This window comes from Ricinus communis, chromosome 7 (genome assembly GCF_019578655.1).
Source record: "Ricinus communis isolate WT05 ecotype wild-type chromosome 7, ASM1957865v1, whole genome shotgun sequence".
NCBI classification, from domain to species: domain Eukaryota; kingdom Viridiplantae; phylum Streptophyta; class Magnoliopsida; order Malpighiales; family Euphorbiaceae; genus Ricinus; species Ricinus communis.
Genome location: NC_063262.1, coordinates 27,978,976 through 28,109,625, shown reverse-complemented (window position 1 = coordinate 28,109,625; position 130,650 = coordinate 27,978,976). Strand labels below are relative to the sequence as shown.

Genomic DNA, 130,650 nt, shown 5'->3' with positions numbered 1-130,650 from the left:
ATCTTAGAAAATTCATCATTCTTTCAAAAATTCTTATTTTGAAATGCTTCAGTTCTCAATCTACCGAATACGAAATTTTAAAATTATCATTTTTAATAAATGATTGATTGTTATAGCATTTTAAATCCATAAATTACTCCTATCAGTCCATAGATTTTATGTTTTATTAAAACAATAAATTTTTTTAAATATTTTCTAACTTATGGCATTAAATTCATGAATTTTATTTATAATACCAATAAAAATTTTGATTAATTTTAGCATTAAGATTTTCTTGCAAACATGGGAGCAGGTGAAGGGACAATAGTAATAGCTCCAAATGTAAGCTTACTATATGTGTTAGTGGGCATGTTAGAGCTTGAAATACACACAACAGTCATCACACCACTAAACCCTGGTCAGTACCCAGAAATTTGCCAGAAAACAAAGTACTCAAACCATAACAAGCATCACTTTGTTTTAGTAAAATAAAGAAATCATCTCATGCAGTGTGGAGTATTACATATAAAAAGATCGAGAAGCTCGGTCTTGAGATTTTCACAATGAAAATATCAACTAAAATACTTCATAATTGGTTAGAAAATTGTTTCTGAAATAAAGTTGGGGAAAACACAAATTTCTTTTTTTTATTTAACCTTTTCTGTTGTTAATGAAAAACTGTCTTAATCAAATCATTATTTTTCGTGGCTCGGTTCAGCCGAAACTGAACCGGGCCCCACAGAGTACGCCCCACCAGCCCAGCCAGCCAACCCACTCATGTCAATGTCCAACAAGCCACTCTCTCTCTCTCTCTCTCTGTCGCGTTCCAATTCAGTATAAAGATACAATTTTTTTCTTTGTTTCTTGCGTCGAAGAGCGAGAAAAGTTTAACTTATAGTGTTACACACAAACACAAAGATAGAGAAAAATGGCGACTTCGCTAGAGGACGTACCTTCTGTTGATATTATGACTGAACTCCTCCGCCGCTTCCAGTGTTCTTCCAAGACTGACAAGCGTCTTGTTTTCATTGGTCTCTCTCTCTCTCTCTCTCTAACATTCTGTGTTGTTATTTTCTTTCCCTTTTTAAGTTTCTTATATTTCATCAATTACTGAATTTTCTTACTTTGCAATTTCTGTTATCCGTTTTCAGTCTATTTAGTAAAAAGGAGTGCTCTTTTTTTTTCTTCTTCTTTTCACCTCGTGTGTAAATGGGTCGTTTTCATATTCTCTGGACTAGCTTTTATGTTTGGATATTTTTAGAATGTAGTTTAGTGTTAGGAAAGTCAAAAATTCAATTCTATTTAATCAATTCTCATGCTTGAAAAGCTTATAGTTGCTAGAATTCAATTTTTATTTTAACTTAAAAAAAAAGGCACTTTGAGACAAAAATTATGCCAAAAGTGGCAATATTTTGCAAGAATTCAAAAGACGGACTGGGATGGATAAATTTGCAGGTCCACCTGGCTCAGGAAAGGGTACACAGTCACCAATTATCAAAGATGACTACTGTTTGTGTCACTTAGCCACTGGTGACATGCTTAGAGCTGCTGTTGCTGCTAAGACTCCTCTTGGAATTAAGGCTAAAGAAGCTATGGATAAGGTAACTCTCAATTGCTATTTATGTTCCCTTGTAGGCTTGTATTGATGGCTTTGTTTTGTTTGTTAATATAGGGTGAACTTGTATCTGATGATTTGGTTGTTGGAATAATTGATGAAGCAATGAAGAAACCATCTTGTCAAAAAGGTTTCGTTTTGGATGGCTTTCCAAGGACAGTTGTTCAAGCACAAAGGGTCACCATCTTTATCTGTTATCTTGTTAATGCTTTTCTCATCTTTCATTCTTGAAGTTTTCATTTCCAGCCCATAACTAAAACTCCCCCCTTTGCTACAGCTTGATGAGATGCTCGAGAAGCAGGGAACTAAAGTTGATAAGGTACTCGATTTTGCTATTGATGATTCCATATTGGAGGAAAGGATTACTGGTCGTTGGATACATCCTTCTAGTGGTCGGACGTACCACACTAAATTTGCTCCACCCAAAGTTCCTGGTGTTGATGATGTAAGTTGGTCTCTGTCAATCTGTTTTCTCCCTGTTATTTTTTGAAATTTGATGTTAAAATATGTTGCCCTTAATTCTTATGCCTTGTTGGTTTATTGAATTAGGCATCATATGAAATTAATTAGTTATATGTTGGTTATAAAATTCCTCTCTGTTTTTTGACATTGTTTACTGCAATGTCATTTTGACATATTCTGATCTAAATTGTGCTAAATGGGAATAAGTTCGTCGCAAATCTTAATTGTTGATTGCAAATGGATTTCATTATTGAATATAAGTGTCTGGATCTAATGGTTAAAATATTTCTTAATCATATATCACTTATTCAATGCATGATAATACTTCTGGTGTCAGAAGGTTTTTCAGTATGCTATTTTATTGGGCTTTATGAAATTTCATTCACCTGTAGAGAAGACTATAGGTTTATTGCTCCTCTTATCCATCCTAACATTTCCTTCCTCTTTGTTTTGTGTGGGGAAAAAAGGTTACTGGAGAGCCTTTGATTCAACGAAAAGATGACACTCCAGCAGTTCTGAAGTCAAGGCTGGAAGCATTTCACAAGCAAACTGAACCAGTATGTTCCTTCTTTTTTTCTTTTTTCCTTCTGTTCTGTAAAAGTTACTTTCATTTTTATCCCATACTGATTCTTAAAGCAAATTGAGTTTCAATCGTTGAATTAGCTATCTTGGATTTTTCACTAATTGATCAGCATCTGAACATGTAATTTATTTGTTTTCAAAAGGGCGCAGAAGCAGTCTTAGGGTCTTGTATGATTCAATCTTCAAAATCACCAGCATGTATAAATTTTTTCTACTTCATCTGCTTTTTCTGCCTAGAGTACTCTAAAATGGTCAAAAGAGGTTTTTTTTTTTTTTCTCCTTTTTGTTTATTAAATTTTATTTTTGGAAAAAATTCCTAGCATGTATTGATCTACTCCTATAATCTCTAATGTCATTCAGCATGAGTGTATAGAGTAGGGGATTTCAATGTTATTCTCTATGTTTTGCTACTTTGAGCGACTCTGTTGGCATGTAAGCGTAGATTCTTGACCAGAATTGATCCTTCCTTTTTTTCCCCTAATTTTAGTAGTTATTTAACTATTTGTTTGTTCTCTAGGTTATTGATTATTACGCAAAGAAGGGTGTTCTTGCTCAGCTTCATGCAGAGAAACCCCCAAAAGAAGTGACTGCTGAGGTTCAGAAGGTTCTCTCTTCATAAGAATTGCCCCGCGCATCTTCATAGTGTAGCTTGTAGTTTGTCCGATACAATTGTTGGATCGGCTAAACCCTCGTTTTATTCGTCCCTGTTCCATCCAAGATCACTGAAGGCTTGGACCATTTTGTTGTAGTCAACCAATAATTTTTATTTTTTATTTTCTGAAATATGCAACTTTGCAAGAACACCGGTAACTTGTTTCTCTAGTCAATCACTCTGGCTTTTCTCAATTTTGTTTGATCATCGTACACTTCTAAATATCTAAAAGGAAATGCCCAGTCCATAAAAACCCTCTTTTCATCTCTTCCAGTTGCAACCTGTCCTATTCATATGCCGTAATCTACTGGTTAGATGAACATCCATTAGAGCAAAATTCTACCGAGAATGTATCCATTACAGAGAAGATTAGAACTAAATTGGTGTGGGCATTCCGTCAGAAGAAGAATGCCCTCCAAAAATAGGCGTATGCCGCTATCTGTGGAGAGCACACGGTATTCTTTAGTAAAAGGCGAAAGAATAGTTCGCTTTGTGCTCACCACACGGCTCCGTGCTTTGCAACTGCCATCCGCTTGCTCTTTTAATTAGGCGCTTGTTCACAAGCCATTTCTTTTTCAGTCGATGTGGGTTTTTTAGAGACCCAAAGTTATGTTCACATCCCACACTTGTAGCCTCTTTTATTAGTCCTCCCTTCCTGGTTTTTGGTGTCATTGTTCTAGATGAAGGTTGATCTTCATTTCTGAACTTCAGATGTTTCTTTTTTGTCTTTTTGTTTTTTAATTTTATTTTTGAATTACAAATAAAAACTTAATTAAGTTGAGATTATCTACCATCAAACTGAACATGCTAATGCGAACTTCAGATGTTTCTCAATTAGTTAAGTATTGTATACTTTAATTAATAAATACAATCCTAGTCATGCAATTAGTCAAGTTTTTTTTCTAAAAGTTGAAGCATTGGTACCCCAGTCCAATCTTGTGCAGGGTACATGGGGTGATCTGTAGTTGCAACAAGCCTTAAATTCATTGGTGTAACAGCAACTGGTTCACCTAATCTTGAGCCAATTCATCAACCAAATGAATTTTCAAGACAATAGATCCAATTTTAACTCTCTCAAAGAGAGGCTTTTCTTTCTAGCATAATTGAAACTGAGGTGAAAAAACTTAAAATGCTGTGTAAAGCTCCAATGGGTTTATTTATTTATTTATTTTTTAAAGAAAACAACCAGAACCTTATACGCTATTAAAAGAAAATTCAGTGACTAACAGACAAGGACTAAGGAATCTCTATCCTGGATTCCGACGTCAATATCATTATCAAACCCGAAAGCTAAATAAGAAAATGTATCAGTTCCAAACTTCCCATCCAGTCCGAGTTTCAATAATTTGAAATGAGTTCAAATGTTCCATAGATTTATCTATTCAGAATCCAAGAAACTTCCATTGACTTGCTCTGAAAAGAAAAATGAAATTGACGCCAAGAGAAGTGGAAAAAGTAGGACTTCACAGCGCAGGTTCTCTTGCTCAGAAACGACTCGCTCGTGGCCTCAAGCTTAATTATACTGAGGCTGTTGCTCTTATTGCTACTCAGGTTCCATTGCTTTCTTTTTCCTTCTTTTTTCCTCTTTTATGTCATCTTTTCAAGATTCTGTTTTTAATGTGTGTTCTTTTTTTTTTTTTTTTAAGATTTTAGAGTTTGTTCGTGATGGTGACAAAACGGTTGCTCAACTGATGGACATTGGAAAACAATTACTAGGAAGGTGGTAATTCTTAATTAATTAATTTATTTTTAATTTGATTTGTTACTTAAAGTGTCAGCTGGAATTGCTAGCTTATAATACTTTCTATTGTTTTAATGGTAGGAGACAAGTTCTTCCAGCTGTTCCAAACCTTTTGGATACTGTGCAGGTATAAAGCTTGAGCTTTTTCAATTTAGTTTTGGATATTATTGAAGCTCACTCATCCTGAATTCACAAGTAGATCTTGTATTATTGAATTATGAATAAAGGCCTTGTTTGGCACATGTCATGTGCAAGAATTCAATCGATCATATACAAGCATTCAATCCGATTGACTTCTTGCAAAATTATGTTGGTTTCATTTTTTTTCCAGATTTGAAAGAATTGATTCTAGTAACTATGGACTTTACAAACACAAGAATTGATTAAATATAATTGAATTGAAATGAAATCTTGCATTTCTTGATTTCCCAACACACAAAAAGATCTATCCTTTTGGAGTATTTACTTGGAAGAGGTTCAAATTCCAATTTTTGTTTTTTCTTTCAAGTAAGTTTCAAAAAATGGATAGCACTTTGTGAAACATGCACAGAGAAATTTTTTATTGTTCTTAAGTGAGGGAAACAAGATTAAGGGTATTCAAAAATAAGTTTGTGTTATTAGGACTGGATAGTTTTATTGCTTATATAGGGTTTAATATATGCTGAAAAGGCAACAACAATGTGTTTTATGCTGAGGTCTTGGCATCCTTATGAACTTTCTCCAGAAAAGCATCACATCTTCAGGTTTATTACATGGATTTACATGTAGGTTGAAGGGACATTTCCTGATGGGACAAAGTTAATCACTATTCATAATGCTATTGCTAGTGAAGATGGAAATCTGGAGCTAGCTTTACATGGTTCCTTTCTTCCAGGTAAGGGCCTATCTTGCGTTGTAAACTTGTGATAATGTTTGGAATACTCTCTTAAGGGACCTGATCTTTCAATTTTATTGTTCAAAGGTGTTTTATGTATTTACCATTGAATTTAAGGTTCAGGCCAAGAGAACTTCAGTTCAGGGAGTTCCTTTTCTTCTTAAATGTCACCATGGCTGTTCATGTTGATATGTCTTATTTCATGGTGTCGACGTTGTTTCTTCCCTTTGTCCTCTGAATTTACGTTCCTTTTCCTGAACTAGGAGATTTTCTCAGAAAAGTCTTGTGCATATTTAAAGAAGATAATCCTGAAAACATGTTGACATGAAAAAGTCATGTCACCTAATGGTTAGGATATGAAAGAAAATAAGAGAAATGTTAAATTAATTGTCTTTGACATGGTAGATAGAATGACTGACTTTTTCACTCTTGTATGCAGCTATGCTCCTATAAACCTAGTATCTTGTTTCTAAGATTAACAAGTTTGTTTTACAATCTGAGATTTTCTCTGGTGTGGTACTGTAGCTTTCAACAAGGACTAAAGAAGTTATAAGTAAAAGCAGGTCTTGTAATGTGAAAAGAGCATCTGATGGGCTTGATAGAAAATTGTTAATTTTGCAGTTCCTTCACTTGACAAGTTCCATGGGACAGAAGACAATGAAATTCCAGGTGTTATCATCTTTGGAGATGGAAATATTAGACTTAATCCTGGAAGGAAAGCAGTGATTCTGAAAGTTGTAAATCGTGGAGACAGACCGATTCAGGTATTACCTTGTAACTAGTTTTAAGATTTCCCTTCCGAGAACACCTTTGTTTGTACACAATAGTAGTCATATATAGCCGTAATGGCCTTTTCTTTATTAGTTTTCTCCTTCATTCTTTTTAATCGTCCAGCATTGTTTCAGGTAGGCAGCCACTATCATTTCATTGAGACGAATCCATCTTTGCATTTTGATCGAAAGAGAGCACATGGCATGCGCCTGAACATACCAGCAGGAACGGCTGTACGATTTGAGGTTGAACTTGTTCACCTTTATCAGTTTTGGCATTCTTTATATTTTACTTACTAATCTCTTTCAGTCAAGTGTATTTTTCCGTCCTGTCTTATACTGGACCAGTTCTTCAATGGTACCTTGTAAGAAATAGTTTCCTGTTTTTCTTTTGTTATCATTGGCCTATGCATAGAAGAAACATGGGATTTGGTTCAGTAAAATGCTATGTCTTTGGTGTATCTGGACATTTTAACTTGGAAGGGCATGCTTTAGTTGGTGATCCAAAATGATGGATTATTAGAAATTACAGGTAGAGTTGGTCAATGTAATAATTATGAGAACCATAAAGTTTATATCAGCTTGAAATTTCTGGCAATAACTTCAATAATGACAGAGAAATCATAACTTTTGATGGATAAGCATTTCTAGATCATGTAGTAACTTTTGACATAGAGAGTGTCAGACAGAAGTTAGAACTAATGCTTGTTCCCCTTAAAATTTATTAACAATGACATTTCATACTTTGTCTGTAATGGCCTGTAGGATATTACCATCTGTTTAAAACATCACCCTTTGCTTTCATGTCCGAAGAATATAATTTTACTTTCCAGCTGGGGGAATGTAAAAGTTAGAATATATCTATTAACAATAACATCTCATACTTTGTCTGTCATTTTAGGATATTACCATCTCTTGAATACATCATCCTGTACTTTCATGTCCTAATATAAATTTACTTTCCAGCCAGGGGAATGTAAAAGTGTTATACTTGTGAGCATTGGCGGTAAAAAGGTCATCAGAGGAGGAAATGGCATTGTTGATGGTTTAGTAGATGATGCCAACTATGCAAAAGTAGCAGATTCCATAAGTGTGAGAGGATTTGGGCATCAGGAAGAAGTCAATGTTAGGTTTAGAAAATTCTGACTCAGAAAGATTTTCATTTTTGTTCTGGTCTAACCGACCAAATTGATCGGAAAACATATGAAGTTTTTACTTTAGAACTGATCTTCTGCAGTGAAGGTCTAACCGGAGAAGATCCTGTTTTCACCACTGTTGTTTCTCATGAAGCATATGCTAATATGTATGGTCCTACTACTGGCGACAAAATTCGCCTTGGTGACACCAATCTTTATGCTGAAATTGAAAGAGATTTTGCTTGTTACGGGGATGAATGCGTTTTTGGAGGTGGGAAAGTTATAAGGGATGGCATGGGCCAGTCATGTGGGCATCGGCCAGTTGATTCTCTTGATACTGTTATAACAAATGCTATGATCATTGACTATACTGGAATTTACAAGGCAGATATTGGTATCAGAGATGGTCTGATTGCTGCGATTGGAAAAGCAGGAAATCCAGATATCATGAATGATGTCCATGCTGACATGACCATTGGGGTAGGTTCAATCTCAAGATGAAAGCGCTGGCATAATTGTTCATGTCCTGTTGACCGCACATATTTTCACCTGTTTTTTCTGCTTTTTCTTTTAATTAGTAGGTTAACAATAAGGTTTTATCTACAATTAGGTTAACACTGAGGTTATTGCGGGTGAAAGAATGATTGTAACTGCAGGGGCAATTGATTGTCATGTACACTTCATATGCCCCCAACTGGCCTATGAGGCAATATCAAGTGGTGAGCTACAAAACTTGTAATATTTTAGGTTGGAATGTAAACTGCGTCAATTAGCTTATTTTATCTTTCTATGCAAGATTTTTTTATTTTTGTTCCTGGAAAAAGGGAAAACTGAATGGTTATTTAAATTACAAGTTCATTTTGCTGTGCTTGGAGTATACATACTTGTTGCATGCATTTGTCCAGTTTATAATGCTTGATTTCACTAAACTCTTGTATTCAAGTCACCCGATGATGCAATTGCAAACTTCTTAGGGTGCCTCACAACTGAGAATTTGATTGCTGGGAGGGTCTTGGTTTTGAGAGTATCTTCTTTTTGCTATATACAAGCTCACATTTCTCTTCTTGTCCTCTCTTGTATGCTTTGAGAGTAGAAAGTCAAGGTGATAGATTGAACAGGTAAATTCTTGTAAGGATGTCCACAATGCTCTTGTTTATTCTTTAATGATTTCATGCTGTTGTTTATTCTTTGAAGAAATCATCGTTGAAACTGATCTTGCATACTTCCTTCTTTATTCCTGTTTGATGTCTTATACTGGACTTATTTGTGATAATTCAAACTCATTATTTGCCACTTCTTGATCTAAAACTCATATATAAGTTATATGGATCAGGTATAAGAAAAAGACCAAATTAACATCCTCGTGAAATTTTTAACAGATTTCTTATCTTAAAACTTCCAACGTAGGCATTACAACACTTGTGGGAGGTGGAACAGGACCTGCTAATGGGACGCGTGCAACAACCTGTACTCCTGCTCCATCTCACATGAAATTGATGCTGCAATCTACTGATGACTTGCCTCTAAATTTTGGATTCACTGGAAAAGTATGCTTAAATGGCTTTTCTTGTGTTTCTTTTTTCTTCTTGTAATTGCTATAATGAATGTTCCAGAATAAACCTTCCTTAATTATTGCTGTCTGAACGGATGAAGTTGTGAACCTTGAAAGACACTTCTTGCTATTTCATCTGCTTTATTAATCGTATTTGTTTATTTTAGGGCAATGGTGCCAAACCTGATGAACTACATGAAATAATCAAGGCTGGGGCTATGGGATTGAAGCTACATGAGGACTGGGGCACCACTCCTGCTGCAATAGACAATTGTTTGAGTGTTGCAGAAGAACATGACATACAGGTCTCTATTTTGTAAAGAAAAGATGAAACAGGAAATTGCTCATATCAAGCCGCTATATTTATTCTTATTCCATTTTGGCAGGTCAATATCCACACGGACACCTTAAATGAATCTGGATTTGTGGAGCACACAATTGCTGCATTTAAAGAAAGAACTATCCATACTTATCACAGGTATTGTTACATCTGTTACGTCTCAGTTTTCCCCAGGAACAAGTGAGTGACTAATTTTAAGTGTCATGATTTACAGAGCTGGATACTATCAAAGAGATGATTTACAAAAGGGTATGATGTAAAAAGTTTTAGATAGTCAAAGACACTGGTAGCTCTCACCCTTAGCAGTGGTCAAATAAATAGTCAGGAATTTTGTAGTTTTCTGCATTTTACTTACATTTTTGCATATTTTTCCTTTTGTGGTGGTTTGCAGACCACAAATGGATGGACTGTTGATTGATTATAAGTTGGTATCTTTGTCTAGTTCTGAGGATGATATTCATGTGTACATTTACTTCTTGGTTAATCATTTATTTTTATCCCTCTTTGATTTTAACATTGATTATACCTTATTTGGCAGTGAAGGTGCGGGTGGTGGCCATGCTCCAGATATTATCAAAGTATGTGGTGTAAAAAATGTTCTACCATCATCAACAAATCCTACTCGGCCATATACTTCCAATACTATAGATGAACATCTCGATATGCTGGTATGATCAGATCCAAAAAGTGTAGGTACAGAAAGGTTTCTAAATGTCTTTTTTTTTTTGCTGAATCTGTATTGAACACATGCAGATGGTCTGCCATCACCTTGATAAGGACATTCCGGAAGATGTAGCTTTTGCTGAATCAAGGATAAGGGCTGAAACAATTGCTGCAGAGGACATATTGCACGATATGGGTGCAATTAGCATTATATCTTCTGATTCACAGGCTATGGGCCGCATTGGAGAGGTTTTCTCTTTCACTTTATATAAATGTAACAGAAAACCTAATTTTTTTACCTTAATTTTTTTAATCGTTCTATCTTATTTACATGCCTTTTATTTCCATATGTATTTTAAGAAGTCATAATATTTCTTCCTTGTTAAATCTAGTTTGAAATGATTGTGCGTCTGAAAGCCATTATTTTCTGTTGATATATGATCTTGGTACAGTTACAAATGAAATGAATCGATGCATGTATATTTGTGGACCATCTTAATTTTGTTATTCAACTTCTGTTAACCTCCATTTGTGGCACATCTATATGCGAAATAGTCCAGCAAGTCCTAAAGGCTAAGGTCTAAATGACTAATTCTTCTCATTCCAGGTCATATGTAGAACTTGGCAAACGGCTCACAAGATGAAATCAGAAAGGGGATCAATTGGGCCTGGTGGCTCTGAAAATGACAACTTTCGTATTAAACGATATATTGCGAAGTACACTATAAATCCAGCAGTAGCAAATGGGTGTGCCGAATTTATTGGTTCAGTTGAGGTATGTCTGGATCTTTACATGCCACAATTTTCCGATGTGATTCCCTGTAAAAGCATTCAGAAGCCATTACTTGCAATCACTCAATTTATAGATAAGTGCTTCTTGCTAATCCAACAAAGATGGACTTTACTTTTCCTTCTGTTTAATATATGTTCCTGTAGGCAGGGAAGCTGGCTGATCTAGTTTTATGGAAGCCATCTTTCTTTGGAGCAAAACCTGAAATGGTGGTTAAAGGTGGTGTAATTGCATGGGCTGACATGGGTGATCCAAATGCTAGCATCCCCACACCGGAACCGGTAATTTTTGATGCTATTTTTAGAATGCTAGTGTTAAATGCGACACTTCTAACCAGTTATTGAGCATTATGATTAAAACTCACTGCTGTTGGTTTAATACAACCTTTTATTGATAAAAGTCTAGTACTGCTTGGTGCTCACTTAGGGAACTGCAAACTAGTTTGTGCACTCAAACTTCCATAAAGGATCACAATGCAAGTCAATAAATCTACATTAAATTGACTTAGAAAGGTAGGCTATAGATTTAAGAGCATCAACTTCCAACTACTTTCAACACTCTGAATTGCTGCAGGTGATTTCGAGGCCTATGTTTGGGGCATTTGGCAAGGCTGGAAGTGCCAACTCCATTGCGTTTGTCAGCAAGGCATGACTGTCCTGCTCTCTTTCTCCCTCTCTTATTCACTGCGCACATATGCTAAACACATTCTCTCTCTCTCTCTCTCTCCCTCTTCTGCTTTTTTTTCTGCAAACAGGCTGCTATAGATAATGGGATTAAGGGCTTGTATGAACTGAACAAAAGAGTGGAAGCCGTGGGCAATGTTAGGAGACTGACGAAACTTGACATGAAGCTCAATGATGCCCTTCCAGATATATCAGTGGATCCAGAAACATACACAGTGACAGCAGATGGTGAGGTTCTCATCTGTGCTGCTGCCACCACAGTTCCCCTTTCACGAAATTACTTCCTCTTTTAGGAATCATTCATACACATGATAACCAAACTAGAATAAATGATGACACATCCAAACAAAAGAAATATCACTTTTCTTTTTTAAATTTTATTTTTGGGCTGTGTCTCTTACATGCGATATCCTTGAGTAAAATTAGCTGTTTCCTTTATTCTGAGTGAGTGGGCAATGAAAGCGCCATGCGCTGTTTCCAACTGCCACTTATTAGTGAGTGCTGTATAATTTCAATTCTGGTGGCCGAATATTCATTTTTGGGAAAGTCTAGAGCTGACTATCCCTCTCTAAAGCCTAAAACAACGCGCACAGTAAGAAATGTGTGCATATCGTGTATACAGTTATAGAATGAGCATCTTCCATTGGGTTCTTGCATAATCACTGATGATATTACTGACCATGGAGTTAATCTGCTTTCTTATTAATTTTGAAGACCATTTTGACATCCAGTCCGCCATTAAGATAAAGAGGAGTCTTCTTCTGAGAGGCTGGAGATAAAAGACAAATGCATGAAAGAGATGCAATTAGGATAATGCATAAAGACAAAGACATTATTAATTTCCTTTTAGGCCATGTGATTTTCAGGCCATATTATTTATGTTTTGTTTGATCATGGAAGTTAGATATTCTAGAGTTTGCATGTGAATTTTATAATTAGATTTAGAGATAGGGTTAAGCTAAGGGTCCCCTCCAATACGAAAAAAGACAAAGACATTTTCTAGCATTAATTTAATTAATATTGGTAGATGTTGCTGGATAGCGATGAAAAATGAAATTTTTCTTCATTACTATTACTGATATATTTATCAGACTATCTTAATGGGCATTTAGATTTTACCAATGTTAGAGGATTGGAAAATTATGTAGAGATAATATTGAATTCATGCCTAAAGTTTATGTTTAAAATATTAAATGGAGGCGGCTAACTTGGTTGTGCTCTCCACACCACTATCAGTTGCAAAGATTATGACAACACATATAAAGATTTCATATAGTCTTTTATTTGGAGTGAATCTTATGGTATTAGATTGATTTGGGGAGAGAACAATATTGGGATTGTAATCAAAGTGTTTATAAAAAAAAAAATAGCCTAATATATCCGCCGCTTCCTGTATTTGTCTAAAAAAGTCAGTTAGCCCCCTAAACTTTAATTTTGATCTATCAGACATCTCTACTTAACTAATTGGTCACACATAAGCACTTGCAGGGTTTTAGAGAATGGTGTGATATATATGCGCAATGAATCATTTAGTTAGATGGACACATGGGTATTTCACAGTGATATGGTAGACATGTCATAAAGTTTGCATAACTTCTCTCAGCTCATTAATGTCAAACGGTCAGCTCATTCCTCTCTCCCTAAGCTGTTCCTCTGAGCTATTTTCCTAAATCGATTTTGTAATCTCTAATTTCATTTTTTAACTTGAAATCCCTAATCAACAAACTAAATAGAAAACGATTTTGTTACGTTGTGATATTTTAAATAAATTGAAATCAGAATAAAGAAGCCATTGAAGGAACTGCATTTCAATTAAGTAGTGGAGAAAGCCACTGATTAGAGGAGAAGTTGCAAAAGTTATTTTCAAAGAAAGAAACCCATTGAGTTACTTATTGTGAAGCTGCAAAAGTTTTTTCAAAGAAAGTTTTGAGGAGTGCAACAGAAGGTAAGTTTTTTTTGAGTTGGAAAGTATGTTTATTTTTGTTGCTTTTGTATGTGTTAAAATGGCATTATTGTCATTTTATAAAAACATTAGGGCTTACTAGTGTGTGTGTTTGTTAAAAGATTAGGATTCTGTATTTTGAAAGAAAAAATAAAAGTTAGTTTAATTTTAATATAAGTTAATGACAATTACATTTGTTTATATTTATTATAGAAGATGGATGTTGCCGTCAACCTGAGGTGGCACTTTGGTGGGTATATTCTTCAAGGACTACCAGCACAGTATGTTGGTGAGACCCATGTTGAATATATACCTAATGTTAACCCTGAGAATTTGTCTTTATTTGAGTTGTTAGGATATAGACGTGATTATGGATACATGACAATAGGTGTGGTGTTTTATGAAGTAAAAAGTAGTAATAAATTCTTAGCTTTAAATAATGATCAAGTTATTTTAAAATTTGCACAAGAGTTGGTGAATGATGAGACTATGAAGTTGTATGTTACTCATATGGTAGATCAGACAGAAGAAATCATTGATGTTAATGATGTGGATGATAATCCAGTAGTAGCTGAGAGTGTATTTAGTAACATCATTGGGAGTTGTGCTACGGTTTCTGTAGGAAATTAGAAGGACACTATAAATACAAATGCTAGGGCATCTAGTAGCATATTTGATGAAAATCTTAGATTTGAAGCAGCCAATACAGGAGAGCAGAGTGAGGCTGAAAGGGAGGTTGAAGGTGAAGAGCAGGGTGAGGGTGAGGGTGAAAGGGAGGGTGAAGGTGAAGGACAGGGTAAGGGTGAGGGTGAAGGTGAAGGGCAGGTTGAGGATGAGGCTGATAGTGAGGCTAAAAGTGAGGAATTGATAGGGACTGATGAGGATGACAATTATGGCAGTGATGTCAATAAAGAATTGAGGGATGTAAGAGAGGCTGCTAGGGACTTTCTTTAGAGGAAAAGGAGGAGAGAGGCAGAAAATGGATTTGTGGAGGTGCTATTAGGTGAAGTTGGGCATATGGTGAGGGATATGAAAATTTTGATAGAGGGAACAATAGAAATGAGAAAAAATTTACTGGTGATGCAAAACATTATGTAAGTGATGATTAATGTAGTAATGAAACAGACCTTGAAGAAGGTGATGAGGGAGTAAATCTTCCTGCTAGGAGAGAAAGTAATAAGGTTTATTATGATCCTGAATGCCAGCATCCAATATGGGAGGTTGGAATGATTTTTGAGAATGCAATCCAGTTTAGAAAAGTTGTGGCAAAATATGCAATTCACAAGGGTGTGCAGTTGAAGCTAAGACCAAATGAAGTTCGCAGAGTGAGGGTGAAGTGCAAGAAGGCTGCTTGTCCATGGCTGTTGTTTGCAAGTTATGAAAGGAATACTGGGAACTTTGTGGTGAAGACTTATAAGCCAGTGCATAAATGTCACAAATTTAATAAGAATGCACTATGTAACTCAGATTTTTTAGCAAAATATTTCAAGAATGGGATTATTTCACAACCATCTATCAAGCTATGAGAGTTACAAGACTTGTGCAAGAAAAAGTTGAAGATGTATGTTGGTATAACTACTTGTAGAAGAGTTAAGAGAAATGTATTCCAACAGAGTATGGGTGATCATGTGCAGGAGTTTGCCAAGCTCCATGACTATGTTGATGAGATTAATAGATCAAATCCTGGCAGTACCTGTTTTGTAAAGATTGATAAAGAAAAAAACCTAGATATGAAGTGTTTGACAGATTCTATATTTGCTTAAGTTCTTGTAAACATGGGTGGAATGAGGGATGTAGGAAGGTGATTGGGCTAGATGGATGTTTCTTAAGAGGAATTTGCAAAGGACAGCTTCTTGTGGCAGTATCAAAAGATCGAAATGGGTAGATGTCTCCCATTGGTTGGTCTGTAGTTGAGTTAGAGACAAAGGTCACTTGGATGCATTTTTTACAAAGCTTGAGAGATGATCTGGACTTGCAAAATGATGAAGGTTTGACTATTATGACAAACATACAAAAGGTAAGATATTATGTTTACTGTATTTAATTGCTATTATTATTTCTTATTTTTTTTTATAAAATTTATGTTTTTGATATGTATTTGGATTAGGGGTTGATACATGTTGTTAGTGATGTCATGCCTAATGTTGAGCACAGAATGTGTGCAGGCATATTTGGAGTAACTGGGCAAAAAACTGGAGAGAGGCTGAAAGGAGAAAAAAATGTTGAGAATGTGCCTGGAGTAGTTTTGAGGCAAAATTTAGGGATAAGCTTAATGTTATAGGGAAACTAGGTAGAGGGATTTATGAGGACCTTTTATGCTACAACAAAGAGACATGGTGCATGGCATATTCTGAAGATGTAGCTAAGTATGATGTCTGTGAGAATAATATAGCAGAAACCTTTAATTCATGGATTTTAATACTTAGTATAAATCAATAATTTCCATACTTGAAGAAATTAGGAAGAAAGTTATGACAAGGATTACAACCATGAAGGATTTTGCTCACACTTGGTTTATTAATATCTCACCAATGGCAATGGAGAGAGATTGCAGAAAAATAAGGATAGAGCTATGAGTTGTCAGATTCTATGGAATGGGGATGCAGGGTTTAAAATTTCTGATGGGGATTATAGCCATACAGTTGATATCAAAAAACAAACATGCACCTGTAAGGGCTAGCAATTGAAGAGAATTCCTTGTGCCCATGCCATCTATGCAATGAACCATAGGAATATGATACTAGAAGACTTTGTTTTATATTGGTATAAAAAAGAAACATATCTCAAGGTTTATAAATTCCCTATATAACTAGTACTTGGCATGAGAATGTGGCTTGAGTCAGATCATAATCCAATTGAACCTTCAGATAAAACAAAAAAGCCAGGCAGGCCAAAGAAAACTAGAAGAAAATCCAGGGATGAGCCAAAGAAGGTGGAAAAGTTTCCTAGAAGAGGTGCACAAATGACTTGCTCATTGTGCAAAGCTAAAGGCCACAACAAGAAAGGTTGTCCTAACAAAGGAATATTAACAAGTCAAGTATTTGTAAATAAAGGCTGTTCTTTTTTTTATTATTTTTTATTAGATTGTAGTTTACTACATATTTAATTGATAATGTTCCTATGAATTGACATAGGCAAGTGCTCATATGATGAATACAACTATTGATGGAGTGAGAAATAGAAATGTTCCATCTCAGGTATACAATGTGATGATTGAATATATTGCATTGGTTTTTATTTTCTATTTGCATTACATAATACTTGAATACATGCTGAGGTGGGGAATAGTGGTATTAACCTAACAACACCAATAACACCACCTGTGACAACAAATGTCTCAAGTGCTTCTAAATCCACTGGTGTCACAGCAAATATCCCAAATGCTTCTCAATCCACTGGTAGAGTTGTAAACAGTAAAGGCAGAAGCAAAGGTTTTGGGAGAGGAGGTGTTGGAAGGGGCAGAGGAAACAATATTGCTGCTAGTCCTGCTGTTTATACACCTAACAATGAATCAACAAGACAACCACACCATCCAAAAAGACCAAGATTGAATGGCCTAGGATGCTATATAAATGAACAAACTGGGTACACAGTGTACAATGTAAGTTATAAGTCATGCACCATTATTTCCAATTGTCATAGGGACTTATCCTAATATGTGTGTTTTTTGTACATTTCTCAGCCTGGCCAGAGCAGCAGTCATTGTACCTCCTGCTCATTTCAAGCATGCTTTTCAACCTATTGACTTGGGTTTTAAGCCTCCAGAACTTAAGTGGAAAGGCAAGAATGTTGTTATCACCAAACAACTGCAACAAGAACAAGCTCAAATGACAATGCAAAATAGAAGAAGTGCCCAACAAAGTGCAGATAATGTCAGACATTCATCAACTGCCCCATAACCAAGCATCAATTCTAGCTAGAATAGCTCTTCAATGCCATTTCATGTCCCAAAACCAAGATGGAAGCCATAGAGTTTAAGACAATTTATGCACTTTTTGAGTTTGTAAATAAAGGATATTTGGTAGTAGTCCTTTTTTAATCGTAATGACAATAAACAAATTATATTATTTTTAGGCATCTATTAGTCTTGTACTGTTAAAAATATAAGTTTTTAGTATGACAGTCCTTCAATTCATGTTTTGGACTAATTCTTGTAATGCACTCGAAATAGTATTTTCTTTTCATATTTTTTAGTCCTTTCTTTTTGCAATTATCAGTTTATATACCAGCAAAGTAAATACTTGAATTTTCTCATAATGCTATATACTTTAATTACTTTAGAATTAACCTTAAACTACTAAATAACAACAGCCATGCACTATTACACCATATCTACTCACTTATAGCAATTGCATTACAATCCAGAAAAAGAAAATAACAACAACAAGCAACAACATTAAAAGCTTCGCCTTATTCTTTGCACTTTGCATCTCATCTTCACTTCTTCTAATACATCTCAGCAAACCATTAATAACTTGTCTTGAATGTTCAGCCACCGGTGAATCAAACCATATGAAAATACCCACAAGCACCGATCCTCTACAATTTAAATAAACTAATTACATATTAAATTAAGTAAATCAACTTACAATTTTAAAATATTAACAAAAATAGCAATTCTTACACCAAAGTTTCTACATTAAAAAACCTTCGTCTAGGATTTGAAACTATCCACGACGCCTTCAATTTAGCAGGTTGCTCATAATGACACGTTGGAAACATAAATTTTTTGGGTAATTGGTCGATTTTAGACTGCTCCATCATGAGAAGAAGGAAAAAATTTTTGAAATAGAAATAGAAAATGAATGTAATATAACTTGACAAAACCCTAAAAATCAAAAAGAGAATAAGAATGAAGAGGATGATGGATGTTTTATGAAGAAAACTGCACCAAATAAAGCTGTTTTATATCCATGTCAGCGTCTTAAAAAACAACTCACTCATGCATCAGAGCTACCACCAAATGCACCTTTCCAAATCACCATGCAGGTGCTTATGTGTGAGTAGGGCTGAGCATGGATCTCGGTGATTCCCGCCCGAATCGAATAACCGTACCGAAATAACCAAAAGTTTTTATAACCGAATTGAACCGATCCGAATTTTTTTACTATTATGTAATGGTACTGGTTCTTTAGTAAAAACCGTACCATAACTGTACCAGAACCGATCCGTGTACCAGAACCGATCTGTCTTGTACTGATCCGGATCAAACCGTAGAACCAAATTTTTTACATATATTTATTAATAATTATTTATATTATATAAATAATACATATTAAAAATAACTATAATATTATAAAATACTTTATACTCTATAAAAAATTATTTTATATTTTTTATTTATATAATTCAAGCAATTATTATTAAAATAAAAAAAATAATACATATTAAAAATAACTATAATATTATAATATACTTTATACTCTATAAAAAATATAAGTTATATATATTAATATGTCACATAGTATACTGATACTAGTAATATAGTATATATACTATAATACTAGATTTAAAGTACTTAAAAGCTAGGTGCAAATTAAAGTAATTGGAAGCTAAGTATACCATTTATTATGGTGAAGATGAGGCAAAAGATTTGGAAAAAATATTGAAAACAGCTTTAGAGTTGATGGTGGATGAATACAAGATAATTGAGGATAAATTATATATGGGTGAGGTTGTAGGGAGCTCACAAAAATCTGCATATGATAGTGGGCCAAGTGATACGGAAACAGAAGAAGAGATTGATGAGTTCTTTTTAGAGGAAGAAGCGCAACAGAATTTGTCTAAGATATCTGAGTTAGATAGGTACTTCGAAGAATTTGCAGAAAAATTCACCATTGATTTCGATATCTTAGCATGGTGGAAGGTGAATTCAGTAAGGTATCCTATCTTATCCAAGGTTGTACGCGGTGTATTAACTATCCAAGCTTCAACAGTAGCCTCTGAATCTGCATTTAGTACTAGAGGACGAACTCTAGATCAATATAGAAGTTCTTTACTTCTTACAACAGCGTAGGGCCTCATTTGTTGCCAAGATTGGCTTAGAAGTTCAAATAAACATATCCAACTAGAAGAATCAATAGAGGATATTGAAAACATAGAGTCAAGTAACATTTCTTTACTTCTTACATATGTTTGTTTATTGTTGATGCTGTTCAGTTTTATTGACATAATTTTTTACTTTTATTGTAGAAATTATTCAAGATCCTGAGATTGGTGAGTCCCTTATGTCAAGATTAAATGTGGAATGCTAATTTTGAGGGGAGGTAATAACATTCTTTTGCTAATTTTGGACATGTATTTTAATGCTGCATAAAATCTGTAAATTTATTTATTTTAATGATTGTCATCTGCAAAATATTTTTATGCTAGTAGAAACATATATTTTAATGGTTTGTATTTGAATATTGAATGAATTATTATATTTGCAAGTGACTGAATTGCAAAACAGGTTGTTCAAGAATGTGATTGCAATTCTAATTCAGATTTTCATGCTATTTTTTTTAGGTTGGTAATCATATTTTCTCTAAATGTATTTGATTAAAGATGATATTAAAGTTATATTTTTTAAATTTTTTAGAACCGAAAATAGCACCGAACCGAACTGTATTTAACCGTAAAATTGGTACAATACAGTATTGGATCCTTTTATGTTTGGTACGGTATTGGTACCTTCAATTTTAAAATATCCGAGGTTTGGTATGGTCCTGGTGATTTATAGATAACCGAATTGGACCGATCCGTGCTCAGCCCTATGTGTGAGCAATTAGTTAAGTAGATTTGTTTAATAGGTCAAAGTTGAAGTCTAGGGTGCTAACTGATTTTTTTAGACAAGTACAAGGAACTACATATGTATTAGGCCAAAAAATTAATGAAATTTAAGCTTTGGCATAAATATTTAATCATCGACCTTTATTTATTAAGAAAAATTAAAAATTTTAGTTAATAATAAAAAATAAAACTTAAAGAATTAATTGATAATAAAAACTTATATTTATATTCTTCAACTGCCTTCACAAATTTTTCTAATATCTAACTAAGTGATATACCTCTGTTATTTAGAGATTGTGCATATCACTAATTAATTATTTAATTTTTAAATGAGTCTCTTTATTAAAATATGATTAAAAAGAATTCTCACTAGTATTTTAGGTGTATTAGATTTCATTAATATATTCATAAAAAATACTTAAATATTATCATGAACTTTATTCCTAGGATTTAATTATACCATAAACTTTTTAAATAAACCAAATGCTTCACAAATATAAATTTAAAACTTTTTAGTAACAAATAAAAAATATTAAACAGAGATCAAATAATATAATTTAAAAGTGACTTGGCAGAAGACCATTTAGATGAAATATAATAGGAAAAGAGGTGCATAATATTATTTTTTAATTAAACTAAAGTCAAATATATTTACAAAAGCTAAATCCTCATTGCTTATTACTATTATAGTGAGATTAATAAAATGTAAATCCTTAATGTCTACTCATAATATAATTTCATTTTATCACCAAACTAAAAGCATCAAGATAAGATAACTAAAGGACACAAGTCAAATATAGCTATTGACTTCTATATGAACCTTTCAATTCTGTCCAATGAATTAAAAATTGATCATGCATATCACATTTAATAATAAAAAGAAATATCACAAGTAAGGATCTTCTATCTTTTTAATTTTGTGATTATTTAATGTTAATATAAATCCATTAAGTATTATATTGAATAATAATATTCTTTTGCTCAAAACTCATCAACAAGATATTTCTAATTAATTAATTAATTAATTAATCTTTTTGACATGATGAAAGAAACTTCTAAATATCTCCTTTAACACTCATTATATACACACAAAAAAGGCTATCAATGATCAAAACTTATACCAATTTTGTGAACCTTTTTGGGACATGTTTAGACATATCTGCCAAACCAAATTCCCAACAACCATTTTCACATCTCTGTTTTCAAATTGTAGTCATTATTAATGAAGACACTCCAAACAGACTGCCCATTTTAGTACTTGTCAGAAATGTTACACAATTTACCTTCATTTATTTTAATTTTTATTTATTTTATATGTCAATATAATATTTTTATAAAATTATCTCTTAATTTTAAAATATTAAAAAATATTATATGTATTATCTAATGTACAAAAATTGGAACAAATTGAGATAGGTGTTTAGTATTTTTCAATTTAAAATAAATTATACAAAAATTGAAAATAAAAATAAATAAATAATTATTTAAAAAATAAGTTGGTTAACAATTAACTAATTATTAGCTAAAAGGAAAAAAAATCTAAAAGTCAATCACCCATTTCAATTTAATTAACTAAAATTATTTTTAAATAGATAATTCATTTTTAATTGTACATCAATTAAGAAATATAAATTTTTTAGCTAATGTTATTAATTTCTCTATAAAATTATAATTTTAAAATATAACATATAAAAATTAATTGCATGCGGTAATATTTATATTAATAAATAAAAATATATTATTGAATTAATAATTATAAAATAGAAATAGATTACAATTTAAAACATATTTGAAAGAACTTTTTAAAGGGAAATGGATTAAAACTTTAAAAGTATGAAAGTGAAAGATCCATTAAATCAGTAAGCTAATTATTATTTTAATAAAAGAAAACTGAAATAGAAAATTTTGTCTGGAGAATAGAGATAGAAGATTTTTGAAAGAATGGAAGATTTTTTAAATAATAAAATTAAGACTAAATCAGAAAAATTATTAAATTATGTTAACTAGAATTTCAACTTATTATTAAATTTTTGAAGTTTTTATTTTATTTTAATTTTAACTATTAAAAAAATTTACACATATTTCAGTTTTGTTTATTTTATTAAGTCTTTATATTTTAATTTTTATTATATGACAAAACATTATTATTTTGTTAAGAAATAAAAATTTAGATATAAAAATTTAATAAAATAAATAAAAATTGGAAAAAAAATGTAAACTAAAATTAAAAATTCAACAGGTTAAGAAAATATATTTTGCGTGAATTTTATTAGCAACTTCATTTGGCTTTCATATTCCCACCTTTTCAGTGGCTCGTGTTTTTTACGCGCCACCAACTGAGAAATGATATATATTACTCTGTTTGGTTCACATCATTGAATATACAAGCTTGCTTAAAAAGAGAAAAGAATAAATCAATGAAGAGAAATCGTAATCAGCCTGTCGTCTAGTCCACTTCTCTCCTTCACAGACATAAAATAGTAGACTTTCTGCTCTCTTCTCTGTTTTTCCTAGTTGCAGAGAGAGAGCAGCTCTGCTTCTCTCCTTGACGACATCGTTTTTTCGATATAGAGAGAGAAAGATGTATGCGGTGAAGCAAATATCTTCATTCAATCTCCAGGGATCACCAGGCGGTACAAAGACTGGGTTAAAGAGGATGACCCAAGTGCCAGTATCAAGAGCGACTTATGGTGGATCAATAAGAGCAGTGATAAGCAGTGAAGACAAAAGTACTAGTGTAGAGTCTGCTGATAAGTCTTTAAGTGGGCGATCAGTGTTGCCTTTAGGTAATGATGAGAGAGCAGGAGGAATTCATGTGAAGGCAGTGATTACTACAAGGAAAAAGATGAAAGAAAAGATCAATGAAAAGTTTGAAGATCAATGGGAGTATTTTGTTAATGGGATTGGTCAAGGGATCTTGATCCAGCTTATTAGTGAAGATATTGACCCTGGTATGTCTTCAGTATATTTTCTTATTTACCCTTTTCAATTGGGTGATTATATGACTTGGATTTTATGATCATTTCCCAGTGTGAAAATGGTCACTTGGATGTGTATGTTTTATTTATTTATGTTTTGAAGTACAGAGCTCCTGTTGATTCTTGATATTTATGATTTGGTGAAACAATATAGATTGGCCATTTGGATATTTGAGTAATAAAGTTTACTGCTTTGCTCTTGTTAGTAACCAAGTCTGGAAAGAGTGTACAGTCTTCTGTTCGAGGCTGGTTGCCAAAGCCATCAAGCCATGCTCATATTGTTGAATATGCAGCTGACTTCATGGTCCCCTCAGATTTTGGCACTCCTGGAGCTGTTCTCATTACCAATCTTCATAACAAGGAGTTCTACTTAATGGAGATTGTCATTCATGGTTTTGATGACAGCCCATTTTTCTTTTCTGCCAATACATGGATCCATTCTCAGAAAGATAATCCTGAAAGCAGAATTATCTTCAGAAATCAAGTGAGGATTACTAGCTATTCAATAGTTACTTTATTTCCATATTGTTATGTTTTTATCTATGTGATTGACCATGTTGTCTGAGCAGGCTTACCTACCATCACAAACACCTCCTGGCATTAAAGATCTACGGCGTGAGGACTTGCTTAGTATTCGTGGTAATGGAAGAGGCGAGCGAAAGCCTCATGATAGAATTTATGATTACGCACCTTATAATGATTTGGGTAATCCTGATAAGGATGGAGATCTTGCTAGGCCAGTTCTTGGTGGTAATAAGACTTGGCCTTATCCTATGCGCTGCAGAACTGGCCGACCACCAGCCAAGAAAGGTAGTATTCTCCAAAAATTTTAGATTCCGTCCATTATATCTTGTCAATACTAATTCTAATTGGGATATACATTTCACTGAAACAATGTCTTTAGCTCCTCTTTGTGAGAGTAGAATCGAGAAGCCACATCCTGTTTATGTTCCTCGGGATGAAACTTTTGAGGAGATCAAGCAGAACACTTTCTCTGCTGGAAGGTTGAAAGCTCTGCTTCATAATCTCATCCCAACTATTGCTGCTGCATTGTCAAGCTCAGATATTCCATTCTCATGCTTCTCTGATATTGATAAGTTATACAATGATGGTCTTCTCCTAAAAACTGAAGAGCATAAAGTAATTCATCCTGTATTGGGCAATGTGATGAAACAGGTTCTAAGTGTTAGTGAAAGATTACTGAAGTATGAAATCCCCGCTATTATAAAAAGTATGTATCTGTTGTATTGCTTGCTTGGTTTATAAAGCCGACAGTTGGTTTATATATATATTTATGTCCAGGGGATAGATTTGCTTGGTTGCGTGATAACGAATTTGCACGCCAGGCTTTGGCAGGGGTTAATCCAGTGAACATTGAGGTTATGAAGGTAATTTCTGAACTGCATTTTATTCTTGCTGTTAACAGGATTCGTTGTTTGTATTTTTTATGTTAGGTTCTATTCTACAGGAATTTCCAATTCTGAGTAAACTAGATCCTGCTGTATATGGCCCTCCTGAATCAGCACTCACAAAAGATCTAATAGAACGAGAACTCAATGGAATGAGTGTAGAAAAGGTAAAAGCATCATGCTGTTTGTACATGCATCCATCTTAGCGTGATCTCCACATACTCAAATTGGTGCTTGATGCATTGTATTCAGGTGTATGACCCAAGCAATAAGATTTCCACCTTAAACATTTAGTCTTAGAAATCAACGCGAACTCATTTCCTAGCAAAGAGATGCACTTTGTTCTAATTTGCTCTATGATGCTTGATACAGGCAATTGAGGAGAAGAGGTTATTTATACTTGACTACCATGACATGCTTTTGCCATTTATAGACAAGATGAACTCCTTGCCAGGGAGAAAAGCTTATGCCTCAAGGACAGTTTTCTACTTTAACAAGGCTGGCATGTTGAGGCCAATAGCTATTGAGCTATCACTTCCTCCAAAACCTTCTTCACCTTCCAATAAGAAAGTTTACACTCATGGGCATGATGCTACAATACACTGGATATGGAAACTAGCCAAAGCTCATGTCTGCTCAAATGATGCTGGGGTCCATCAACTAGTAAATCACTGGTAAAAGAATGGTCTCATCTCCACAATATTTCAGTTATTGGCATATGTGATTCATTTAGGTGACACATCAATTTAAATTCTCCATCTCTGCTTTCTTCGAGGCTGGAATTTATGTTGAAACTGAAGTTAGCAATGTGGAACATAACTTGTTTTACTTATTCCATTGTGTCCTATGCTACTTATATGTGATTAATCTAAATTCTCAGGTTGCGGACACATGCTGCTATGGAACCTTTCATAATTGCAACTCATAGACAGCTCAGTGCAATGCATCCAATATACAAGCTGCTTCATCCTCATATGCGGTATACACTAGAAATAAATGCACTTGCACGACAAAGTTTAATAAATGGAGGAGGCATAATTGAGGCCTGTTTCAGTCCTGGGAAGTATGCCATGGAGATTAGCTCTGCAGCATACAAGAGTATGTGGCGGTTTGACATGGAGGCATTGCCAGCAGATCTCATTCGCAGGTAATTTTCAAAATACATTTTGTTATTACCTCGAAATTCACCTTCTTTGATGCACTAAACTTTCTCCCTCTCCTTTTTGCTTAGTCTTTAATAGCATTATCCAGTTCTAATCACATTCTGCCTTGATATCCTTGTTAACTTATAAAACAAATCCACAAGATCGTATAATGATGAAATTTTTCAGGGGTATGGCAGAGGAGGATCCTTTGATGCCTTGTGGTGTCCGACTTGTGATTGAAGATTACCCTTATGCTTCAGATGGACTTCTCATATGGTCAGCCATTAAAGAGTGGGTAGAATCTTATGTCAATCACTTTTATCTGGAACCTAATTCTATCACTTCTGATCTCGAGCTCCAGGCTTGGTGGGATGAGATTAAGAATAAAGGTCACTACGACAAACGAAATGAACCATGGTGGCCTAAACTCCAAACCAAAGAGGATTTATCTGGCATACTAACAACAATGATATGGATCGCATCAGGTCAACATGCAGCTTTGAACTTTGGGCAGTATCCCTTTGGAGGGTATGTGCCTAATCGTCCTACACTAATGAGAAAACTCATCCCACAAGAGAATGATCCTGATTATGAGAACTTTATCCTAAATCCCCAGCAAAGATTCCTATCTTCTTTGGCAACTAAACTTCAAGCCACCAAAGTGATGGCTGTCCAAAACACTCTGTCGACTCATGCCCCGGATGAAGAGTACTTGGGTGAGGCGAATCAGTTACATAGCCATTGGATAAACGATCACGAAATACTGCAATTGTTCAATAGATTCAGAGGTCGAATAGAGGAGATAGAGCAGACAATAAATAAGAGAAACAAGGACATTCGTCTTAAAAACAGAAATGGTGCGGGCATTCCTCCCTATGAATTGCTCCTTCCCTCCTCAGGTCCAGGGGTAACTGGCCGAGGAATCCCCAACAGCATTTCTATCTAATGGATTTAAACTGGTTTAAAGTCAGAATAGGTCTGGTTGTAGCTAGTGATTGTATCATGCTTTGTCAATGGATATTCAGTTCCAAAATCTCTGCAACAAAGTGGTCATATAATTACGATTGAAGAAAATTTTTGTATCAAGCACTTGCAGCTTTGTAATAACATGAGATGTAGACTGTAGAACACATTTACATTATCCAAGTTGATTAACGTTGGCTTGTTCTTGTAAAACAAAAGAAACTAAGATCAATTAAAGTGACATGGTTTGATGCTAAAGTGAAGAATTCATAACTTAGAAGTAGCTCCTGATAGTGCAAATCTGATTAAGTCTTTCCTGAGCACTTTACCGCCTGCATTCTTCGGTAATGAATCAATGAAGATAACCCTTCGTATCCTCTTATATGGCGCAACCTATATTTTTTACAGGTGTTAGAGAGATGGAAAAGGCCCTAATCTAACTATGGGAGAACTGAAAATTTATTTACCTGTTTAGCTATAAAATCTTTGATTTGTGATTCATCAATTGTGCTTCCACTTTGCCGTACCACAAAGGCCATGGGTACCTGACCTGCTTCGGCGTCAGGATACCTGCTAATATATTTCTTATCAGATCCACTGTACAACAAATCCAGCACTAGAATGGTTTTCTAGTAACCATAATACATTAAACATATATAGTTTATGGATTCTTGGAAAGGAATTTCTTACGGAATTACAGCTGCCTCAGCAATATCTGGATGGGAATGAAGCAGATGCTCAAGTTCTGCGGGTGCAACCTATATAAATTGCAGCAAAACATGATTATGCACATGTACAGATATGAGACTAGATCAAGCAACAATACTAATGAGATTAACTACAGTAACAGAGATACCTAACCTGGTAGCCTTTATATTTGATTAGTTCCTTAATTCGATCCACAAAAAACAGGAAGCCTTCATTATCTATATAACAAAGGTCCCCAGTCCTCAGCCATCCCTCAGAATCTAAAGTCGCAGCAGTTGCTGCTTCATCATTAACATAACCTACACTAAATTGAAAACATTCAATTTAGAGCTTATAATTCTACCCATCATAGCAAAATAATGATGCGCTTATATAGAAGAGAAAAGAGAAATAAATATAAAAATTACCCTTCATAATGGATGGTCCTCTAACCCAGATTTCACCAGGAGAGCCAGGTGGGAGATGAGTACCAGTCTCAGGATGAACAATCTTTGCTTCGCAGTTAGACATGAGCTTTCCTGTTGCCCCCATAACTTGACCTTCTTCAGAGCCTAATGTTCCAAAGACTCTTGCTGTTGATTCAGTCAACCCATATGCCTTCATTTTTTTTTATAGCTATAAACATCATTAGTACCTCATAATTACATTACAAACTTCAAATAGCAGCATTTACAACCTTTAAACAATTTTGTGTAGTATATGAAGCAAAAAAGGAAAAATAAAGACAAAAAGTAAGTGCTCAACTCATAAAGAGCCAAAAATTTGCACTCTAATTCACTACATTTCTGCTTTTCCTTTAAACTAGGAAATATTAAAACTAGATTATTGCTGAACTAACCTGACCCAAAATGACATTAGGAAACTTTTTCCTGAACTGTTGAACAACACTTTCCCTGAGTGGAGCTCCACCACAACCCACAACTTCAAGAGAACTCAGATCATACCCATCAACCATTCCATTATTACCCTTAGCCATGGCCACAACAACAGGTGGAGCAAGCGCCATATGAGTAATCCTGAAATCCTGAATAGCTTTCAACATCATCTTCATATCAAACCTCCCCATCGAAACCAAAGTCTCTCCCACTGTCAATGTTCTAATGAAGTAAGATAATCCATACACATGGAAGTAAGGCACTACACAAAAGCTAACCGGAGGTGTCTGCCTGGGCGCGCGAACAGCATGACCTGCTGCTGCCACGTATGTGAAGTTTCTATGAGTCAAAATCACTCCTTTAACTCTCCCTGTAGTCCCTGAAGAATAAAGAATCGCTGCGGGATCAGATTGATAAATACGAGGTTTAACAGGTTCAGGTTCTCTGTGACTTCTGATCGATTCAAACCAATGTGAGTCTATGACAATTGTGTTAAGATTAGTGATTTTATGAGCGGTATGGCCAGTGACAAATGCGACTACAGGCTTGGAGAGGTGAATTTGATGCTGAATCTCGGATTCTGAACTTGCTGGATTTCCAGGTGAGACAATAACACCTAAGGATAAAAGAGAGAAACAAATAATAGGGATATGGACTGAGTTTGGAGAAAGAATAAAAGCAGTGTCTCCTTTCCTGAGGCCGAGAACGATATGAAGATACGAGGATAAGCTTTTGGTGAGAATAATGAATTCAGGATAAGAAATGCGGTGGCCAGTGACAGCGTCAATAAGCGCAGGAGTGGCTGCAGAAGGAGGGAAAGATTGGAGAAGGGAGAAAATGAAGTCAGTAACTGAAATTGGGGAAGCAAGAGGTGGAAGCTGGGCTAAAGATCTGAGGCTATAGAAAGTTTTAGTTTTTGAACAGAAACCACTTTTTGGGTCAATACTGGAAGATGGGTTTTTCTCAATCTGAGACATACCTTTTGTTTATGGTGAGTGCGTCAGGAAGAAGATTGCAGGATTAATGGAGTTGTGTTGTGAATAAGAATGAGTGGCGAAGAAAAAGAGGTGGAATTTGAGTCGATTAATTTGCGTTTAGGATTAGGTTTAGCGACTTGACTCTCAGTTAGTTGCATTTTTAAGTTACCCGCCTGTTTTTGGCAGGCGACAGTTGGGTTAGTTCTATTTGCCTGGCAGCTACGCCTGAAAGGCCCGATTGTTTCCATACGTCTGTTCTGAAGTCGCTCTGAACTAAAGAAAAGAATAGGCCCATCACATAATTAATTCCTTCTTTTCAATAATTTCTCTTTAGTTTAGATTCTATTATTTTTTGTTTTCTTTTAATAAAATAGGGCAAATACCGAAAGAAAATCTAATAAATAAAAACACATGATTGCCAACTACTTTACCATTCATGTCAATCAATGAATCAAAATTACCTTTGCTACTCTTCCTCCTTCAAGAGTCCCAAATTACCTTTGCTATAACCATGGATCATCATGCAATTCTATCATTAAATTAGCCCAACTTTTATTAGATATTAATGCTCAATCTTAACCGAAAAGAATGGGGGGTCCAATCCAATGATGAATATTAATCATTAGTACATTTATATGTGTTTACCCTATGAAGCAAAGCATCACTATTTTTTCCCACATTTCTACGTCTTCTCATCATGTTTTTTTTTTTTTTTTAATGCCTCCTACGTACCCATTTCCTGATGGCTACTCCCAACGAACTTTCAAATCTTGGCGGGATTGACTTCCCCACTATCCTACTAAATCCATACCAATAAATAATATATGCATTTCATGCCTTTTTTTCAACTTGAGTTCTAAAGAAAATTGTTATTAATCAATAATTGAATTGTTTATCGAAAAACACATTGATCAAATTTGTACATTTTCACATAACAAATAACTAACAGAAAAAGGACTTCTTTGTGGAATTAATGATGTGAAAAACAAAAATAAAAAATTAGTTTTTTTTTTTTAAATATTTGTAAGACAAAATGCATAATAAAGAAAACTTCAAAGTAAAGTTATCTTTTAAAAAAATATATATATTATTAAAAGCAATCATTTTTTTATATGTCTAACTCCTTCTAACATGAGTTGATGCCTGAAATTTGAATTTTCTTCTATCAAAAGAAAATTAAAAAAAAAAAAAAAGAAATTTGGTTTTCACTTAACCAAATGATTGAAAATTTTGCATATCAGACAATGTAGTAAGTGTGTATTTTTAATGGCAGTCACTCAAGTCACAGTATTTTCTTGGTAATTTATTATTTTGAATGCTCATCCATTAGTTCTAATGGAATGGAAGAATCATCAGATTGAAGATTGAATACTTTTAATATTAAAAATTAAATGTTCTTTTCTTGGATAATATCTTGTCCCCTTATTCATTCTTATAGAGAAGGATGGCACAAAAATTTAAATATTAAAAGCAAAGTAGATTCTAGCTTCCACTTTACAACTTTCCAGTAGAATTCTCAAAATTATCCCATAATCCCATGCAACTCAGACCCACTATACTATATGTTCCTCATCTTTACAGCCTCACAATGCATAATAGTTACTCCACAGTCTAAGTGATCAATGGCTGAAATTACCCACTTCAAACTATTACTTGCAGTCTATCCAGAGTGCATTTGTATGAAGATGGTATTAAAAAATATATATATTTGGTGCAAAGTGTCTATTTAAATGAATACATATACGGACAGACAATGAGGTTAGGCACTAAAAATCATTTGATCAGCCTTTTGACCAGAAGAATCATCAACCAAAGGAGATCACAGCTTCACTTGTGTTTTTTAAATTAAAGTTCTTGTTGTTCTGTTTTCTTGATTTGAAGACGAGAAAATTTCAAGATTGTTCATGGCAGATCCTCCCATACAAATAATACACCAACCACCTGCAATTCAGACACCTCTCCTTCCTCCAACTCAAAACAACAACACCAACCACCATAACCACCACCACCAGCCAAATCAAGAAACTAATGCTGATCTTAATCAGTCACTTAAAGGGCTGGAGATATTTCTTACATTTCTTGGTTTCAATCAATCTTCGGTTTTGAGCTTTCTTGTTTCTTGGACTGTTTTTATATTGATAGGTGGGTTGCTTCCTGTTTTAATACTTGAGTTGTCTAAATGTTCTGGTTGCGACAAGTATCAGATAAAGGACTTCGAGCTTGATATTGTTGCTTCTCAGGCTTGTCTTGCTGCTGTTTCTTTAGCCTGCCTTTCCCTTAATCTACGCAAGTATGGTGTGAGAAAGTTTCTCTTCGTTGACCGCTGTAATGCCCATATTTTGGCTCGGTTTAGTCATCAATATGTTCAACAAATTAAGGTTAGCTTTTGCTTCCTCTGTTTGATTTCGTAATTATTCTGCAATTATGTTTAATTTTGCTAGTAAACCCATGTCTGAAGATGGTTTCTTGATTTTTAATGCCAGTTGATTTATTTCATAGAAATTTGCTTGAATTGGACCAATTGGTCAATTGCCTTTGTATGATGTGCTTAGTGTGAAATGAAGTCTGTAAATCATTTGAAGTCTGAACACAGTAGCCTTGTAATTTTAGAATTAGATTGTAATGCTATTCTTTCCAATTCCTGGTAATTTCCTAATTAATCATTACTTTCTATCTCCAGCCTGTGAACTTACATCAATCATTGGAATTTCTCACCATTACAAATTGTGTTTATGTTGTTCTCTGTCATATTACAGTTCTTTATCTTTCATCATCATGATAGTAAATGTTGGCCTATGAAATTAAATGATTCTAGAATTTGATTTTCAGGATTCTTTCCGTTTACTGGTCTTCTGGTCACTGCCATGTTTCATTCTGAAAGTAGTGAGAGAGGTCATTCGTATATCGTACATACAACATGAATCATGGTGGTTGTCTACCACTATTTTGTTAGGCATGACTCTTTCCTGGAGTTATGTGAGTACTATATCTTTAACAGCCAGCATTATATTTCATCTGGTCTGCAATTTGCAAGTTATTCACTTTGATGACTACGCGAAGCTCTTGGAAAGAGAATCTGATGTCTTGCTATTTATAGAGGAGCATATTCGTCTCCGTTATCACCTGTCAAAGATAAGCCACAAGTTCCGCATTTTTCTTCTTCTGCAGTTTTGTGTTGTCACTGCAGGTCAAATCGTTACTCTTTTCCAAATAACAGGGTATAGCGGTATTATCACTGTGATTAATGGAGGCGATTTTGCAGTTAAGTCCTTCATTTTCATAGCTAGTTTCTTAGAATATTGTCTAACCAAAAACTATATTTGCGCATTTCAATGATTCAAGGTCTATTATTTGCATATTTTCAGGTATCTTCAGTTGTCCAGGTAGTTGGGATAATTCTTTGTCTCCATGCGGCTACAAAAATATCCCATAGAGCCCAAGGAATTGCTTCTGTAGTTAGTAGATGGCATGCATTGGCAACATGTGGTTCAGGTGATTCATCTCACATGAGAGTTTCAAATAGTGCAGGTAACTTGGAAGCTCCGAATCCGCTCAACTCGCTACAAATAACTTATTCTGAAAGTGATTTGGAGTCTGCGGATTATATTGCAATGCCTACAAACACACAATTGGCATCCTACATGTCTTCTTATCACAAAAGGCAAGCCTTTGGTATGGACTAAAATCATCTTATTTCTATATAATCTTAACTGAGCATCAAGAAACCGTATTACTTTAATTAGATTACATCCAATCTAATCTGCTGCACTTTCTTGTTTAGCATGATAGGTATCTCCAAATTATGTTAATAACATTAGCAAGATCATACATATAAAAGAAGAACTAAATCAGTTGACTGATTGAGTATGATTGTTGGTTAATATATCATAAATGCCAATAATACCATCTAACATGCTATGCCAAGAGTGGATCTATTGACTAGATACAGCATGTGTACACCATTCCATGCCTGTAAAAGCATATGTGATAGCAATAAAAATCTTGGCATTATAATTGCCAGTTGTCTTGTACTTATTGATAGTAAACTTGACCTAGATCCTTATACATCTGCATTTGCCTGAATTTGTGGAATGATCTTTTTAGTTGGTTTAGAACTCCTATCCATATCTAAGAACAATAGCAGAAAGTAGTACTAGAATGAGGGAATCTTATACAACCTTATTTGCTGGCTGTGATAGAAAAAAATGTGAAATGGAACTAGGAATTGAGTATCTAATTTTGTATATGGAGTTGCAATTTAAACATCTCTATCTTTTGTTCATGAAATGTAGTTTAGCCGACTCTTAATTAGGCGCAATGTGCATGTTGCACATAAGAAAATGTTTGACCTCATGATTGCTTTCGAACATTTTTTTGCCAGTTTTTCAAGTTTGTTTTATTCACATATGCAGTCATGTATCTACAAAACAATCCTGGAGGGATCACTATATTTGGTTGGACGGTTGATCGCGGCCTAATCAACACAATCTTTTTCATTGAACTTACTCTTGTAACCTTTGTGCTTGGAAAGACGATAGTCTTCACTTCTAAATGATAGTTTCCAAAGCTAAGCTTGGGCAAAATGCTTGGAAAGTTTATGAGCTTGGAAAGCAACATAGGCTGAACTTCCAAGGCCAACCTCGTTCCATCACTTATAAAGCTGGAAGACATGTTATGATTATTAAGGACACTAAGACTGATAGATCATGCTGACTGAAAGAACAACCATCCAGCTTGCTGCTGTTTCGGGCAACTAAAGTAAAGAAGAAAACAGACAAGTCTTCTGTCACAATCTACCTAGTAATGAACAAAGATTGAGATGCATTTAGTCTAGGTTGTAAGCATACTACATATTTGCCTCCCATAGAATAAGAAAAAGTAGCAATTCATCTCTGTACCCTGCCTATATTTTCAGCTTTGATCTATGCCCCAGTGGTGAAAAAGAAAAAGAAAAAGAAAAGAAAACTTATAGTTATCAACGAGTTTGAACCCATGTGTCATGATGGGCCACAAATATTCTGAACAGTAAGGCAGAGCTCAATTGCAAGTGAGTGGTGACATTGTCTTGCAATTGAATTATAAACTGAATAATCACCTAAATAATTTCCATGAATTTGAGCTTGCAAATTCGAATATCAATAGAAGCTAATCAATAAAAGACCTTAACTGGGGGTACTCCTCATGTAAATACACAGACATCAAACTTGAGTAAAGTGAAAGAGGAGAAGATCAGGATGGAATTTTATATGTTCCATTGACTATCCAATGAGCTCTGTCGTTTCAAATTTTATTCATATTAAATGCTACTCTATCATATTATTATATAAAACCGTAAAGTGTAATGCCACAAAAAAGAAAAAGAAAGAGAGAATTGATATGTGTAGGAAAGAAAGAGAGAATTGATATGTGTAGGAAAGATTGAGGAAAATGATATATAAAGTTAAGGGAAAGAAAGTCTTGAAATTTACAGGTAAAATTGAATTTATTTTAATAAAAGTTCATTTAGGTATGTATCCGATTTCTATTAGTATTATTTTTCTTTCTCGCGCCTTTGTTAGTGCTTCTCCTTTTTTCTCCACCAAAATACATATATGTCACTTGATTTTGGCATTTATGTTATTTGAATTTATTCAATTAATGAAGAATATAGATATTTATACTTCTTTAATAGTTATGTTAAAATAAGTAAAAAATAACAAAAAATAAAATAAAAGAAACAAATTGTCTCAACAAAAAATAATATTTATTTTTATTGATTGGTTAATTTATATTAAATATTAACATAAAAAAAATAAAATATTCATTTCATAATTTTTTGTTATATACAAGTGAGTGAGTAATATTTATATAGGATAATTAAAAATAGTCTCATGAAGTTTGCTTATTTTGTATTTTTGTTCCTTCTTTTCTTAATGAGTATCCATTTTAGGATCATCACCTAAAATCAAAAATGAGGCAGTGTATCATAATAAAAACTAACGAATAGCACGTAATCGACCACCTTAACAATACACTTACTGTCTATGGTTGCCGATAGAATATCTTTGTATGTCACTGGTGGCGGTTGTTGTCGGTAAGGAGACCACGCGTCTGTTATAGATGTGTGTGTGCCGCATGTCCTTCCTGTTGCCCGTTGTTATCAACATTTCTTATGGATGGGTCATTTCCTCTACTCTCCTCAGGGGCTCGTCTTCTTTATCTAATTCAAATATTATTTATCATAGTTGAACACACCCATATAACTGGAGTTGTAACAGTCGTTGATAATACTGAAACTAATAACTAAAACACCTAAGTTGTTATCCACCATTGACTAATTAATGTGGTTGTCCAATGTTGTTGGTCTCTGTAATAAAACCGGAAGCCGATGTCTTAATCTATCTATGTGACCTGCAAACTTGTAATATTTCGATCAAAACTCCGCGTTTTTTATCAATAATTTTGAGATATTTAGTCTTGTGAGGATGTGGGCTAATGACACTATAAAATTTAATTGTAAACCAAATATTACAAAGTATAAAAGTCATCTTTTTATCATACATACAATGTTATTTTTTTAGCTTATTCTTTAAGCTCTCTTTCTTGCCTATTATTGATAACATTCATATCTCTTTTTTACAAGTCTAAACTTCAATGAAACTTTAAAAACTAATTGGAACTATCCGCCCCAACTCAAACCCAATTTGGAAAATCTTATGGCCATGGAGTGAAAACACTAACCATGTTAAAGCTGATGAACCAGTACCAATTATAGGGCTTTTTGTTTAATTAGGATATTTAGAAAAGAAAATTCGCAATTTAGAGTAAAAGTTAAGAAAATTCTGTTTTTAAGATAGTTTGATAAATAATTCTCAATTTACGATGGAAATTGACATACGTGGACACTATTTCCCACTACAAGTGGCGAACAACACTATTCTCTAGTTGGACTGGCGGATAGTAAAGTCCACCACTTCAATTCAAATGGTAAACAGAAAGGTTTCAAATAATAAAAAAAAAATGTCCACCAATTGAATTGAAAAAATGTCACAGTAGATATAAAATGCTAGTAGTAGAATATTCTTTTGTTGATGTCTTACAATCAGACTTACATAAAAGATTAAAGAATCGATTATGGTTTTATATAGCCACTGAGTAGGGCGCATAAATCGCCGAGTTGCATATTGGAAGAGATGGAGCCTACTACTCATCCCCTTCTCACTCGATACAGTGGTGATGATGAAAATGGTAGAGTTAATACAGTCTGGGACGAACCACTGAATTGTTGCCGATTGATGTGTCGAGATGCATGGCCGGAGAATGTTATTTGTGTGGTTGCGATGCTAATTATCAGTTTAGCAGGTGTTGCATGGTTATATATGGGTTTCGATACAAAGATTTATGGACCCAAATTCCAAGTTGATTCAGTCGTACTCTTTTCCCTTCCACATCTCTTCTTCTTCTCATATGTCAGCCAATTGGAATGTCGATTTTTCACTATCCGCAACGAGCAGAACCTTGCAACTCTCTTGTACTGTGAACATATGGAGGCTTCTGTTTACTTCCACGATAAATCTATCCCTTCCACAGCATTCTTTGCCTCCAAATTCTTTCTAGAGCCAAACACAAACACACTGATGCATGTCAATTTTGCTGCTGCCTCTTCGGTGCCTCTAAATCAAACGTTAGCTGAGGCCATGATCAATGAAAGGGCCGCCCTTGGTGCTCTGTCCTTCACCTTCAAGATGAATGCTTCTTTGGTGGAAAACCCTGTTGAGAAAGCACAGCACACGCGCAACATTTGCGGTTTTGTTTATGATTTGAATATTTTGTTTATAAATTAAATTTAATAAAGTTTAGTAACTTAACGAATTACAGAGTTATATTAAATATATTTTTCTTATAAAGAATGTATAAGAAAAATCATGTTTCTTTATTTTGAGAATCTCTGGTAACAAACTTATTACTTGTCTTTTCAAATTTAAAATTTAGAAATTTTTTTTATTATAATTTATTTTATTGAAGTTGCATTTCATTTATAAGAAAATATTAAAATAGTAAATTTTTTAAAAATATTTTAAAATCAACAAAATATTTCATTTTCATTGTGTAAATTTAAAAAAAAAAATGCTGTTTTGTTAATTTTCTTTAAAAAGATATGATATGGTTATTTTTTGATTTTCCTTCAATTGTTTTCTGGTTGTTTTATTAAAAAATAATTAATACTGTATTTTTAAAAAAATTAAAAAAAAAACTGTATTTTTAATATTTTTATATAATAAAAAAATTTATACCGATAGTAATATTTTTATAATTTTTCTATTAAAATATCATAGCGACATTAGAGGCTTAGAAGAAAAAAAGAACCTAAATGGCTTTAAAATCCGATTCAACGAAGCCCCTAAATGGCAGAGTAAAACAGTCTTGCAACCCAAAGACACTGCCAAAAGCCCACAAATAAATAGAATTTGCATAAAAGCCCTCAAAAAAATGTTTCTTTATTACATTCGGGCCCCTGGCAGCGCTCCAAAGAGCAATCGTGTGAAGGACCCGGACAACACCGGTATAGACCAAGACTGACCAATAACAGTCGCCAAAAATCCAAACACAAAAAAACATTGTCTAAATATATATAGAAACCATATATATATAAAATTCTCTGAATTTACATGGCAGATTTCCGATAATAAGAATTACCAGAAATCATCTTTTACTGAGAAATTAAGCTTAAGTTGATGTTCGAGAGAGAGAGAGAAAGAGAAAGAGATTTGATATTACTTTTAGTATAGTATTGTAGTTTATTTTATTATTTTAATACATTCGACTAGTTATTTATTGATAATAAATAGAAAATATTTTAATTTCAATTTTAAAATTTAAGAATAATACATCACATCTTAAGGAGAAAATAATAATATACTTTAAAGACAATTTTAAAATACTATAAAGTAATATAGTATGCCTAGAGAAATATTTGCTTCACATTACGATGAAATAGTAAAATAATATTAAATTAAATCTAAATGGGTAATAATTTATTATTAGAAAATGAGAATTTCAAGTGTATATTTCATATTATTTGAAGTGTTGCAGTAATATGTCCTTCTTTTTTAAATATATTACTAAAATTAGACTAGATTTGCCATTTAATAAAATAATATGTTTTGAGAAATTATTTTTATATTTTTATTAAAATTTAACATATTTTACACAAGTTCTTGAGCCCATGATTAGGTCTAATAAATTATATTTTATCCTTCACATTATATTGGCCTCTTATGTAATGGAAATACTAGTTACAATCATTGCTTCCATGCTGGTGTGGCAATTATTTATAGTCTTTTATATTAGTAGTTTTTAAAAATAAAATAATTAAACAAAATTAACTATAAAATAACTCTTTTACAATAAAACAAAGTGTTTGTTCTTGCTTAATAAAAGGAAACCTGAAAAAACGCTCTTTCAAATTATGTTCCTACTTTTCTTCGGTTTTTATTTTTCTCTAATGATTAGATTCGATACGATTATGAGATTCGGCTTTTTTCTCCCAAAAAATAAAAATATGAATATTATAGAGAGAGTAATATGGAGATTCTGCACTTTGGTCTTGGGACATGTCTTTTTAACATTTAGAAAAAATAGAATATGAAAAAGAAAAAACAGAATTCTTGTGCTTAAATGGCCCAAAAATAAGATGAGAGGGAAATGTGAAACTCGCTCATAATTATAGGGATAAAAGTGCTTCATTTGTCAAGTTGGACCAACTTGTTTATTAAACAGCATGTCGTTTATGAGCGCTTAATCGGATTCCGAAGCCAGCCGGTCCCATTTTTATAACCGTTGAAGGCGCAATTTAAAAAATCTTACCGTTTGCCTCGAGAAGGAGCCATAAAAACTAGCCGTTGCATTTGCCTTCTCCACAGTTCATTTTCGCAAACCCTAAGCAGTTCTATTTCTTTCCAAACTCAATCGAAATTTCCATTTCAATTCCAATTTTGCCAATTAAGCTTTGAATCCCAAATTTAAAACCATCTTTGTTTTTTTTTTTTTCTTCATTGTGTTTACAATTCAAATAAAATCCTTTTGATCCCACCAAGAATAACCCATATCCTTTTTTATCTTTTCTCGACTTCATAGTGATTTTACGAGATTAGAAAAAGTAAAAGAACCTGTAATGGCATCTAAAACTGTTGCTAAAGATATCATCACTCTACGTGGTTCTGCAGCAATTGTCAGCGAGTTCTTCGGTATGTCAATCAAACAGTCTTTTAATTCCCGCTTGTTAGTTCAGTTCTTGATTTCTTTCTTGGGTTTTGGAGAAAAGGAGTGATGTTTTTAAGTTGAATTCTTGATTTCTTTCTTTGGTTTTGGAGAAAGGATTGATCTTTATATGTTTCTTTGTAATCACTTTTTCAGGTTATGCAGCAAACAGGTAAGAAATTTTATTGGGTTTTTGACTATTTGTGCATGCTGTTTTTGTAATTTTCTTATGTTGGTATTTCTTTTAAATGATTACTGATAGATGAATTGTTGGTTTAGTATTCTATACAATCGTGGGGTTTATCCAGAAGAAAGTTTTGCGAAGGTGAAGAAATATGGGTTACCAATGTTGCTCACACAAGATGAAGGTGTTAAATCCTTTATTGCCAACCTAAACGCTCAGTTATCAGGTAAGATCCTGTCTGTTTTACTGTTTTGCATTTTGACACTGTTTGGTCAGTAAGAAAATGAACAGAAAAGGAAAAACAATACATACAATTTACCAACACGAATTTGCTGCTTCATTTTCTGTCCTGGGTCCCTAGAAGTGATGGTTGAGTACTGATTTTTCTTCATGTGATAAAAATACTGAAATATTTAATGCTTGAATTTTTGTAAAGAGTGGTTAGAAGCTGGAAAGTTACAAAGGGTTGTTCTTGTGATAATGAGCAAGGCCACCAATGAGGTCCTAGAGAGATGGAACTTCAGCATTGAGACTGATAGTGAGGTCGTCCAGAAGGGGTAGTTTTTTTCTCCTCTTGTTTGGGTGTATTTCATAGTTTATAGCTTTTGGGGGCATTACATTTTCATGATTTATTGGACTTCATGATTCCAGGGTGTCGAGGGAAAAGAGTGACAAAGAAATAATGAGGGAGATACAGGCAATCATGCGCCAGATAGCTTCTAGTATTACTTACTTGCCATGCCTTGACGAAGCTTGTAAGAAAGTGGTCATTACTGAATCATTTTCTGGATTCATTTGCTCATCTCTAGATTATGTTCCTAACTTCCTGTTTTTCAATGTTTTAAGGTGTTTTTGATGTGTTAGCATATACGGATAAAGATGTTGCAGTCCCTTTCACTTGGATTGAGAGTGATCCGAAATTGATAGCCAATCCACAGATGGTGAAATTGCATTCTTTTGATACCAAGGTAAAGTATTGGATAGCAGCAAATCGGCCATAGAATTGAAGTGAGAATTTGTTGTTGGATAAGGATTATATATTAAAATTGTTTGTTGTGGGTGATGCAGATACACAAGGTTGACACTCTGGTTTCATACAAGAATGATGAATGGGATGAGCAGTAGAGAGATGAGATTACCTTAACTTTTTGGTGGCATGTTTGGGCTTTTCCCTTTTGAATGGTTACTGTGAATCTTTTATTCACATTTTGTGTAAAAATTGATGTTTCGAGTTGTTTGCTTTGCCCCCCTGTTTTACTTGTATTTGGAGAACACCAAGCATTCAATATCAATTTACCCCGAGTTTCTTTGGTACACTGAGGGGTTTTTTATGCTAGAAATGGTTTTCTTTTTTCTTTTTCCTTTTATCTAAGGGAAAAAATCCTTACTTTTTACTCTAAAAGATGTTCTCAATCGATAAAACGAATACAAATTTATATTTACATCAATCATCTAAAACACTCAAAGACATAGTTATAACTTGCAAGCGTCAAGTCAAATGGGCATATAAATGTTTCATAACATAGAACTTTCAGCAAGAATCCAACAGGTTCAGGCAGTCAAGTTTCAAATGGGTTTCCAAACGCTCCAAATAGGGTCCCATATTTGGAGTAAAAAATTCCAGATGCCAGATGTAGTCAAAAATTCGTTTTCGTCCATGATATAAAATACATATGTACAACAAACATTGGACGAGTGAATTTTTCTCCATTTCTATCATCTAACAAATTACAGCATGCTATATACACAATTGTGTGATACAGTTCCAAACTGATATAATAACAGCTCCTTCAAGGAAACTGGAGGCAATGAAAATGTAAAATATGGTCAATGTGCTTGCTCTCAACTCGAACCGCGATATATAACACCAGGTCGAAGATCATCCATGTTATCGATGTTTCTATAACCGTCAAATTCCCTTAGGCATGTCCAGCCTCGACGAACCAGAAATTCTCTGTAGTCATCTTCAGTGTAGAAAACTTTTTCCTCAGTATGCACTGGTATGTGGTCTGACTCATCATACAGGCACACTTTGATAGCTAATCCTGAAAATGAAGATTTAGTTGGTTTTAATATTTTGAGTTTATTTAATTTAAAGCATAATGTATCTGATGTAGACATTATTAAATTGGAGTCACAAAAAAGTACAAATTAATACCATCCTAATCTATGAGCAGCTCTATCAGATCTGAGTCATTCTTTCTGTTAACATTCTCAGCATATTCTTCTGCAGTAACCACTCGATAAATTATATATTTCACAAAGTCAAAAGCTACTGAAGAGTTTTTCAGGTCTAATAAAATTCAGAGGACCTCTTAATATTAAAAATGACTTGGCCCCCTTCAGGTATTTTTATGAGTAACATTGATTAATCATCGGATGAAAGTACTAATGCATCAATTACCTTCATCAAGGTGAAGTGTGTAATTCCCCACAGGCATGTCCCTGTCAAGACTACGAATTATCTGGTCTTCATCCTCCAACCAGAATGCACGTTTAGTCCTTAATCTGAAAGCTGACTTGACTGCCTCCCTGATGGCATCTGCAGTACCATCAATACCAATTCTTCTTGTATAGTCTCCATACTTCACTGTTATCACTCTCCCACCAAATGATTGACCCTCGGCACCTACCAAATGGGGAAAGTCGAGAGTTAAAGAAGAAATCAAGATAAGATCTCTACCATCAATTAATCGTCATCTCTATTAAATAGATTGAGGACCAGCAACTCAGGATCAGAAGGGCTAGCTCAGAACAGATTCCTTTGCGCAAGTAATGTCAGAAAGTTTCACATTCTACACGAGATTAGTTAACAATAGATTTTAATTTAGAAATATACCACTTCCAGGGGTCTCCCTCCAATTCCAAGGAGGAACTCCACTTGCTGCAACTGCATCAGCTGCGGTGATGGCAAGAGGATGTCCATCATGATCTAGACGTCTTTCAAGGTTGAGAGTTGGCCTGCCACTGGCTGCACACCAAGGAACTTCAACGAGGGAAATGCATATCTCTTTAAAATAAATTAAATAGGAAAAGGTACAGAAAATATGAATCACAAGATGAATCTTGAAAGAATGCACAGAAAAAGCAAGAAAGCAACTCTATATTTAAAAAAAATATTATTCTCTATTAACTTAGTATTGATATGATGAAATAGAGAATGAATTTATCAGAACAGATAAGTAAATAATTCCCAGGAGAAAAAAAAGATATATATAATAATTGACAATGAAGCAACACATACACCCAAGACAAAATGCATAATTTGTTTAATAGGGTTTGATCCACACAGCTATGGTGAACATAAGCCATAGCAATCACTAGAGTTTTGTATCAGAGAGTTTAAATGGCACTGCATATTGGAGGGATAGAAAACACATCCAATATATCAAATAGAACAAAGGATAATAACACTGTATTGGAATCTCTTTTAGTAAGGATCTTATTATACTAAATGAAGTATATGGAGCTTCCTAAAGCAACATACCTTACCACCACAAGCTGCAAAATAGAAAAAAGAACAAAAGATCTAGCTATCAGAAACAATATAAAGTTGATTCTGTATCAAAGTCACAGTCGATATCGTCACTCACATCAATATAGCCACTAGCTCAGTTAGGTAGAGCACCTCCATTTACATGGGCGTCAATGTTACTTTTTTCAAGAGAGTCATTATTTAATCAGAATCGAGAATGGAGTTTTCATTCTGTACATGGCAGATCATACAGCTACGTTTTACAGCCAGGTCAGAGAATGCTCAAAAATGCAAATACAAACTAGAAGGGGAAAGATACATACAAAATGGAAACAGGTCCATAGATAATCATATTGCATGATTCATGGGTCCAGCCTCCCAGGAGGGGTGGAAAGCCAGCTGCATATTGCCGAAAAGAACTAAACACGCTTTGTCCGTTTAACAACTGCCTAAAAGAGTCTTTTACATTTAAATTACATGTCTCAACATTGATTTCCATATTCAAACATCAATTTTCTATGATTGATTTTCTGTGGCACAGATTGTCAGTGATAAATTATCCATAAAATATATGATTGAATAAAATACTAAGTGAAGCACAAAAGTAAAGATTGGTGGCAGGCATGACGAATTCTTAAGGTTAAATTTAAGATGGAGAAAAGAACTCAGCAATGTTTGGTTCACTTTAAACACGTAACTAAAATGCAATTTCTGTAATAATATTACATTTTCTTGTTTGCTAAACAAGAACCCAATTCTTTTTATGGCTCCATTTTGATATTTTTGATAACTTCAATTTGGGTGGAAATGAAATGAAAAACACAGCTCATAATTTCCATTCACATTTTATTATCTTAAAAATGAAAATAAAATGACATTGGTTGTCAAGAGCAGCTAATAATAGATAGATGCTAATTGTTAAGTAGACCATTATGAGGTGTTCCATTCAATATATTGATTGATCATTGAGGATGCATGTGTATGTGTAACGTATTATTCGTGGTATTCTTTACTTAAATGAGCTTTATTTACATACAATTAGACATTTATTTGCTATTTCCCTATCAGGGCAGATTGGGCTACCATTCTTGAATTTTAGAGTCAAGCAGGAAAGGAAAAGTAAATGGCGCAAATTCAAATTCATTTTAGAAAATCCACGGTCAAATACTCACAAACAAAATTGTGATAAATTGGAAAAAACCCTTCAAGTAATGTTCAACAACGAATCAATGGAAGCCAAACATAGGCAAGGAACATAAATTTACTATATAGAAATAATCTAGAGCTAAAGTTGCAAAAAAGTCCTTGCTTTTTGTTCCATCAAAGGAAAGTGTGTAAAGGATGCTTCTAACTTGCTTGATGAAAGTTTAAAGGGATAATTGCAATTTATGAGGTGGTTAATAGTACCTAAGGGGTACAAAGGATGGTTACAATAATTAATTAATATGTTAATGACTTCTGACAGATATAATCATTTATTAGTAAGAATAGCGTTGGCATTAACTAGTAGGTTCTTGATTGGTTAACCTTATGAACCATTATTCTGTCAGCTACTAGTTGTTATGAGATTGAGGAACGAAGGCTGCTTAAGACTCGGTTACTAAAAGACAAAGGAAACCCCCAGCCACATGCCCACCAAAAAACAAGACAAGAGAGAGAGAAGAAGAAGAAGAAGAAGAAGAAGAAGAAGAAATCCATACCTTCTGCATGCATGCAATTTAGTAACAGGGAAACTTAAAATATAAACTACAATGCTTAGAATCAGTAACAATGGCGTACCTTCCACAGGTCCAAAAGATATACTAGTATCATCAAAGCCTGGGCAAGTCAAACAAATATTTTGATACATGTTAATGTCATGATGATAGAAGCAAAGATTTCATATTTGCAACAGTGCAATAAGCCACCTAGATGGAAATAAAATCCAGAAATGATTATGGTACAGAAATCATCTTGAGCAAATGGCTGAAAAATAAATAACGCATGCTTGTAAAAGAGGCAAGAAAAAAACTAGATGATCACTAAATATGGTGACTAAGTGACATTCAAATAACATGATTCAAGGGATAAAACCATGATAAAATGTTTCACGTCAGCTTAGAAAGCCACATTAGAGAATTGTGCTTGTAATTTATCAATTGGGATAAAAGAAATAGCTTTGTGTTTTGCAATGTGAAATATATACATGTATAGGCACACTTATACAAGAGGAGGGAGGGGAAGGCTGTTGGGGGTTGATAAGCAACAAAATAAATTAAAAAGCAAGAGAAGGTTAGGATAGTCTTAGAAACATTACTCAGAAATCTAGCTTCTTTGACTTACTATGACAACGTCACCCAAAATCAGAGGCATAAAGCTAATATACAATAAATAATGAATCAGAGTGAAAAATTCCAGACACATTCAATAAGCAAGTCAGTCATCTCATAAGCTGAGGAGAAAGGAGGGAGCACACTAATAAAGGCTTGCCCACTAATCCACTAATGATCAATAAATCTAGTCAGTAGAACTGCTAGAGGCACACATCATGGGAACTGTTCACATCCCTGAGAACGTAAATCTAAATTTTTTGCTTTCTTTGTTATATATAGTTTTTCCCTACACCATCAAGAAATCCACAATTTCCTAAATTTTTACTGTCATAAATGGCAATGATTATGAGCCCTAATAACCCTTTCTGCCAAATCACAGCCACAATGGCATCTTTTCCAGCTCTCTTCAAATTGTTCACCCTTATTCAATTTCCACTGTGCCAATTTCAAAACCAGAAAATTTTTTAACCCATGGTTTACCACTAAGCTTAGTTTTAGAACTCTTTTATATATTTTTGCTAGTTTTATGCCACATCAAAACAGCTCCAGCTTCAGAGCAGATTCATGACACGCCTATCTTAATTTTAGAACCCAGTACGCTCCTTACATAAGTTAGAATCAAGTGACAAAACAATCTAATAAGGGCCAATTACGTTATTACCAACCCTTAGCATACACCCCAAGAAGAAAGAAAACAATTCCAAGAATCAAAACTAAAATAGTTAATTTCTTTTCTTTCCAATCTCGGGAAATTCATCACCACTCAGTCCATTAAATCCGCATGCAATAAACATAAAATTTAAACAAGCTATTCCAACTCAAATAAAATTAGTAAATAAGAAAAATTAGAAAAAAAAAAAAAAAAAGAATCCCTAATTTACCTTTGTCAGCAAATTGCATAAAGGAATCAACTTTAGAAGTAGGAGTAGGACTCTTGTACTGAGCATTCTTGCTCCTCTCCCTTAAAATCTCATCAATCTCTTTATAGTAAGACATTTTAGCAGAACCACTTCCTCTTTCTTGATGTCTAGCTTTTTTAAATTCTTTCAACAAGTTTCTCCACTTATCAGTGCACATAGTAGGAGATCTATCAAATCCTTTTTCTCTCATTTTTGAAGAAATTGACTCCCAGAGATGCTTATTTGACTTAGAAGTATTAAACAATCCATCCATTTCTCTTCTAAGACCAATTAAACTTCTTGTTTCATCTTGAACCCATGTTTCAGCTCTCTTTTTTGGTGCTTTCACTTCATGCGTATCTTCACCACTACTTTCTCCAAGAATCATCTGTTGCTGCTGCTGTTGCTGTTGTTGTTGGGGTTGAGGATTATGTGGGTTGTGAATATGATGATGTTGCTGATGAGGTGGCAATTCTCCATTAGTTGAAACAACTTCAATAATCATGTTCTCTCTCGTCGCTGTTGGTGCTACTTCTTCTTTGTAAAAATCAATAGGCCTAGTTTTCTCTGATAAGTACATGATTTAAAAAGGATCTCTTATTTCTGGGGGAGTTTTGGCTTATGGGTTATTGTTTTTAGTTCAAGAAAGAGAGGGATTTCATTACAAGAATAAGAAGAAGAGAAGAACAACCCATTGCAGTAAAGATTGAATTAATAACAAAGATTGGGTTTTTATGCAATTTCCTTCCTGGGTTCACTTTTCTGGAGACGGTAAGTTTGGCTGTTAAGTGGGTTTTCAGCGCAGAGGGTGCGTGAAGTAAAAGCTTTTGTGAATGATTAGCAGAATGAATAAAGAGAAGATGGTTCAGGTGGACTATTTGTCTCTCTCTCTCTCTTTCTCTCTCTGCGTGTGCTTCTCTTTTTTCCTTTTTTTTTTTTTCCTTTACTTAATCCATCTAATTTATTGAAGATTTAGGGACAAAAAGATCATGTTTATCTCTAATTTAATTTATATTATTTTGTGATGTAATTAAATTAAGCAGTTTTATCACCGTTTTTGGCTCTGATTCATATCATTTTATACATGACTTGAAATATAATGTTTTATAATAGAACATAGTAACAATTTGCACTTGTACAAATATTGTAATCATATTTATTAGAATTAACCACAATTAGTGGATGTAAAGCATACAATTTCTGTACTATTTTTTGTAAAAATAGTAATCTAGTGTATTCATTTTACAACCTATGACTATTGGACCATTTTAAAGTGTATTTAGAATTACTATTTGTTGTTTTGAATGTCTTATTCATTCAATTGAAATTTTATTATTTATTTTACAAGAAATATCAATTCATCTGTCTTTCTAAAAAAAATCTAAAGCTTAAAAAGAATTTAAAATTTAAAAATATTCAAAAAACCCCAACCTCACATTTAGCATAAATAAATCAATCCAATTCTTGAAATTTAAGATGCAATTAAAAAAAAAAAAGCATGTTACTCTTTAAATCTAAAGATTAGTTTATATATTAAAATTAGAAATAACAATATTTGTAAAGAAGATGACTCAACTTTAAAATATTTATTAATTTTTTTTTAAAATTTTAATATAACTTCTATTGTTTTAGAAAATATGAAATCAAAACATTACTTAGAAGGCGAAAAGTCATTTCGAAATACAATTAAGGTAAAAACAGAGTTCGTACACTCATTTCAGAATAGAGACTGTTATGCTAATTTTTGAGCCAAATTAAGAGGGAATGGCTCTCATGGGTTGCGGAGTGAGATGTTATTGGGCCTGGATGAGTTAAAATGTAGTCCCACTGAAACGCCGACGTTTCATTCTATAAGTTCTTTCACTGATTTGATAATAAAAATCAAGAATTTGGCCTCTGCTTCTCTCTGTCTGCCTTTGCATTTTTTTTTTACAGTTGCAGTCTTTTTTGTAACGAGACCAAACCCTAAAATGCTACTGATGTAGAAATCAAGTTAAAAGTTACAATCTTTTTACTGGGTTTGGTAAAAGAATCCTCAATGGAAAAAACAGTGTTTGCAAACAAAATAATAACAATATGAGGCTTTTCCTAGCTTCTTCTATACAATCCAGAGCTTCATTTGGTGTTGTTACTGAAAACCTTTCTTCCCATCTTTTAGTTTCAGCTAAAAGGGTCAGCTTTAGCCACTCAAAATCTCTTTCAGGTATTTTATCAAAAACAATTAGTGTGTTTCAGTTAGGCTTTTGCGGGGTTTTAGAGGATTAGGATTCTTGTTTATTGATGGGGATTAGTTATTTACGGATTTGTTGACACTCTTTAGCAAAATCTATGATTTGGTTTCAATTACCTGCGAAGAAAGAACAGTTGGTTCGCTTTTTGGTTAACAATTTCGTGTCTTTAGTGTGTTATTAAGTGTCAAACCTCATCTAGGCGGAGGTTTGATAAAGCTGCTAGAAGAGGCTTCTTAGGCTGTTCTTCTATCCACCAGGGAAAGCAGAAAGAAAGCTATTGCTTTTTTAAGGAATTTCAATTACTTTGATTTAAAATCTGATGCATGTGTTTGTTAATTACACCTTTTCTTGAGATGAAAGGTTAATTGATGAACTAGCAAGAATTGACTTCATGACATTGAAAAAGTAAAAACATTTTTTCCTTTCCCGTAGTTTAGCAACATCCTGTTTAAGTCTATGAATGAGCATTATATATTACACACATTCTGAATGAATTTGTTTACTTGTACTACCTTTTGTGATATATAATCTAGTTTGCATTTTTTTGCCTAACCTCCTCACTGATCTTTCAGCCAGTGTGTGGCTTTTGTAGGACTTTGGGACCAAACAAAGCCGCCTTTAACAGCATCATTTTCTTGGCAATGACTAATGCCTACATAAGTAGATATCACAGTTTTCATCATAAAGCAGGAAGACCATTATTCACGGGGCGAACGTATGAAGGTGGACCTGTCAGAACCATATCCACCTATGCTGCAGAGTTGGTCTCTCCAACTGCCTCTCTCATTGTCCGTCCACCCTCATCACTAGTGTTGGCAGCCTGCGCTACCCAGTCTAATGCACCACAACGGTCAGAGGAATGGTTTGCACTGAGGAGGGAGAAACTGACTGCAAGCACATTCAATACTGCCTTGGGTTTTTGGAAAGGAAACCGTCGCCCTGAGCTCTGGAGTGAGAAGGTATTTGCATCAGAGACACAGATTATAGGAACCTCCAAAAGAGCCATGGAATGGGGTGTACTCAATGAAGCAGCAGCTGTAGACAGTTATAAGAGCATCACAGGTCGTGAAGTTAGCCATTTGGGATTCGCGGTCCATTCTGCCGAGCAACTTGAGTGGCTTGGTGCTTCCCCGGATGGTCTTCTTGGTTGCTTTCCTGAAGGTGGCATCCTGGAAGTTAAGTGCCCCTACAACAAGGGGAAGCCAGAAGTGGGTCTGCCCTGGTCAACTATGCCTTTTTATTACATGCCTCAAGTGCAGGGGCAATTGGAAATAATGAATAGAGAATGGGCGGATTTGTATTGCTGGACACCAAATGGAAGCACAATATTTCGTGTATATAGAGACCGTGGTTATTGGGAGCTAATACAAGGGATTTTGCAGGAATTTTGGTGGGAAAATGTCATACCTGCCAGGGAAGCTCTGTTGCTTGGGAAGGAAGAAGAGGCAAAAGCATATAAGCCAACATCCACTCACAGACAGACAGGACTTGTCATATTCAAGAGTGTGAAATTAGCTAGTGACTCCAAGCTGTTATGTAGGGAAATTGCTGGTCATATTGAATTTTATAGGTGATAAAGTCCAAAATGGTTTATGCCACTCTTAGTAAGCTGCTTGACCTTCTGAGGAGGTGCAGGATCAAGTATCTAGAATCCATTTCTATAAAAGGGAGATCTGAGAATAGCAGCGGACAATGAAAGATTAAGGCATCACTGTGAGACAGCTTGGTAAGTGATGGAGCAGAAATATCATTCAGGTTCTCCAATCTATTGGAGAGACCATTTAGCTCCCTCTTTTTGAATGCCATTGATATTTTCATTCATCATTAATCATTAAATGTAATTGTGTATTTATAATCTTAATAACCTGTTCCATAATGTACTTCACTGTTGGTTATTTCTTACATGAATTAAGAATCGCATTCTATGTTCTTGCAGTCTGATCTGTTTTTCCCTATAATTAACAGATTGGGGGATGAGATATAACCCTTGCAGTCCTGGGGAATTTTTGAGACCATCTATGCCATGGCCATGGTCATGGCATACCCATCATCCAAGTTTTGCAGTATTCCAATATAATATCGCTGATGACAAAAGAAATATAAGGTTTGACATGGATATGGCGTTGCATTTGGGGCTCTCATTAAAGATCAAAACTGAACTAATTTGTTTCCCAAAATAGCTAGACATTCTACTAATACAATAACCTCCTTTGCATCTAGTCCACATTTTTTCTTTTCTTTGCCACACCCATTGAGTTGGGAACTCAACATATGTTAAAATTCTAGCATCTTGAAAAAGATTATTAGTATTCATTCATTATGTAAAAATAGTACATTCAAAATATGATTTCTAAATGGTCTTTAACTTCCCACTAAAAATGGCAAGAACAATAGTGACCATATTTGTTTTCTTACATCCATTCTTTCTGTCAAGGGTTAGAAAAGAAAACGAAAAAGAAGAAGCAATATCCAACTATAGAAAGCAAAAAGAGTCTTCAGCCAAAATAACTAACTTAATACTATCAGTCAAAAAAGATTAGAGGTTTAAAGGAAAAATAAACTAAATTAAGCAATGGCCGTTGAGGCAATTTCACTAAAAATATCTAAGTCCTTCCTAACAATGTGTTTTAGTTTAAAATGAAGAGGGGGAAACGACACAGCAACATTCATTTAAAATAAGTAAATAGCTGTTTGACGTAAACTACTAAAAAATGATCATCTTTAATAAGCTAATATCTAAGGAGAAATGCAGGAAAGATAATAAAGAAAGAAAGTAAGTAAAAAAGAAAGATGGATTCAGGGCTATCCTGGGCTGACCAATGGGACTATGACACCCCTGACCCTCCTCCGCAGCCAGAATCGGAAAAAGACAAGAACAAAGACAAGAATGGAAACAAGAACAAGCTTAGGAAGAAAATACTTAGCTTCCAATGGATGAAAGATTTACGCAAGAAATCTCAAAAATAAAAACGTTGTTGCCAGATTTGCTGTTTTCCTCCTGAAAAGGATTCATTGTCATCATAGTTATTTACCTGTAAACTATTATTAGCATCCTGTCGTGTGTTACTTCCCTTCTTGATTCAATAAGAAAGTTTTATCTTCAGTTTTCTTAGAATAGTTTTTAATTGTCAGAATTCTGTTTCTTCTTGCTCATCTTTTCATTCCTTTTCCGACGTATGTTTGTGTAGGATTGATTTAGATTTGAAGTCAAGCGATCTATGCAAAATGTTTGCTAATGTAGCTTTGCTGATAACTCTCCTTTCCTTTCCTCCCTCCCTTCCTGTAGATTATTACCTTTAGCATCTACAGATCGTAATGAAAAAAAGGACGTAACAAGAACAATCAGCTGCTAAATAATTCAGTTTTTCTTTTGGTGATATTGTTCATGTTTATTATTTAGCAATATTTTTGTGATGTTTATTTAAAAAATTCCAACCAGTGCAAGGACAAGTTGAAAGTGAGCATAGAGGCCTCGCTCTGATTGTGATAAGAATTACATAAAAGCTACCACCACCATGTCAAAAGATGGTGAGATTTTCTGTCTGGTCTTCTTATTTATTCTCGTAGTTTTCTGTCAGAAGGGTTATTTTTAACACATTAGAGCAACCAAATGTTATATTGTGAGGAAAGTTTGTGGGAGCCTTGTAACTTTGCCATGATATGATACCATAAACATTAGAAAGGGATGGTTACCTTTTAATTCAGGGTCAACCAAAATTGATTTTACAGCACAAACTGTACATCTCCACGAAAGAACATTTTCAAAATTTCATTACTTTTAAAGTGAGAGAAGCTAAACCAGAGCACTGTCCTGAATTCCGGCAGGAAGTGTCAGTAGAACTACAAATGGAGCTTGGCATATCGGACTTATGCATGTGAAAGGAGGATTTAGTTCATGCAGCAGCAACTAGCAAATTTTAAATGAGACATCCTACAGACGCTCACAATAAGCTTTCAAGTCAAGCAACTAAAAGCACGTAAACAAGAAGACTAAAACAGCATATGCTTTTAAAGAACCAAGGATGTTTCAAAGCATCTCCCACAGCAAGCTAATATAAATAAAAACATTTTACGTCCACATACTTTGCCACTGATTAACCAATAATGTTTCCACAACATTAACATTCAATGGAACAGCATATATTCAACAGACCATTTCTTTTTTTATTAAAAGGAAAAGTTACAGTTTGACGCCAAAATGAGGCCATAAAATCTTACTTCGAGGGAAGAAGCATCCAGAAAACAAGCCTCGTACATCTAATGACAATTACAGATCAGCGGGAGGTAAAAACAGCTAGTTTCTCCTACATTTGAAGAAGCCAGCTACGAAACAGTAATAGATCATACACGGAGCAATATATATATGTCAGCTGGAAGGACAAGCATCAGCAACTGCTCCATCCAAAACCACCATAATAGTAGTGGTTTTAAGCTGCAATATACGATCTGCTACACAGTAGGAAAACTAATCACCTCAGACCTTGGAGAGATTGTAGTCTCATAGACATAACATATCAGCAACTCCTCCAATAGGGAAGCATATAAGTTCATTTGGGACAGACAAGTCACAATCATTTGCTAAACATAATTCTTCTCATCACACCTCAGGGTGGATTCACACCAGCTCTGGACATCACAGGCAAACTAATGCATTTTTCTTCCGACTTTATAGAGCCACGTGCCAAATAAAAGACAAAACAGAACATAAGAACCCTTGCCTTATTTCCTTCTAGTATTTTTGTATTTCCATTTTTCTTTTTTCTTTTTTCCCTTTTTCCCCAAAACAGTAAATGTAGCCACAATCGACCAAATCTGCATACAAGACAACTTGAAGTCCACTAATAGCTACACCTGGGACAGAAACTCAGTAAGCAAACTCAAAAGGCAAAGGCAAAAAGCAAGACGGAAAAAGGAATCGTCATCGCAATAGCTGCCTCGCATTTCTTCTTAAGACTCTAAATAAACAATTATGCACATCTCCACCATAATATGAAATCAAAAGAAATAGACAGGCATCTGTCTCTAGCCATGAAGACGTCCGCTGCAGCTAGAGACATGGCGAGCAAGAGACTTGGGCGGAGTAATCTTATTGACCTGCTTCTCCTGACATTTTAGAAGTTGCTTATAGCAATCTGAACAAAGCAACTCGAGGCAGAATGTTTCCTCATATTCACTGTCATTAATACAACAGCCACACTGAGAACACCGAGCTATACAAAGCGTGCATCCCCTGCATGCCTGAGAGGAATGTTCCTTTTGCTGACAACCTTCAGCAGGGCAATCATAAACTAACCTCAGGTTCTGGCATCTCGGACACATTTCAATATCAATAGTGCGATCATCTTCACATGACAGATACAAGTTTTCTCTGTGATAAAAATGTGGCTTGTGGGCATTCTGCTGCATGTGACCATCTGTGCCCAATAAAAACTTTAGTTCTTCAAAATGCTCTTGTGTCACTCCATAAATCCCACCAATCCTTAAATGCTTCACCCTCTGTGTACCCATAGCCTTCAATGCCTTTAAGCTAGATACAATCCCCTCAATGCTGAGTCTTGTACATCCAGGCACACTTAGCTGCATAAGGGACAGATTATTAGCATAAAATCAAATTAGTAATGCAGCACAACAAACATATAGTTAACTCAATGAAAACCAAGAACAAGTATGTAGTATCAAAGATGAATAATTTGGACCTCCAGTAAATCCCAAGACTATTTCTTCCAATGGTCATGATTATCTTGGACAATAAACGTCTATAGCACATGATGAGAAACATACCTAAAGCCTAAAGGCCAAGAATACTGCCTATAATTATCTATTAACACTACTGTTACTGTTACTAACACTGTACCAAAAATAATAATTAACTTCTCAATTACAACTACATTTCAAACTCTCATAGGGTTTGGATAAAAATGGTGCCAACACTAATTGAGCACAATCTGCAAAGTAGCAAGGTACAAAAATCCATGTATCAGGAACCCACCTGTCTCTAGCATTCAAAGAAACATTTACCACTGAATTATAATTGTGATACAATTCATTTTGTTTTGAACTTTAAAGAAAACAGGAGAGGAGAAAAGTTAGGACTAAATATGTATTACAACTGAGTGAAATGAATAAAACATTTTCATATACCCCAACCAAGAACAAAACATATTTAGAAAGCAACAAAACTCACCTTGGTTATCCTTGGATTATTTTCAAGCACCTGTTTCAATCCATCATCAGTAATCCGTGGACACTCAACCAGGCTCAAACATTGCAAGGTACCTTGAGCCCTATTAGTTAATTGCAAAAGAACATCATCAGTAATTTTCTCATTCAATGGTTGATCTATGTGAAAACTCCTCCATAAAAGTGGATCATTCCGAACCGTCCAACGCAGTGATCTGCAAACTGTTTCAACAACAAGAAGATCCCGCACACCAAGAAAAGCAAGGGCAAAACCAAGAGCTGAATGAGGAGCTCCTACATCTCCATCAGAACTAACCTCATGAGATTCCTCACTTCTCTCCATAATACCTACATCTTTATTGCCCACTAATTCATTCCCCAAACTAAATATGTTCTCCAAATTACAAGTCACCCCAAAAGCACAGGGGCCAGATGCACATGTGCCCTCTAACTCGAGACACCCATCACAAAATCCACCAGCTGCATTCGATCTACAATCAAACCTCATGCTCCCTGGAAAATTTTGGAACCGCATTGCATTGCTCCAAATAAAATTCAACCCAGCAAACAATTGATAGCTCCCATCACTAGTAGCAACCTGATCACTACTATACCCAGTATAGTCCATCTCCAAATCCTCGAGCCAACCAGTAAGGGCAGTAAATGTAGTGCTTATATCCATGCCAAAGGGATCAGATGGCAAAAGGTCAAGAATGTCCTTATGCACCGATTCCTGAGAGCCACACGGCCCACACCTATCACTCCTATCCCTCCCATAATCAAAGCAATTCTCAACCTTGTCCTCAACAAGGTAACCATTAGCAAGTCTCATTGGGGTTACTAAATTGTCCTCAGGTAAATGCCCAGGAAAGAGGGTTCGATGTGAAAAATTCAAGGCCATTCTACCTAAACAAAACCTAAATTGGAAATTCTGCTTGCAACAATATTACAAACAAAACCAAACCGGGAAAGAAGTTATCACAAAAGATTGGGTCTTTAGATTAGATAAGAAAAGGAAAAGGGTAAAAATGGAAAGAGAAAATAAAAAGATCTAAACAAGAAAACCCTCAATTTCGGATTAGCAAACTAAAACACCGCAACCAAAAATCTCACAGAGCTTCTTGTTCTATCTAATCCAGAGAACACCTAAAATCAGCTAAAATTGATGGAATTGATACAGTTAATGTGTTTTTTTTTTCTTTTTAATCTATACAATATAAGAAACAAAAAAAAGATAAAGAGTCGATTAATCAATCTGTTTTTTTTTTTTTGACGAAAAAAATATGGTTTGTTTCTTTGGTTCTTTAGGGTTTGAAAATAAATGGGATGATTATTATACTATAACCAGAAAGAAAAAAAAAAGATTAGATCGAATAATAAAAAGAAAGAACCTGATAATCAAAGAATTGACTATAGCCCAAAATCCAAAAGAAAAAAAAAAAAAAGAAACCCTAATTCAGTATCCCCACAATCGACAGATAACGCCAACACAAATTCACTTGGTATCGAATTCTTGAACTGGAAAAACAGGAATTTATAGAAGAAAAGAACGAGTGGAATTCGAAACAAAAGAAAAACAGAAGAAAAAAAAAATCTGGGCTTTGTTCTTATGCTACGATAACAATGGGTGGATGCTTTCCCAGTGGTGGTGGTGGTGGTGGTGGTGAATTCGATCCAAGATTGAAGAGAGAGACGGAGTCTGTCGAGCGATAGAGAGAGAAAATAGAAACAAGAAAAACGAAAGGGTAGGAAATTTTAGAGAGAGAGAGAGATAGGTTAAAAGGGTAACGGTGAATTTGTCCCTGTTTTAGACTTTAGAGAGAGAGAGAGAGAGAGAGAAGTAATATTTAGCTCTATATATAATGAAATTTACACGTGTCAGGTGTGAATTTCTAATTTAATTTTTCCTTTGAATTCTTTTTCTTCCCGCAGTTTATCCGTGGCGGGAGGTGCAGTCCGATACGCCCTCTATCTCTCTCTCTCTCTCTGCCCCCTCCCTGACCGTTTGATTTGAAACATGATTTTTCTTATTTTTAGATCGGATGGTCAGCGTAGCATTTGGTTGTTATTGATAATATTATATAATTTCTTTTTTTTATTATTATTTTCATAAAGTTTGTGTGGAGTAGAAATTCCTCCGATACTAATCCTGTTTAAAAGATGGATTTGGATTTAAGAACTCCTTAATCCATTCCAATTCCTAATCCTTCACAAATTAAAATACCCAACTAGATTTTTATCAAATAAAAGTATTAATGAAAGTTGAATCATAGTAGAATACTAATTAATTTCCTTGATAATGTTTTTCTTTTATTTAATTTGATAACTAATTAATTAAGAGAATTTTTGATAATAAGACAGTGATATTCTTTCCTTTCTTTTAGTTTAATGAATTGAATGTTTAATTGTAAATAAGTTTCTTTTATTAATAGATTAAATACTGATTTTTTTAATGCTTATTATTATTTGTGCAGTCAAAATGTTGAATAAAAGTAATTATTTCTTTTTATCATTTTGATGTAATAATAGTAAAGATAGTAAATGAATGGACAAATATAAAAGAAGCTTATCTTTTGCTTTTAAGAGAAATAAATCTATTTTCCTAAAGAAGATAAATAAATAAATAAATCTCTTTTAAAAATCCATTTAATTCAAACTCAGAAATTAGAAATCAGGATAAAAATAGAAATAAATATGATTGAAAATAAAGATAGTTATCTATTCGTTTTCTTATATAAAATAAAAACTAAAAATTATGTATAAATTGTATCAATAAAAAAATAATAATATTCAATATGTTATTATAATGTCACAAATATATAAAATAAATAATAAAATTACTATTTACTTATTCAATAATTTATAATTAGTTTGATTTATTTTTTTATATATTCAATAATTTATATTATTATAAGAGACGTGAAATAAATGACTTTCATAGAAAAAAATAGATATTTTATTCCAATTTAAAAATAATATTCACCTGACTAAACATCTCACTCTCATTTCCATATTTATTCCAAGAATAATCATCCACTAATATTTATTTACTTTTACTTCCTCTTTAATAATTATAATATTAAAATTTTCCACTTTACTAAATATTATAGTAGACATCTTTTTTCTTCACGTGAATATGTTTTTTTTTTTTTACCTTTTATTTTTATTTTTATGATAATTAAAAATAGTTGGAACATATAAATTGCTGACACAACAGCAAACTTTAGAGTTAAGGACTGATTAACTATCAAAAATTATGTTTGTGGAATCTATTGGATTTGGTGAGCTAAAAAGAGCCTAAAAATGTAACATCGAAGCATATTAAAAAGTGCACAAATTGTTGTTGTCTTAAGGCTCAAGCAAATTCCTTTGGGAGAAGGTGTTAGCTTTGTTGAGCACTCCTTGTACGTAATGGCAAGTATCCTTTAGAGTCACTATCACCCTTTTACGTGACTTCAACAATTTCCACTCCAAATAAAGTAGTAAAAAAAGTAACTTTCCAATTATTTAACCAACTTAACTTCACACGTAATTGTTATCATAATTTTTAATTAACTCAGTCTGAAGTTTTTAATTTAAAATACACCAATCTTATTTAATCATAATTTGAATTGGAGATATTTGGGGTCATAATAGGAAAATACATAAAAGAAAAATCAAGCCACAACAATTTCCTTGATATTTCTTTTCCCTTGTGACTTGGTACTATTTGTCTGTTGGCTGTTTTGACAAGAAAATAAATTGGAGTAAAGACAAGAAAGTATTCAGGCTAAAATCCATGGAATTATGTCAACAATCAAAAGCTGCTGCAGCCAAGGATTCTGATGTTTTCTTTTTTTCTTTTTCCTAGACTAAATTAATGTTCTGATTGAGTTTCGAATTGAATCAATGTACCAAACCAGGCCTAACTGGATAGGCAATAGTTATATTTTTAGAACTCTTATTTCGGCTTTGAATTCATCCCTCTCACACTAACAATTGACATGAACTAATTATATCTATGATAAGAAAAAGAAAAAGAAAATTAATCAATAAATTTATACGTGGGGAAATGACTCTAATAGAGCATTAGCCGAAGGCTGAACATCATGGGAGATGCCCCGGCAGGAAATTCTTGGAGACCAAATTGTCGAAAGCCTCCTTCTAGTTCTAGTGCATCTCAAATGCTGAAGCTGAAAGGTACAAACATCACCGAACGAGACACAAGAGCAGGGTCCTTCTGGCGAAGCCACCATGTGATTTCCCTTGTTCAATAAAGACAATAACCAATACTCAAATACAAACAAGCTGAGGTCGCGGCCAAAGTGATACATGGCCAAAAGTGGATGAACTAAAACCCCATACCAATGCCAAAGCATCCAACTCCTGCCTGTCTTTTTCAAGATAGCTAGCAGTTGCAAAGTTGTGGTGGCAGTCTCTTACCTTTAGGTCTTAGCTATCGGCATGCTAGCAACTCCAAGTGTCCACCAAATTGGCATATGCGCGTGTTGTAGCATTGGCATTCTACAGAGCGTAAGTTTTCACTTGTGGACTGCATAATGATATTCCTGACTGGACTTCCGATAGACAGAGGCAACCACAAGAACATAAACATCACCCTAACACAAAATGCTGTAGTGCATGAGAACATAAAAGAAAACCAAATTTTCTAAATGTTCCAACTTCCAATTATTTTAAGTTAAACCTGATCTTCCATTACTAAGTTACCACAAAAATCTCAGCTTTAATGAAAGCAAAGTAAATTATGACAAGCAATTGGAAAATTCTTAAATAAAAGAAAACAAAACAAAAAAAGAAACTACAGGTTTTCCCCCTCCTCCCTCTCTTTTTGGTTGTGCTGGTAGGTGGGGGAAGTGTCTAGAAGAGGAGAGCTAGAGTGGTGCCTTCTCGGTCAATTCCTCGATTTCTTTCTTGATGACTTGGATGAAGGCTTTGATTGTTCTGCAGCTGCTTTGGAACTAGTAGCTTGGCTTGATTTTGAATTTGATGTGTTAGAAGTGGTAGCACTAGCACCAGCTTCATGTTTTTCTCTAACTACAGCACCCTGAGATCCTCTCACCTGAGCTGCTCTCTTATCCTTTCTCTTGGGTCTGTAACTTGATCTCTCTCTCTTAGGAAGCCACCTTTCAGGATCTGGAGGAGGACCTGGATTCGCAGGGTCAAATCCTTTCGGATACCTTGGCTTTCTCTTTCTCTTTTTCTTTGGTTTCTCTTTCTTACCCTCCTCGTGTACTTCAGCAACTGACACATGAGAACCTTCAACATGCTTTGCTCCTGAAGTCTTCTCCAAACTATCCACATCAATCCCTTTCAGGCCTGGTAAAGGTTTCAGCTGCTTCTCATAAGCTTCCGCCTTGTCAACATTCACATTAGCAACAGTACTTACTAACCCAGCCAAGGCTTCAATGCTCCCATGGCTTTTAACGAGCTGCTCATACAGGTGGGCAGCCTCTTCCTCCCGCCCATGCCTGATCTTGAAAGAAGCAGCTTGTTGCATTATAACATCCAGCTTGTTGTCCTCAGCCATAGCATTTGACCACCATTTAATTGCAGAATCAAGGACAGCAGATGCACCATCAATATCTCCAGCCCGCTCTTTAAGAGCCACAATGGTGGCAACAGTGGCAGGCTTATGCTGGATATCAGTAATCTTAGACAGGGAGTCGGCTGCAACTTGAGGATGGCCAGCAGCAGCAGCAATTTGTGCCCTTGCGAGAAGAATAATCTTGGACTTATCTGGGAGCTTTTCAGCAAACTGCGCCAGTATCTCTTCCGCTCTACTAGCCTTATTTTCTCTGACCAAGACTGCAGACTGAAGCAGCACTGGCACCACACTGTCGGCAAACATGTATGGCAGAGCAGCAACAATTTCTCGTGCCTGTTTGACATTGGCAATAAAAACAGGGAATTGGTGGATGCTTAACATTCATCACGCGTTCTTCATATGTTATGGAGAATCAGTATGATTTAAAAACCAAGAAATCCTAAAACGTCAAATAGAAGACCTGATCCATCTTATTCGCATGGAGAAGTAAAAGCACCCGGTTTGCATATATTGTCTCCCTTTGCTTTACAGAAAGCTTTTCAAGTCCACGAGCAAGCTGGAAACCTTGTGCATCCTTATCTTTGAGCCGATCAAGTTTCCTTAAGTTGTCTGAAACATCTTTTGTTCCTTTCAGAGCAACAAGATTATTAACCGCAACAGCGAAGGATGACTCATCCGCCAAATTCCGGTTAATAATGTCTGTGTAAGCTCCCATTGCCTCTTGTGATCGTCCTAAGAGCTGATGAAATAAGCTACGTGCATTATTTGGCAAATTAAAAAAAAAAAAAAAAGTAAATGCCAAGCTATTTATATTACTTTATTATCTTACCTCTTGAACATATGCCAATTGGACAGCAATAGGAGCTAATTCAATCTCTATATCATCCTCAGCCAAGTTGTCATCCATCAATGTTTCTTGACCAATTCTGGGAGGTATATGGAAAGACATGGATCATAATCTGTCATTCTCGCATCGTAGAAAAAAAAACTTATACCTCAAATAACTCAGTTAGTGTAGAAGTTCTTTTTTTGTATAATTAATTAAACAAAGACATAGAGGTCTCAATCTAGAAGAGAATTGTACAAAAACTGCTAATCTGTCACCTTTTTACAAATTAACAAAGAAATTGTATCAAAGAAAAGAAAAGGACTTTAGAATTTAGCATGTTTATGCCTCAAGTATTCAGCACCGGATACCTATCAATACTTATATTTCTTATATCCATGAGTCACTTACTCACTGGCACTAACTAATGCATAAAAAATAAGCAACATAAAGGAAATTCATGGTGATTAATGTAGGACCATTCAGCAAGTAAAGAGCAAGCTTTCACTACAACAAATTTCCTTAAGCAAAAAAAGTTTGCATGTATCACCTTCGAGCTGTCAGCAAAAGTTGTTCCGCATCCGTGTATTTATTCCTTTGAATTAAGGAACAAGCAGTGTTATATGCCAACTCAAAGCTACTAGACGCTTTAATTCGATTTGCCTCCATCATTCCTTGCACTTCAGAAGCTCTCCCAGCCAAAATCAAACTCGCAACAAAATTTATTTCTAAAGAGTCTATCTTGGACTTTTGAAGCTTCTGATAGACATCAACACAAGCATCCATTTTCCCCAAACGATACAGAATCTGAGATTCTAACAGCAATGTTTCAGAATTTCTCTCTTGGCCTCTCAAAGTCTCCAAAGCTTCCTCCAACTTGTTCTGTCTATATAAACAGTATGCCTAATTCAGGGAAAACACCGAGTTGTTTAGTTCCAATTAGGACCCGTCAAGGACTTCATAAGAAAAATTATTAAGCAAATTGCTTCAAGTGGCAAAAAATGTTAGCAGTATAATGATATAAAAAGACAAAACAACCAGTACTTTATAAGCAGCTAAATAAAATTTCATGTAGCAAATAAAATGATAAATCCAAGAAAACGAATCTTTATCTTCCATTCTTTCAACATCGTATAATGAGTAAGTCAACTGATTATACATTTTTAATAATAAACGAAGCTACATTGTCAAAGTTAGATAATTTCTTATTTAATAATTTATTGCATTGTTTGGATTGAATTGAACTGAAATCTTGCAAATTCATGTCAATTTTGGCATGTCTTTCAGTTGAAAGAACTAAATTCTAGCGACAACAATCTAAATTCCAATTTCATTTTTTCAAGAATATTCACAAGCAATGCGTGCCCATAACCAAAACCAGAATACAAAGTTGAAATTTTAAAAACGAAAAAAAGAAAAGAAAATTAAAAGCAATATATTAAGAGAAAAATTCAATTTTAGAATACCTTGAAGAAACTGAAGTCAACAGTTAGTCTCTGAGCTGAGTGAATTGTTGAAAGAGCATCATCAATGTTATCAGCTTTTATCATGCCAACCACTTTGCATCGAATCGCGTCCTCATCACCAGGAGCAACAGCAAGAACTGCAAAAACAACAAAAAGATAACTTCAAATATTCAGAAGCCTAGCTACTTAAGCTAATAATAATAATAATAATAATAATAATAATGAATGTTGAGAATTGGACCTTGATCTGCGACTTTTACGGCTTGCTCATAATCAGATCGCTGGATGTGTTTATTGAGAGTTGTGAAAAGATCTTCAATTGCAGGCGGAGGTTGCCACGCTGATGGAGCGGCTTTTCCTTTGTCTTTAGGCTTAGGAGCCATTGTGATTTTCTCGGAAACCAAACAGAGAGAAGAGAAGGAGAGAATGTGAGCGACACAGAACGAAATCGATTTTTGGGCGTTCCTTCCTCGATCACTTTTTGGGCCCGAGTTTCTAGTGATTTGTTAGATTATGTTGGGCCGTATTAAACAGTGGGCTCAAGCTAACTGTATCCCGTTTTCTGTCAAGGAATGATTGTGTAAACTGCAATTTGAATTTCGACTCTAAATTTTCCAAATATTTGGACTTTTAATTATAATTCTTCATCAACATTATTAATTTTAATTTATAATAAGTAGATTTTAATAGAGATATTTTTCTTCTTAATAAATAATCACTCTCCTGTAACTACAAAATAAGTTTAATACGATATAAAAAAATTAAAATAAGTTTTTTTAGTCTAAATACGTAATTTGATATGAATAAATAAAAAATATAATTCAGAAGCTCTATGTTTAAATTTCAAATAATCAAAAAATATTTATTTATCTCCTAAAAATATTTATTTATTGAATTATAAATAATAATTTTTAAAAATTACATATACATTTTTTCTCAAAATACAAGTTTTTAATAGAATAATAAAGGTTTTGTGGGCTCCGGCGGGCCTGACTATACTACTAATAGTAACGCCCGATAACGATAGCTTTGCTGCCTTCTGTCTTTATTTCAAAAATTTTGAGCAATTGTAACTCTCATTTCTTTCCGCCCAAATACATCAAATTCTCCCAAAATGGCGGAAAGTGAAGCAGACACGGCGAAACTGAGAATCAAACAGAAGAAAAGAGGGCGTAATATGATTACCTTGACCGGAGCTGCTGCTATTCTCGCTCTTACGGCTAGCTTTGCTATCTCCGCCCTCAATTCTCGTCGCAAAAAGTCAAAGAAGAGAGGTCTTTTTTGTCTTTTTTCTTTGACCTCTTTTGTCTTCACTTCTGAACTCTCATTTTCTTTTGCATCTGATCTGCATTCTTTTTTATGGTTAAAATAGATCTTCCAGGCTCTACAGTTCGCGTTAATCTTTCGCCGAATGAGATTTTAAAATTGGCTAATCGCATCATTGCTAAGTCAAAGGAGGTTCATGATTCAGTTGCTTCTATTCCTCTTGACAAGGTATTCGTAGTGAAATTAAAGCTCTTAATTAATTAATTTTACTGTTATATATCTTTCTTTTATTTTACTCTCTGAAATATGCAGGTCACTTATGCAAATGTGGTTGCACCTCTAGCAGATTTAGAGGCACAACAATTTCCATTAATTCAGTCTTGTGTAATTCCTAAGTTTGTTTCTACATTGGAAGATGTAAGGAAAGCAAGTGTTGAAGCTGAGCGGAGAATCGATGCTCACGTATCGACATGCAGGTTTTATTTAACTTATTCTTGTAGTCCTTATATTGATGCCTTATTAAATTATCAGCATATGAGATATCGCTTAGGTGGCATAACAATGTTCCGTCAGGCTGTTTATCATTTGATTATTAACATAACAATGTTTCGTGGCCTGTTATTTTATGTCTGTCATACTTTTACTCATTTTACTAAAGATAAAATGTCCAATGGCTTCATCATGTATGGAACTGATTATTTCCTATTTCATGCAAGCTGATCAGCGAACGTGAAGATGTATACCGTGTGGTGAAAGCTTTCTCTGTGAAAGGCGAGTGGATGAACCCTGAAGCAAAACACTACGTTAAGTGCCTGGTAAGGAAATTCATTATTTTTAACCTTATTTTTCTTGGAACATGGTTTACTATGATATACTATATGTGGTTGCATTTGCGTCTTAAAAGATCTATTAGCCTCAATAAATTGTTCAATCAAGTGTTAATTCTTTTCCTGATCAGTGACAGGTCATGGACTTTGAGCGAAGTGGTTTAAACCTTACTGTTACCAAGAGAGAGGAAGCTCAGCGTTTGAAAGCTCAAATTGATGAGCTTAGCTTACGATATATCCAAAATTTGAATGACGATAGCACATTCATCCTATTCAGTGAAGCAGAGCTGGCTGGATTGCCACCAGAGTACCTGAAGGTGATTCTTTCTCTTTGGTATCGGGGGTGGGGGCATTGTTTTGGGGAAGGCTAGTCTTCTAATATTGGATGGCTCTAACTTGACATTGCTTGATAAGATAAATCAAATATATGAACTCTTTGTTCTTCTCTAGAATGTTTAGTACTCAATTATAAGATTCTGTATGTTCCACGGAAAATATATTTTGTACTTTTGCAAAAAACACTTTCTCCATTTTCCAGTGTTTGCAAGGTTCCTAGAGAATTGGTCAATTTTTATTGGTCTCCTTGTAATAAGCATAATTGGATATTGATTTAGAGCCTCAAGTTTATTATTTGACAGTATTGTGGACAGTTGACTTAGGCATCTTAATTAATAAATGGTGGATTATGGAATAAAGGCATGCCTCAAATAAAGATCTCAAGCATAGATAATTCTGGATATGTATGGACTCTTCAAAGGGTGAAGCTCTTAAAACCAATTCGTTGTTGAAGTATTTAAGCTTTTGTTTTTGGAAACAATGTTTTAACATGATTAGCCTAAATACAGTATTTTATACTTAAAGGAAATGGAAAACGAAAAGCTAATGATTTTTGTCTAGTTACTATTTGTATATGTGCAAGTTAAGTGAATTTTCAATAATACTGTTTTTCATTGCTCAAATGAGTTTTCTCCTTCGCAGAACTTGGACAAGGCTGAAAATGGTAAATATAAGGTCACTATGAAAAGTCATCATGTTGTCGCACTGCTGGAACTTTGCAAGGTATCACATTCTTCATTCATTATTTTGTGCCTCACACCCTACTATATTTTAATTACTTGCTGCATGTTCTGCAGCAATGTTACAACTTTGGATTATGACAAATTTTCATTAACATAGAAATATAATTGAAAATTGAGTGCTTATACATTAAGTCAAATATAATGTTGGCTATACATTGGGAATAATTTCAATTATACGAAATGCAGAAGGAGAAAATTGGTATTCCCTTTTGCAGACTTAGCTACCTTGTCATGCTGCTTCTGGACTGGCAGGATTCATAATTCTGTTCAAAATCTTAAGGAGATTTGAGTTACCAAATTCATAACCAGGAATCTGGATGTTGTTTAGGAATAAATATAGGATGCTCTTTTTTTTATTTTTGGGCTGTAATAGTATCTTATAGGAATCTGGAAGTGTTATCTGCTGTCTATGTTATTGGGCTAGGCAGTGTGGCTGACAGTTTTTAAGCATTTTAGCTGTAGAGGGCCCTAAGTGTTGCTTCAGCTGCTAAAAATGTAAAACGATATTTAAGCAAGGGAGGTTATATTTAAGGGAATCATAGGGGAAAATGTTCTTACTTAATCAAGAATTAACCTGTTGAATATTCACTATGGATTGTGCTGAAAATTGAAAGAGTGGTTACTTGCTAACATCGTTATGCTTAAAATGATATTACATGCAATTTGTAATGGATGAATGGATATACCGGTGAGCACACAATTACGTATAGGTTTCACTTTGACCGACTATTAGCCATTGATCTCAGGAAAATCTTTCGATTTTACTTACTGGCTAATTATTTTCTTTTAATTGCAGTTTTGACCTGGTTATATTATAAGATTAGTTTACAGTATTGATATTTTCCTTGAGCATGTGAAGGTAGGAACAACAAGGAGGACTATTGCAATGGCATACGGGAAGAGGTGTGGAGAAGTCAATCTTTCTATCTTAGAACGTTTGGTAAACATTGTCTCTTTTGCTACTTAGAAAAGCTTAATTATTTTGAATCCTATTGCAATAGGATGGTACAGAAAATGAAATAACCATAAAAATTTTGAAATTTAAAAATTTGCATTAGGGCCTTCATGCCAAGAATTTACATCTGTAATTGCTTCATCATCTTCTTTCTGATAGAAAAGAAAATTTGTTAAAGAAGGCAGAACATAGATCATAAGATATCCTGCAGGCATGAGCATGCAACAGAAGAAAAACATAGCTAATAAGTAAAAAAGAAAAACTAGTAAATTGTACCCTATGGTCATGTTGGGTATTGCCTGGGCTTACTCCTTTGATTACTCCAAAGTCATAAACCCAAAAAGAAGCCAAATTTATCCCAGAGGCTGTAGAGATTAGATAAAAGAAATCTTACTTTTAGAGATTTGACGTTCCTCCCCATCTGTATCTTCCAACTCACTGCAAACAAAGCACTTTAGCAATCCTTTGTACTTCCAAACTGTTCACTTTCAACCAATGAAAGCATCCTGTAACTTGGAAAATGCTCAATTCTCCTCGAAGAACCAACAGGCCATTTGAAATGGCACTTGTAACCTCACAAGTCACAAGGCAGTAACAATTGATATTAGTTAATGGTTACTATACTTACCTCACATAAATGCTAACCAGGAGATAAAGCTTGTCTTGCTCCTTTTATCTGCAACAAGTCATTAGTGTTAACTTTATGAAAATCTGGACAGCACCTAATTTAGGTGGTACCTTACTCTTCTAAATTTTATTGGCTCTGGAGGTGAATAAAAAGTATTGTAAAAGCTTATATCTTGTAAAATTTCTAGTAATCTCCTGGACTAAGAGTGGAAAAGAATTAAAAAATCATACAATACTATTTTTAAGACTCTTGTAAAAGAAAAATTCCTAAGAAATGGAATTGTTTGCCTGAGATGTAGGAAATAGGAGTATTACACAAACTGTAAAAACTTATAATAATGGCGAAGGAGGTAAGAATTTGTACCATGCTAGATAATTTCCCAAAAGCATATGAGATGCCCGCCATCTATTTTGTTTAACTACAGGGAAGAAGATAGTTGAATGATTCATTTATGGACTTTTAGGGGTGGCCCCTGCTCCACACCCTGCATCCCACCCATTCTTTACAAACCATTTTTACTTTTGATCGTCATATACTGAAGATCGATATTTAAGTTCACATGCCACAAATTCTTAGATTTTTTTTTTTAACTGATAAAATGGTCCAGCCATAAACTCATAGGTTACTTTCTCAATATTAGTAGCTGTTTTTGTGGGATCTTTAAAGAGGTCCTGTAATGCAAGAGGTATGCTTGATAAACAAGCTTGAGTAAGAGTGATTTTTTCTTTTATTCCTTCCAACTATCTAGAATTGTTGTAATCTTGGAAACCATCTAATCCCAAAAGATCTAGATAAAGGACTACTGCCTAAAGGGGACCTGAAATAAGTCAGTGGCCACTCCAAACTCATACATCTCGCAAAAGAAGTCGAATATGGGACTACTTATTGTCTCAAATTAATGCCTAGAAATCCATTTTTGGCCATATGGAAACCTAATATCCTTTAGAAATGTAAGAATTAAATGTCTGAAAACTGTCTTTCCATCATAACTCATAGACTTTTGGTATTGTAGGTCGAATTGCGCCACAAATATGCTCGGTTATTTGGCTATTCAAACTATGCAGATTATGCTGTTGATCTCAGAATGGCAAAAACATCCTCAAAGGTCTGATAATGTTGTTATTTTCTTGAAGCGTTTTTTTGTGTGTTATGGAAGTCATGATAATCATTGCTCAGCTAAATAATTAATTGAGTTGTACTATTCATTATAAGGGCTCACTTGGTGCACAAAGTGCTCCCTGCTAGGTTGGAGTTAGGAGTACGAGGGAACATCCCCTTGCTTTTTGCAGGGAGGCTATTTCCTGAATGTACTGTGTATTCTTTTTCTGAAATTGGATACTGGGGCAAATAGGCTTCTTGTGAAATTGGAATTGCATATTTCAGTCTATTTGGTTTTGGACTCAATTCACTCGTACAGTTTGAGGCTTAGTGATGCAAGTCTTGCAATCAGGACAGTCAACTGTTGTAGCCAAAGCATTTTGTCAAGTTACTGTCTGTCTTATCTCCTTGGATTTTATTAATGAAGCTGATCTCCTATTAAACCAGGTATTTGAATTCTTAGAGGATATCTCAGCCAGTTTAACTGAAATGGCGACTAGGGAACTCACCGTGTTGAGAGACTTAAAGGTTAGTAAATGATTCTCTTTTTTCCCATGTAAATCTATCTGTTTATTTATTTTCTTTGCATGTGATTTTCTTGCATCATGATGCATCAGAAGAAAGAGGAAGGAGAACTTCCATTTGGAATTGAGGATCTATTATACTATGTGAAAAGGGTTGAAGAAAAGCAGTTTGATGTGGACTTTGGAGCTCTTAAGCAATACTTTCCTGTTGATTTAGTTCTGTCTGGGATCTTCAAAATAGTGCAAGACCTTTTTGGTAATCAATAAATTTTTATTATAATAGAATTTGTAGTCTTTTCCAATTATCTTTTTTGTCCATACTTATTGTGTCTTGTTAAACATTCATCTCATATGTGATAAATAGTTATAGTCATCACCCTATCCTTGTCTCCAACAGGATTAAGATTCCAGGAAATTAAAGATGCTGAGGTTTGGCATAGTGATGTGTCCGTCATTTCAGTGTTTGACTTGAGTTCAGCTGAGCTCTTGGGTTATTTCTACCTTGATTTATTTAAAAGGTATAGTTATTATTCTCTTCCCCAATGTAGTCTTTGAGTTGTTTTGTTTTTGAAAGAAACAGGATTACATTATATAACAGGGAAGGAAAATATGGTCACACTTGTGTGGTGGCTCTTCAAAATGGTGCATTATCAAGTAACGGTGCACGGCAGGTGCGATTTCTGTGTTCCCACTTGCTCAAATTTTGATTTTGAAACTCTCCAATCATAAGGTTCTTTTGCTTTTGGTGCTGCATTGGACTCTAGTGGCTCCTTTTAAGAATCTCTGCACGGGGCATTTATATTGTTCTGCAGGAGTCATATTCTTTTGACTATTTGGGGCAGCTATGCTTGCTCTTGTTGCTTTGACCAATATATTGCTGTTTGTGTTTAGATCCTCTCAGTTGAACAAAGCACTTTTAGTTATGCATCCATTGTTGTGATTGAAACAAAATAAGAGCAAGATCCTGTATTACCCACTTTTTGACTCTTTTGAATAATTATACTAGCAGTGGAGTGAGATACCTCCTTGTGTCACATGCAGAAGGACCAATTTCTTAATTGTTTTTTCTTTGTTTCCTTATGCATCCATTGTTGTGATTGAAAAAAAATAAGAGCAAGATCCTGTATTGCCCACTTTTTGACTCTTTTGCATAATTATACTAGCAATGGAGTGAGATACCCCCTTGTGTCACATGCAGAAGGACCAATTTTTTAATTGTTTTTTCTCTGTTTCCAATTTAAGTAAACAAGGTGATCCCTGCCTGATATCTCTTTATGTGCTTGCTTCTTAGTTGAGAGTTCAGTTAAACTTATTAATGCTTGGTTTTCTGTAACTAGATTCCAGTGGCACTACTCATTTCTGAATTGCAAAAGGGTATTGCTGGTCATCCTAGCTTATTGAGATTCTCTGAAGTGGTTAGCCTTTTCCATGAGTTTGGCCATGTTGTACGTTCTCTTCAGAGTTTATTCATTTTCAACGATGCACTTGTGATAACATTCTTTATAATAGCAATTAAGATCATCTTAGGATAATTTCTTAACATTTCTTAATAATGAGATTTAGGTCCAACACATCTGCAACCAGGCATCATTTGCCAGATTCTCTGGGTTGCGTGTTGATCCTGACTTTGTGGAGATCCCTGCTTTGCTGCTAGAAAACTGGTAAGTAATTTTGATCTTATTTCACTTTATTCTAATTTAATCATACATGATCTTATGTTGCCATCCTCGTGGAGTTTTCTAGGTGTTATGAGAGCTTCTCTTTGAAGTTGATATCTGGTTTTCATCAGGTGATTCATACTTATGATGTTTTCTTTTGTTATATTCCTAGACATAATATGATCTTCCTCCTTACTAACAAAATTTCATTTTATATAACATGTTTAGATACACTGTTGAACAGATTTTAGAGGGTGCTTTCAGATCTACCTCATTAAATTATTGATATAATTTTGATATTCATGATGTTCATTACTTGTAGGATATTACAAAACCCATTAAGGATGAAATTTGCAGGTCGCTCAAAAGATGGCGATATTTCTTTTCTGCTATTAAATTGAAGCAGGATATTCTTTATTGTAAGTCTTGGTGCTTTCATTTTTCTTTTTCGGGACTGGTGATTTTATTAAATTTCTTGACATATCATCCTTGAAACTTGTGATACACAAATATAAGAATGACAATCATGTTTTTGCTAAATAATCCATGTTAAAAAATAGTACATAATGAATGGCAAATTAATCTTTCTTGTGAATGTGAAATGTTTTATTTGGTGAAAGATTAATGCTACACCTTCCCTATTTGTCTATCTAATGTTTTTACCCGTTTAATGACTGCCACATGGTATCCATGCACTGTGCATGCAATAATTCATGGGTTAATGGGTATGATACAATAAGTAACCTCACCATAGAATATATTTTAAGGTGAAAGAAAAATGATTTCATTAGACTTAACATTTTTATCGTGAATGTAAGTGTTACTTGTGTTTTAGTTATGATAACTGATAAGATTTATACTCATTGTTCCTTCCTACTATTCATTGCAACTCAAATGGTTTTTTTGATCAGGTTATAACTATCTCTTCCTGTTGTTTAGTCTAACTCAGATGTGTCTGGCTATCAGGTCTTTTTGATCAAATTATACATTCTGCTGACAATGTTGACATTGTTGAGTTATTCAAGCATCTCCATCCAAAGGTAACAAGATTATGACTGCTAAAACAATACACTGTTAAATTGTGTTTCTACTTTCTTAATTAGAACAGCCCTCCAAGCTTCCCCTGGATTCTCCCTCTCTTATATAGACCCAGTACATATCTGTTTTAACTTTGTTTCTCCAGGTCATGTTAGGTCTGCCAATGTTGGAGGGGGCCAATCCTGCTTCATGTTTCCCACGTAGTGCCATTGGTTTTGAAGCTGCTTGTTACAGTCGTATTTGGAGCGAGGTCTATGACTCTTTCATAAACTCCTACTGAAAGACCATAAGCAAACTTAATCCTTTGACTGAAATACTTTTGTTAAATTACGTGTGCATTGTCCTGCATTGGGTGATTACAAGAGAATTAAATGTTTATATTGGGAAGGGCAAATTTATTATTCTGACTTTAAGTCATGTTAATGATTAGGTCCAAATTATCTAAATTTGTTCTGGCCCAATTAGCAGTTCTCCCTTGTTATATTGGGTAAATTGGAATATTAAGTATGGTATAAGAGCTCATGTGGTTTATACTTGTGAAGCTTATATTGTTGGATTGTTATGTACCACGGGCTCCTATCGGTCTAAGGCCATTTATGCTAATAGTTCTATCAGTCTAAGGCCATTTATGCTAATAGTTAGACCCAAATTAGTATAATTTGTTTGTGCTCGTTAGGACTCCTGCCTTATTATATTGGCCCCATCAGAAATATAATATGTTTTGCCTCATTCAGTTTATGAAAGTTATGGCGGCTTTAGTACCCCATCAAAGACAATACCTGTCAACATTATTACTGATTCCTCAAATTCCTTTTAGGTTTTTGCAGCTGACATATTTACCTCAAAATTCCATGGTGATCTTTTGAACCACAATATTGGCTTGCAGTTCAGGAACAAGGTAAATACATTCACGCGTGCTTTTATTTATTCCTGTGATATGTAATTCTAAACATGAGCTTGTCATTGTTACTATTTAAGATTTTTTAACAGTTTTCTTTTTTCTTGAAGTTTCCAGTATAACTATTAGAGACTTTTGTGATTGAACAATATATCTTCCTCTATCATATTCAATCTCATGGCAGGTATTGGCCCCAGGAGGAGCTAAAGAACCAATTGAAATAGTATCAGATTTTCTTGGAAGAGAACCATCTATTCAAGCATTTGTTGATAGCAGGGCTGGATATGGTTTATGATCTTAAATGTTTATTGAAAATTAGGGCAAGGTCTATGATCAAAATTATCTCATGCCATTTGTGTTTTTGGTTGCTTGCAGAAGTATTCTATGTTTCTTTTATCTATTTTTTCTTTACTATTGTTCTTTTTTGTATATAAAATTTTGGTAGTTGTTGGGTCAAAAATGCAATTAAAATCGTCTGATGACATCTCGTGCCTCAGTACTCTTTAGGGAAGTCATTGCTGTTTTGTTAGACTTTTCCCTGTTGGTCCTAGCCAGCGTCAGTGGATAGTATCATGCAACTGTTGTTACTTGGATATGCATATATAGTTGAAGCACCATAAACATGGTCTTTCTACGGTTAAGTCCTCTTCATAAAAATGTTTCTCCGCATGCATGTTGTAATATAAGTAATTTACCTGTCAAATGTATTAAAGCCAGAATCAACATAAACTAGTTGGTTCTTCAGCTTAATATTGCATGTATCATGTTTGGTTCACTTGATGTAGTTTCCTATTCAAGACACATTTTTTTGTTTCTTCACCTCTGCAATTTTCTTTTTGCTTCCCTGATTTGACTATTTATGCATCTCTGTATGATGGAAGGGCAAGTGTTTCTTCTAGCCAATAGTATTTATGTACATGACAAAGATGTTACGCAATAAACTTGGGTTCTGTGATGAGGATTTATGAACTATATTTGTTCTTTCAGTCTATCATGTTGGTGGATCCATGGCTTCTTGAGGATCCCATATTGGAATTCATTGTAATGACTTAATTACTGGGGCGCGGATAATACTCAATAGCCTACGGCCAGTTTAGCATTGCTGGACTGTGGCATCATCTTTTCTAGGAATTTGACGTTGAATTTTGTTTTGTTGTGCTATATCTGCTTTCTTTTGGAATTTGCTTTTAGATTTCTAAGCTGACCCTTAATAAGTAGTCAAGCATAGGCTGCTGGTATGCAATTATGGACCATTAGGTAAATTTCTCAGGTATGAATGCGTACTGCACCACCTGGCCTGGACTTGAATTAATGCTAACTTGTCAAATGGATTGGTATAAAAGAATTGGTCACCTGAATTGACCTTTCCTTTAAAACATAACTTTGAGCATTTCAAAACTTCGTATTTGAGAAGAATGATATATTGTATAATATTTGTGTCCTTTCCTTCTATCCACCTCCCCTTATGTGAAAATGAAAGGTTGCTGACTTGCTATAACCATCTCAAAGGTAGTTCTTGCTACTCTTGGGATCTCCAAAAAGATATTGTGCTTTGGAATTGGAAAGTTTAAAGAATCAATCTATTTTATTGGTACTACTCAGGATTCTCAAATAGCAAATATTAGAGAGAGAGAGAGAGAGAGAGAGGTAATAGGACAATTTATAACAGCTCATTTTGCTTCACTTTTAGAAGTGAAAGTTGGAAGAGTGAGCTGTAGAATAAGAATAAAATGGACGTATGCTTCATAAGTTCTCTAATCACACCCATTGACTAGTACCAAACTAATGCTTTCTATCAAAATCCAATAAACAAGCTTTCCTTTTTGGAAGGAAAAATCAAATCACTCATTAGGGTTTTAAGGAAATCATGATCCACCAGTTTCTTTCTTTCTTTTTGTAAATTCTTTCTCACTTTTCACCCAAAAAAAAGTGATAAAATTTATATCAATATTGATGGATAATGGATAAAAAGTTTCAAAATCTGTTCTAATTCTTACAAATGAGAAATGCCAACTTTATCATTTTCTGTAATGCATTAATTTTAGCAGGTGGAACCATGTTTTAAAATCAAAGTTGTTGACAAAAGTTAAATGAATACTATGTAGATGCGATGTAGTAAAATAATTTACCATATTATATTATATTAAAGACTGAAAAAGCAAAAGATGATGATAGCTCTCACGAATTTAATGGTTTACAAATTAAAAAAAAAAGTAATAATTACGAAACAATTAACTAAATTTCAATATTTTTTACCCGAACTTTTTTTTTATTAGAGTTACCGGCCATAAATTTCACAGTTTTCTGTTATTGTGCGTTTCTGACTGAGCTCTCTCTCACCCATCCTATAATCTTCCTCAATGTAAAAAATATATATCATTATATACAGCAATATATATATAGAAAATACTTTTTTTTTTTTATTAGAAGAAGAAGAAGAAGAAAGATAACAACTTTCTCAGTCAACAAACACCAACGAGAAAAACAAGAACAAAAGTTTTGAATTTTTGACTCTGTAAGTACATGCTCACCGTGAACAATGCCTTCCTTATATGACCTACGTTTTTCTTTTTCATATTCCGTACAACTTTTTTGTTTACTTGCATGTGCTTTTATCTTTTAATCTGTTGATTAATTGTTATCCTTAAGTTTTATTCCAGAGCATTGGCTGATGATTGCTGTTTTAAACTAAGAGCACCTGATAGATAAAAGGAACATGGTGATTGATAAATAGATAAAAGTTTCTTGCTGATCTTGTTATCGGGGAGACTTTAACTTCTGGATTTTCCAATTCCTGTCAAAAAGTTGTGATTTTGATGTTGGGTTCCTCTTTTTTTTTTTTTTGGTGAAGAGTGAGGAAGGGCTTGCAGCGGTTTTGAAAGTTACCTTTGTGTTTTGGTTTGACTGAGATTGGCGAAATTGGGGATTGCCTTGCTGTGTGGATAGAGAAGTGGGTTTGCTTTTGACTTTGTGGATGAGTTTGCTTTGTGCTTAGAAGTAGAGAGATTCATTGAGATCCTTGTTTGGGTGGAAAGCGTAAATTATTTGCTAGCACTTCTCTTCAAGTGGATTTCATGGACATGGGAAAGTTGGAATTTGGTACTTTTTGATGAGTCATGATTTTCATTGGATTGGATAGTGAAATCTTTTAAAATCAGTGTTGTGGTTGTTTGAGGTGGAATTTTGTTTGTTTATGTAAATTATGTTAAACAAGATACTCAGTAAGCTTCCAAAAAAGTCGTCTAAATCGACTGAAAATCGTGATTCTGGTCGAAATGGAAATCCTGTCACGAAGTCAAATGCTTCTACTGGTTCAAAAAGCAGTGCTTTAGGGGATAGTAAGTCAGGCAAGTTAAACACCACATCTGTAACTGCCAATAATTCTGCTGCAGCTGCAGGACAAATCAGTGGAAACAAGATTCAGCAGTGTGTAAATTCAAAGCTGAATGGAATTGTGGGGTTTTCTTCATTTGAAGGATTGCCTGGATTTAGGGATGTTCCTAATTCTGAGAAGCAGAACTTGTTTATAAGAAAGCTGAATCTTTGTTGTTTTGTATTTGACTTCACCGATCCTACAAAGAACCTCAAAGAAAAGGAGATCAAGCGACAGACATTGTTAGAGCTGGTTGATTATGTAACTTCTGCAAATGCAAAATTTTCCGAAACTGTTATGCAAGAAGTAATAAAAATGGTTTCTACAAATTTATTTAGGATTCTGACTCCTCAACCACGTGAGAATAAAATTATAGATGGTGTTGATTTGGAGGAGGAGGAGCCTTCTATGGATCCTGCATGGCCGCATTTGCAGCTTGTGTACGAGCTTTTCCTGAGGTTTGTGGCATCATCTGAGACAGATGTAAAACCAGCTAAAAGATTTATCGATCAATTTTTCATTCTCAAATTACTGGATTTATTTGACTCCGAAGATCCCAGGGAAAGGGGGTACTTGAAAACGATACTTCACCGCATCTACGGAAAATTCATGGTGCATCGTCCATTTATCAGAAAAGCTATCAATAACATTTTCTACCAGTTTATTTTTGAGACAGAGAAGCATAACGGGATTGCTGAATTTTTAGAGATTTTGGGTAGCATTATTAATGGGTTTGCTCTGCCTCTGAAAGAGGAACACAAAATGTTTCTTGTTCGTGCTTTAATTCCTCTGCATAAGCCAAGATGTTTGGCTATGTACCATCAGCCACTGTCATACTGCATTACGCAGTTTGTGGAGAAAGACTGCAAGCTTGCCGATACTGTAATAAGGGGTCTGTTAAAATACTGGCCTCTCACTAATAGTTCAAAGGAAGTCATGTTCCTAAATGAGCTGGAGGAAGTTTTGGAAGCGACTCAGCCACCAGAATTTCAACGTTGTATGGTGCCCCTGTTTCAGAAACTTGCTCGGTGTTTGAACAGTTCACACTTTCAGGTAATCCAAATGTTTCGTTTCTTTTACTGATTTAGGTTTTGTGCTACAAATTTTCTTCTTCCAAAACATGTTTTAAACAACTAATTGTATGCTAAATGAACTTCTCATGTGAAACATGCTTAATCTTGAACATTCATGTCACCGAATATTGCTTTTACCATCTTAATTTTCAATTGCGAAGGGTTCTCTCCAATCAGATTCTGAAAGCTTTTATTGTTGCAGTTATCGTCTCTCCTTTCTTTCTTATTTGGTTTTGTGTGTCTATAGTTGTGTGGAATTTCCTGTATGTGATTAATGTCCATTGAGTTCTCCGAAAGACATGGAAAAAAAAAAGACAAAAAACATGAAGTTGCCTTCTGTCTAAACATGAAGTTGCCTTCTGTCTTCCCATCATAAACAGCAAATGAAGATCACAAATAAAAATGTGTATTTCGCTGAGAAATTTTGATATGGTCAATATATGTTGCCATTAAGTCAAGTGGTAGTTGATAGCTTGATTATCACATACGAGGGTTAATTTAGGCTTATGTGAAAGTAACAAATTTTTGAAGGGTATTAGAGTAATTCAAATCTGAATCTTGTTAATGTTTCTATTCTTCTATAGGCAAAAAGAAAAAGCAAAAGCTGTATCACGTAAGTGAACAGGGTTTTGTAGATTTTGATCTCATGCTAAAAAGCTCAGAGAAAATGTGTTACATGACCAAGCTAGGATTTGTTGATATTGACTCTCTGGATAACAAGATCTTTTTGGTTTATGAGTTTGACGTTATCCTGTGAGAATTTCTGCTTAGGAACCTAGATAGAGAAAAAGAAAAATTGCTCCTCACTGGACACTCTTCTGCTTTATTTTAGAATAATCAATGTCAAGGGATCACGAATTCTGTTATTTGTTCGTTGGACTATTGACTCGATTGTGGTGCTACATATGTACATAATTTGGAAGAACTATGACAACATTTTCTTCTTCATTTTCTTATTCAGATCCAATTTTCTTTTTCTTTTTCTTCTTTCTAAGTGAGCGTGCATTTAATGCTGTTGTAGCCAATTGTAAATGGATGGATTATGGCGTTGCTAATAGTAACAACAGTTTCATGATCAAGTTTGGATTATGTTATATGGGCCAGTGGAAGAGAAAGAGGCGTGGGGGTCGGTTAAGATGGTCATTCCCTGCATACATCCCAAAAAGAAAGTACCCATGTTGTACGGATTCACAATGGAAATTTCAAGCATCGCTTGTGAAAGATGTATAAGTGAGAATATGAGTTATTTCAGAAGATGTCTAGTATGTCGTCTTTCCTTGGATGTCCTTAAAACTAGAATTCCACCTTTGGCTGCTTCTGAAATATAAATTGAAAGCAAATCTTTGACTGGTATCCAGCTAGTTGTTAAGTTTAAAAGAAATCCACATATTTTACTAGAATTCTCAACTCATTGATTTAGGTGAAAATTAAATTTGAGCATAAAGTTTAAAAAGTATGTGTGATTATCTAAAATCTGATACTGGAACAGAAATCTTGATGATGTTCGGTTCTGTACTAAAACGAGCCAAATAGGCTTTAATTGCTCTTTATGCATAAGTTATCTTCACCTTTCAAGCTGCAAATCAGTAGGGTAATGGACATGATAATAAATTCTTTTGAATTTGATACCATTCAGATTGACTTGAGATCTGTTTGCTTAAATCTGTATCAGACTAAAGCCTTAGGTTTCTTCTGGAAATTTGTTTCATTGAAAAGAAAAATTCCCGGTTTTGCAGTTGAACTCACTGTATTATTGACTTGATGAGATGAGCCATCCTTTTTCACTCATAATGTCTAAATCACCTATTTAGTTGGTGCTTGCTGTTTCAGGTGGCTGAGAGAGCATTGTTCTTGTGGAACAATGATCATATTGAGAACTTAATCATACAAAACCGCAAGGTTATACTGCCCATTATCTTCCCTGCTCTGGAGAAAAATGCTAGAAATCACTGGAACCAGGCTGTACGTAGCTTGACTTTAAATGTCCGCAAGATTTTTGATGATCTTGATCCTGAGTTGTTCAATGAATGCTTACATAAGTTTCGAGAAGCAGAAAGGAAGGAGGATGAAACTAAAGCAAGATGTGAAGCCACATGGAGACGTTTAGAAGGGCTTGCTGCTCAGAAATCTTCGAATAACATACAAGCACTTATTCCTCACAAATCAGTCCCTCACACCACTTCAGGTTAGCAAAAGCAGAGATTATTATTGGTATTACCATGGACAATAATTTTTTTTCCTATTGAGATCGAATTCATTCCATTGATAATATTATTCAGGTGGTTGAATGTACACAACATGTTAATATATCTATTGCGGTCTCACCACAATATGTTAAGTCCTGCCAATTATCAAAGCCTAATAAGCATTTTGTAAATTGATCCGTGTGTTATAAATTTTACATAGAGAGATCGCTTCTTTTAGTTCTTATAAAGAATTTCAGATGTAATCCTCTCTCTATTTAAAAGCTCAATGGAAGGCAAATTATTGCAGGAAAAATAAGTAAATGAGTAAATTGAACCAGAAAAACAAATGGTTGAAAACAGTTCATTTAATGTTCATGAATATGGTAATCTTTTTGTTTGTTGCTTTTGCACAAGATATGGAGGATGGAAAAAGTGAAAGTAGTCAGGAAAGTGCCTTCAGTGGTACCTTCTATGCCCATGTTACAAGTTCTAATCATTTGGTCCCTATCATGATTTGCACATACCAAAATTGCTGTCATTAACACAGAAGATTAGATTTACAAAATCTTATCCAGGCTTATACCATTGGCTACATACATCCTTTATATGCCGTCTCCTATAATTGGTCTGCTCAATAATTAAGAACTCTGCTTTAAGAAAGGAGGAACATAATTTATCTTACAATTACATTCTATTATGAATGAAATATTCAGTTCCTTAAGTTGTCAGCACCAGAAATTTGCTTGGTTTTGTTGTATTCTATGTCTTTATTTTGGGCTCAAAATGGCAGCCTGACACTGCAGATTGAGATCTCAATGCTTTTAGTGTTTGAAGTTTATGCTGCCTGTCAGATTGCTTGCTTATGTTGAAAAATGTAGAATTTTGTCAGCATGTTGCTCTCTCATGTACAAAGGAGTTGATTAGATGGAACTGTTCAAGTGTCCCATTTCTCATAGGCCACATGAGAGAGAGGGACTACAGAGGATGAGCATATCTAATAATTTTTGCTCATATAGAAAGAATAATAGGTCCCATTATGCGGCTATGGTGGGATGAACTTTTCATAAGTGCAGTATGATAAGTATGATAGAGCAGGAATATATATAACAAGTTGTTGCTTCTACAGTCCTACTGCTATGAAGAAGGCTTAGTTTATCAATGGTGATCATGATTCATGAAATGCCCTGGCCAGCCACCATTATTAAGTGTCCGTACATGGAATGATTATATGGATTTTGCTTCTTTCCTGATGGAGGTGCTTGATGTTTAGGGTAAAATAATTGTGTTTTCCTTCTGCTGTGTTGTATGCTCAAAGTTGTGCTAACACAAGTGACAAATCAAAATGGGTATATATATATAATATAATTAATTTGCAATGATGATGATGATGGTCATTCTTTATTGTCTATGGGTACACAAGCACCGCACCAACTTCTTCACTACACCTACCTGGCATGGCTGGACTGGGGCTACCATATACCAAGGCTGATAACTTCTCAATATATTTCCATCTTATTGGTTTTATTTATTTCTGGCTAAATGCATCGGTTATTTAACTTAATAAATAATTATAAATTTCTTTTAATATCTAAACTTCTATGACTTTCAATTTAATCTAATATATATTTGAACTTTATATTTTGGTAATATTTAAATATTTTTATATAATATTTATAGACATATTGAATGAAGATACATGTCAAACGATGTCAAAATATATTAAAAAAAAAATCAGATGCCAGTTAGATTATATTGAAAATTAGAGTGTTAAATCGACTAAATAGTCAAGATTTATAGACAATAAATATACATTTGACCTTTATTTCCAATTCTTGAGAAATATATTTAAAATTATTTTTAGTTTTATCCATTGAATTGGAGTCAAATAATATGTTAAATTAAAAACTGTATTGATTCTACTGTGTCATAAATAGTGTTAGGTTCAAAACTCATTAAATTTTGGAGAAAAAAAAAAACCCTTTTCTGTTTAAAATCTCCAAAGTCTAGTCTTACTATATGTTTAATTAGTTACAACATATTATCTTGACACATTTCTTCCAGCAATCACATAATTTAAGCATGAAAATGTTAAATAACCACAGCATCAATTGAGGATGATTGTTGGAATATATATTGAAATTTGAGATCTATGACATAAATCTTTGCAACCTTACTTTATTCCAGGTAAAATCTATTATTAGGGTTCTAAACTTTTCAGTTTTATTTTCTTAATATTTTTCTAAAATTTTATTTTATTTTATTAAATTTTTATTTTTAGTTTAATTAAAATTATTATATATATATATATATATATATATATATTTTATGAGATTTTTATTTATTTTATTGAATATTTATATTTCATATTTACTTTAATTAAGAATTATTAAGTTTTAATTAAAAAAATTGATAAATTCAAGGGTTTAAAAGATAAATTTTACCTAAATAATTGGATGAGAAAAGAAAATATTGGAAAAAGAAGAAAAAGGAAAAACTTAACTGGGGGTTGAATTATTACTTTAGCTTTGTATTATTTAAAAAGTCTATTTAATAACAAAAGGAATTGTCTATTTTTCTTATTCTATTGCACTTTCACCTACTATTTCTATAACGACAAATAAGTAACCAAAAGCTTTCCAAGCCAACAATAATCAATTTCTTTTTTGAAAATTATTGCTAGATACTAAATACAACACTTATTTTTCTCCTTAAATTCATATGAATTCATTTAATTTGTTGTGTATATATGTAATTTAAAAAAGAAAACTTAAATATATCTAATTATTAAGGAAAAAAAAAACAAACGTATGAACATTAAGGTAAACCTTTTTTTGAATAAAATATTTATAATTAAATTTTAAATTAATTTATTCTAAATTATAAGACATGATTATACTACTGATTTTATTAAATATGTTTAAAAAATAATGTGGTAGAAAAACTTATTTAAAATTTCTGGCTTAAAATTTATTAATTATGGATTACATACCAAATGCATTATAAATTATTAGTAAATCCGTGTTAAATAGTTGAAGGGTTTTTTTAATTATAGATTTAAAGAAGTTTTAATTATAGAGTCACTTGATGGATTATTTTATTTATAAAAATTGAGAAATATTGAATTTAATTATTTCTTCAACCATTATTTATTATTATGTATTTCACGAATCCACTGGCCTTCCGAGAAAATGTTTCTTCTGAGGTGCTACGGGGATAATTTCTTTTATTATTACTGTCTGATTGGACAAAATTGTACGATTGTGATCGATCTGATAACGTTGGATTAAAACATAAGCGAAATCGAAATGAACTCAAGAGCTGAATTATTACACCTATCCAATGCAGTGAAAGAAAAAACAGAAAACAGAAAAAACAGAAAAAACAAATCTTAAAATAAAACTTCACCTTCTGATTCCTGTTTAAAAAGAAAAAAATTATTTTTGGGTTTAGATTTATTTATTCTTTTTTCTTTAATCTTCTCATGGGTTCCATTTACGGACTGTGAAGAGTGTTAAAGGTGTCTGCTTTAGCCACTTATGCTCTCTTTCTCTCTCTCTCTCTCTCTCTCTCTGGTCCAAAGTGATCCATAGAAAGAACAGAAAAGGAAAGTGAATTAAACAAAAATGAAAAAGAAAAATTGAGTCTTTCTTGCGCTGCTTGTCTTTCAAGTCTCCTATGTAAGTGTGAGATGTTCTTGTTTCTTTTAGTGTTATCTGGGTCTGCTTCATTTTAGTTGTTTCTTTAGTTTTACCGTGCTTTTGCTTTTTCATTTTAATTTACTATTTTTCATATACTTTCTATGGTGTTAGATTTTCTAATAATGCTGTTTTGTTGTTTTTGATCAAACCCAGATCCTATCCCTGTCTGATTCAGCTGTGTATAGCTTCTATTTTTGGTGTGCAGTACAAAGAAAGAACCCTTTCTGCCTTTTTTGATTTAGTAGGGAAGTTACTATTACTGTTTCAGTTTTTGCATCTGGGTTCTTCAGTTTAAAGTCAAAGGGTCTTGGATTTTGTTGAAATGAAAGAACTTCTCCAGATGATGATATGTTGGAACCAGAAGTGCTTTGATGCTTCCATTGATGTTTCTGGGTTTTCTTAATTTTTGTTAGGAAGTGGATTTCCGTTGATGGTATTGGGTTTGTATTTTCTGCAGTTTGATATGGACCTTTTACATCTGTATCCAGTTCTGTGATTGTGAAGTCAGTAGCTGTCCTTTTCATGGACTAAAAAATCTGCTTTAAAGGAGCCTTTGAGCATAGCTGGGTTTTGTGGGAAGTTCAATCCTTAGCTATAGTTCTTGAGTTATGATCAAACAAATACTTGGTAGGCTTCCGCGGAAGCCATCTAAATCATCTGAGAATCGTGAACTTGGCAGTTCTTCTGCTCCTTCAAGTACTTCCACTAGTTCTAGAAACAGTGATATTGTGAGTAATAGGCCTGTAAGTTTAAACGATACATCTCCTCCGGGCTCTGATTCTACTCCACATTTAGGTTATGCTCATGGAAGTAAGCCTATCCAGGCAGTCAATTCCAAATTGAATGGCAATTCAGTAATTGCTTCTTACGAGGCATTGCCAGGATTTAGGGATGTCCCCAGCTCTGAGAAGCAGAATTTGTTTATTAGAAAGCTGAGCTTGTGCTGTGTGCTGTTTGACTTCACTGATCCAACTAAGAATTTGAAAGAAAAGGACATCAAGCGGCAAACATTGGTTGAGCTTGTAGATTATGTTACCTCTGCAAATGGGAAAATAACAGAAACTGTCATGCAAGAAGCTATAAAGATGGTATCTTCGAATTTGTTTAGGCCACTTACTGCACAACCCCGTGAGAATAAAGTTTTAGAAGCCTTTGATTTGGAAGAGGAGGAACCCTTAATGGACCCTGCATGGCCTCACTTGCAAATTGTGTATGAATTCTTTCTGAGATTTGTTGCATCTCCCGAGACAGATGCGAAGTTGGCCAAGAGGTACATTGATCACTCTTTTGTTCTCAAGTTGTTAGATCTCTTTGACTCTGAAGATCCAAGGGAAAGGGAGTATCTAAAGACAATTCTACATCGTATCTATGGAAAATTTATGGTGCATCGCCCATTTATTAGGAAGGCTATCAACAACATCTTCTTGCGGTTTATTTTCGAAACAGAGAAACACAATGGGATTGCAGAGCTTTTAGAAGTTTTAGGGAGTATTATCAATGGGTTTGCTTTGCCGCTGAAAGAAGAACATAAATTGTTCCTCATTCGGGCACTAATCCCCCTTCACAAACCAAAGTGCTTAGCTATGTACCATCAGCAATTATTGTACTGCATTACACAGTTTGTGGAGAAGGACTGCAAGCTTGCAGATACTGTTATAAGGGGTTTATTAAAGTACTGGCCAATTACTAATAGTTCTAAGGAGGTGATGTTCCTGGGTGAGCTCGAAGAAATCTTAGAAGCAACCCAGCCAGCAGAATTTCAAAGATGTATGGTACCCCTGTTTCATCAAATAGCTCGTTGCTTGAGCAGTTCACACTTCCAGGTAATAAACCATCAAATTTAGTTTGTAATGGACCTCAGATTTTGTAACGTGCATCAAAATAATTCCTGTTTCCACTTGCTTGGTTCTTTTCAGTATTTCTTGATGTTGGATGGTATTTCCTTCAAAGTGGTTCACTTTTTCTGCCAAGCTGTAACTTTTATATGTTATGCTTTTATTTCTAACATCCTGATTCTAACCAGCCAATGGAAGTGATTAATTAGAATATGTTTCAGTTTATCTGGCTATTGGCTTTTGAGTACAAATCTTATTTTGAATCAGCAATAGGGAATACTATCATAGAGATCAGAAACTAAAAAGAGGTGGCACATTTAGTTTCTTGGCTGAGGGTTTATTCATCCATTTGAATAAATATAATGGTGGACTACTTGTCCGTTAATGCTTTTAAAGCTATGTTATGCGGACTATATTTAAGAAAGAATAATGAAGAGTTGTAACAAGTGAAGAAGACAAAATGCCAGAGGCCAGAAGTGCTTCTAGTTGTGTGCTTAATAGGTGGAGTGTGGACTCAACTCAGAAAATATCTAGTTCGTAAGCAAAATCTCTGATGCTTGTAAAGTTATGCTGGATTTATTTGCCTCACTATCCTCAAAAAAGTAAATTTGAAATTAAATACTTTGTTGATCATATATTATGACCTGTCAAGATCCAACTCATAAATAATATAAAGAAACTTTTTTTAGTTAATCTCAGTGCAACTGTCTTTCCTGCTTTATGGGTATCACTTTCTATAACTTCTCTGCTGCATTTAATTCATTCCGTTTTTGCAATCATAATGTTTATCTATGAGTCAGCAGCTGGGAGTCAAATGCTAAATTCTTGTTCTTGTGCATGCAACCAGTTTTTCTGTGGTGCAGTTACTGCTGGCAAACTCATGACACCTGTGTTGTAAGTGGTTGTGTCCCCCCTCTGAGAGAGAAAACTGTTAGTTTGGTTAGATTGTGATCTGAGACAACAAGAAGAAATTAGGTGAATTATGGTGGATCATGTGGCATGAGAGCTCTAGGTTTATTATTTAGTATGATAAAAAGCACTTTGTTGGGCTCCGATTGGAAATTTGAAATTCATATCCTGATTTGTTCATGGGTCCTGAGAATTATGCATGAAACTTCTTTAGTCAAAACCCTATATAGGAAGTCGCATTCCTCGAGTAATATGTGATGAGGACTTTAGGATCCTAAAGTAGATATTATGTTGCTGATTGGGTGATAAGTGATTGTTCTTGTAAAAGACTTGGCAATATGACCGCAGAGCGTGTATTTGGTGCCATATAGCTGTCTTTAAGTCAATGCAGTTTTTTCATTTCGATTTTTGTCAAGAGTGAAAAGGAAAAAGAAGAGCAATTAGGTGACTTGCTGCTCGCTATGTGTAATATATAGGAAATGCCATAAGTCCACAAACTTGAAAAATACCAACTACTGGGTTCAGTTAGCCGCATTAACTGGTTTGTGCTGGCCAGGATTTTTTTTGTCTTTGCACAACTCTATGTGGCTGTAATTATAAGTTTAGTGATAGAGTGGTGGTTGATGCAGTTATGGTGCTTTTGGTGATGCTATGTGATGGAGTGATCAGGTGGTAGTGCTAGCTCTGTCGAGTGGCGACTGCAGGAAGTTGCTGGTAGTTGTTTGTTGGTGCAGCAAAGCTGACATCATGGAGAGGTTGTAATTTCAGCATATGCATCTGGCATTAATTTTTCTTCATTTATTTTATTGCAACAACACTGGTAATAGAATGGAGTTTGAGTTTTACGTTTTAGCTTAATTAGAATATATACAAACATTTTAAGCCTATAATTAGTGAACAGTGTTGCCATTCAGAGAGCTGATTTTGATCAATGTCACACTTATCTGTTTGAAAAATTTCCCCATTTTGGACTTTTCTTTCTGGGATGGAGGAGCAGGAGTTAAGGAGAGCAAAAGGCTTCTTCAAGCGGGATAGAAGAAATTCATGCATGCACTCATTTTATTTCTGCATTAGGTGCCCTTTCGAATTTTAACTAGGTAGTGTTGGATGATATGGTTACTGAGTCTCTTCCTTTGGTCTTACCTCTTAAGCAAAGATGTGTGCTGAATCATTATGGAATACAATGGATCAAGTCTGTCTAGGAGGTGATCCTCTTCCTCTGAAGGTAGAAATGTGGGTCTTCATACAATTTGGCATGTAAGCCATTCCTGGAGTACTGTTGGTAAACAACTAATCTGTGTATGATTGTTTATTAAGAATAAGAGGCCTCTAAGTTCTGAAAATGATGGGACATTAATCTCTTAAAATGATGTTCGGGATTCTGGTCTTGAAAGTCATTGCCATGTATCTTATATTAGATTCTATTTTGAATTGGTCATTCATGCCATACCTTTCGTAATTTTAGTGTTCTGGTTGAATGATTTTTTCTTTAGGTGGCAGAAAGGGCTTTGTACATGTGGAACAATGATCATATTGAGAACTTAATCAGACACAACCGGAAAGTTATACTGCCTATTATTTTTCCTGCCTTGGAGAAGAATGGACGTAATCACTGGAATCAGGTTGTCCAGAGCTTAACTCTTAATGTCCGCAAAATCTTTGCTGATATTGATCCTGAGCTGTTTGAAGAGTGCTTAAGGAAGTTTCAAGAAGATGAAGCAAAGGCCGAGGATATAAAGTTGAAACACGAAGCCACATGGAAGCGCTTAGAAGAGATTGCAGCAACAAAAGTTGCAAGTAGCGAAGCAGTGCTTGTTCCTCGCACTATACCTACCTTAACATCTTCAGGATAGGGATAAAGAGGGATTTCTGTGTTTTGTATAAAGTATTCATTGATTGGTCTAGGAACCAAGAGATGGTCATTATACTTTGAGAGCTGGAAATGCCTGATTACTTTGTCACTCCATTTTTTTTCTGGTTGTCGAGGTCCTGACAGTAAGGGGAAACCTTTGGTAGTAATAGCCGACATTTGATCGTGATAACGACGCAAAAAGGTACACCTGGAGCAGGAGCTAACAAGCTATGGTCCACATTTATGATTGAGTGGAGGTAACCAGTTAGTTTGGCCTTATTATAGTTGATAAATTAGCATCTCTAGGAGCTATCCATTTGGTCTAGTCACTTGAGTTTTCTTGACTTCATTTCTTATGTGTATGTATGATATATAAATAAATATATATATGTACACACTTTGTAAAAAGGAAACCTTTTGTTGGTGTGAAATTCATGCTTTTGCAAATACACTAAATTTTGATTGGGTTAATTTGAAAGGATCATTCTTTCTTCCTGCATGCCATTCTCAGTTACAAGCTTTAGGTACATACCATAGCCATATCCTTGAGTCGGCTTAATACTTTTGCCAGCCACAAGTTTTAGTGGCAAGACCTATATTTTGGTTTCTCTACTTTTCCTGTTTGTTTTAAATAGTCCCGGTACATCAATTGCGTCTATGGTCATTCTCTTAGATGCTCCAGAATTTACAGCAACTCATTGAATTAGTATGGTTGGGATTTAGACTAATCCTGCTTAAGAGATTGATTAGGGAGGAAGAATCTAATTAAACTTAAAAATTTCACACTTGTAAAGTGAGCTGTATCCTGAATTAAACAAACATGAATTCTTCTTCCATGATAATTTTATTGATTAACAACAGAATGATTATTTTTAGAGCGAATTATAAGAAAATGATTATCCACTTTCGTGCAGTTTACGGTCCGTTGACCCTCCCATTAATAAAGAAAAGAAAAATAAATAAGTATTCTTAATTCTGATTACTCTCGATTTTGCAACTTGGGATATAACTATTATTCTTTTTTATTATTATTTTTTTCTTTTCAAAGATCTCATATATTAGTATATTTTTTAAGGCATGAACGTGGTGGCATGCAAGCTATTATTTTGTAATTAAAATCTCATATAATCATCCATTGTTCATACCATTAGTTAGCAACTCATTTGGCATCTACAATAGTTTCTTCCTTTTCTTCCCCGTCGGAATTAGTTGGCTATGGATTAAATATATAAAACAATTAATTCAATATAAGATCTCATAGGATTCCCTAATTATTCAACACATTCATCTAACATGTGATAATTAAATTAATAAATTGCTGAATTCTTTTGATATTTATTATTTATCTACGTATACTTTTATCTTATTATAATTATGACTTCAAATTACAGTTCGTAGTAATTAGATAGATTTTGTTTAAATTTTAATATGAAAAAAGTAATTGAATATCTAATATTATAAATTTTCATATTTTTATTATTTATTATAAATTCTCAATCCATTTGTCTAAATTTTATTTGAACGTAATTCTATAAAACTAATAGGAGAGTGACACGTATATATGACTATTTTGTATTTTGGTATTGGATAATTAATACATAATCTATCATTTAAAATTAAAGAATACGATGTCAATCATCTATCAGTTTGGTGTATAAATGAAAACATACACCAAATCTAGATAAGAATTTTTTAAATATTTTTAGTCTTATTATAACGAGAACATTATTTAGCTATAAACTTATAAATTGGTACTCAATAAGTAATAAATAGTTTCATTCAGATGTTATTACCAATTTAGTAAAAAGAGGAGATAAGTGTTTTTTTTAATAAACTAATCAACTTTTAACATTTTAGAGTCATCCTTCTGTATAAGTAAATGTACATAGATACATTTTATTGGCTTAGAATGAAATTAGAATTGAAAATTTCACCATTATGAAGATGACTCTAGTATACCAATGAGTTAAAGTTTTGTATATTTTGAGTATATAATATAAATATTATCATCTCTAAATCTCTAGATTAGTTAGATTAACTGTAGAGATAAAATAAAAAAAGAAGAAGTAATTAAGTCTGCATTCAATTATTCTGCTCTATAAATATGCTTTCCTGGCTTTCAATTGCTTCTAAGAAGAGAGAACTTTTGATCTTCAGCGATTGCCAAAAAGAAAAAAAAAAAAAAAGAAAAACGAATGGGGGTTGAAGTAGAGTTCATTTCCCAAGAGCTAATCAAGCCATCGTCTCCTACACCTGACCATCTTCGCCATTTTCAGCTCTCCTTTCTTGATCAAATCCAAGTCCCAGTTTGGATGCTTTTTGTCTTATTTTACTCTAAAGAACCTAACACTAGCAACTTAGCAAGATGCAACCAATTAAAGAAATCCCTATCAAAGACTTTAACCATATTCTATCCACTTGCTGGACGTGTAAATAACAACACCTCTATCCATTGTAACGATGAAGGTGTCCTCTTTGTTGAAGCTCAAGCAAATTGTCAACTCTCAGACATTCTTCGGAACGCTAACCCTAGCGACAACAACAAGCTCATTCCTCTTCCACTTGATGATGGCAAAGGTTTGGCAGCTTTTCTCCAAGTTACTTTCTTTACCTGTGGTGGTTTAGCCATTTCTCTTGCTATGTCCCATAAGCTCGGTGATGCCTTGTCAAAGTTGATATTCCTCAACTGTTGGGCTGCCATCACTCGAGGAGATACTGATCCTAATATCATCGGTGTCTCTCCTTCCGGTTCAGCCACCCTCTTTCCACCCAAAATCCTTTCTGGGTTTGACGCTGGGGCTGCCATTGTGAAAGATAACATTGTCACAAAAAGGTTTGTCTTTGATTCTTCCACCGTATCAGGACTTCGAGCTAAATATAAGCATAAGAATGGCTGCAGCGTGTCCAGAGTGGAGGCTTTGGCTGCTTTCATATGGAGCCGCTTCATGGCTGCCACCCAGGCAGATAGAACTGATAATAAGCTCTACATGGTGCTTCATGCGGTGAACTTGCGGCCAAGAATGGAACCGCCTCTCTCAAATCTGTATTTTGGTAATATCACCAGAATAGCCACCACAATGGCTGACATGAATGCGAAAGATGACGAGTGTTATGGAATTGTGAGCCGGATGAACAATGCCATAAGAAGTGTGAACGCAGACTTTGTGAAAAGCCTTCAAAAGAGCGATGGCCACTTGAATTTCCTCAAGGAGGAGGCAGGGAAAATAACCAAAGGAGAGCTGATTCACTTTGCCTTCACTAGCTTGTGCAAATTTCCTGTATATGAAATTGATTTCGGATGGGGAAAACCTGTGTGGGTAGGTTCAGCTTGCTTGGTTTTCAAGAATTTAGCTCTTTTCTTTGACACTAAAGAAGGGAACGGGATTGAAGCATGGATTAACTTGAAGGAAGAAGACATGGCTAAATTTGAGCTGGATGAGGAGCTTCGTGCACATATTACTTCGACTCCGAATGGCAATTCCAATACTAAATCAAGGTTATGAGCCAAATATCTGGCTACTTGTTTAAGTAATCAAAACAAATAAATCATTTACCAATTTCTATTACTTCAAATTAATTCTGTTATTCTACTTCTCATAATAAAGAATTACTCTGAAGAATACAAGACCTCAACATTAATTGATGGGCCGATCTGAAGAACCATCAACTAGCTACCTAACCTTTTTCCAATTAGAAATCTGATAAGGGGTCAGTCCAAACTTTTCTTATATGTTATCCTTCTTTGGACTTTGTCATAAATTATCCTTAATATATTACTTTCACTGACAGAAAAGAAACGAGGAAGAAGAATTCAAAATTTAACCCTACATTTTCAATCAGTATAAAATAAAGTGAAGATTAACATGTTTCTTTTATAGGAATGAATAGGATACCGTGCATGACTTTTTTTCTGGTTAGCATCCAATTCATCAGCAGTAATTCTGACAAACCATTTAGCATCTCATTCAATATCAATTAATAAATTTTACTTTGCTCCTTTTGGTGCTAGTTCGCCATTGACAAGGCATATACAAAATGGAAAAGTTCATCACTAATTTAGATTCTAACGGCTGTACATAACTTAACATTTTAATTCAATATACATGTTATTCATCCAATGATAAAGTGCAATTGTGCTGAAAGTAACTAAAAATTTCCTGCAGAACTACTCTAATAAAGATCTTATTACGCACGTTTCATGCCATTTCAAGAATCATATAGTTAATTAACATGAGTAAATTACAGTTATTATAAATTGCTGAATTTTATATTAAGTCTATTTTACACACAAATTATATTTTAAGAAAAAAACACTTAACATAGCCCACGATACAAACAAACTGAAAAGGCCGTCAGGAGGGTCTTGCAGACAGTGATAATCCAATTGGCAAAGTTCCTGCAGGAGATGATAGCCAGCCAGCAGCCAAATTTGCCTCTATCGTTTGTTACATAATAAATCACACATAAGATTGTAATTTTATAGTAATTAGGCTAAACATGGCATGCAATTAAGTTAACGTTTTAGAACACTAAAAAGAAGTCTATGAAGATTAGTGCAGCTAGTAAGAGAGAAAATTCTCATTTTCTTCTCGATCAGGATCAGGGTTTTATAAGATTTCATTTTTACAAAATATATCAAATGAATAAAAAAAATATGATGTTAAAATCTAACTGAAAATTTAAAATTTTCGAAAAAGAAACAATTAAAGTAAAAACTGAATATTTTTACTGTGTCAAAATAAAAATCAAAATATAAACTTAATCTTTTATTTTGATCTCTCTAAATGACCTAAAAATATTGAAATTTCTAACTTATTCTCAGGAGATTACCTTTTCTTTTGATGAGTAAAAATATTTTTATTAATTGTAAGGAGAAAAACGATGAAAAGATTTCCTCTTCAAAACTAAGCAACTAGCGCTACGCCTTGGACAAAGATCCGAAGCTACTATCAATAACAAAAAACAAAAGAGAAACAGACCATTGAGATCAACAAATTTAGAAGTTTGTTTTGAAAGGACAGATAAACAGAGAGATGAAGTTACAGAACAATGAATGAGGACGACGACAAGGCAAGGCTTAATACAAAGCAGCATCATAGACGATAAGCCAAGATAGTGCCCATGAAGCAATATCAGCTGTACAAAATCTAAGAAGTAATATATATAGACCATTAACACCCTGTTACTGTTAAAAAAATGGTATTTAGATATTGAATTACATATTAGGATATCATTTTTATTTATTTATCCCCATAATCAGGACACACCCATTGTTGCCTGCAATGTAATATTGAGTTGTGTTTTGTATTGAGAAATTGATAAGTAGAATTAGTCCATCACGTTATTCGTTGACAAAATTAATTATATATTGACAAATGATATTATTTATCATATATTTAACATTTACATTAATTAAATTATTATTATTAAGCATCAATATAAATAAAATAAATAATAAATAATGACATATATTAGTATGTAATTAATTTTGTATATATATGACAATAATTTAAGTCTATTTAAAAAAATTCTCCATAATTCTTGGTATATGCTTCTATAAATACATATACTTTGGTATTGTTGCATGCATGTAACATAAACCTTGAGGCCTTGTTTAGAAATTGTAACAAAGAAAAATGGAGGTTGAATTAGAGTTCATTTCCAACGAGCTAATCAAGCCATCGTCTCCGACACCTAACCATCTTCGCCATCTTCGCCATCTTCAACTCTCCTTTCTTGATCAAATCCAAATCCCAGTTTGGATGCCCTTGTCCTATTTTTCTCCAAAGAACCCAACACTAACAACTCAAAAGATGCAACCAATTAAAGAAATCTCTATCAAAGACTTTAACCTTATTCTATCCTTTTGCTGGTCGTGTTAGGAACAATACCCATATAGATTGTAACGATGAAGGTGCCCTTTTTGTTGAAGCTCAAGCAAACTGTCGACTCTTGGACTTTCTTCGGATGCTAACCCTAGCGACAACAACAAGTTCATACCTCTTCCACTTGATGATGGCAAAGATTTTGCAGCTTTTTTCCAAATTACTTTCTTTAAGTGTGGTGGTTTAGCCATTTCATTAGCTATGTCGCATAAGCTCGGTGATGCCTTATCAAAGTTGATATTTTTCAATTGTTGGGCTGCCATCAGTCGAGGGGATAATGACACTAATATTCTTAATATCCCTCCATTCGTTCAGCCACCCTCTTTCCACCCAAAACCCTTTCTGGGTTTGAGCTTCAGAATTGGATTAAGAAAGATAAAATTGTCACCAAGAGGTTTGTCTTTGATGCTTCCATCATAGCAGCTCTTAGAGCTAACTATACCTATAAGTATGGCTGCAGCCTGTCAAGGGTATAGAGGCTTTAGCAGCTTTCACATGGAGTCGGTTCATGGCTGCCACTCAGGCAAACAAACCTGATAATAAGCATTACTTGGTAGTTCATGCAGTGAACTTGCTGCCAAGAACGGAACCGCCTCTCTCAAATCTGTATCTTGGGAATATTACCAGGATAGCCACAGCATAAGCTGACATGGGTGCCAAAGATGAAGAGTGTTATGGAATTGTGAGTCGAATGAGGGATGCTATAAGAAATGTAAATGCGGATTTTGTGAAGAACCTTCAAAAGAGCGATGACCACTTGAACTTCCTCAAGGAGAGGGCGATAAAGGTGGAAAAAGGAGAGGTAATAAGTATTAGCTTCACTAGTTTATGCAGGTTCTCCATATATGAAATTGATTTTGGATGGGGAAAGCCTGAGTGGGTAGGTTCAGCTCGCTTAGTTTTCAAGAATCTAGTTCTTTTCTTTGACACTAATGGATTAACTTGAAGGAAGAAGACATGGTTAAGTTTGAGGTAGACATGGAGCTTCTTGAACATGTTTCTTCTACTTCAAATAGGAATCATCCATTTGTATTTCAGAGCCTGGAATCTGATTCTTATTCGAAATTATGATCCAAATATATGGCTATTATTTCAAGAATTGAATCAGATAAACCAGTTAACGTTTTCTATGTCAAATCATGTGCTAGCTCTAATTATAAACAGCAAAGTCTATACACCCCTCCTAATTAGCACCAGCTAGTGTATTGTCTTTCTTTCTCTTTCATTTTTCTTTGGCCTAATTGCCAAAAAAAATAATGAATTTTACAATTGTTATCAAATCTAGTACGTAGTTTTTAAATATTTAATTTCAACACCATACTTTAACATTGATTTCAATTTTAGCATTTAATAAAATTATTTAAACCCCGGCAACAAAAAGAAAAAACAAATTAACATTAGAGCTGTTGATTTATTCTATTACTAAAATATTATTATTTAAGTACATAAATTAGTTTTTTTTCTTTTCTTAATTTTAAAATTCTATTAATTTTATATGCTTAAACGACAATATTTAATAGTAAGGGTGATGTTTTAATTCCTCCTTTTTATTATTTATTATTGTTATCGGAGTTTACTTACGTTAATAAAAAATTTAATAATTTTATTAGAGGTTAAAATTGAAATTAATATTAAAAATTTAATACTAAAATTGAAAATTTAAACAATACATACTAGATTTGACAATAAGTATAAAATATAGAATTTTTTTTGACAATTAAATCTTTTCTTTTATCCTTTTTCAGCTTCTCAAGCAACTCCACGAGTCATTAAACTTCCTTGGTAAGTCCAACGCCACTTTATAATTATCATCTAAATAAATTATGTGAAAAATTCAATTTATAATGTTGCTGGTGCCATGAGCATCATTTGTCATTTATCAGAATTAGAAATTTTAAATTACTTTTAATTAAAAATAAAACTCAATTATTATAAAAAATGTTCTTCTAGCATTGTCAATTTAAAGCTTGTCAGCTTTTAACTAAAAATAAAACTCAATTGTTGTAATAGTTTTTCTTTCAGCATTGTCAATCTAGAGTGGATGATAAATAATAAATCACAATCTCAAGAATTTTAATATAATTATATGTTTAAAATTTAAATTCAAATTTTTAGATAAATAAAAAAATAAAAAAATATTTATAATCTCATCTACACACTTGAGTTATATGAACATCATTTTCGTAAATAATAACCTCATCCCAACTTTATTCATTTTATTAATTTTATCTTTTCTTTCGAAAAATAACAATATGGTCTATTAATATTTTTTTTATTTTTTTATTGTTTTATTTCAAATCTATTCTATCCATATTTAATGTAATCCACTACTAAGGAATACATGGAAGAGAAAGATGGTGGAATTGTGAGTCGGACGAGAGAGGCTATAAGAAATGTGAACGCAGACTATGTGAAGAGCGATGGCTATTTAAATTTTCTCAAGGAGGGAACTAAGAAAAAGGCTGAAGGAGAGGTGATTACTTTTAGCTTCACTAGTTTGTGCAGGTTTCCGACAGATGAAATTGATTTCGGGTGGGGCAAGCCTGTGTGGGAACGTTCACCTCCTTTGCCTTTGAAGAATCTAGCTGTTTTCTCGGATGCTAAAGCAGGGCAGGAGATAGAGGCATGGATTAACCTGAAGGAGGAAGACATGTCTAAGTTTGAGATTGACAAGGAGCTCCTTGCACATATTTCTTCAACTCCAAATGAAAACGTATTTGTGTTTTAGACCTTTACATTGAATGCCATTCAGGCTCACGAGGCAAACATATTGCGATTATTTCATTAAATTAAAACATATCAGCATTGTCTATTTATCTTTTCTGTAATTCTTTTACGAACAATATTAATGAACTTCAAGTCACAGAAGAAGAAATGATAAGCTTTCTCAATCACTATGGGGCTATATATACGATGATAATCTTTAAGTTATAAATGAATAGTAGTATAATAACTTCCTCAACGATTAAGGTTAAATTTTCTCTTCCAAGGTCGTTGGAATACGCTGACTTTCACTTTGGTAAGCTTATCATTAACGGTGATTAGTTCTTTTTCTTCTTTGTTTTAGGGGGTACCAACGTGATTAATTAACTTAATGAACTGTTTATTTAATCTAAAAGTTAAAATTTAGAAAGTCATATGTGAACTTGTTCAATGGCTATCGCAATCCAATAGCTGTGAACGCGTAGCCTACATCTTATAATATCCACATTCTGACAGATTATCATTGCATATTTCCTAGCTTAAAGTCCACTTTCTAATCAAGTTTTGATTTTTTTTTTCTTTCTTTTGTTGAATTTGGTGGGTTGCAACTTGCAGCCGAACCCATCTTTATCTTGTCAAAATCAATTTTCAAATAAAATGCCATAGCATTACCAATTAATCTACTTTTGAAAAGGTTCTGCATTTAGTTTTTGAATTAAATGAATAAAACATCGTTACAGTTTGTTATATCATAGTGGAGGAAATTATTTCCTAGTTATTTAAATTTGTAAAGATTAATTAATGGCATTTACCGTCTTCAAATTGTCTAATACATGTGATAAAAACGAGTGGTTGCTGGAAGTTTTCTGCTAGATATGCATAGAACAGATGGAAGAGAGATTAAATGGTACTATTTTGAGAAAGACAATAAGAGATATAATTATAATTCCTTATTTTTTTTCTTCAAAACAACAATCGATATATTGCAGGCAATATATCGCTCTATGATTTTGTTTAAACGATTAATTTATTATTAAATATTAAATTCAATTCAACAATGAACGGTTAATATTTTTATTTATGGGAATTAAAAATATTTTAAATTTGAGTATCTCGTAATGTTTTAAATAATTTCTATAAAAAAATTAAAAATTTTGCAATTTATAAATAAATAACAATGCATTAAATATGAATTTCTTTTCTAATAAAAGGCAAAATATCGAAATATCTGAATATAATTTCCTTGATGGTACTTAACTTTTGTAAGTTGGAAGTCGACCAAAAAAAAGTATTATTGGAGTGTTGAATTCACATGTAATTAATTATGTGCCAATTGGCAAACAACTTTTAATCCCTGATTACATATTTATCAACCTCATAATATTCCTTCACATATTGATGTAGAATCTTGACTTTTCAACAGTGATTATGCCTATATATATACATGTATACGAGTGACCTAAATGGTCACAGGGATCGGTAGCAATAACAAACTTTCCTTGTATAAACATTTGCAATAAGAAGAGAAAGATGGATGAAGTAAAGGTTATCTCCAAGGAGCTAATCAAGCCGTCTTCACCCACACCTCACCTTCTTCGCCATTACCAACTCTCCTTTCTTGATCAAATTGCAGTTCCAGTTTTCATGCCCTTAGTCCTCTTCTATCCTAAAGAAACCAATAATATCACCAATCAAGAGAGATGCAACCATGCCAAGAAATCTTTGTCTAAAGCCTTAACCCAATTCTATCCTCTAGCAGGAAGAGTCAAACATAACATGTACATAGATTGTAATGATGAGGGTGCCTATTTTGTCGAAGCTGAAGCTAAATGCACTCTCTCACATATTCTCCAACACCCAGATCCTAATGACTTAAACAAGTTTCTTCCACTTGAGCTTGATGATGTTAATGATTTAGCTTCTGTTTTTCAGGTCACCCTCTTCCAGTGTGGTGGTTTGGCTATTAGTTTTGGCATGTCTCATAAGGTTGGAGACTCCTTGTCCTTCTTTATGTTCCTCAACAGTTGGGCTGCCATTGCGCGTGGAGACAGCACTACGATTAATACTGTCCCTTGCTTTCAATCTTCCTTGCTCTTTCCACCAAAAGACCTTTCTGGGTTCCAGCCAAGAACTGGGATAGTTAAGGATACCATTGTAGCAAAAAGGTTTGTGTTTGATGCTTCCACTATATCAGCTCTTAGAGCTATGTATACTGATGACGGTGACAATAACAAGTACCCAAGACGTCCGACTCGAGTTGAGGCCTTGTCAGCTTTCATATGGAGCAGGTTTATGGCTAGCGTTGAAGCTAATAAAGTACATGATAGTGATAAAATCTATACGTTGCTTCATGCTATAAACCTGCGGCCAAGAATGGACCCGCCATTACAGGAGCTATATTTTGGGAATATTAGCAGGATAGCAGTAGCAATTGCTAGCATGGAAGATATTGATAATATCTGTGGGCCTAAAGATATTTGCGGAGGTGAGTAAAATCTGAATTGAAATTGCGATTAACTATAATATATGTACCGGATTAGCACAAAAACCAATATTAAGTTCATGGTCCTCTTGAATTAATGTGATCTAATATAACAAATTAATTAAATTAACTTAAAATCAATTATTATTATGACTTTATAAACGTTTTTATATTGTCGTATCTTTTTTCCTGAACAGGTACTAAGGAGGATTTTAAGAATCATGGTACAGTGAAAAAGATGAGGGATGCCATAAGAAATGTGAACGTAGAGTATGTGAAGAAGCTTCAAGAAAGTGATGGGCACTTGAGTTTTATGAAAGGGAGAGCTGAGCAAGTAATGAAAGGAGAGGTTGTTTCATTTAGCTTCACTAGTTTGTGCAGGTTTCCTATATATGAAGCTGATTTTGGGTGGGGAAAGCCAGTTTGGGTAGGCTCAGCTCGCTTGACTTTCAAGAATTTAGTAGTGTTCTTGGACACTAAAGAAGGAGATGGTATAGAGGCTTGGATTAACTTGAAAGTAGAAGACATGGTTAAATTTGAAGCTGATAAGGAGTTTCTTGCTCATGTTTCTCCTTTCTCTAATGTGAAGATTTGAGATATATATATATGCATATGTGATTTAGCGGTTGTTGATTTTTTTTTACAGATTAAGATTTAATTTCTTTTTAATATTTACTGTTCTTTAGCTTCTTTTCTGAAGTCCATTTGTTTCTTTTACAGAACTATTTTGTTACTGACATGTATAGATTTTACTTTGCAAAATCTCATTGCAACCTATAATGATTTATCTGTTCATTTTTTTAAGCATTCATTCAATAATTGATTTGTTAATAGTTCTGTTTAATGGGTAACAAGGAATCACTAATGGGTTTGTTGAATGCTACCTAATAATGGGGTATGTAGAAAAAGTTTAACATGATATAACTGAATGCAGAAAAAGTTCAATGGCCCATGATTTTAACAATTTGCGTGTGGCTAGCAAGAAAATGATTTGACACACTTGTAATTTTCTTTTTCTGTGGGAAAGAGGGTGGATTCAAACCCACAACTCCACTATAGCTTCCAAATTAACTAATTTTGATTGGCAAAAACAATTGGTCTTTTATAGGATTATAAAAAAAGTTATATGATCCTAAAAGTTCGAAATCATAAGAAACAAGAGATCTTAAGATTTTATTTTAATTTTTATATCACAAGATAAGATGATTTATATCAGGTTTATATATAGCAATGAATATAATATTAAATAAATAATTTATGTATCAATTTGATATATAACTGAGAAGATATATTTAAATTATATAATATTTTTCTTAAAAAAAACTCTCAATTTATAATTTTATAAAATTCATAAACCTTCTTTTAATATAGTTCATAAAAACTTAAAAGAATACTATTAAATTAAGAAAAATTAAAGCATATTTGTTTTAATATCCAACAGTAAACTTATACAAACCCTTAATATTATATAGTTAAGAAACAGTAGTGAACAAAGTACCAATTAAGCAATAACTTGTCACAAATATGAACAAGTAGATACTTGTTTGTTAGTTAATTTTCAAGTAGGGTTTGTCTACTTGGTGCTGCTGTGAGAGTCATTTTGTCCGAATGTCTATTTTCTTGCGACTTTAGCTCATGGTTTTGGCCTCTATCACTTGTCTACTCTTTCTGGAGGAAAGTCTAGACAAATAAGTACAGTAGAGATTCTGGAAGGTTGATATTTGAACATTATAAGTATTTTGTATTGGTATATATCTAATTAGTCCCCTGAAAAGATCCAACTCTAAATACATTAAAAACAAATAGAAATAAACACTCTATTATAATAAATTATAATTTTTTTAAGTCCTATCTTAAAAAAATATTTTCCTATATAGTAATATATGTATATAATTTTAAAAAATATATGTTGTGATATATTTCGTTTTATTATAGTATTATTTTATCTCGTTATCTCACTAATAAAATTAAATATCGAGTTTCAAAAAAATAATTATTATTCAAATTTCCATTAAATTATAAGCTTTTCATAATTATAAATTTTATTTGGTTTCAAATATACGATTATAAAGATACTTTACTATTTTAGGATGTTGAAGGTAATATTTTTAGCCATGGGTATTGAAATTATTTGGAATTTAATTCAGTTTTGGCGGCGAAATGAATTCATAGATAGTGACAACACATGAAATCTAGACTGGGTTTAGGAGCAGTCTCATGGGAAGAATCAATTATAACCTTGCCAACTTTTTATATCTAGAAGTCAAATTTTGTAAGCAGCAACAACATGTTCTTGTCATGCAATTTAGTTACGAAAAGGTCCTTGAGCTGGTTCATGTCAAGCCAAAAGTACCCACTTCTTCTTTTCACTGAAATGATAGTTTAGCTATAAAGAAGCTATCCAGAAATCTTGCTCTACTTGGAAGAAGAAAAGGTATCCATGTATTTTTGCGAGATTCCATAAAAAATGAAACACTAACGGAGAAGAAAAAGATCTAATCATTTAAAATTATAAATAAAAAATAAAAATAAAAGACTGGACGTTATATTTTATTATTCACACTATACTGCTAGAGTTTTGTTAATAACAAATATAAAAAAAAAAATTAACTCATGTCGCTATAATTAACAACACATAATAATCTTTGATACCATAATTATTTTTAAGCTTAAATTATTGAAAATTTTATTTTTTTAAGTCTAAATTAATTATTTAATTAATTAAGTGTTATAGTGAATGGAAAAGACACTTAGTAAGTGTTAGCTAGTATGGGAGCATGGATATCAGTTAGTAGCACTATTTTATAAAAACTGAAGGATATTTCTCCAAAATAAGCCAAACTGAAAAAGCTTTAAAAAAACAAAACCCAAAATGGAGATAGGGGCATCAACAATCTATCATCAACATATCAAACAATTTATCATTTGAAGCATTTTGTTTTATATTCAATTCAAGAATCATTGTAATCCTTATAACTTTTTTAATTATTAATCGATTCCAGTTTCTTCCAACTTTTTAGTTTTTAATATTAGCTCTTTAATTTCAAATTTTACTTTTATTTTTAATTTACTGTTTTTCTGTATTTACAAATCCATTTACTATTTAATGCTTTAAAATCTAAGTAAATTATCATGAGAGTTTAGAAACTCATATTTCATTCTAAGTAAAAAATTAGTTAAAGCACATATATCTACAACGGTTCATAGACAACACAACATTCGACAAAATTCAACCGAAACAATAACTTATGATAAAAATGACGAGTTCGAATGAGAAGAAAAAGTGTTTGAATGTATATGTATCCACTTAATTTAAAATTTTCAAAGACTGTATTTACAGATTTTGTACCAAAATAAAATAAATCAACAAATAATATATAAATCATTATCTTACATTAGGTTAAAATTAACACTAAATATCTAAGATTAACCCAAATTTATAACGAAGTCCAGGAAATTTAAATATTTAGAGGTGAGGAGATAAATTAATTTTATTTATTTATTTAGACATAAATCTTCTTCATAACCGACAACAATCAAACAGGCACGAAATGGATAAATCCTTGACCATCTTCAATTAATGAAGATATCTTTTTGCATTTCTTGTTTTCTTGTCAGGCAGGGAAATCTCCATTGCTAAATTTATACGTTTTCTGGACCTGATTGATCCATTACAATTAATTTTTGAATTGCTAATTCTCAGGGATAGCAAAGGGGAGCAGGTGAAGATTAAATATTTCGTGGATAGATGAACATTAATTTCTTTAAAAAAAAAACGACTCCATGTTAGAAATCGAATAATGTACTAAGACAGTCCAGCTAAACCGACACTTTTTTAACACTAACATTAAACTAATAAATTAGTGACAGATACTCATTAATATTAAATAATTAAATAGATTTTATTAAAATATAAAATTATTATATATACACATATATCTTTATATATATATATATATATATTCATTGCGATGTGCATATGTAGAGTAATGTAGGCAAGAATTACTATGTTTTTCTTGTGTTTCGCAAGAAAAGAGTTATAATTGAAACTTCTAAAGCAATTAATATAAACATCACAAGTATGCAACGTTTCAAGGTATAAGAAAGATAGAATTAGTTGGTGAGAATATCTAGTTTGTAATACTTGCACTAAAAACTCAATAGCGACATTTCAAGCCTTGCCCACTTGAGCAAGTAATGACACTTTATGCAGAGCTGCAGCTCGCTCTCTATATAGGTTTAATGGCGATGAAAGCAGTAAAGGGAACTTCAAGCCCCAAATATACTCAAACACTTCCTTTACATATAGATATTTGTGGAAAATGAAGCTTGAAATTGAAGTAATCTCCAAAGAGATAATCAAACCATCGTCTCCAACCCCAGATCATCTTCGCCATTACAAGCTCTCTTTTCTTGATCAAATCTCTCCTCCTGTCTATAACCCTTTACTTCTCTTCTATCCAACAGACGGTAGAGTTAAATCCAATAATGCCCAGAAATACGACCAGCTTAAGCAATCCTTATCTCAGGTCTTAACCTATTACTATCCGTTAGCTGGCCGTATCAAGGATAATAATCTCGTGGACTGCAACGACGAGGGCGTTCCTTTCTTGCAGGCACAAGCGATTGCCTGCAGACTTTCAGATGCTGTGAATAACCCAATGCCAACTGAATTCAGGAAGTTACTTCCATTTGAATTAGATGAACCTCAAGAATTTGCGTTCGGCATCCAACTCAACATCTTTGATTGCGGTGGTATTTGCATCGCCTTTTGCCTCTCCCACAAGATTGCAGATGCATTATCAACATTAGTTTTTCTCAAAACTTGGGCTGCCATTACTCGTGGAGAAACTGATGATATAGTATGCCCAGAATTCATCTCGGCCACTCTTTTCCCTCCTAAGAATTTATCAGGGTTTAATCCAGCCATTGGTATCACTAAAGAAAATGTTGTCACAAAGAGGTTTGTGTTCAGGCTTTCCTCAATAGAGTCTCTGATAGAGAAATATTCTACAAGTACTACAAGCATAGAGAATCAACAGCAGAAATCACCGTCACGAATTGAGGCGTTATCAGTTTTCATATGGAGTCGCTTCATGGCTGCTACCAAAGTGGAGTCAGAGCCTGGTAGGGTATACCTGATGCTTCACGCTGTAAACCTGCGTACCAGGATGAATCCGCAATTGCCAGAGCACTCTTTTGGGAACTATTATCGGGTTGCTATAACAATTCCATCTTCAGATACTGAGGAAGAAAGTTATAACCTTGTCAGACGGATGAGAGATTCAATAAGTAAAATTGATAAAGACTATGTGAAGAAACTCCAAGACGGGAATGAACACTTGCATTTCATCAAAGAGAGAGCTGAAAGTTTCACTAGAGGTGAAATGGCTACTCTTAACTTTACCAGTTTGTGCAGGTTCCCTTTATATGAAGCTGATTTTGGGTGGAGTAAACCTATATGGGCAGGTGCCCCTAGCCTAACTTTCAAGAATCTAGTTGTTTTCATGGACACAGTTTCTGGAGATGGAATAGAAGCACTGACACATCTAAAAGAGGAAGACATGGCCAAATTCCAAGAGGATCAAGAGTTGCTTCAGTTTGCTACAGGCTAACTAGTAAAGACTGTATCCAGAGATATATAAATCTACAAGAATCGTAGACTACTGGGCATTATCTGCTCAAATTTACGAAGATATCATAGGACTAATAATGGCTATTTTGCTTGTAAGTGTTATTGTAATTAATTATGTTTTACTGATGATATGCTCTACTTGAGCATTATCTATTCCTTTCTTCCTCAATGTTTCTTTTTTCTTCTGTAAATTCATGCATCAATGTTACATTCATGGGAAATCCGAAATATGGAACTTCTTACTTTCACAAAGGGAATTAATTTTACTAAAGTTGAGTGGTGTGATAAATCTTTTGAACTAAAGTTGCCCTTGTGGATGTTAATGTTACTTATGTGATGTGTGCAAGAATTAATTACTGATATGATAGATTTTGTGTTAATGCTGACACAATTTTAGATTACAATGGAGGAAAACTATGACTTGCAGTTCACCATTAGCTTGAAAGACGGGTAAAAAGAAATTATTTTAAAAATTGGGGTATATTATGCCTAATTACAGTAATTTTTTAATACCTTTATATATTTATTTAGAAAAAAATATAAAATTAAATTTATATAAAATTACATATCAAAATATTTTTATGTAAATTTTTCACAGAAAAAGCTTTTTCTGTAAAACAACAAAAAAGCACTAATTTATATCCAAAGTATGTTGGAGTTGATAATATGAATTCTAATCTTTCAACTGATAGCTATTTTATATATAATAAACACATGTGTCAGAGTTTGGTGAGTTATATATATAATTAATTGTAACTTTGAACAAGACTTGGTCTTTTAAATTTAATACTTTTTTCTTGCTTTACTCTATATAATATTTAACAAGTCAATTAATCTTACAATTAGAAAAATTCTTATTTAAACTTGATGTATGTCTCTACTTATATATATAACCGATAAATGATTGACACATATTCATTAGTATTAAATAATGGAGTATATGTCAATCATCTAATACCAAAATGTAAATTATTTATACATACGTATCATTCTCTTATTAGTTGTGGTGTATACACCAAACCTAGATAAAGATATTATATTGACACTTCAAGATTTCATAAGAAAAATAATACCTCTTTGATTTGAGAATTTCTCATACAATTAATCTCTTACATTCTTTCCATCTTCTTCTTTTTCTTTTTCTTTTTCTTTTTTTACTATTAAAAATACAAAAGAATGTTATTTTTTAGAATTTCACTGTAACTTTAATTTATACATTTACAATGAATGAGTGTACGTACATTCTTTCTCCAAGTTATTATATATTGGATGTATTAAATATATCTATGAGTTTAAATACTAAGTCTCTTTAAAACTTTTCTAGCTTTGATATATAATTTTTATTTTAAGCTTTTAATTAATTTAGAGTATCTATTTTTATTTAATGGAGGAAAATTCTTGCTAATGGTTGTAACATATAATGATAACAGAAACTAGTTCACAAAAAGCCTTTGTATGCAATCACAAGATCAAACAGCAACTACGAAGAACAAAAAGGAACAATCACTAACAAGAAGAAATTGCAGCAACGACGGGTAGGAGTATATTTCAATTTGGGGAAAGTCACAATTTCCAGTTCTTCTCCCTTTATTTTTGCATTAAGAAGAAAGAAAGGTATTTAAAGACAAGACATGGGCATGATGATGTGGAGGACACTAGGATTCAAAGAAGCAACTGCAAGCAGTTCTTGATCTCGTTCAAAAATTGCCATATCTTCTTCTTTCAAAGTCACCCAGGCCTCAATTCCATTGCCATCTCTAGCATCTATCAGTGAAATAATGTTCTTGATAGGGTCCCTCGGAGGAACCACCCAAGCAGGCTTCCCCCACCCAAAATCAATACCATAAAATGGAAACCTACACAAGCTACTTGTTATATAGAATTCTGTACTACCTCCATGAAGCAAGCTCCCCATTTCTTTTAAAGCTTCAAATACAGCCTTTAAAGCGTTACCTTCTTGAAGTTTCTTTACATAATTCTCACCGAACTCCTGTATTCCTTTTCTCATCTTAGTAACCAAGGTTCCCAATTCTACCTCATTCTCTGTTGCTCGTAAAGCAAAATGGCCCATCAGGTTTCCTATGGAATATTCAGACAAAGGAGGCACCAGCTTTTTCCGTATATTAACAGATTGAGCCAAAACAGACATCTTCGGCTGTTTTGAGTTTGATCTTGAAGCTTTCATGGCACACTTCCAAATTAGTGCTGTCACAGCTTCAACTCGAGTTGGGTGCCGAACACTTTCACTGGCAGCTTTATCCTTCAGAGTAGCAATCCCTGAGGCATGAAAGACATATCTTTTTGTGACACACTTCTCTTCGTTCAATTTGACAGCTAACTCTGAAGGCAAATTCTGCGGTGGAAAGATCGATGATACGTTGAATTTTGGCCGGACAGCTTCATGGTCGGTCCCGAGAGCTGCGGCTGCCCAGCCTTGGATGAAGGTGCATACTGTTCTTGCATCTGCTAATTTGTGTGAAATGCAAACACCAATCGCCAACCCACCACAGGCAAAAAAAGTGGCTTGAACAAGTAACAAACAACCAGCTTGTGTTTCTGATAAGGATTGGATGTGCTCTGCGGGAATCAGATTTCTTATAACCTGATGATCGTCAGGTTTTTCAAGGAGCTTGGAGAGAAGGCAATCAACTTGTGCTTCAAGATAAACAGCTCCATCATCGTTGCATTCAACGGCGGAATTGTCTTTGATTTTACCCGCTAAAGGGTAGAATCGAGTCAGGGTCTCGGATAATGATCTCTTCAGAAGCTGAGATTTATCAATAGCAGTGGAAGGTTTATTTATGGAGTAAACCAGAAGCATAGATCCATAAGCTGCAGGAGATAACTGGTCTAGGAGGGAGAGCTTGAAAATTCTGAGGTGATTTGGTGTTGGAGAGGATGGTTTTATGATATCTTTCTTGATGATCTTCACGTTGATCTCCATAGCTTCTAGCTAGTGCTTAATGCAAGGTCAAACTGCTTTAGTTCCCCTGCATTAATGTCACAAGCAACAACATACATACATATATATATAGGAAAATTCTCAATATCTGACCCCCTAATTACGTAGTACTTGGTTTGATTTGAAAAAGGAAAATACTATTGGACTAAACCGATGGCATGATTCATAGAGAATTCATAACTTAATTAATATAATTAGTAATGTAATGAGTTAACAATCCAATTTTATAAAGAGATAAACTAGACTAAATTAGTTGTCTATTCGCACATTGTGAATATTATTTTTATTATTTTGATCGTAAATCAATTTTGATAATTTATTAATATACGTATATTAATTATAATTATATAAATTACTATTAATACATTAAAGAGGCTAGTTTTATCAAATATCATTCAATAAAAAAAATATGTTAGACGCATGTTTAAAATCTTAAGCTAAGTTTTTGTATATACTAATTATTCATCAGCACATTGCAAAATTCGAGTCTTTAATTATAAATATTTTTCAAAAAAAAATTAAAATATTATTTTTATAATAAGAAATTATAAGTATAAAATTGACTAATAATAGAAGAGTTTTTATGAAAATTAGTAATAATTTAAAATGTCTTAATGGAAAAAAAATTCAACCTAATAAAATTTATATTTTTCGTATCTTAAGAGCTAAGATCGCAATATTTTTTTAATTTTAAAAATAAAAATTTAAATATTAGATATTATCATATTTTTAAAGTACATATATTAAAAATCTGGCTAACAATTTAGCTATTATGTAATTGCTGCGCGATGTACACATTAATTCTTTATTAAATAGAGTCGTAGACATGTTCTCACATAATGATAAAATATTTCATATAATTTATGTTGATTTATTTATTTTCATTGACTGATCCTAAATTTCTATAGTTCATGCCTTGGAGAGAACGAAAATGTGAACTCATTTTTAATTTGTTTACTTTAGCCTTTCCCATCCCTGTTTAAAGTTGACAAAATGCATCTCTAATAACAAAAATATTTACTAGTAGAGTTCAACTAGATTAGACTGGGGAGGAATATCCGTGCAAAATTTAAGAGTGTATAGATGAGATAATAATATAAAATTTAATTTATTTAAGATTTCAAATTTAAATTTTAGATATGCAGTTATATTAAAGTTTTTAAAATTACATTTTCACTATATGCAAAAGTCCTAACATACTCTGAATTAGTTCGACTAATTCTCTGATGTACATATAAGCATATTAACAACTTCAACTTGTTGGAATATATAGATCGAGATGAATATATGTACCATATGTGTTAATAAAAAATGATAGCCAATTGAGCTTTTAAAATCAATTTATGATTGAGTACAAGCAATCACTTAAATGTGGACTAAAGCTAAATTATACATAAATCTATCTTGTTTGAAGAAAATTATAGACATGCATGCAAATATATATTTATTAAATTGAATTACTGACTTCAAATGGTTGAAGAAGATTATGCCCATATACTCAATTATAAAAAAACATGAGGATACTTTAAGATTTGATAATTAATAATTGATAGAGACAACATTGACAAAATGCCTCACACTTAATAGTTGCAACTAATCCTCCTATAGAAGGGCATCACTCCCTGCAAAGAAAAAGGAAAAAGGAAAATCTTACAAATCTTATAGAAGGGTTTCAGCACTTTGAAATTAGCATAATATATCTTATCCAAATAAAGAAATTACTTAGCTTAGTCTTAGTTTATGTGTTTTTATATACATCAAAATCAACTAATATTTGACAAATAATAAAAATGATTAGACTTTGCTTTTTTTAATGTATTATATGATCTATTATATTATCAAAAAATTGATTTACTTTAGTGTATAAAGGGAATATATATGAAAACTAGTTACGAACATTTGGATTATAAAATCAGTATGAGAAAGAAAGTATGGTGGCAAAGTCTATCAAGTTGGGTGTTGGCTAAGTCTACCACTTGGGTTGCCTTTCTGCGAGAATATTTTATGGCCATGACAAAGAAAGTCAAATTCCCAATTAAAAAGGTGATGAAAACATTCTGAAGAGAGAAGATAATAAGGTCTTTTAAATAAATAAAAAAATAAAATACGAAAAGAATAAGTTGCTAATACATAAATAGGCATAATTATATACAATTCGGGTCGGAATAAGTTGAATTTTGAATTTAATATTTTTAAATTTTAGTTTGAATTCATCTATATAAATCTTAAAATTTTAGCCAAATTTAGTTCAATATTAAAAATATAACTTTTTCTAATAATGTTTTTAAATAGGCAGAACTTATTAAATGAATCTAAAAAGATTAACAATCTCAAAATTACTAAAAAATAATTAAAATTTTTCTGACTGCATTTGAATAGGTCCAAAGTGTATATATATATACATATAAAAAATTTCAAATGAATTCAAACATCAACTAAGTACTTAAGCTCATTAATACCACTAATCATAAATTCACTACTTTTCTAAATGCGATTATCCAGTATTTATTGTTGTTCCCATCATTGCCATTTTTTTTTTGGCAAATTTTTTGTCTAGTTGATATGTATGTGTTGATTATGTGTTCATTAAAAAATAAAATGTAAAACACTATTTTTGATATATTTTGTTGCCGATAAGATCTTTAGTGATGGCTTTCCTTGTTTGTAAAACCGATGGTGTAAATAGTAAGTTAGCCTCTCCGGACCCAAGAGCTGTAGCTGCCTAGGCATTGATGAAAACTTCCATCAGATATCTTGTGCGATGCTGACACCAATCCCCAGCCTGCCACAAGCAAAAATAGGGGATTGAACTAGTAGTAAAGCACCTGCATATGCTTCAGAAGAGGATCCATGGGTACCAACAGGAATGAATCTTCTTATCACCTGGGCATCAGGTTTTTCAATAAACTCTGACAGAAAGCAATTTGTAGAAACATTGTGGCTTTGTCCTTGATTGGACGGGCAAGTGGGTAGAATTTGAGTCAGGATTTCGAATATATAGCAAACTCTTTAATACATCCAGTAAATGTTGTAGTGCTGTCATTTATAGAATAGAAGAGAACTGTGGATGCATATCCTGAATGTGAGAAAGGGAAAGCTTGAAATTCCTTGGAGACCGTTTTGGCTATAAAAGCCCTCCTTGTTGAGTATTTTTGCTCTAACATCCATGCACAAGCTTTGTGGTTGGTTAATACATTCAGTTGTAATTTTCTCCTGTTTATGTTTACCCTATGCAACTCTGTCCATTGACAAAACAAAAGACATGGCAAGTAATGTTTATAAATTTGGTTCTTTTGAAATTAAGGTGAACTGTAAATCCTAAGACAAGAGAATGCTTCTCTTTTTCTTTCGGGCTAATTCATGTATCAATTGGAATCGAACTTTTGGCTTTTTGGCAGTTCTTAAGGATATATGTTGAACTAGTCTGCTTAAGCTTTAATCTTTCTTAAAAATTACAAAAATCAGAGAATCTTATAATTTAACACCTTAATACTTTTTAAGAAGTCTTTGCTTGATCTTATCGACTGCTATTTTGACTATATATGGACGTGTGCAATCTACTGCTAATTAATAAAAAATGAATAAATTATAATAACTCAACCACGATTGGTGACTAGATATGGTTTAATATTAATAAGCATTAATTAACTGCAAAACTACTCCACTAATATCATAGATATGGTCTATGATATTATATTTTAAGTGAATATTAAATTGACCTAATTTAAATTTATTTAATTTTTCTTTAAATATTTTTATGTGTTTATTTAATAAAAAATAATTAAATTTACATAAGAATTAAAATAAAAATACATTAAAATATTATGTTATTATAAATTACAATACCCTATAATTCACAGGTATATTTTACCATTATATTTTGTGACCCATTTTCCTTCAACAATAAGGTCTTATCTTTTTTAAGTAAATTTCTTAGTATTTCAATTAAGGAGATAGAAAGACATCATTTATCCAAGAACAATATCTGTTTTATCAAACAATTAATTATTTATGATGCAACAGATGGAAATTTGGACGTAAATACATACATTTAACAAACAAGAACCCATTTATATGCATAAACAAAGAATTAAATCATAGCATCTCAAGGAAGTGAAACACTAGGATTTATATCAGCAAATTCAAGAAGTTCTTCATTAGATTCGAAAAAGGCCATATCTTCTTCACCTAGAGTCAACCATACTTCAATTCCATCACCATCTCTTGTATCCATCAGAATAGCAACATTCCTTACTTTGTGACTAGCATTACCGACCCAAACAGGCTTTCCCCATCCAAAATCGGCATCATACAGTTCATATTTACACCAACTTGTGCAAATATAGAAGTCATTATCATTGCTCATAGCCAGGTTTCCAAACTCCTTGGCAAACCCACAAACTGCTAATAAAGCTCCCTCCCCTTGAAGTTTTTTCACATAATTTTCCCCAAACCCTTTTATCTCTTTCCTTACTCTGCCCACTAGCTCTTTCAATTCGAATTCACACTCTCCATCCATCAAGATCGGAGCGATGTGTCCTAGGCAATTGCCTGCATAGTTTTCAGGAAAAGGCGGCACGAACCTTGTACGCATGTTTACAGAAATAGACCAAATAGATGGTCTAGAATATCCAAATCTTATTCTCGATGCAGTCACTGCACTTTTCCATAAAATTCCTGAAACAGCTTCTACTCTTGTCGGGTCCGGCACGGTTGTACTGGCGACTTTAGCCCTCAGTGCGGCAATCTTTGGGGCAGCGAACACAAACCTTCTTGTGACGCATTTCTGTTGCATTAGCTCAACTGGGGTCCTTGGAATTGAGATGTCTATAGGTGGAAAAATAGATGCACCCATGAATACAGGGTTCAGTATCTTACTTCTGTCAGTAGCGGTTGCAGACCAGCACCTGATGAATGTGGTTAATGTCGCAGCATCAGCCATCTTGTGGGAGATACAAATCCCCACTGCCAATCCGCCACAATCAAAGAAAGTAGCTTGTACAAGTAATAGATTTCCGGTTGCTGCTTCAGGAGATTCAATTGGTGCAGGCAAGAATTGGCTCAGGACTTGAGCGTCAGGGTTCTTCAGAAGTTCTGAAAGAAGACAATTGACTCGCGCTTCGATAAATTCGGCACCCTGATCATCACAAGCTACAGAGGTATTATCCCTGAGCCTGCCTGCAAGTGGGTGAAAATGAGTTAAGGTTTCAGATAATGATTTCTTTAGCTTCAGAGATTTTTCACTTGTACTGGCATGGTGATCTAAATTATCATCACCATAATTTATAGGGTAAAAGAGAAGTAGTGATGTGTAAGTAATGGGAATGAACTGATCAAGAAGAGAAAGCTTGAGAATTTTGAGGTCATGAGGAGTAGGAGAAGATGGTTTGATAGTATCTTTTTGTATGATCTCAACTTTGGTAGCCATAGCCATCTTAATCCTGTTATTAGGAAATTAATATGATACCAAGAACCTTGAGAATGTGCAGGTGTAATATGGTTGTATTGTTATCTTATAAAGATTTCAAACAAAAGAAAATGGAAAACCCAGCGCAAGTGGAATATATATATATATCTTATAATCTTATAGTTTAAAAATAAATACCTCAAACATTGAGTTTCTTATAGTTTCACAAATTATAGAAAGTTTTCATAATTCCCTATCTTCACATGTCATCTAAAACATTATGCCTGGCCTGCTTCTTATTTTATATTGTTGTCCGGCTTTGGCATATAAACCAGATAACTGTTGTTTAGCTTGACTTTGCCATTTTTTTTTTTTCTTGCCTTTGTTTATAAAAGTTTTTTTGGAAGGCAAGAAAGGTAATCATGAAACCTTTTATGATTAAATCCTTTTTCACATAAAAACTAAAAGGAAAAGAAATCTCCAATTAATTTGCAAGGTTGTACAATTTTATATATATATATATATATATATATATATATAATTGAATTGCTATTTTTTTAGATAGCAAGATGGTAACTTTTTCTTGTGGATGGCAGAACATTTTTTCAAAAATTTTAATACTAACTGAATACTCAAGATTCAAACTCGAAATCTTAGTCAAGTTAGAAGAATATACAGTTTTAAATATAGCAAATTGATATTTAAATAGTTTTATATAAATCACGAGTTAAACACTCTGTGTTACTTAATTTTTATTTTTTAAAACAAATTATTATCCAGTCTGAAACAAATTATCATAGAACGGATGGTTACTAAACAATCTAGCTATTGAAGAGCCAGTTTACTATTTATGCTAGTCTTTAAAATTTTAAGTTTTAAATTTTATTTTTATTATTTTTTTAAATATTTATATTTAAAACCGTCATGATCTATTATGCTTCTCACAAGATTTGAATTTTAAAAAGCAGTTATAAAAAAAAACTGAAAATAAGCAATGCTAAACTGATCATGAGCTCTCAAAATGGGGTTTGCAAAAAAAAATAATAATAATAAAAATTGACAAGTGATCTATTTTATTATAGTTAATTTAACAACTTGATTTTAAGACTCTAAAAGAAAAAAAAAAGTTATTCTTTATCATAAGGAGAAAATAAGTATTTACACAACAAAACAGAAAAATTAATATTTTCCATAAAATTCAAATTAAGAAATGCTCAATTATTGTATTATGGACTTGAAAGAAAAGAAATGAAATAGAAGTCATGGGAATTAAATTTGAAAGGTCTTGCAAGAATTACACAATAATGGTCTTAAAACAATTCAAAGAATTAGTTTGGTTCATATTGCTAAATGTTATTCTCCAAGCTTTCTTTATTATTTATGTGTTTGCTAATCAACCTTATAAGATCCTATATTTACCAGGAAAATCATATTAATACATAATTAAGTAAATGTATTATTGAAAACATTAGAATAAAATGATTATAAATTAGGTCATGATAGAAACAGGCAAACCGCTGGCTTAAAGAATTAGCAAAATATAAGACAATACCAAACCCAATTATTAATGCATATTATTGGTCCATCTCTACTCACAAAAATGGACATAAGCTTCATCATATATTTGTTCTTTTATTGATGATGTTGAATTTCTTGGAAGGAGATACTAAAGCTGATTTTTCTTTTTATTTGGAAAACCATTAGCTTGGCAATTATGAAAAAAATAATAATAATAATAACTTGTCTCTGTGTTTCTGATCAGTCTTGGGAGAAAGAGACCTATCTTTTGTTTAGTAGAGCTCTATTTTTCTTTTTCTTTTTTCTAAAAGGCAAATGAATCAAGTTATTTGTGAACTATTTAGAGGTCAGTTCAATTAAGAATTCATTTGAAATTATTTAATGAGATTCTTTGTAAGAGTTAAGAAAAAGTTGGTATTAAAATCCAAAGACATCAATGGAAAGTACATATAAATCTAAATTCAGGGACTGGCACTGCTAACATTCTTCACTACAGAACTGTGACATCTCGATCTTTTCCATGGCTGGCACGACCGTAACCCTACGGAAGCATCCAAAACAAACATGCTTAGTATGTCAGAACCAAACTAGTTTATTAGTATAGTTAATTCTAAAAATTTAGGACACGGCATATAAAGGACCCGCAAAATAAAGTATATATTTATAATATTAATATAATTTATAATTATTTAAATTTTAATCGATATAATAACAAAAACTAGTTTATTTCATATAAATGGAGTTTAATTAATTATTTTAATAATATTATTTGTATATATTTAAAAAAATTATACGTGTGTCTTATTTTTTAAAATTTTTTATCAAAAATTAATTATGTTTATAAATAGTATGAAATACCTGCCGAGCTTTCAGGTAAGGCGGCAGGAACCTTGTACGCGAGTTCAGAGCAAAAGCACTAGAACAATTTAGGTGGTTTAGAATGTCCAAATCTTATTCTTGATGCAGTCACTGCACTTTTCTATAAAATTCCCGAAACAGCTTCTACCCTTGTTGGGTTTGGCAAGATTATACTGAAGACTTTAGCCCTAAGAGCAGCAATCTTTGAGGCAGTAAACACAAATCTTCTAGTAATGTGCTTTTGTTGCAGTAGTAAACTGGGGTCCTTGGAATTGAGATGTACGTGTCTAAAGGTGGGAAAATAGATGCTCCCATGAATACAGGAAACATTACCTTACTCGAGCTGTTAGCGGTGGCAGAGCAGCCCTTGGTGAATGTGGTTACTGTCGCAGCATCTGCCATCTTGTGTGAGATACAAATTCCAACTGCTAATCCACCACACTCAAAGGAAGTAGCTTGGACAAGTAATAGATTGGCAGTTACTGCTTCAAGAGATTCTATAGGTATGGTTCGGGCAACAATGGCTAAGGACTTAGAGCGTCAGGATTCTTGAGAATTTTCCGAAAGAAGACAATTGAATCGTGCTTGGATAAATTGAGCTCCCTGGTCACCACAATCTAAAGAGGTATTATCTTTGAGTCGGCCTGCAAGTGGATAAAAATGAGTTATTTCTTTAGATTCAGAGATGTTTCAGTAGTATTCGCATGGTGATCTAAATTATTGGTGTGTAAGTAATTGGAGTAAACTGATTAAGAAGAGAAAACTTGAAAATTTCGAGGTCATTGGGAGTAGGAGAACAACATGTTTTAATTGTATCTTTTCTTATGATCTCAATCATCTTGCACAAATATTCTTTAAAATAAAAGGGTTTAATATATATTTTATTAACTGAAAATATTTATACTTAAAATAAAAAGTAACAGATACAGTATGGTACAAGTTAGTATATAATTAAACAATGGCTAATTAATTCTTCCATATATCTGATGTCAAACAATGCTTAATTCTTACCAACACCATATGTATTTGGTATACATCATATTGATAGTAGCAAGCTTAGCTCTGTTTATGGATCATAATTTAAATTGTGTTTTTTTTCTCAAAGTCTATCAGTTTTCTATCCCATTATTTGTTTTTGTTGATTAGTTTTTAGAACAAAATATTATTAGTAAAATATTATATTTTTGTAAAATTATTTCTTAATCTTTGTCAGACTATTTTGTAAAATTTATATTTAAAATTTAAAATTCAGAAATTAAAAAAAAAAAGTAACAGAAATTACAGCAAACAGGCCCTATTAATTATTATTGTAATTTGCAGAAATCAGAGACACCAATCAATCATGTAAGTCCTTAATTGCCTTCAGCTTGTACAATAGACTTTGTCCTTGTGGCCTTCTGCTTGTACGCAACTTGAACGAAATTTACATGGAATCAATGTAAAATAATGAGTCTCAATGTGAATTACTTTCTGGCAGGACACATGGATTGATACAGGCAAAACAAAGAAGCTCCTCATCATTCTCAAACAAATCCATTTCTTGTTCTTCCAAAGTTACATATGCTTCAATCCCATCTCCACATTTTGTATCCATTAGAATAATAACATTCTTCACTTCACAACTAGCAACAGTCACCCATCCTGGTTTTCCCCATCCGAAATCTGCATCGTAAAAAGGGTACCTGCAAAAGCTACTACATAAGTACACATCTTGATCTTTTCCATGGCACAGTCTTAGCCCTACGGAAGCATCCAAAACAAACGCGCACAGTTCTTCCGCACTAAATTTTTGCCCGCAGGAATTGCAGTATTCAGTCTTTTCTTTCTTGACCTCACTTGCCAACTGAACTAACTCTATCACGCTATCCTCCATTGTTGTTACAGAAAATGTTCCACTTATATTTCCTGCAGAGCATTCTGGCAGTGGAGGAAGTACTCGCGGACGCAAATTCGCTGCGTTATGCATAGCAGTCGGCTTTGAGGATCCTGATCTCAATCTAGCTGCAGAAATGGCCGATCTATATAGAATTGCACTCACTACTTCCACTCGTGTTGGGTTTGAAACTTCTTTTGCTACCATTTCCTTCAATTTAGCTATCTTCAATGCATCAAATACGAGTCTTCTTGAAACGCATTTTACTTTCTCACCTTGATAAGTTTCCGTAACTGGTAAATCAATGGGTGGATATAAAGACCCTAAATTGAACTCGGGACACAACTTTTCGCCCTGGCTACATGCTATGGCGGCCCAGTGGTTGATAAAATAACACATGCTAGCAATATCCGAGATTTTGTGAGATATGCAGACAGCTACTGCCATTCCTCCGCAATCAAAGAAGGTCGACTGAACAATCAAGAGACTGCTTAGGATCGGATCTTTATACTGTAGATCGCCAGGAAACAAGGATTTCAATGTACTGTCATCAGGATGCTTCAGGATTTCAGACAAATTACTTCTCATTCTGGCTTCAAGAAATTCGACCCCTTTATCGTTGCAGTCTATTGTGAGATCATCTTTGATCCTTCCTGCTAGTGGGTAGTAGTGGGATAAAGTTAAAGACAAAGATTCTTTGAGAAGAGTGGACTTATGAACAATGTCATCATCAATTGGGTTATGAGATAACTGCTGTTTAGGATAGAAGAAAATGACTGGAATATAGATGCAAGAACTTATCTGATCAAAGAAAGAGAGATGGTGAATTCTTGGACGATTTGGCGATGCAGAAGATGGTTTAATGATTTCACTGGACACTATCTCAGATTTCATGGTTAAAAATTAATTTGTGTTTTGCTTGATGTTGAAGAGGCCAATGGCTTTACCAATACTACCCATGAGACTTGACTTTATAGAAAATTATAAGTCCTTAACTTCTCAATATATTTAAATTTGAAAGGCTAATAAGCCATTTTGATTATGTCGAGAAAGGAATCTCAACCCTTGGAATAGGAATCAATTTCATTGAACAAACAGACATTACTGAGGCCAGGAATGCAACAAAGATGTTTGTTTCTTTTATGACATTATTGGTTTAATCATAAATTATTGCAAATGACAATGATTTATAATTAAACAATGAAAAATTCTGTCTGCATCCGCTGGCATTTATTTATTTGTTTTTTCTTTTTTTAATCCAAGGTGTGCATCACTTCATTTATCTAAATTAACATCTCTTTTTTTCTTATTTTCTTAGCATCATCTCTTCTTTTTTATCTCATATACTCCGATTTGTGATCATTTTTGCGAATCTACTCTCACCTTTACAATTTATCAATTTGATCCACCATTTTTGCGTATTGTATCATATCTGCCCACAATCATTTTGACGTGTGCCACTCATGACATTGCATACACATGTGGCTTATTTATTTGACTACATGGTTTACAATTTAAAAAAGCTCAAAACTCACTATTTTATGCTTAAATAAGATGAAGGAAAAATTATCATAACTACCACGACCTTTCACGACTTTTTTAGATATACTCTTACTTTATAATTTTATCTTTTTAGTCCATTATCTTTGCATTCTATATTAAATCTATCCAAATTGTTTCAGGCATATGCCTATGATGACATTAAATAAATTCAGACAAAAATAATATTAATTTCAGATAAAAATTCTATAAAAAGTTGTTCGAGTCAATATTGTCTACATTATATATGTTTGCCCAATGAACTTAAATAAAAAGCAAATGCTTTAGTGTTGTTTGCAGTACACATATGCACCATGTAATATTATGGCAACTTCTTAAACTACTGGAAAGCCTTTGGCAGAACATATTGCCCATCTTGAATCACAAAAGTTGCATTCTTACTAGTCTTTGCTATTATGTCCTAGAGGATCCGACCATCTTTTCTTTTCCTTTTGAGCAAACTGATATATGTTGATAATAAAAATACACATCTGCATACTATGTCATCATAGGCATACGTCTAAAATAATTTGGATAAATTTGATATAGGTCGCAAAGATGATTGACCAAAAAGATAAAATTATAAGGTGAGGATATATTTGAAAAAATGATAAAAGGTCGGATAGTTGGGATGGTTTTCCCTTCCCTTTATTTAAGTATAAAACGGTGAGTTTTGAACTTTTTTAAGTTGTAAGCTATGTAGTCAAACAAATAAGTCACATGTGCATGCCATGTTATGAGTGACACATGCCAAAATGATTGTAGGTAGATATGATAAAATATGCAAAGATGGTGGACCAAGTTGATAAATTTTAATAATGATGATAGATTCGTGAAAATGATCAAATATTTTTTAAAGTATAGGGAGGTGGCAAATCAATGAAAATAATTATATTTTTAAAATTTTTTTAGAAAGAGAAAAGACAAATTGAACCAAATAACAAGGGTGTGATTTCCTAACCGATCACAGACACCATATTTTGACTAAAGTAGGCCTTTGGTTTTGGCTATTTATCCAATAAGTATACATAATTCTAAACATCTTCCAATTAAATGATTGCATTATAATATAAAAATGAGTATTCCAATCCAAAAGCTTTTGTGGTTTTTCTTAAAGAAAACACAGCCTTGAACTCACCTTTTTGAAGTTTCTCAGAACTCCACAGTTGAAGCTTGACAGAGACACATCTTCATGCAAAACAGCCATTTCGATCTAAAATCCAGTATTGACATCATTTGAAGAATAGAATCCTAAGAACGTACTGGTGAAGACAAGTAGCAAAAATTATAATAAAGTTCTGAAAATATAATTACCAGGTCTATGGTTCAGTAATCATCATTATTCATTCAACCATTAAAGTTACAAACTCGAAGGAAAACAAGGAAGATGATTCCATTTTGCAACCCTAATGCTGACGTTTAATAATAATAATAACAAGAAGTACATCATTAGGCCTCAAAGGGAACATGCATGCAAAACATTTGTATATATATTTGAAAAATTGGCCTTGTACAGTAGGATACTGAAATGTAATGGAGAATAGTTGTTTGCACACTACCTCTTTTTTTCCCTTACAAGTTACAAACCACCTGAAACGTTTATACAGTGCAGGATTTGAAATTTATTGTTTCTGAATAATACAGTTTCTTTTTCTATAAACAAATTTAACATTCAGAAAAACCTTACCCTGTCTTAGCCCTGCAAAATCGCCTACCCAAAAAATAGCTGAATGGAAAACCTGAAGAGTCTGCGACACATTTGAAAAAAATCAGAAAACAACCATATCAGGCTAGCTTCTTTTTATTCACGTTGCTCTCTCAACCTCGCATCTTGTCATAAATGCGATACAATACCATATATGGCCGATAATTACAGCCATCTTAGTATATAATTTTTTTTTTTATCGATATATATTTAAGGTTAATTTAAAGCGTCCAGTGACTCTTACAGAATTTTCAGTGGTAGGCAGGACCCTTACCAAGCTGCTAATATATAGAGAAAGCACCTGTTCCTAACAATGTGGCCAACCTGCACCGACAACACTTGCATTGGAGATTCATACGTTAAAACAGTGACTCCATACAGGAACCTAACTAAAGTAATAAACTAAAGACATAGAGAACATATAATTATTAAAGAAAAACTACCATCTTCTTTTTTTACATTTTTTTACAATTACATTGGGTATCGTGGCAAAGCTATCACTTTTCTCGAGCTATGAGAGTATAAGACACTCGGATTAATCTTGGCAAATGCTAGAAGCTCCTCATCACGCTCAAACACAGCCATCTCTTTTTCTTCTAGTGAAACAAACGCTTCAATTCCATTACCTGTGGTTGTATCCATCATAGAAATAATATTCCTTGCATCTAAACTAGGATGAGTCACCCTCACTGGCTTTCCCCATCCAAAAAATCTGCTTCGTATGCAGGGAAACTACACCAGCGGCTGCACATGTACGAATCCTTACTCTTACATTCTCTTACTCCTGAAGACCTCTCCAAAATAAGGGAATAAAATTCTTCAGGATCAATATCTTTCAAGTTATTGCAAAATTCAGTCTTCACTTGCCTGAACTTATTGACCAACAGAGCTAACTCTATCTCACTATCATCCGCAATTGACACTGGAAAGATCCCAGTAAAACACCCCATGGAATTTCTTGGCACTGGAGGAGACACCCTAGAACGCAAATGTATTGCTTGATGCAAAATAGCCGGCTTTGAGGATCCTGATATTGCTCTAGCTTCAGACACAGCAGATTTACACAGCAGTAGTCACTACTTCCACTCTTGTTGAATTCTGAACTTTGTTTGGCACTGCAGCCTTGAGTTTAGCTAGCTTTGAGGCATCCAAAACAAGTCTTCTTGAAATAAATTTCAGTTGCTCTGGAAGTTGATACGATAGGATTGGTAACTCAGTGGATGGATATAGAAAACCCAAATTGAACAAAGGGATGATTTCATCTTCGGCCGAATTACGAGCGATCGCGGCCCAGCTGTTGACGAACAAACACTGGCCTGCCATGTCCGTGATCTTCTGAGAAAAGTACAGGGTCAACACCATTCCACCTGCAGCCAAAATAGGTGATCTGAAGAATCATGAGACTGCTCAAGAATGGATCTTTGTACTGTAGATTATCAGGAAGCAACAGTTTTATAGTTTCACGACTAGGGTACTTGAGAACATCAGACAGGTTCAACTTGGTTCGTGCTTCTAGAAATTCAACCCTTGACCGTTGCAATCGATAGTTACACTGTCTTTGATCCTTCCTGCTAGTGTGTAATATTTGGATAGAGTTGCAGATACGGATTCTTTGAGCTGAAAGGATTTATTGGAAATCTTACTAGAGCGATCATGATCACAGGCCTCACTAGAGTAAAAGAAAACAAAAGGCATCTAGACGGTAGAATTGAGCTGCTCAAAGAAACAAAGGGTATGGATCCTTTGATGATCTGGTGTTGGAGAAGATGGTTTAACCATCTCCCTGGAAACTATCTCAGGTCTCATGTCAGGATTCATTCTTGAGCCTGCCTCTTGTGTCTATGTGATTTGCAAGTGAATTCCTAGCTAGGAGTGCAAGGCGATGTTTTTGTTTTTATTAAATTACGTCTGTTCTTACACATGCAGGTTGCGTCCAGTATAGAATAATGAATATTTAATTTAGAGAAGCAACCTGTACACGTGCAGATGTCATCCTGTAAAGGCTAATGAATATTTAACTCAATCTCAGGATTCAAATATTGATCACTTTTCGTCTTGGATACTGGTATCAGCGAAAAGAACAAAATTATAATTACCATACAGAGAGAAAGACTCTTGTTATTATCTTCAAGCTACTGTAGAATTATTAAAATTAATTAAGAAAAGGAAAGAATGTTGTCAGAATCAGCAAGACATCATTATACATCAACTTTTGCGATAGTTGTGATTATAATAAGTTCATTAGTCTTCCAATGTCAAAGCATTATCCAATTCACATATTGTACAATTGTATAATAGAACGATAGCTTAAGGAAATAATGAATCTTAAACACTTCAAGCAGGAATCAGAGCACTGAGAAAAGGACAATGGCCATAATAGATCAGTGCTTTTTTTTGGGCAGGTTGTTGAGGGTTTAAGCGAAAGACAACAATAAATGTCTATTATGGGATTAATTCATCTCCCCTTAATGTGAAATAAGTTAATAAAGTTATGAATCATCAATGAAAGATCAACTTATCATCAATATTGCTATTTCATTTTCATCTCTAGCCATCGTTTCAAACAGCTTAAATGGCATGAAGTATTGAGTTTATTTAGTAATAAGCTTTAGGAAATGTAGAGTTCTAATGTCTTCTAGCTAGCGTTGAGTTTGGCCATCTTTGAGACATCAAAAACAAGTTCTCTTGAATTACGTTTCACTTTCTCTGGAAGTACATAGTGTAGGATTTGCAAGGAAAAACCAAAAACAAAAAAATATTGAGCAAAGGGATGTATTTCATCTTCGCCGATTTACAAGCGATATTAATCCAGCTGCTGATGAAAGAAAACTGGCAAGCATGTCCCTGATCTTGTGAGGCTTAACGCCATCTTCCAACAGCTAAAATATGTTACCTAAACAACACAGACTGAGTATATAGTTTTCATGACTGCGGTAACAGGCATCACAATAGAAGAAAACAGAAGGCAGTAGAATTAAGCTGCTCAAGAAAATGAAGCGTGCGAGGTTGTTTTGATGATCTCGTGTTGGAGAGTGTCTCCCTTGAAAGTATATCAGGTCTCATAATTTATTTATGAAATAGAGATCACATTTCTCTGATAAAATATTCTTTCTGGAAATGTTTCGACCAACGTGGAGTTTATTTATTAACCTGTTCGCAATCCTCTCAAGCTAGAGATAAAATTTCACATTAGAATCCTAAATAGGCAATAGAGTATATTTAAAATGTTTCTCCAATTATGACTCTTTTTCTCCGTGCTTGTTGGAATGTTAGGTTTTCTCCCATTGATTAAGCAAGATTCTAACGATTCAAACAGAGTTTGCCATAACTTATCAACCCATCACCAGATTAAATTACAACTTTAAAAAGCTGACAAATTTCCTCAAATCAAAGTTAATTTCCAGGACAGGTTCAATCGCCGAATCCAGGATTTCTCATTATGCATGGGACTTTATGAAGAACAATAGGGGACATATTTGCAACAATAGGTTAAAACCACCCTCTGGTCACCATCTATGCTTTGAAAATCATTCATTAGTGCCTGCGGACAATTAAACAACTAAGCACACTCTAAAAAACTAGTGTGCTATAGAAGCAATTGTAAGCACCCAAGTAAAAAGTCATTGCTTCTCAAGGCATCCACGAGAGAATTCAGTTGTTAGATTAGCTATAGACAAGTTGAAAGGTATTTACGCAGGCAATGCACACTGCTGCCAGGTGAGCTTGTCAATGTGCAAAGTACTTTGTGAGGACTGCTCATCACTCGTTGAAGAACTGGGGACTGCCCATCACTCGTATAAGAGAGCCACTTCTTTTAGCTCGCAGGCAGAATTTTCTCTTCAAATTCCAGAATTGAGGTGGTCACTCTTTCATCCCTCCAAACCAACATGAACAAATCAATAGGCTCCTCCATTCAGCTTGTTGGATTTGGATTTGATATACTCATTGGATATGATGTTTCGCCTAGTTGGGATGATCGAGCAAGCAGTAACTCATTGGAAAAGGCAACAAGCTCGGTTTTTTACTACATTAATGGCAAAGTGATCCATAAAAGCCAATTCATCCTTGCCCTAAACATCCAATTGCTATCCATAAATCATACAGTAACATGGCTTCTGTCCAACTGGACACCATTAGAAGTTCGAATAAAAGAACTCCATCCTTACAGATGTTAAATCAATAAATGATTCATTCGATTATAAATCCAACACCATGCATGTAGATGTCCTACATGCAAAACCTAATGCCATTCAGAAGTTTGATCAACTTCAGCAGGAGACAGCATGGGGGTAACAAAAAGAGTGTTCATGTCACCACAACCCGACTAACATATCCGAAAACCCAAGCACAAGAACAGCAACCGCTAAGAGTTCAAGTATGAAGAGATAAGTCAAGATTAATCCACACATAAGAACAAACCAAGTTTGTATTGTACCTCTAGTGAGCCTGCAGACAACTAATTGAAAGTTCTATAAAATCCAGTTTCGATAACCTCTTGAATTGCTTTGATACTGCAGTGACATTCACAGGCAATGTCATAAAAAAGTTCCAGTTGATCAATGCTCCAACGTTGTCACATCAATAGAAAGCAAAAGAAAAGAAAGAGCTAAACAGTTGTTCATGTTCAGCATATGAAGGCAGCAACTATTAATTCCACTTGACAGGGCACTGAAGCAACTAAAATCAGAGTGAAACTATAGTACTGAAAAGCACAAGCATAAACATCAAACATGTCCAAAAACTAAAAGGTGGGTTAGAATCCCAAATAGAAGCGTTCGAATTTCTGGCAACAAAATTCACATGACTGGCCATTCTTTAATGCAATGCTGTTATTAAATTCTTATAGAAAAGAACATGAAGATGCTCCATCCATACAAAACTAAGTGACATATGGCACCTAATTAATCATCATCATGTTTTCTAAACCTCCAGCCTACCACCAAAAGAAGATGGTAATACTAGTAAGAAAAAGCTGTGGAGAACCTATATCACCTGTAAACATCCACAAAACAGCACCTCAACAATTTAAGTGTCACTATCATTGAGCAGCAAAGCAGTCAATAAGAACTAAGATTACTCCAAACAAGAAAAAGAAACAGATCTTCTCACTGTAACTACAAATTCCAGATCAATTAACTAAACAAAGAGCTTATAAGATGAAGTAAAAGCTGCCATGTAGGCAACACCAGAGTCACCATTCTCTTTCCAAGTTTCTCCCAAAAATAAATTTGTTCAAGCTAAGAATTATATCATAACAAGCATAATAAAGAACTGAGATTTCAGCTAGTGCTGATACACACTTCGGTCGTCCATTTTTACAAATCCAATACTTAATCATTTAAATATCGTATTGTAGATTACCTTTTGGTGTACTATGATTACGGTCTATTTCTTCGTCAATGAAAAGCTAAGAACGTCTCCTCCACTTCACACCAACTGCCTCTTGCAAACACAATGTGAAAATTAAATAATAAAAAAACATGCTGGAAATGATAGTAGCAAGTATATTAATACTGTTCTAAACTTCAAACCAAATTTAATAAAATTGTTTACAATATACCAACAAAATTATGTTACATACACAAGTATCAGCTGAAACTGATTTTCAAGATGAAAGGCCATGATATCTTGGGCGGCAGGAGGCAAATATTTCTCCGCCCAAATGACCACAGGTGCCTGCTAAAAAAAGTATGAATATCGTCTGCGCGACAATGTTTGCAACTTCCTTTGAATGTTTATCTCTCACCTCAACCTCATCCTGCGCCAGTAATGTGGAAACCAAAGCATGGATATTAATAGACAAGATGTCTTAGCCAAATAAACCACCCGTCCCCAATTCCCCTTGTTGCAGCTCCTTTCTGCGCTGCTCTTCCAAAGGATCCGGACTCTTCAATATTCTTCGCAGACGCCTAAGTATAACATTTAAAGAAATGAATGAATTCATCTACACACAAGTTAAATAACTGACATTTTTACCTAATTCCTCTCTACAAGGTCAAGGTACCTGTCTTGGGCATGCTGAGCAGGAAAAGTAGGCATAAAATCTTTAGACTTGGGAAGAGGAACTTCACGAAACCACTCATGGTTAATAGCAGCTTCCGCAGTTATTCGCTGCAAAACAGAATGCATCAGCCTTACTAAGCCACCATATATACCTATTAAATCCAATCTCGAACCATTATTCAAGTACTAAATTTGACATTTACCTTCTCAGGGTCATAGGTTAGAAGTTTGTTCAACAAATCAAATCCAGAATCAGAAAGAACTGGTGATCCAGTGAAAGATGTTGCTGGGAATTTCTTGCGCAGTAGGTTATACCTGAAAGGAACAGGTCAGCTATTTAGTACAAAAAAATAAATCAATTTGTAGCTGACAGTGTCACCAATGGAGGCCAGATAGCCAGACCAGAATCACCCAGCTGGAAGCCTGGGAAAACAGCAGCAGAATAAGAACAACCAATTATTATTTACTGAAAGACAAATCTAAAACATTAGATACTTACTGATGCTTGACAAAGTTGACCTTAACACCAGGCAATTTGGAGAACCCAGGCCAGATTGTCTCATTTGGTGTACCAAGTATTCGGAAAATCTGCAACCCAGAAAATGGAACAAATTATGGTTCATAAGGTGGTCAAGATGAAGACCAGAAAACAATAAATAGCAGCAATTCACAACTAGATGGCTACCAAGAAACGGAAGGTAAATGTAAATCAGCAAACAGGTTTATCCTGTACATTTATCACCTATTACTTGTGCAATTACCTTATCAAGTTGATCAAACTCTGTTTTCCCATTGAAAAGGGGTTCCTTCGACAGAAGTTCAGCCATAATACAACCTAGCGACCACATGTCAATTGCTGTTGAATATTGTTTGGCTCCCAAAAGAAGTTCAGGCGCCCTGACATTAACTAATATAATCAAACATTTGACTCTGAATGGAAGACACATGCTTCAAGAATGTATCAAGAATGACATTAAAGATCAGGCATACTGAAGGTAAAGGACCAAAAAAATATAACAACTAGCTGAATCATACTTTTGTTTGGCAATGCAGAAAAGAAATCAGAGTATGCTCGAAGAGGCAAAGAGTAACAAAATACTCACATAATTATTACATCACTAGAGCTACCAACCAAAATTCTCCACCCAAATTATTAGCTAGAAACAAGTTTAGAATCATTGACTACCAGCAATAAAATGAGATAACTTAACTTAATATCCCAATCTAGTCCAAAAAAATATAGACCACGCAACAGACAAACAGAAGAGTTGACTACGCAAAAATTCAAAGAAGTGTGCAATTGCAGCTTACCTATACCAAAGAGTAACAACCAAATGAGTATACGGTTTCAATGGACTTCCATACTGACGAGCCAACCCGAAGTCACAGATTTTCAACTCACCCCGATTATTCAAAAGCAAATTTGATGTCTTCAAATCTCGATGAAGGACCCAGTTATCGTGCAAATACTTAACACCCTCCAATAACTGGAGCATTAAGCATTTAACTTCGCTCTGGCTAAATGGCTGCTTCATAGACTCCATTAAGCCTTTAAGATCATGCTCCATGTATTCCATGACCATAAAAATGCTATCAAGGTTACTCCCTACAACAACTTCTTTTACATCAACAATTGAAGGGTGATGAAATGAAAGAAGAATATTTATTTCCCTAAGAGATGTTAATGGAAAACCTTCACGTTCTTTCTCCATTTTTACCTTCTTCAATGCTACAATTTCTCCGGTCTTCTTATCTTTAGCTCTATATACAACCCCATAAGTGCCTTCGTCTATCTTATTTAACCTCTCAAACTCATCTACACTCCTACAGCCGAGAAGCATGTTTACACTTCTTTGAGGAGGACCTGCAGGCTCTGGTGTGGCACGAGAATCATTTTCATTCTCAGAGTTTCTATCAGAATGGCCACTTCTATCATCATTTTCTTCATCAGTCTCCATGTAATCATCCTTGTCAGTATCATTACCCAGATAATCATCCCCACTCAATGACCTAGCACGAGCGAGCTCGTCAGACTCGGATGATCTCACTTTAGCTCCATCTGAACCTTCTATTTTAAGGTCTCCAAGGTCAGGAGTTGATGACCTATTGCGTAGTCTGAAATCCAAGGACTCCAGATGAGACTTCTTCCTTCTTTTAGGCATTTCCTGATCATCTACAATTTCACCCTCATCAATAGGAGAATTGTTCCCAGCAGCCCATCTAGAAGATGATATATTCCGAGTTGGTACATAATCATCATCTTCTATCAGCTCAGCTTCATGATCATTGCCAAATTGTCGCTCCTCCAAAGGCAAGGCAGCCAGTCCCACAGGAGATTCAGATGCAGAATACCTAAGCAGCCCTTTAGCCACTGTATCCTTGACTGGTGAAGAGAACCTCAAATTCTGGTTACTGCTACTCTTAGTAGGAGAAATCTCCAACCCCCCATCTAAAATAACATTGGGAGACTTGCGATATGCCTTAGGGAGAGGAGGTGGCGGAGGGAGAGTGGGAACTGCTGGAGAAACTCTACTTTTTGAAGAATTAGTAACTTCTTTGTCATCTCTATCCCAAACTATAGGAGAGAACTTCCTCTTCTTCTCCATAGGATTTCGAATCCCATTCTCTAGTATTGTCGAAACTTCACTATCTTTATTTTTATTAACCTGTAATTCATACTCAATAGCATCATCAGACCCACTCTCACTAGACAATTCACCTGGCTCCCTATCTATAGCCCTAGCAGCAAACTCACATCTCCTAGGTCCAGCATGCACATCACCACCGCTGCCACCGCTGCTACCACCTGAATCAGTCCTACTAGAAGAGGACCGGTACCCACCATTGACAACTTCTCTCTCTTTAATATCCTTCTGTCTAACTCTACCTCTATCTCTTACATCACGAACTCGACCCGGTCGCTCATTCTCACGATTACCATTCCCAATTCTATCATAATCCTCTTTAGAATAGGCAAACTCCCTCTTAGGGAATTCATTATCATGATAACCACCATGTCTCCCAGCCGCCATATATATAAATATAGAAAACAACAAATAAAGCAAATACCTTAACACCAGCTCCCAATCAAAGCCTAAAGTTCCTCTCCTAAAAACCCTAATCCAAATTCTTCTTAAGATAGCAAACAAATTTCCCGACTTTAGATCTGAGAGAAAATACTAGAGTAATAAATCTCAGACCGTTGATTATTATTGCAGTGTTAATTACAAGAGGTAAACAACAGATAACAGCAACAGCGAAACCCTAGAAACTGAAGGGAAACAAATAGGGGAAACAGAAACAAACAAGAAAATAACCCTAGAAATCGAATTATTGATAGAGAGAAAAATGCTATCTCAAATTTCAAATTCGAGACAAATTGAAAGATAAAATCATAGGGCTTACCGGTGAGAAACTAGGGAAAAAGAAAAAAGACGGCGACCTCTGGTTCTACAGAGAGAGAGAGAGAGAAAGAGACAGATTTCAATTCGACCCTCTTTCTATCGAAAAGAGAGAGTGAAAGAGAGTCAATACGTCACCGAATTCTAGCGTTTAAGGTCGACTCCAGTCCACTTACCACATCATGGGCCTTTATTTTGTTTCTTTCCTTTTTCCGAAAAGAAGAAGTATCAACCTTACAACCAAACATAAATTAAATTAGTGTCCCGAACCAATAAAATTAATAATATAAAAAAATAAATAAATTTTTAAAATAATAATAACATATTAAAATACTGTTATCATTTTTTAAAAATATATTGATGTGTTAATCAAAATAAAAAATATGAAAATAAAATAGAATAAGAGACAAAAAGTAATGAAAATAAATATATGTCCATTAAAAAATTATTATAATTTGATTAATAAGATAATTAATTCCATAAGAATAAAAAGAATTAGAAATATAAATAAAAAAAATATAAAATATTATATTTTGTCTCAATCACTGCATGCTCGTACTTGAGATAACGAGTGTCCAAAAGCGACATCCGTGCTGTAACAGGCAATCCCATCCTTCCATGATAGGAAAGGACAAGTCTCACAGCTCCGAGATGGGGATGAGAATAGCCTTGTTTTCGCCATTGTTCTATGAAAGAGGTGGGAATTTCTAAAGTAACATACTGCTATTGAGAAGTAGCAGTAAGTGAACACTGAGAAAGTGAGGAGGATTGAACATATTCTTTTATGGTGAGGAGTTTTTTGTGGATGATTTGGTTAA

General features: G+C 33.9%; 22 protein-coding genes, 1 non-coding gene and 1 pseudogene across 54 annotated transcripts; 14 read left to right on the top strand and 10 right to left on the bottom strand.

Moving 5' to 3' along the window:
* The first annotated feature begins 826 nt into the window (after positions 1–826).
* On the top strand, positions 827–3,484 carry LOC8278418 (adenylate kinase 4). The gene is made up of 6 exons (XM_002514913.4): positions 827–1,010; positions 1,435–1,580; positions 1,652–1,771; positions 1,872–2,039; positions 2,524–2,613; positions 3,156–3,484. The coding sequence occupies exons 1-6, from the start codon at positions 908–910 to the stop codon at positions 3,255–3,257; spliced, it is 729 nt and encodes a 242-aa protein (XP_002514959.1). The 5' UTR covers positions 827–907; the 3' UTR covers positions 3,258–3,484.
* A 197-nt stretch (positions 3,485–3,681) lies between these two features.
* LOC112534101 lies at positions 3,682–3,799 on the bottom strand. The gene has a single exon (XR_003078408.1). It is a non-coding gene; the product is annotated as a U5 spliceosomal RNA (small nuclear RNA).
* A 487-nt stretch (positions 3,800–4,286) lies between these two features.
* On the top strand, positions 4,287–12,277 carry LOC8278419 (urease). Its single transcript, XM_048377024.1, has 18 exons — positions 4,287–4,841; positions 4,937–5,010; positions 5,113–5,158; positions 5,800–5,905; positions 6,527–6,669; positions 6,811–6,921; positions 7,642–7,805; positions 7,913–8,291; positions 8,422–8,530; positions 9,219–9,358; positions 9,531–9,668; positions 9,750–9,841; positions 10,242–10,371; positions 10,457–10,615; positions 10,974–11,141; positions 11,303–11,437; positions 11,730–11,801; positions 11,911–12,277. Exons 1-18 carry the CDS (start codon positions 4,716–4,718, stop codon positions 12,130–12,132), a joined length of 2,514 nt encoding a protein of 837 aa, XP_048232981.1. The 5' UTR covers positions 4,287–4,715; the 3' UTR covers positions 12,133–12,277.
* Positions 12,278–22,932: 10,655 nt separating this feature from the next.
* Positions 22,933–27,170, top strand: LOC8278422 (lipoxygenase 6, chloroplastic). Its single transcript, XM_002514917.4, has 9 exons — positions 22,933–23,503; positions 23,737–24,014; positions 24,100–24,340; positions 24,435–24,761; positions 24,833–24,918; positions 24,999–25,106; positions 25,312–25,613; positions 25,820–26,086; positions 26,271–27,170. Exons 1-9 carry the CDS (start codon positions 23,134–23,136, stop codon positions 27,028–27,030), a joined length of 2,739 nt encoding a protein of 912 aa, XP_002514963.1. The 5' UTR covers positions 22,933–23,133; the 3' UTR covers positions 27,031–27,170.
* Positions 27,159–29,855, bottom strand: LOC8278423 (4-coumarate--CoA ligase-like 9). Its single transcript, XM_002514918.4, has 6 exons — positions 28,594–29,855; positions 28,163–28,352; positions 27,909–28,054; positions 27,738–27,805; positions 27,515–27,617; positions 27,159–27,440 (listed from the first exon to the last, which is right to left on the bottom strand). The coding sequence occupies exons 1-6, from the start codon at positions 29,605–29,607 to the stop codon at positions 27,315–27,317; spliced, it is 1,647 nt and encodes a 548-aa protein (XP_002514964.1). The 5' UTR covers positions 29,608–29,855; the 3' UTR covers positions 27,159–27,314.
* Positions 29,856–31,315: 1,460 nt separating this feature from the next.
* LOC8278424 lies at positions 31,316–34,582 on the top strand. Of its 2 annotated transcripts, none has more exons than XM_015716638.3 (4): positions 31,316–31,985; positions 32,437–32,868; positions 32,973–33,268; positions 34,020–34,582. In XM_015716638.3, the coding sequence occupies exons 1-4, from the start codon at positions 31,512–31,514 to the stop codon at positions 34,072–34,074; spliced, it is 1,257 nt and encodes a 418-aa protein (XP_015572124.1). In that variant the 5' UTR covers positions 31,316–31,511; the 3' UTR covers positions 34,075–34,582. The 2 variants fall into 2 exon arrangements, with proteins under 2 accessions (XP_015572124.1, XP_015572123.1); XM_015716637.3 differs by having other exon boundaries at positions 31,317–31,985; positions 32,973–33,279.
* A 4,903-nt stretch (positions 34,583–39,485) lies between these two features.
* LOC8278426 (mitotic spindle checkpoint protein MAD2) lies at positions 39,486–41,344 on the top strand. Its single transcript, XM_002514921.4, has 7 exons — positions 39,486–39,833; positions 40,003–40,018; positions 40,126–40,256; positions 40,467–40,587; positions 40,682–40,785; positions 40,877–40,998; positions 41,099–41,344. Exons 1-7 carry the CDS (start codon positions 39,761–39,763, stop codon positions 41,153–41,155), a joined length of 624 nt encoding a protein of 207 aa, XP_002514967.1. The 5' UTR covers positions 39,486–39,760; the 3' UTR covers positions 41,156–41,344.
* A 175-nt stretch (positions 41,345–41,519) lies between these two features.
* LOC8278427 (trihelix transcription factor GT-1) lies at positions 41,520–47,858 on the bottom strand. Of its 9 annotated transcripts, none has more exons than XM_048377021.1 (6): positions 46,699–47,829; positions 45,285–45,323; positions 42,870–43,016; positions 42,435–42,659; positions 42,189–42,257; positions 41,934–42,075 (listed from the first exon to the last, which is right to left on the bottom strand). In XM_048377021.1, exons 1-5 carry the CDS (start codon positions 47,294–47,296, stop codon positions 42,193–42,195), a joined length of 1,074 nt encoding a protein of 357 aa, XP_048232978.1. In that variant the 5' UTR covers positions 47,297–47,829; the 3' UTR covers positions 41,934–42,075; positions 42,189–42,192. The 9 variants fall into 9 exon arrangements, 5 of the variants coding, with proteins under 5 accessions (XP_015572251.1, XP_002514968.1, XP_048232976.1 ...); XR_007216688.1 differs by lacking the exons at positions 41,934–42,075; positions 42,189–42,257; positions 42,435–42,659 and adding exons at positions 43,518–43,531; positions 43,624–43,736; positions 43,829–43,904 and having other exon boundaries at positions 42,868–43,001; positions 46,699–47,858; XR_007216689.1 differs by lacking the exons at positions 41,934–42,075; positions 42,189–42,257; positions 42,435–42,659 and adding exons at positions 43,518–43,531; positions 43,624–43,736; positions 43,829–43,904 and having other exon boundaries at positions 42,883–43,016; positions 46,699–47,858.
* A 761-nt stretch (positions 47,859–48,619) lies between these two features.
* LOC8278428 lies at positions 48,620–50,882 on the top strand. Of its 2 annotated transcripts, none has more exons than XM_015716639.3 (2): positions 48,620–48,919; positions 49,524–50,882. In XM_015716639.3, exons 1-2 carry the CDS (start codon positions 48,793–48,795, stop codon positions 50,519–50,521), a joined length of 1,125 nt encoding a protein of 374 aa, XP_015572125.1. In that variant the 5' UTR covers positions 48,620–48,792; the 3' UTR covers positions 50,522–50,882. The 2 variants fall into 2 exon arrangements, with proteins under 2 accessions (XP_015572125.1, XP_015572126.1); XM_015716640.3 differs by having other exon boundaries at positions 48,623–48,919; positions 49,520–50,882.
* Positions 50,883–50,959: 77 nt separating this feature from the next.
* Positions 50,960–52,064, top strand: LOC8278429. Its single transcript, XM_048377022.1, has one exon. The coding sequence runs from the start codon at positions 51,738–51,740 to the stop codon at positions 51,912–51,914; it is 177 nt and encodes a 58-aa protein (XP_048232979.1). The 5' UTR covers positions 50,960–51,737; the 3' UTR covers positions 51,915–52,064.
* Positions 52,065–53,088: 1,024 nt separating this feature from the next.
* LOC8278430 (F-box protein SKIP14) lies at positions 53,089–56,973 on the bottom strand. Its single transcript, XM_002514925.3, has 2 exons — positions 55,132–56,973; positions 53,089–54,524 (listed from the first exon to the last, which is right to left on the bottom strand). Exons 1-2 carry the CDS (start codon positions 56,026–56,028, stop codon positions 53,970–53,972), a joined length of 1,452 nt encoding a protein of 483 aa, XP_002514971.1. The 5' UTR covers positions 56,029–56,973; the 3' UTR covers positions 53,089–53,969.
* Positions 56,974–59,771: 2,798 nt separating this feature from the next.
* Positions 59,772–63,552, bottom strand: LOC8278431 (signal recognition particle subunit SRP72). Its single transcript, XM_002514926.3, has 6 exons — positions 63,206–63,552; positions 62,965–63,101; positions 62,049–62,401; positions 61,502–61,598; positions 61,133–61,411; positions 59,772–61,005 (listed from the first exon to the last, which is right to left on the bottom strand). Exons 1-6 carry the CDS (start codon positions 63,345–63,347, stop codon positions 60,019–60,021), a joined length of 1,995 nt encoding a protein of 664 aa, XP_002514972.1. The 5' UTR covers positions 63,348–63,552; the 3' UTR covers positions 59,772–60,018.
* A 423-nt stretch (positions 63,553–63,975) lies between these two features.
* Positions 63,976–73,576, top strand: LOC8278432 (probable thimet oligopeptidase). Of its 2 annotated transcripts, none has more exons than XM_015716798.3 (20): positions 63,976–64,238; positions 64,337–64,458; positions 64,543–64,706; positions 64,955–65,045; positions 65,195–65,374; positions 66,036–66,116; positions 66,996–67,076; positions 68,732–68,824; positions 69,265–69,345; positions 69,438–69,597; positions 69,739–69,859; positions 69,940–70,012; positions 70,679–70,786; positions 70,905–71,002; positions 71,085–71,130; positions 71,322–71,418; positions 71,966–72,039; positions 72,183–72,287; positions 72,855–72,935; positions 73,120–73,576. In XM_015716798.3, the coding sequence occupies exons 1-20, from the start codon at positions 64,079–64,081 to the stop codon at positions 73,228–73,230; spliced, it is 2,127 nt and encodes a 708-aa protein (XP_015572284.1). In that variant the 5' UTR covers positions 63,976–64,078; the 3' UTR covers positions 73,231–73,576. The 2 variants fall into 2 exon arrangements, with proteins under 2 accessions (XP_015572284.1, XP_002514973.1); XM_002514927.4 differs by having other exon boundaries at positions 63,977–64,238; positions 69,435–69,597.
* A 1,695-nt stretch (positions 73,577–75,271) lies between these two features.
* LOC8278433 (serine/threonine protein phosphatase 2A 57 kDa regulatory subunit B' theta isoform) lies at positions 75,272–79,804 on the top strand. Of its 2 annotated transcripts, XR_007216625.1 has the most exons (4): positions 75,272–75,450; positions 75,596–77,361; positions 78,403–78,643; positions 79,212–79,348. XR_007216625.1 is itself a non-coding variant. In XM_025156635.2 (3 exons), exons 2-3 carry the CDS (start codon positions 76,138–76,140, stop codon positions 79,569–79,571), a joined length of 1,584 nt encoding a protein of 527 aa, XP_025012403.1. In that variant the 5' UTR covers positions 75,286–75,450; positions 75,596–76,137; the 3' UTR covers positions 79,572–79,804. The 2 variants fall into 2 exon arrangements, 1 of the variants encoding a protein (XP_025012403.1); XM_025156635.2 differs by lacking the exon at positions 78,403–78,643 and having other exon boundaries at positions 75,286–75,450; positions 79,212–79,804.
* Positions 79,805–82,800: 2,996 nt separating this feature from the next.
* LOC8278434 (serine/threonine protein phosphatase 2A 57 kDa regulatory subunit B' theta isoform) lies at positions 82,801–88,332 on the top strand. Of its 5 annotated transcripts, none has more exons than XM_048377039.1 (4): positions 82,801–83,244; positions 83,419–85,088; positions 87,166–87,266; positions 87,503–87,785. In XM_048377039.1, the coding sequence occupies exons 2-4, from the start codon at positions 83,874–83,876 to the stop codon at positions 87,552–87,554; spliced, it is 1,368 nt and encodes a 455-aa protein (XP_048232996.1). In that variant the 5' UTR covers positions 82,801–83,244; positions 83,419–83,873; the 3' UTR covers positions 87,555–87,785. The 5 variants fall into 5 exon arrangements, 3 of the variants coding, with proteins under 3 accessions (XP_048232996.1, XP_048232997.1, XP_002514975.1); XM_048377040.1 differs by having other exon boundaries at positions 87,166–87,291; positions 87,503–87,642; XR_007216694.1 differs by having other exon boundaries at positions 82,804–83,244; positions 87,161–87,291; positions 87,503–87,642.
* Positions 88,333–89,728: 1,396 nt separating this feature from the next.
* LOC112534092 (stemmadenine O-acetyltransferase) lies at positions 89,729–91,434 on the top strand. Its single transcript, XM_025156650.2, has one exon. The coding sequence runs from the start codon at positions 90,057–90,059 to the stop codon at positions 91,362–91,364; it is 1,308 nt and encodes a 435-aa protein (XP_025012418.2). The 5' UTR covers positions 89,729–90,056; the 3' UTR covers positions 91,365–91,434.
* Positions 91,435–93,497: 2,063 nt separating this feature from the next.
* Positions 93,498–96,641, top strand: LOC8278439 ((13S,14R)-1,13-dihydroxy-N-methylcanadine 13-O-acetyltransferase AT1). The gene is made up of 6 exons (XM_048376961.1): positions 93,498–93,631; positions 93,675–93,853; positions 94,062–94,216; positions 94,480–94,548; positions 94,695–94,775; positions 96,082–96,641. Exons 1-6 carry the CDS (start codon positions 93,498–93,500, stop codon positions 96,472–96,474), a joined length of 1,011 nt encoding a protein of 336 aa, XP_048232918.1. The 3' UTR covers positions 96,475–96,641.
* A 1,279-nt stretch (positions 96,642–97,920) lies between these two features.
* LOC125370530 (stemmadenine O-acetyltransferase-like) lies at positions 97,921–99,735 on the top strand. The gene is made up of 2 exons (XM_048376387.1): positions 97,921–98,934; positions 99,129–99,735. Exons 1-2 carry the CDS (start codon positions 97,980–97,982, stop codon positions 99,524–99,526), a joined length of 1,353 nt encoding a protein of 450 aa, XP_048232344.1. The 5' UTR covers positions 97,921–97,979; the 3' UTR covers positions 99,527–99,735.
* Positions 99,736–103,163: 3,428 nt separating this feature from the next.
* Positions 103,164–104,848, top strand: LOC8278440 (stemmadenine O-acetyltransferase). Its single transcript, XM_002514935.4, has one exon. The coding sequence runs from the start codon at positions 103,254–103,256 to the stop codon at positions 104,544–104,546; it is 1,293 nt and encodes a 430-aa protein (XP_002514981.2). The 5' UTR covers positions 103,164–103,253; the 3' UTR covers positions 104,547–104,848.
* Positions 104,849–105,987: 1,139 nt separating this feature from the next.
* On the bottom strand, positions 105,988–107,592 carry LOC8278441 (BAHD acyltransferase At5g47980). Its single transcript, XM_002514936.4, has one exon. The coding sequence runs from the start codon at positions 107,508–107,510 to the stop codon at positions 106,185–106,187; it is 1,326 nt and encodes a 441-aa protein (XP_002514982.1). The 5' UTR covers positions 107,511–107,592; the 3' UTR covers positions 105,988–106,184.
* Positions 107,593–111,554: 3,962 nt separating this feature from the next.
* Positions 111,555–113,076, bottom strand: LOC8278442 (stemmadenine O-acetyltransferase). Its single transcript, XM_002514937.3, has one exon. It carries the CDS (start codon positions 112,960–112,962, stop codon positions 111,634–111,636), a length of 1,329 nt encoding a protein of 442 aa, XP_002514983.1. The 5' UTR covers positions 112,963–113,076; the 3' UTR covers positions 111,555–111,633.
* A 3,513-nt stretch (positions 113,077–116,589) lies between these two features.
* LOC112534094 (acyltransferase Pun1) lies at positions 116,590–118,212 on the bottom strand. The gene has a single exon (XM_025156651.2). The coding sequence runs from the start codon at positions 118,076–118,078 to the stop codon at positions 116,765–116,767; it is 1,314 nt and encodes a 437-aa protein (XP_025012419.1). The 5' UTR covers positions 118,079–118,212; the 3' UTR covers positions 116,590–116,764.
* A 2,360-nt stretch (positions 118,213–120,572) lies between these two features.
* Positions 120,573–122,439, bottom strand: LOC112534093 (annotated as a pseudogene).
* A 1,366-nt stretch (positions 122,440–123,805) lies between these two features.
* LOC8278447 (cyclin-dependent kinase G-2) lies at positions 123,806–129,983 on the bottom strand. Of its 16 annotated transcripts, none has more exons than XR_007216782.1 (9): positions 129,837–129,983; positions 127,743–129,597; positions 127,193–127,328; positions 126,931–127,019; positions 126,635–126,746; positions 126,433–126,539; positions 126,010–126,337; positions 125,790–125,864; positions 123,806–124,939 (listed from the first exon to the last, which is right to left on the bottom strand). XR_007216782.1 is itself a non-coding variant. In XM_002514942.4 (6 exons), exons 1-6 carry the CDS (start codon positions 129,461–129,463, stop codon positions 126,238–126,240), a joined length of 2,265 nt encoding a protein of 754 aa, XP_002514988.1. In that variant the 5' UTR covers positions 129,464–129,977; the 3' UTR covers positions 125,910–126,237. The 16 variants fall into 16 exon arrangements, 1 of the variants encoding a protein (XP_002514988.1); XR_003078395.2 differs by having other exon boundaries at positions 123,806–124,791; positions 124,864–124,939; positions 127,743–129,977; XR_007216781.1 differs by having other exon boundaries at positions 123,806–124,498; positions 124,864–124,939; positions 127,743–129,977.
* Positions 129,984–130,650: the final 667 nt, after the last annotated feature.

Excerpts from the sequence above, each read along its gene's own strand:
- LOC8278418 (XM_002514913.4), top strand. The coding sequence starts at position 908 with ATGGCGACTTCGCTAGAGGACGTACCTTCTGTTGATATTATGACTGAA. Across the intron at positions 1,581-1,651 it reads CTAAAGAAGCTATGGATAAG|GGTGAACTTGTATCTGATGA; the intron begins GTAACTCTCAAT and ends TTGTTAATATAG. Across the intron at positions 1,772-1,871 it reads CAGTTGTTCAAGCACAAAGG|CTTGATGAGATGCTCGAGAA; the intron begins GTCACCATCTTT and ends CCTTTGCTACAG.
- LOC8278419 (XM_048377024.1), top strand. The coding sequence starts at position 4,716 with ATGAAATTGACGCCAAGAGAAGTGGAAAAAGTAGGACTTCACAGCGCA. Across the intron at positions 7,806-7,912 it reads CAGGAAGAAGTCAATGTTAG|TGAAGGTCTAACCGGAGAAG; the intron begins GTTTAGAAAATT and ends GATCTTCTGCAG. Across the intron at positions 9,359-9,530 it reads ATTTTGGATTCACTGGAAAA|GGCAATGGTGCCAAACCTGA; the intron begins GTATGCTTAAAT and ends TGTTTATTTTAG.
- LOC8278422 (XM_002514917.4), top strand. The coding sequence starts at position 23,134 with ATGTATGCGGTGAAGCAAATATCTTCATTCAATCTCCAGGGATCACCA. Across the intron at positions 24,919-24,998 it reads TGAACATTGAGGTTATGAAG|GAATTTCCAATTCTGAGTAA; the intron begins GTAATTTCTGAA and ends TCTATTCTACAG. Across the intron at positions 25,107-25,311 it reads ATGGAATGAGTGTAGAAAAG|GCAATTGAGGAGAAGAGGTT; the intron begins GTAAAAGCATCA and ends TGCTTGATACAG.
- LOC8278423 (XM_002514918.4), bottom strand. The coding sequence starts at position 29,607 with ATGTCTCAGATTGAGAAAAACCCATCTTCCAGTATTGACCCAAAAAGT. Across the intron at positions 28,353-28,593 it reads CTAATGTCATTTTGGGTCAG|GCATATGGGTTGACTGAATC; the intron begins GTTAGTTCAGCA and ends AAAAAAATGAAG. Across the intron at positions 28,055-28,162 it reads AGGACCATCCATTATGAAGG|GTTATGTTAATGATGAAGCA; the intron begins GTAATTTTTATA and ends AATTTAGTGTAG.
- LOC8278424 (XM_015716637.3), top strand. The coding sequence starts at position 31,512 with ATGGCAGATCCTCCCATACAAATAATACACCAACCACCTGCAATTCAG. Across the intron at positions 31,986-32,436 it reads AATATGTTCAACAAATTAAG|GATTCTTTCCGTTTACTGGT; the intron begins GTTAGCTTTTGC and ends TTTGATTTTCAG. Across the intron at positions 33,280-34,019 it reads TCACAAAAGGCAAGCCTTTG|TCATGTATCTACAAAACAAT; the intron begins GTATGGACTAAA and ends TCACATATGCAG.
- LOC8278426 (XM_002514921.4), top strand. The coding sequence starts at position 39,761 with ATGGCATCTAAAACTGTTGCTAAAGATATCATCACTCTACGTGGTTCT. Across the intron at positions 40,786-40,876 it reads GCCATGCCTTGACGAAGCTT|GTGTTTTTGATGTGTTAGCA; the intron begins GTAAGAAAGTGG and ends CAATGTTTTAAG. Across the intron at positions 40,999-41,098 it reads TGCATTCTTTTGATACCAAG|ATACACAAGGTTGACACTCT; the intron begins GTAAAGTATTGG and ends TGGGTGATGCAG.
- LOC8278427 (XM_015716765.3), bottom strand. The coding sequence starts at position 47,296 with ATGTACTTATCAGAGAAAACTAGGCCTATTGATTTTTACAAAGAAGAA. Across the intron at positions 45,324-46,698 it reads TATGCAATTTGCTGACAAAG|GCTTTGATGATACTAGTATA; the intron begins GTAAATTAGGGA and ends TGACTTGCCCAG. Across the intron at positions 42,076-42,434 it reads CACACTTCACCTTGATGAAG|GATTAGCTATCAAAGTGTGC; the intron begins GTAATTGATGCA and ends CTTCATTTTCAG.
- LOC8278428 (XM_015716639.3), top strand. The coding sequence starts at position 48,793 with ATGAGGCTTTTCCTAGCTTCTTCTATACAATCCAGAGCTTCATTTGGT. Across the intron at positions 48,920-49,523 it reads CCACTCAAAATCTCTTTCAG|TGTGTGGCTTTTGTAGGACT; the intron begins GTATTTTATCAA and ends TCTTTCAGCCAG.
- LOC8278429 (XM_048377022.1), top strand. The coding sequence starts at position 51,738 with ATGGATTCAGGGCTATCCTGGGCTGACCAATGGGACTATGACACCCCT.
- LOC8278430 (XM_002514925.3), bottom strand. The coding sequence starts at position 56,028 with ATGGCCTTGAATTTTTCACATCGAACCCTCTTTCCTGGGCATTTACCT. Across the intron at positions 54,525-55,131 it reads ATAATCCAAGGATAACCAAG|CTAAGTGTGCCTGGATGTAC; the intron begins GTGAGTTTTGTT and ends TCCCTTATGCAG.
- LOC8278431 (XM_002514926.3), bottom strand. The coding sequence starts at position 63,347 with ATGGCTCCTAAGCCTAAAGACAAAGGAAAAGCCGCTCCATCAGCGTGG. Across the intron at positions 62,402-62,964 it reads TTGACTTCAGTTTCTTCAAG|GCATACTGTTTATATAGACA; the intron begins GTATTCTAAAAT and ends TCCCTGAATTAG. Across the intron at positions 61,599-62,048 it reads CTTTTGCTGACAGCTCGAAG|AATTGGTCAAGAAACATTGA; the intron begins GTGATACATGCA and ends TATACCTCCCAG.
- LOC8278432 (XM_002514927.4), top strand. The coding sequence starts at position 64,079 with ATGGCGGAAAGTGAAGCAGACACGGCGAAACTGAGAATCAAACAGAAG. Across the intron at positions 65,375-66,035 it reads TGCCACCAGAGTACCTGAAG|AACTTGGACAAGGCTGAAAA; the intron begins GTGATTCTTTCT and ends TCTCCTTCGCAG. Across the intron at positions 70,787-70,904 it reads TCCATGAGTTTGGCCATGTT|GTCCAACACATCTGCAACCA; the intron begins GTACGTTCTCTT and ends AATGAGATTTAG.
- LOC8278433 (XM_025156635.2), top strand. The coding sequence starts at position 76,138 with ATGTTAAACAAGATACTCAGTAAGCTTCCAAAAAAGTCGTCTAAATCG. Across the intron at positions 77,362-79,211 it reads TGAACAGTTCACACTTTCAG|GTGGCTGAGAGAGCATTGTT; the intron begins GTAATCCAAATG and ends TTGCTGTTTCAG.
- LOC8278434 (XM_002514929.4), top strand. The coding sequence starts at position 83,874 with ATGATCAAACAAATACTTGGTAGGCTTCCGCGGAAGCCATCTAAATCA. Across the intron at positions 85,089-87,502 it reads TGAGCAGTTCACACTTCCAG|GTGGCAGAAAGGGCTTTGTA; the intron begins GTAATAAACCAT and ends TTTTTTCTTTAG.
- LOC112534092 (XM_025156650.2), top strand. The coding sequence starts at position 90,057 with ATGGGGGTTGAAGTAGAGTTCATTTCCCAAGAGCTAATCAAGCCATCG.
- LOC8278439 (XM_048376961.1), top strand. The coding sequence starts at position 93,498 with ATGGAGGTTGAATTAGAGTTCATTTCCAACGAGCTAATCAAGCCATCG. Across the intron at positions 94,217-94,479 it reads ATGGCTGCAGCCTGTCAAGG|AACCTTCAAAAGAGCGATGA; the intron begins GTATAGAGGCTT and ends GATTTTGTGAAG. Across the intron at positions 94,776-96,081 it reads CAAATAGGAATCATCCATTT|GAATACATGGAAGAGAAAGA; the intron begins GTATTTCAGAGC and ends TCCACTACTAAG.
- LOC125370530 (XM_048376387.1), top strand. The coding sequence starts at position 97,980 with ATGGATGAAGTAAAGGTTATCTCCAAGGAGCTAATCAAGCCGTCTTCA. Across the intron at positions 98,935-99,128 it reads GCCTAAAGATATTTGCGGAG|GTACTAAGGAGGATTTTAAG; the intron begins GTGAGTAAAATC and ends TTTCCTGAACAG.
- LOC8278440 (XM_002514935.4), top strand. The coding sequence starts at position 103,254 with ATGAAGCTTGAAATTGAAGTAATCTCCAAAGAGATAATCAAACCATCG.
- LOC8278441 (XM_002514936.4), bottom strand. The coding sequence starts at position 107,510 with ATGGAGATCAACGTGAAGATCATCAAGAAAGATATCATAAAACCATCC.
- LOC8278442 (XM_002514937.3), bottom strand. The coding sequence starts at position 112,962 with ATGGCTATGGCTACCAAAGTTGAGATCATACAAAAAGATACTATCAAA.
- LOC112534094 (XM_025156651.2), bottom strand. The coding sequence starts at position 118,078 with ATGAAATCTGAGATAGTGTCCAGTGAAATCATTAAACCATCTTCTGCA.
- LOC8278447 (XM_002514942.4), bottom strand. The coding sequence starts at position 129,463 with ATGGCGGCTGGGAGACATGGTGGTTATCATGATAATGAATTCCCTAAG. Across the intron at positions 127,329-127,742 it reads GTTGTTACTCTTTGGTATAG|GGCGCCTGAACTTCTTTTGG; the intron begins GTAAGCTGCAAT and ends AGTTAATGTCAG. Across the intron at positions 126,747-126,930 it reads GTCAACTTTGTCAAGCATCA|GTATAACCTACTGCGCAAGA; the intron begins GTAAGTATCTAA and ends TGTTCCTTTCAG.